Source organism: Cheilinus undulatus, linkage group 15 (genome assembly GCF_018320785.1).
Source record: "Cheilinus undulatus linkage group 15, ASM1832078v1, whole genome shotgun sequence".
Classification (NCBI taxonomy): Eukaryota; Metazoa; Chordata; class Actinopteri; order Labriformes; family Labridae; genus Cheilinus; species Cheilinus undulatus.
The window spans coordinates 42,634,835-42,761,453 of record NC_054879.1 but is presented as its reverse complement, the minus strand read 5'-3'; the positions used below and the strand labels follow the sequence as shown (position 1 = coordinate 42,761,453).

At 38.9% G+C, this 126,619-nt stretch overlaps 5 protein-coding genes across 5 annotated transcripts; 2 read left to right on the top strand and 3 right to left on the bottom strand.

Moving 5' to 3' along the window:
• Positions 1 to 10,604: 10,604 nt before the first annotated feature.
• On the bottom strand, positions 10,605 to 91,200 carry LOC121522506 (obg-like ATPase 1). The gene is made up of 11 exons (XM_041806991.1): positions 91,068 to 91,200; positions 90,884 to 90,972; positions 80,498 to 80,641; positions 77,426 to 77,553; positions 55,065 to 55,240; positions 48,945 to 49,025; positions 48,486 to 48,583; positions 27,050 to 27,190; positions 26,406 to 26,502; positions 16,619 to 16,741; positions 10,605 to 11,026 (listed from the first exon to the last, which is right to left on the bottom strand). Exons 1-11 carry the CDS (start codon positions 91,080 to 91,082, stop codon positions 10,925 to 10,927), a joined length of 1,194 nt encoding a protein of 397 aa, XP_041662925.1. The 5' UTR covers positions 91,083 to 91,200; the 3' UTR covers positions 10,605 to 10,924.
• A 2,845-nt stretch (positions 91,201 to 94,045) lies between these two features.
• Positions 94,046 to 96,431, top strand: sp9 (sp9 transcription factor). The gene is made up of 2 exons (XM_041806990.1): positions 94,046 to 94,177; positions 94,608 to 96,431. The coding sequence occupies exons 1-2, from the start codon at positions 94,157 to 94,159 to the stop codon at positions 95,904 to 95,906; spliced, it is 1,320 nt and encodes a 439-aa protein (XP_041662924.1). The 5' UTR covers positions 94,046 to 94,156; the 3' UTR covers positions 95,907 to 96,431.
• Positions 96,432 to 97,950: 1,519 nt separating this feature from the next.
• cir1 (corepressor interacting with RBPJ, CIR1) lies at positions 97,951 to 105,905 on the bottom strand. The gene is made up of 10 exons (XM_041806989.1): positions 105,736 to 105,905; positions 104,547 to 104,641; positions 104,345 to 104,418; positions 104,208 to 104,221; positions 104,041 to 104,093; positions 103,895 to 103,943; positions 100,825 to 100,945; positions 99,767 to 99,873; positions 99,429 to 99,514; positions 97,951 to 99,146 (listed from the first exon to the last, which is right to left on the bottom strand). The coding sequence occupies exons 1-10, from the start codon at positions 105,805 to 105,807 to the stop codon at positions 98,435 to 98,437; spliced, it is 1,383 nt and encodes a 460-aa protein (XP_041662923.1). The 5' UTR covers positions 105,808 to 105,905; the 3' UTR covers positions 97,951 to 98,434.
• A 1,615-nt stretch (positions 105,906 to 107,520) lies between these two features.
• On the top strand, positions 107,521 to 110,797 carry scrn3 (secernin 3). Its single transcript, XM_041806881.1, has 8 exons — positions 107,521 to 107,612; positions 107,818 to 107,987; positions 108,065 to 108,246; positions 108,346 to 108,545; positions 108,740 to 108,952; positions 109,038 to 109,200; positions 109,298 to 109,478; positions 110,636 to 110,797. The coding sequence occupies exons 2-8, from the start codon at positions 107,832 to 107,834 to the stop codon at positions 110,795 to 110,797; spliced, it is 1,257 nt and encodes a 418-aa protein (XP_041662815.1). The 5' UTR covers positions 107,521 to 107,612; positions 107,818 to 107,831.
• A 1,540-nt stretch (positions 110,798 to 112,337) lies between these two features.
• LOC121522458 (integral membrane protein GPR155-like) lies at positions 112,338 to 125,902 on the bottom strand. Its single transcript, XM_041806880.1, has 16 exons — positions 125,666 to 125,902; positions 124,962 to 125,481; positions 121,612 to 122,011; positions 121,139 to 121,307; positions 120,887 to 121,042; positions 120,311 to 120,394; positions 120,108 to 120,228; positions 119,895 to 119,979; positions 117,782 to 117,872; positions 117,478 to 117,673; positions 116,425 to 116,511; positions 116,029 to 116,159; positions 115,606 to 115,701; positions 115,461 to 115,525; positions 115,199 to 115,336; positions 112,338 to 112,534 (listed from the first exon to the last, which is right to left on the bottom strand). The coding sequence occupies exons 2-16, from the start codon at positions 125,386 to 125,388 to the stop codon at positions 112,339 to 112,341; spliced, it is 2,442 nt and encodes an 813-aa protein (XP_041662814.1). The 5' UTR covers positions 125,389 to 125,481; positions 125,666 to 125,902; the 3' UTR covers position 112,338.
• Positions 125,903 to 126,619: the final 717 nt, after the last annotated feature.

Sequence of the window (126,619 nt, the reverse complement as noted above, 5' to 3'; positions counted from 1 at the left end):
TGCTCATAAGTGAGTAGTGTAGAAATAAAATGGGTCTCTGGGCTGTGGCTTATAACCACTGCTCAAGTGTTTACAGATTGTTCAGCTCCCTTGGAGCGACAACAGGCGAGCTACACTACAACTATTGTCTGTCTGTTGAGTTGCTGCTGGTTTGTGAGATTGCTACAGTTCAATAAGGGAATTCTGTGTTTCCTCAAGTTAAAAAACTGCTATTTAACTGTGTAAGATTTATTGCAGATGATGTAAAAGCATGGGATTTCTGTTTCAATAGAAAAGCAGAAAGAGTTGGTGATCTGCTCTTGCTGCATGACTTTGATTTAAGGAGGAATTTAAAAATGAAACAAAACAATGACAGATCATGTAATTTTGGTTAAAGATCACATTTATCACGTTTCACGCACCAGATTTACTCCATCACGCTATTGAGGCAGCGTGTTTTTCTAATTCTAATGCAACCTAATAGAGGCACTTTCTTACTTGTGATCAACTGTTGAGTTTTAAGATGTCCTTTGTGCTGATTACTTTGACACAATCAAGACACCATCTGAGCTCGTATTTGACTGCATTTCTTCCCCTCCATCTGCTTGTGCACCGTGCAGCACTGTGAAAGTGCATTGAAATGAGTGCCTGCATGCTATTGTACCCGCTCGGTGGCTGTGATGCTATCAGGACCCCACTTCTGAGTATTATTTGTGGTGTGTCAGTTCCTCACAGTGCGCGACCGCAGTGAGGCTATTTCTCTCAACCTTCAATTCAAACTTGGCCCATTACAGCCAGACTACAAAAGCACTTTCCTTGCACTCAGGAGCTCACGGCAGTGAATGGTGGATATTTCCAATCACTCTGCTGTCAATCCAAGTGTCAGGTAAACACAGGCCAATGGAAACAGCTTTAGAAAAACCTCGCTGCTGTGTCTGTCTTACTCCAGGAGTCCTTGGAAGCATATCAACAATTTCTACAAAGACCTCCAAGTTAAAGGGAAAAGTCAAATATCCCATAAGCAGTGCAAATGCAACAACCAGGTGGATGCAGCGGCCCACACAGGACACATAACTGTCATGGTGAGTGTTGTCTCCAGCTCCAGGTGCAAACAAAGGAAATGAAATTGTACTGACAGACGTTCTATTCATCTCACGTGTTGCTACTGGGAGCTTTAACACATCTTAAGTTGTAGTTTTAAATTTGACCCTCTGATACAGATGTGTCAAACTCAATCACAGCAGGGGCCAGATTCTGGATTCAGGTCTAACCTGAGAGCCTAACAGGGTCAACATTTAACCAGAAACTGTCAACCTCATTTTCACCAATGACAAAACATTTAAAAAGCAGACGGTCGAGTGGTTTAAGGTGGACTCATGTACACGGGCGGCCCAGGTTCGAATCTGGCCTGTGAACCTTTCCCCAACTCACTCATCCCTGTTTCTGAGTGCATCCACTGTCCTCCTCCATCTAATAAAGGCCCAAAATAAATCTGGAAAATAAAGCACTGATAATAATTCATTTTGAAATTCAAAAAAGTCAAAACGAAAAGTTTAAAACTCAAGAAAACAATTTTAATAAGTGAGTTGAAAGGTCAAAACACAAAATATAGCTGGACAATTGTCTTTTTAAGTAAAATTAATGAGTTTGGAAAGTCAAAATCTGAGATAAAATTCTAAATCTTGAGATTAAAAATCAAAACATGTGTTAAGATTTTAAATTGTGAGTCAAAGGAGTAAAAATATGCGATCACACAGCCAAAGTTTGGGGTTGTAATGGCCCAAATATGAATAAAAATAAAATAATGAGTTAAAAAGATCAGAATATGACTTAAAATTAAAAAAGTGAATCTGAAAGGCCAAATTATGGTATAAGAAGTAAAAATTATAAGTTTGAGTCATAATTTTGAGAAATATAAAATGAAAACACATTTTTTCTTTTCAAGCATTCATGGTTTTTTATCTCTTGATAAAAAATATTTTGAATCATTTTAAAATTCAAAAAAGTAAAAAAAAAGTTTAAAGTTTAAGAAAATAATTTTAAAAGTGAGATAAAAGGTCAAAACACAAAATTAAAAAAAGTGTGTTTTTAAGTAAAATTAATGAGTTTGGAAAGTCAAAATCTGAGATAAAATTCTAAATCTTGAGATTAAAAATCAAAACATGTGTTAAGATTTTAAATTGTGAGTCAAAGGAGTAAAAATATGCGATCACACAGCTAAAGTTAGGGGTTGTAATGTTCAAAATATGATGAAATAAATGAAATAATGACTTAAAAAGGTAAAAATATGATATAAAAATTAAAAATCATCAACTGAAAAGGTCAAAGTGTTGAATAAAAAGTCAAAATCCTAAGTTTGAGTCAAAATTTTGTGATTTTTCTTTCCCACCATTCCTGGATTTTTTTTTAATCTCTTGATAAAAAAAATCATTTTGAATCATTTTGAAATCATTTTGAGTAGAAACGATAAGTTTAAAGCTCAAGAAAAAAAAATTAAAAGTGAGATAAAAGGTCAAAACACAAAATATAAATGGAAAATGTGTTTTTAAGTAAAATGAGTGAGTGAGTTTGGAAAATCAAACTGTGAGATGAAAATGAAATCGTGTTTAAAAGTCAAAATATAAGTTAAGATTTTAAATTCTGAGTCTAAAGGGTAAAAATTTGGGATTACACAGTCAAAGTCAGGGGTGGAAACGGTCAAAATATGAGGAAAAAAATTAAATAATAAGTTTAAAAGGTCAGAATATGACTTCAAATTTAAAACAGTGAATCTGAAAGTCAAAATATAACATAAAAAGTAAAAATCATGAACTGAAAAGGTCAAAGTATGGAATAAAAAGTCAGAATCATAAGTCTGATTCATTATTTTGAGAAACATGAAAGGAAAACATTTTTTTTTTCTTTTCCAACATTCCTGTTTTTTATCTCTTGATTTTCACTCTTTACTTTTTCAGATTTTGACGGATATTTTAAATCATCAAGGTTAAGTTTACGTTTATTTACTGGAGAATATCTGCAGATGGAAATATGCTATGATTTTGCAGGCCAGATATTACTGTACCACGGGCCAGATTTGGCCCACAGGCCTTGAGTTTGACACCCCTGCTCTAATATCTGCACCCAAACTCTCTTGCTTTAGTATATTGTTGGAAAAGTGCAAAAATTCCTTTGCATTTACTTTTAACCAAATTTCCACTGAACTAAAATGGTCAAATGTTTACTTGCAATGAAAAAAATCTAATCTCAAGAGAAGACATGAGTGTTCTGGCCACATGTAGACAATTGAAGGATAAGAGGAGTTACTGGCTGAGCCTACAATGGCTCTGAGCGATTCAGATTAACATATTGACAGTTGTTTTCATGACGGCCAGTCCAAGAGAGAGTGACCCCACAGAGAGAAAGTGCCCTGCTGGAGGCACCTTGTGGGACACTGTAAATGGGACCTGAGAGTGAGAATTGAATCTGGTGCAGCACGGTGTGCGTGGAATATCAAATGTGCGTTATGGACAACGTTGAGACACTGACACAACCATACATCTCTTTGTCTGAAGAACTGGGTAAGCTGATGTACAAACTGTGCTGTTTAAGTCCAGTCCTAAGAGCCAAAGTCACCAAAGAAGAATTCAGGAGGAGTCAACACTGCCTCAATCCAGATTCACTCCACATGCTTGCTTTCGCTGTAAAATCTTGAAAGCTCTAGCTTGTTTAACCTGACACACCAGATGGCCTGTTTCACATATCCATGGAACTGGAACTATTTCACATTTATCTGGCCAACAACCCACACATGGTGTTTGGAAAGCTCATCTTGTTGTTTAGGTATTTGTAGCTCTCATATGTATATTGAACTCACTAGAGATCTGCATTTTGAGTAATCTGAGTTTATAAACTCACCAGGAGGCCGCTGTGTTTTGGTCCACAATAGTAGCATGACGTCACAGTGCGGCTACCCTCCTCACTGTTCCTATGCAGTAACCTGTTTCAGACTGGCAGTCAGTGTTTGGGCTGCATCTCAGAGACGCTGCACGTCTCACACACACAGAATTTTAAGAATTGAGGTCTCTTCTATTTTTCTTGCATCACGAGCGGTTATCAGTCAAACTAGACAGGAAATGATAAATACAGAACCATATTTACCTCGCTGCAGCAAATATTTATGTCCACATCAGTAGAATATGTGTAAAATCAGTTTCTTGATGAACCAGATGAAGACCACGAGCTAAAATGCGTCTGTTTAATAAAGTTGATCCCCAAACTTCTGCTATTTATGCTTTCTGTTTCCACACGGTTCAGGAAGAGAAAAACCCAGTACAAAAACACTTCCACTTTGTGCTTTTCAAAGTAAAAGCCCACGTTAGCATACCTTTGGAGAAACTCCCTTCGTATGTCCATAATGCTTCTATTTTGAAAAGCTACCAGCACACTTCCACTTTACACTGAATCAAGTTACTTGTAGGGAGGTTTAGTGAGGCAAAACTTAAGAGGAACGACGAAGCTTTGACAGCAGGGAGACAAATCCAACACGCAGCAAACTCCTGCCTGTTTGGCTGCAACAGCTGCAAGCAGCAAAACATACTGCCAGTCTGAAAATGGTTACTGCATAGGTATGGCGAGGAGCGATAGTGACATCACAGTACGAGCGCGGACAAAAACATGGCGTTTATAAGCTCAAACTTACTTAACTTGCTCAAACTTACTCAAAATGCAGATACAAACGATATCTGGTGAAGTTTTTTTAGTTCAATATACATATGAGAGGTAGAAATATCTATCCAACAAAGTCCTGTTTGTTAACAATATTAACCCAGTGTAGAAATCAGTGGTGGAATCGTAAAAATTGAAGTTATTTAGCAAATTTTCTGAGCTGAAGATGGAAAATATGACGTGTTCAGGTAATCTCAGTAAATTAGACAACTGTATTCTACGTGCTGTGATGTTTTCAAATGTCACATAAAAACGAGAAAATGTAGTTTTTGATGAGAAACTTAAATAAATACAGTGTGAATATGTGTTTATATTGGAGGGATGTGACAGACTGAATCATAGCTTTTAAACTCAAGCACTTCTCAGCTAAGACCACTTGAAGTTTAAATATTTGCCCTTATTTTGTCTTTCCACCAAACTATAGAAAGTATTGATAGTGGTAGCGATAAGGACAGCACTTTCAATGTGCTGTACATAGAATTAAAAGAATAGAAATATAACACTTGACAAGAACAACCTTTAAAAATCTGAAAACGTATAAATACACTTAAACATGCATTATAATATGCATTATAATCTGCCTGACCCTGAGTGTGTCATTACTAAAAGGGTCACATGAGGGTCGATGTGTCAATGAGCATTTCTGTCATGTACTGACTTTTATTTATTATTGCCTTTTGTTTGCTGTTTGTGATCGTATGTATGGTCTGGGTAGACTGCAAAAACTAAATAAAGTTGTCTGAATCTGAATCTGAATAAACATTAAAAACTGTGATTAATCATGATTAATCATATATATATTTTATGTATATTCTATTTTATTATAAATAAATGTAAATCATGGAGTACATCTTCTCATTAAACTGAGATAACACAAGAAAGCCTGTTCTACTGTATTGCATTACGTAGAGGAATTGCCTCTGGCAACATGGTGGCGACACCGACGTCCAGCCAGCCAATCAGCCATCACATATCATGTCTGTGCTCAGTGATACGTGATTTTGGATCATAAATCGATTCATTAAAATGGATTTAATGTAATCATTGTGCTTTTTAGTCTGGAAACTCACATATAATTCGTCTACTTGTATTTTCTTATGTGGTGGACCTTCCTCTATTGCACTGATCATCAACTGTCGGCCCGGGGGCCACATCAGGCCCCCCAAAGCTTCCTGTCTGGCCCTCAAAAGATCATTCAATTCAGAAAAGGACCAAAGAAGATTTTAAAAGTAATCCTTTTGCTTTAAATGTCTGCAGCTGTTAAATCCATCCCATAAACAATTAACACTGAAATGGTTTTAGAATGGCTAACCATTTGATCTGTTTTTACAGAAATTTATTGTCAAAATTAGTTGATATTTAAAAAATGGTTAAGGTTGGCAGAAGTGTTGCAAAAATTGGCAGAAAAAAAGTTGTGAAAAGAGGTTAAAATGTGTCACAAAATGGTAAAGGAGGAAAAAAGGGGCAAAGGTATCAAAAACTGCTTACAAATGACAAAAAGTGGTGCAAGAAAGTAAAGAAAAGGGGTTAAAAAGTGGCAAATATTGATAATAGAGTGACATAAAGGGGATAAAACATGCAGAAAAGGTGGGTTTAAAGGTGTGAACATTTTCAAAAATTGGGTTAATGAGGCAAAAAGCATCAACAATGAGTTAAACATGGGAAAAATGCTTTAATGTTACAAAAATTGTTGAAAAATGTAATAAAAGGGGTTAAAAAGTGGCAAAAATGGATAAAAGAGTGGCACAAAGGGGATAAAACATGCAGGAAACATGGTTTGAAAGGGGTTAAAATCATGCAAAAATTGTGTTAAAGAGGTAAAAAGTATCAAAAAGGGGTTAAAAGTGTCAAAATGAGTAAATATTGGTGCTTAATGACAATTATCGTGGGCCCATTCTTTTGGATTTTCAGGGGTCCGGCCAATCCTGTTGACAGGCCCGTCTCCTTGTGGCCTGCTGCATTATAGATAATAGGGGTAGATCTCTCTGGTAATGACTAATGTCCTGTAGTTTCAAGAAAAATACAAATACTACTGCAATAATGTTTCAGTCAGACCAAAATGTTCATTTAATTTTTGTGTATTTGAAAATCCGACCCCCAGAGTTTCTGTTGAGACTAAATCTGGCCCTTGTGCAAATGTACTTGATGAACCCTGCTCTATTGATATGGCGCTGACACACGACAAAAAAAAAAAAATGAAGAAGACTTTCAGTTCAAGTGACTTGTGGTATCAGAAGGTGAGATATGGTGGTGCTCGTCCAACTTACAGTATGAAGTTGAGGTCCTCGGCTGCATCCAGGTCCCTCTCACAAAAGGGTCATCACACAGCAGTAAAGCTGACTAGCTCAGACATCAGTATTCCTGAGAGGAAATGACCAGCCTTCTCACTGATGGTTTTGTTTTCATGTGTAGATCATAAAGTGGCCATCAGTTTCACTCTGTTCCACTACTTTTATGAAACTCCTTACAGGAGCTTTAATGTTACTTTTGGAGGCAGGCTTTGGATTAGGTTCAGTATTTTCTTTCTGCTCAACATCTTCACCCCTCATGATGAATCAACGCATGAAAATATATCATGAAAGTACAGAAGAAGACATGCACAAGCATAAAAGTGAGGACTGAGCGTCAGCTTCTATATTGATCTCATGTGTATTGAGTGTTCATCATATAGTGCATGCGTCTGACAGAGAAGTCACACAATAGCAATAATTACAACATGGCAGCACTTTTTATAGAGACAATTTCTTCCCCATAATGATACATTTATAATAACAATCAAATCCGCCAACACAATCCCCTGTGCACAGTAACTGCTCTGTAAAACGTCAGTTATTTATATGTTTATTTGTTATAACTCCAGCATTCCTTCATTCATTTCTTCTAAAGTCTTTGGTGTGTGTGTGATTTACACAGCAGCCAGCGGTCTTCTTTGTTGGGTGTGTTTTAAAGCAAGCTTTCCACTCAGTGCCCTTCTTGGTTTGATGCCACTGTGGTTTGCCTCGGGGCAGAGCGGCACCGCGTGATTGATGGTGCTGACAGAACATTTGTACCAACAGAGAAAATGCCACATTTCTGGACTTGTTTTTATTTCCTAGAGGTTATAAATATTATAGCGCTTTAACAATCCACCTACGTCACCTATAATAATGTTTATGAATGTGTTTGCACCATTAGCTTTCATGAATCAGGCATGACATCCGATGGGTTTATAATTCTTTCATTCTTTCCTCTTCTGTGACAGCAAAATTGTCAGAATGAAACCAGAAAACAGCCTTTGAGGGCATACTCATAGAGGAATAAAGACTGTTATAATCTTTTGTTCCTTCTCAACATCTGCATGAATCTAAATAGCTTCATTACTCGCCCTGAAGAAGATTTATAGTCGCTTTATGAAAAACAAAATCCTCCAAGACCTACACCACTGGGAACAACTCATCAATCCCCGAGCCTCAAAACTGCAGCAGATGAATGATCCTCTATGTGGGGTTTAGGTTGGCCAACACCACCACCACCATCACCACCACCCCAAGAGGAATGCAAAAACAGTTCTGTCTCAAACCCCCGTCATGCTCTCCAGAGGATTAGTATGGTTTCACTTAGACAACAGTGAGGCCAAAACAGCCTGTTGTTGGATGGAGAAGCATTTCTCAGCCTTTTTTCTGTCAAGGTACCCTTTAAAATTTTGGATCTACATCCCTAAGACTGCTGGGGGATTCATGTAATAACAGAATAAAGAAAGTAAGCAGTGGCTCTCACCTGGGGGTCGGGACTTCTGCAAGACTCTCCCATGGTACAAAAAGAAGAACCGTGCCTTCTGTAGCAAAATTATCTTCATACGTGACAATAAACCATCTCACGCTGCAAAGAATCTCTCTGTTTCATTGGCTGCTATGGGCATAAAAGGAGAGAAACTCATGGTGTGGCCCCCATCCTCCCCTGACCTCACCCCTGTTGAGAACCTTTGGAGCATCCTCAAGCCAAAGATCTATGAGGGTGGGAGGCAGTTCACATCAAAACAGCAGCCCTGGGAGGATATTCTGACATCCTGCAAAGAAATTCATGCAGAAACTCTCCAAAAACTCACAAGTTCAATGGATGCAAGAATAGTGAAGGTGATATCAAAGAAGGGCTCCTATGTTAACATGGAACTTGGCCTGTTAAGATGTTTTAGATTGAAATAGCTTTGATTTCAGTAAATATGACCTCCTAATGCTGCAAATTCAACAAATGACCATTTTCAGTTCTTTACAAACTCTAAAATGTTTTAAAACTGTTGTGCATAATAATATAGAGCAGTGCATTTTGAGTTTTTTTATTTTGGAAAAAAAAATTTATCATAGGGAGGTTTGTTCAATAAAATTTGAATCATGCTAAAACAGCTGATGAAGATTATATTGACTCATTTGCATCAACTATTTAGGAAAATCAGAGAAAAATGTCATTTGCATAATAATTTGGAACGCGGTGTAGATTGCCAAGTCTTAGACTTCATAATTGTAGCGGTTTATAGAATTTCTGTATTCTTATTTATATTGACATGTATTTTGTATTTATTCTCTTTATTCTGTAAACCACTGTGCCATTGTTAAATGTACGTTGTATGAACTAGTTAGTCAAAGGCCCAACCAGAAACAAGAGCTGGAAATGAGCTATCGCTATAAAGTCTGCAGCACTTTAGCGACATGCTCTGTAATGAAGCTACTGAATCGTCCCTATCAAATAAAATCAAGCATTTTGAAGGCACCCCTGGTGATGCAAGAAGACACCCAATGGTGCAACAGCACCCCTGTTTTAGAGGCTGGTATGGAGGACAGTTGTAAATGCTCATATCATCTGCATATAATGTGTTTCAGTGATTAAAATCAGTGGTTAACACTAGTGTGACCAAGAAAAGTAAGCGTAATGTTTTTTTATACATGCTGTCATCTGCTTTTCATCCCATCTAAGCACAATAAACACTATCCTATATTTTGCCACTGATCTTAAGCCCTAAAGACTATAATCCACCTTATTTCCATGACAAACACTGTGCTTTGTAGTGCTAGCACAGGCTCGGCTCCATAAAACATCCCATCCAAAAACTTGGATATGCAATACTATCGCTGCAAAATGACCATTTTTATTCAATCTTTTTTTTCCCCTCTCTCGTTCCCATCAAAAGGCCATTTCGTTCTCCGCAGACTTAATGGTTACGAGATATTCAGGCAAAAGCACCGCTGATCTGCGGCTCTTTGTTCGGACTCCAGCCGAGAACACAATCTTACTTTGGAGCACCGGCGGGTCTGCGGCAGCCATACAATTCCATCAGCATAAACGCTTCACAAACACTTACACACAAAGTATAGGGAGCAAGAAAAACACTACTTCAGACAAAAGGAATCGTTTTCGGCTCAGGCTTGTGGATTGTGTCAACCTCTATTTTCATACTATACAGAATATCAAAAAAATGTGGACTTTTTTTGTGGAAATTTGGTTTGAATGAATGTTTCTCTTATCCTTTTTGGAGGTGTGTATTTTCTCTCATTGTTTAGGAATTGAGAAAGACACTTTAAACGTAACAAAGATGCTTTTTTTGTCAGGAGAGTTAGAGGCGGCTGGGATATTCTTTCAGTTTAAATGAAATTAAAAATCATAAATAAAAGGTTAACTCAATCACTTTACAAATTATCACTTAAGCTGACCGCTTCTTTTGGCCAAAACACCTGCATCCTGCATGCACCCTCTGAAAATCAGCATCACTTAACTGATTCAATTATAATTGTCCCCTCTCTGCTACAGTCAATGTCAGCTGTGTCTTTTAATTCTCTAATCAGTGGTGGGCAGAAGCGCTATCACCATCCCCATGCAGCTTCCCACTCAATACAGACATCCCAAAACACACACAGACTGGTTTTTGTCAAATGTTTTATTGAGTGTAGACATCTGGGCTACTGTAAAACATGCATTATCTGCTGAAGGGGGAGAGGAGCAGGTGGCATTGTCCCCGCTGTCAGCTGTGTCAGCGCTGGCACCCGTGATGGAGATTAATGAAGTATCTGGAGAGTAATATGCTCCTTCAAATGCTGCTACAATTTGGAGTGGGGGGCCGATCCTGATCTTAAATAGCAAAGCTGTCAGAGTTTACTGAACCTGTGCTTTGGCACAGAGGGGGGGGGGTGTGATCCTAGAAAGTGAGAGTGGGGTAGTGGGTATGGGGGCAAAGAGTGGAAAAAGGGGGGTAAACAGTCACAGTGTTGTTGCATCACTTCTTCTTTGGTGCGTTTGGAGTGTTGAATTTGAAAAAGATGATGTCCCCATCTTCAACGATGTAGTTTCTTCCTTGCTGTCTGTATTTTCCAGCTGCCTGTGGATAAAAAGAACAAATATATAAGAGAAAAATGTGTGATGCACAGGTAAAGACAGTCACGTGTGCATAAAATAAATAATAGCAGCTCCTAATTATCTCTGCACAAATATAAGTCCTATTAAAAAAGTCATATTCTCAGCCCTCATTTTCCTCATCCCTCTCCCACACACACATTTACACACACACTTGCATGCATGTTTTGTTCAAGGGGCGCCTGAATTCCCACTGAGTGAGTAATCCTCTCTTGTGCCCATTTCAGTTTCATGTGCAGCAGCGCAAAATGTTAATAAGTCTTTGATTACGGCGCTGTCAAACTTCTCAAGGAAACAAAATAAGTTCTAACATTTCTTTTGTGTACAGTAAGTGTTTGTTCTCCTTCCCGGCAAACTCAAAATAATTGACTTGAAGTGCTAATACGGACAGGTTTATGCATTCTGGTTCTGCACGGCGCACAATTAATTAGAAGAATCAATGTCCCTTTAAAGGCTCAGGAGACCATTTAATCCGAGCTCAATACCACCAGAAACACTGCATGAAGAGGGAGACAGGAAAAAAAATCAATGGCTATTTGTGATTCCTGAGTATGTATTAAACCAGACACGTCTAACTGGTTCATTTGCACTTGAAAGCAGCCATCTGGAGCAGCAAGCTTGGCTTAAGCAGATATGATTACTAATAATGTGATATCCCCGTACACTGGCCCTTTTTTCACACAGCCTATTCCCACAACTGGCATTAAATAGCACGGACCTTAATGCCACAGTCAGAGACGCTTCATGTTCTTATGAGGCCCCGAAAAGGGATTAGCAGGAGAGCATGCAGTAAGGACCTGGACACTCAGATCTCAGCGCGGGACAACAATGGCGGAAGTCCCCTGAGAGCGCCACATTTCACCCTCTGTTGCAGCTTAAGGAGGGTGTGGACAATGCACTGCTGCTGCATTAAATACTAAATACTTATTTAAAAAAGGGCTTGAATAGTAAAGAGGTTCCAGTGTTTTCATAGGCATTCCTTTCCTATAATTACATTAGTGGAGTGTGTAAGTGGGCGACAGTGGGAGAGTGACAGCATGTACAGCTGCGGCTCACATATGTCACACATGGTGAGGATAGAGTCATGTTAGCTGCTGTTTGGCTCTCTGTTGACACCAGATGATGGGAAATTTGATTCTTTTTAAGACCATAACACTCCAACAACATCCTTTCTTAAATGTTCTCTGATATCTTACATCTTCAGTGACTGCAATCTTTGGTTACATGGACATATCATGCATCTTATTCCTCAGATCAGTCTTTGTAAAAGGCTTCATGCTGTTTGCTTTCTCATCTAGAAACTGTAAAGAGTAGCTTGCACATGCATGCACACATCTTAATTATTTGATAATGTAAATTTCATGTCTTATATCATTTATAGCCTTCTATCTGTTCATTAAAATAACACGGCATGTCAGCATTAATTCAATTATTGTGATTAAGGTCCATATTAGTGCATTTATTTAAACAAATATGATTAAGCATTTATTTATTCTTCCGTTCAGCACACTTTAGTTAAGCCACTGCAGCCACAGTGATATAAAATAAATAACTCACAGCTCCTTAATGTCTCATTTCAGTAAAAAAAAATCACAGATAGCTCAATGTACGAGTCAAAATTCAGCTGCACCTTGTGTTAAAATAATTTCCCTTCTCATTACAAGTTTCCTTTCCTGTGGTTAAGTTCAGGCCGTAATCTTCAATCTACTCAAAGTTCTTAGTTTTATTACAAAATAAAAGCAGATGTGTCCTAACTGGAAGCTGACCCCCTTTTGTGTAACATGATTCAAAATCCTAAATAAAACAAAAAACAGCGTTAAATTCAAAATAGTGGAATTTCTTAATGGGGGATTAACAGTGATTGCAATTCTGCTGTTCGACAGCCCTACTTTAAACCATTATTATCTCTGAGTCTTCCTGGTGAAATAAAGATTTATCAAACTATAGAAATACAGTTTTAGAATGAAATAAAATGTGTTTAAAAAGGGCATTTTTAGTAAATTATCTTCCCTATCTTATACCTTTTTATAACTATTTGGATGAAAGGGTGGAAAACAGTATTTCTTTCTTTATATATAGTAAATGTACTATTTAAACTATGTTCATTTCTGGTGTCCACTCCTGATTTCTGAAGCTCTCAACAACTGTAGATTTAGTAGAGATGCACAATATATATGCAGAATATTTACGGATAAAGTTTAGCTGATATCTAAATACACTGTAATTGTGTCAACTTAAAAATTAAAAGCTCCTTTTCCGCGTTGATCAAACACATTTTTAATTTTTTAGTATTCAGTCGCTCCAAATATTTTTGTCATTCTTAAATTATTTCACAGTGATCTATTACAGCTGTAGTAAGCGATTTATTTTGAGTGTCATATGCCCACAAAAACAACACAACCCATCAGGGTCTTGTTATTAAAACCATCTAATAGAATAACACACTTCTGCACTCTCACTGGAGGAAAACCAGCAAGGGACAATGCTCCAGCCAATGAGGAGGCTAGCACTCGCAGCCAATCAAGGCTCAGGTCAGAGGGAGTGTTACTATTGGCTGCTGTAGTAGGTACGCTTCCACCCCTCTGGTCAGTGAGAAGTTGATAAAATGGCGAAGTTACCAGCAGTGTTTGGTTTTATGTAGAATTTCTTCATGCTAAGATGAAGTGTTTTCTTGCCTGTGATTCGGCCGTTGATTTCAGTGGAAAAGCAGAGCAAAATCACTCCACGAGAGCTTTGCCACCATCAGTATTCGATTCAGCAGACATGCACATTCGCGAGGAAGTATGTGAGAAGAGGGGCGGGGCTACGGAGCTCAAACACGGAGAATATAGAACAGGAGAACAGGAAGGGAGGGGGAGTAGAGTTGATTCTACACGGTTCTCATTGAATGTTACATAACATGCATTGTTTTCCAGAATGCTTTTGGGCATTAAACACTTTTACACCATGAGTGAAGTTATCCTCCGAGTTAGAGGACTCCCGTCAGTGGGGACAAACTTCATCATAGCATAGATGATTATGGATTATTAGGTGTTACCTTTCAATCCTTTTGACTTGTAGTCAATCAAAGTAGCTGACTTGCACTGTAAAAATGTCATTTTATAATATTAACAGGAAACTTTGGAACAGCTTAAAAAATGCTTAAAGCTGCAGTAAGCGATTTTATTTAAGAGAACAAGAAATTGAATTGAGCTCATTCGACTCAATTTAACAAGATGCAAGATGTTTACTTGAGTAATTTAAACTTAATTCAATTGCTTGTTACTTGAAGCAAGTTTTTCCTCAAGTCTCTTTTTACAGTGTAGGGTGGAATGACTGTTCAAAATCAGTGTTCATTTTGGCAGCTATTTTAAATTTTAGTCATGTTTTAGTCTTTGATTAAATGTCTTTTAGTTTTAGTCATGTTTTAGTCATTTCTACCTTTTTAGTTTTAGTCGACAAAAACTCAAAACATCTTAGTCTAGTTTTAGTCCATAAAAAGTGCTCATGTTTTAGTCTTTACTTTTAGTCCATGCATTTATTTCTTGCCTAAATCTGGTACCAAATCATGGTAGTGTGTTCTCTGTACTCTGCTAAACCTGGGGTCCCTGCTTTCTACAGCTGAGAGGCAGAATAGATACAGATGCTTTCTTTTTTTTGACAGATTTACCCACTGTGGAGAAATATCATGGATTTTGAATGTCTGAGGAAAACTACATAATATTTTAGTCTAGTTTTAGTCATCTTGACAAAAACTAAACTTAGTTTTGTCAGTTTTAGTCATCACAGATAATAATGTTTTTAGTCTAAGTCTAGTTTTTGTCATGGAAAAAAAGGCTGTTGACGAAAATTTTAGTCATAGTTTTAGTCGATGAAATTAACACTGTTCAAAATAAAAATGTGAAAGACAAAAGGGAAAATTGATCAGGGGATGAGAAACATAAATTACAACTTGAGTCATACTAAAAAAAACTGTATTTCAACGACTCAAAAAATGTAATGTAATCAGTTGACAATTCTTTTGAGTATTTTTAACTTGTTTTTTACAGTGTATGTATGTCACACTTAAAACTTGCGTCCTTAAACACACTTTAAAAGTTTAAGGATGAACAAAGACACAAACTTTAGTCCTTAGAACTCACTTTAAAGTTTAAGGAATGGAAATAAAACTGAAACCTCACAATCTCCTTGTTCATACAGGCTGATTGTATTGATTGTAAATATCAGCATCACTGTTCATATCTGCCCCTCACGAATACATTTTTTAGGCTAATGACTGACGATTCCATGCCAAGTATACTGTGCATCCCTAAAATTTAGCTTATTATGATAGGATATTTGTACTAGTGTGTTTAATTTTTTTGCTCCAGAGTCACCTTAAACTAAATCATTTTATAACTTTGTCCAGTATAAAGCTCTAAGCAGACAGACATCACTACATTTGTTTGATTCTGCTTTCTTGTGATCATGACCATAATCCAAATATTTTCTCAACATAATCTCAAGATAACAACCTTGGTTTTCCTGGGATTATGGTTTCATTTCTAAAGATCTTAAGGTAAATGCATCTCCTCCCCATGTGAGCTAAATCAGGAGGACGGTTTCTTCAGATCTCAAGAGAATGACAGAGATGATCACAGGAAGATTAAAGTGTCGTATGATAAACGCGCCATAAATGCATGATTTTTAGATGCAATTTCTTAGTGTTTCAGTTTGGTTTTTCCTCTGTTATATGAAAAGTTTCATGCTAATTTCCCCAAGAAGTCTTTGGGAATATTCCTGGCAAATAAAGGTGGGATAAAATACAAAACCAACGTATCTATAAAGCATCTAATGAACAAAAAGGTCAGTTTAAAAATGTCTCTTATCAGAAATCCCCTTTAAAGTGCATGTTTTGGTACTATAGGCATCCTACAGTTTTGAATAACAAATCAATAACACTACTTACACGGACTAGTGTGTAGTTTTTTGATCTAGTGCCAAACCCTATAGCAACAATCAGCTGGGAAAGAAAGCATTACACAGCATTTATTCTAGTGCCAGCCCACTGATTGTTTTCATAAATTCACCATGAAATCCCTCATCACATGTGACATGAGCATGCTCAGGGACCCCAGTAAAGGTCAAAACAAACAGGACCACGTAGAAATAAAGAACACAAGTCCCATTTCTCTGCTTCCTACCCATGAAACAGTCCTTATTTGAGGAATTTCACACTTTATTTAACTTGCCGCTTTGTATCACTGTCACACGCCTACAGTGCAGCAGAGCGCCCTGGGCTAACAGCGCTCTCTATAGATCTGATAAACGCCTGGTGAGGTGAAGAAGTGCTGCCTCTGAGAGCCACCATCAGCCAGTTAAGACACATTGTGATAAAGATATGCACAGCTGGAGCAGACTGCCAGTGTTTAGAGCCTGAATCAGTCGGCTTGTCAGGAGTGCTGCTGGAGTGTGTGCAGTAATTTCTTCCCCTGAGTAAAGGTGAAGAGCAGTTTGCAGTGGGAGCTTGCGTGCCGGCTGTCAGCTCCACTGATCACAGGAGACTTCCTCCTCATCCTCCGGCACCCTGACTGCTCACCTTGACAGCGCTCTCGCTGCCTTCCTCTTTAAAATCCTGGAATTTCATTACTTCCGCCATAATGAAGCCCTTCTCAAAGTCGGTGTGGATCTTCCCTGCAGCCTGTGGAGCCTTAGTTCCTTTCTGTCAGGAGGAGAAGGGAGAAAGAGAGGACAAATGAATTGTTTTGGAGAAGATGGATTACAGCATGCGAGCGACATGGTGTTTGATAGGGTGATAGCGTTGTGAGCATCACTCAGGGGTGTTTTCACTCGGCCGTGCTCGTGCTATAGGGCAGCCTGGACACCGATAAGGAGCCAGCGCTGCTATCAATGCCTTCTGATTCCCATTCCCTGCTGGTATTGATTTCTGTCCAGGCAATCTTGCTTCATTGTGGGTTGCTGCTTGGCTCTCTGGTCATGACAGCAAGAAGACCCAATGTTGCAGTGAGAGGCCAGAGCGGTGTAGACATCACTTTAGGCTTTAGGCTTTACTGTTGGAGGAGCTCATTTATATTCAAACTTCAATTATAGGCCACATGTTAGGGCAGAAATGCATGGACCCCTGGTGTTGATATGGTTTATTTAACTTTTAACTGATTTTCTTAAACTGATTTGTAACTTTTTAAAGAATGTTTTGATTCTTTTTTAAGGCTTACAGTATTTTATCAATTTTGGTCACTTTTTCTTTTATTTCTTGGCTGTTTCTTTCTCTGACAGGTGCTTTATTCTTCATATTTGTATGAAATATTTATGTTGGGTCTATTTAAATGATATTATAAAGAGTTTTGCTCTCAATATGAGGCATATACCAGACAATATGAGGATAATTTTTGCTGAAATTTCTTTTACAGACATAAAATTTGCTTATTATATCAAAAACCAGATTAAATAAAAAGTTAAGATGACCGTTTTTTTTAACCCTTAAAAGTCCACAGGATGTTTTTGTCATTTTGACAATATAAACCAATCAAAAAAGTTTTATCATGCTCTTGTTTGGTATCATTTTTTACAGCACGGCCTCAACTTTATGAAATGAAGACTATTTTTTACTTTGACTTACTGTATTAGATATAAGATCTCAAAAAAAAAAAAACCAAAAATTAAAAAAAAAAAAACAACCCCCCCCCCCCCCCATGTTTTCAAAAATTGTTATTTAAAAGAAAACATATCAGAACATGACCAAGTTGTCATTTAAAAATTTGGAAAATGTTGTAAACTTATTATATACTATATATATATATATATATATATATATATATATATACTTAGTACAAAAAATACCTATCAAGCTAAAAATGATGACATAAGCATTTTTTGTCCACCAATCAATGCTCCAGTTTACAATAATTTTGTGTTTAAGTATACAGAGAACAATACGGCATATTTGCATTCCAAGACTGTGAATGATTCCAAAACAGTGCAAATTAAACATAAAAAGATGGAAAAGTGAGCCAAACCATGTTTAACACATAAGATTACTATTATATAAATAGGTGGTGTTTTTTCAGTTTAAGTTGTCCCGCTGTAAAATGTTTTATCTTAACAATTACAAGGAGAATAAAATAACATGGACTACATTTTTACTGAGTGAATGATAAGCAGATAATACAAATATAAGGTGTTTTATTCCTTTAAAAAAAGACATAAAATGCTGTAATTATGAAAAAATGCCAGCGCCAATCCTGTACAGTATGGAACACTAACCCCTATATGTAAAAACATCTTTTATATCAAAATTGAATGATCATATCTCCTGTTTTGATTGACCCATTGACATCAAAACAGAAACTGAAAAAGAGCTTAAAAATCACATAAAGTGACTGCAATGCAACATGCAGCTTAGTTTGCATGCTAGCACATGATGACATATGTAGGTGTGATCATGGACTCCTAAAGTTTATAACCTTGCAAAGCAGATGGATACGCCCGTGTCAGTGTCTCCCACCATCTGAACTGTTTGGATCAGGTTAGAAAGTGACAGGACCAATCAGCGACGAGGGACAGTACTTTCAGGCGCGGCAGAGTCATGACGTAAACAAGCAGCAATGAGAGGCCAGTGGAGTAATGGCGGAAGAGATTAGCGTGGATGCAGCTAAAACGTAAGTTTTATCAAAACTTGACAACATTTCTTCATTACAAGAAGAACAGAGAACAGCAGTGAGTTGTTTTCTCTTTAGAAACGACAAAAGACGTGCATGAGCCCTTAAAAATGTACCGTGGGTCACATTTGGCCCCCAGGCCAGAGGTTGGAAACCTCAACTTTTCATTAATGATATTGTACTGTAGCGGATGCATTTATATTTGCAATGTTTGCAGGTGACACTAATTCATTTTAGTCTGGAGGGAACAGAGAGACATTGTTAAAAAACAGAAATAGAATAATTTCAATTAAACAAATGGTTTGATTTAAAGAAGCTATCACTGAATTAAAGTAAAACAAATTCATGTTGTTTGGTGGTAAAAGAGCCAACTAATGTTAAACTGAATTTAAACAATGTGGAAATTAAAAGCCTTCATGAAACTGAACTTTGGGAGTCATCTTAGATGAAAGCTTTGTTGAAAGCTTCACATAGAACATGTAAAATGGGAATTATCCAAGCCTATTTCTAGAATAACAACTGCCTTCATACACTGTATTCAGGGCCGTAGCTGAGAATTTTGGCCCCCAGAAAGAATATTTCACAGGGCCCCCCTTAACTGGCTAGCTAAGTATATTGCATCATTTTTCCAAATATCTGTGCATTTTAAAGTATCTTTGAACCAGAATTTCCCAATTTCTGAGAAATATTTTTACTATGGTTAAATTAAATTTACTTGCATTATTTCACAGCACTGGACTACACCATTTAGAACAAGGGCCGCCCAGTATTTTTATTTTATCTATCTGATACAAATTTAAGTCTGTTGATCAATTCATTTAGTTGCTTTTGATTCAATTATGACACCAATTACTAAGAAAAAAATACTTTAAAACACACTTTTCAATGCAGGCCTCTCAAAGGCCCCTCCCTACTGTGGGCCTGGGTAATCAGTATCCCCTCTTCCCCCCCGTGCTGCACCCATGTCTGCACTGTTCACTTGTGATTTCATATATAACATACTGTGCTGAAATTTGGGGAAAAGCATAAAAAAACTACTTTAGATCTAATAATTAAAATGCGGAAAAGAGCTATTAGGGTCATAAATAAAGTTGAATACCATAAATCTACCAGTCGGATTATCCACATGACATTTCTGGGCACTAGAAAACACAAGAAATGATGTTTGGTGTGGTGAATAAGAACATTATGGTTTGTATTAAATAAAATATTTAAACTAAGAGAGGGACTTTATAATTCAGATGGTTGGTACTGGATAGGCTAAAATTAGCAAAAGGGTTCAGCCAATTCAGTTACTGACTGACAAATTTGGAGTAAAATGATTTTATTTGATGCATGTTTTTGCTAAAATGTATGAAACTGAAATAAAAACATTCATTTATTAAAAAGATCTAAAATCCCACTATAAAGTTTGGTCAATTCTTCCTGCTTTGAATCCTCTAAATCTCCAAAACACACCTTGTGACTGATAAAATGCCTCATTTATATGCACTGAAATAATGCAGGGCGTAAATGACAAACGAGCGACAGAAGTGACGTGTCTGCTGTGCATCATTGTGACTCGCGCCTGTCGACCTGCTCGCTCTGCAGCTCTGTGCTCAGGAACTGTTGAGCACTTTTAATTATGTATATAATCAGGTTGGGGTCAACATATTTCATGCCAAAAGAATGATGCGTATTTAATGACTCTAATACATTACCATCTCTTTGCAATCTCATTGACGGAGTGCTTGTGAGTTTAACTACCATTAATCAGCATCAAGGTTTGTCTATCTGCAGAAAAATAGATTAAGGGAGGGATTTTTTTCAGACAAGAGAGCCACATTGTCCTAGTTAAGAGCTATGCAGAGCAGGCTGATAGATAATGGTCACCTCGAGGCTGCCTAATAAAGCATGTTAAAGGATTTAGGAACACGACATTACTGAGTGTAGTTTTTACAATGCAAGATGTATTGGCTTAATATAGTTACCCAGTGATGCTTACCTGACTAAATGCCCCTCACACACAATCAAGGCTGCCTGTAATCAGTTATGTCGGGGAGGACAGGCTTGTTTGTGAGGATGCCTTTGAAGTGTTTCAGGACTTTTTTTGTAAATAGCCAGGACATCAGTCATGCTGAGACAAGTGATGTCATCCAGCTAAAATGTAATGTGTCTTGTGTAAAAAAGGAGTGAGCTCACCTTGCCCTCAGGTCTGCACACAGTCTGAAAATATTTACCTCAACTTCCTGTTTACCAACTTGTGTGGGCATGTTTAGCCTTAAATGACACGTGTACAAATGTAAAAATTATATAAGCGTTATGTAATATTTAACATCCACGTCAGTGCTAATTAATCCAGTCATAAATATGATTCTGATCAGAATGTAAATATTTGTATGCAACAGCAGCATGTCTGACAGTCTAATGCTCATACTGTATAATTGTGTTGTCCGGTGTTTATAATTTCACACCAGCAGGGTTTGTTGTTTCCTCTTTCTATAGCTTCATTAACTCTCAGGTTCTCTTTTTTTCTTATTAACCCAAAATAAGCAATATTCTTGAGTTATTCTGAAAAGTTAACACAGTTTTAGTCACTATGTTTGGCATGTTGTTTCATTTTTAAACATAAAGCAGAATCTACAGGGTATTTGTTCATGATTCATCAGTATGGCTGTAAACCTTTAACAGTAAGAGCAAATTAAAGGCACATTACACAACATTTCTTCAATTACATATTAACATTCAAATGGCAGGGGCGTAGTTAGGGATTTTTGTCACTTTTGATTTAATTATGACACTAATTACTAAGAAAATTTTTTTTAAACATTTTTATTTTCATTGCAGGCTTCTCAAAGGTCCCTCCCTACTGTGGGCCCAGGTATTCGGTGCCCTTTCCCCCCTGTGCTCTCAGTTTCAGACATGATTTTAACTCTACTCTGAGTTAAACGGCCTTCAGTGTTGGAGTTACTTTACAGTGTTATTACATTTCGTGTTACTGTCAAGGCCTTTACACACTGAGTCCTTTTTCGTCTGAATTTTTCACACATTAAAAAAGAAAATTGAGCTCATGTTGTTCTTATCATGCTTGCACACTGACGCCGAAGTTTTCATCCATCATATTTTTCTTTCAGAACAGGTTTGATTTTAAGCTCTCTGTCAGGAAGGATGGAATCCATGGATGGATGGATGGATGGATTCAGAGTAGTGTTAATTTTGACGGCCAGTTAAGATTTTAGTGTTAAGGCCCATTTATGCTCAACGTTAAATATGAATCCGGATATGGACGGAGCCTTCTGTCCATGCCCCGTGTTTGTTTCGTCCATATTTCTGTACGTTTCCATAAAGCTTACGGATCTGGGCCAAACGAAGCAGTACCACCAGAAACCATGGGGGCAGTTTTGCTGTCACTACCCGATACGTAGCTCTAGTGAGACATGAAGAAGAAATATCAATGGCGGAACTTTTTGCGGAAAAGTTGTGCGAGTTGGCCTCCCGCAACGCTGCCTCCATTTTTGTCTTTTATGCAAGAGGTACATTATCAGTACCTCCTCCACAGCCGCCATGTTTGTTTTTGAGTTTGTCGTCATTAACTTTTGACTCTGGGCTACCCCTCCTGGTGGATGTATTGGTTAACATCCATGCTAACGTAAAGGACACATGGAAGTATGTGAGCAGTGACAGTAACATCATTTGAAAAGGACATATACATTTTTGTACATACAGGGAGTATAAATGGGTCTTTAGTGTTCTGATTATGTCTTTCAATTCTAGTTATAATTTAGTCATTTCTACCCTTTTTAGTTTTAGTTGACAAAACCTCAAAAAAACATTTTAGTTTAGTTTTAGTCTATAAAAAGTCCTCACATTTTAGTCTTTACTTTTAGCCCCAGCATTTATTCTCTTGTGAAAACCTGGTCTAGACTCAAAACCTTTGAGCACAGATTTGATCTTAGGAGAAAGTCACACAGTGCTAGATCAGGGAGGGGTGATCAAGGACTGAGGTTAGTTTTTGGTCCAGAAGCTGCTTTACTATGAGCTGGTGCGTTGTCTTGATGAAGAATAAAAACATTTTTCTACAACTGTGGCCTCTTTCTTCAGACTTCAGACTGCACTGACCGCTGTTGTGTCTCAGAATCATATTGGTAGAACCAGATGAATGACTCCTAAATTTTTTTGGTTTCTTTCAATTTATTCTCCAACTTATTTTTTTTTTTCCTTTTGATCAGGAATAAGAAGTTTTGGGACAACTTTGCCCCACACTTTTGTCACGTCCAAAGTTTCATGCAAAACTTGCCAAACTGTCCCTTTATCTATGGAGACCATTTCTGCCTACTCTGGGTCATCCATTGTTTTTCCACTGATTTGTTCACTTTGTGGAATGATGGGTGCCCAGAACATTGACAGTTTCAAGGATCCAAAATCTTTTGTACCATTTAAACACACGTGCAGGGTTCCCCATACACCTCAGTTTACGTACAGAAAGATTCAACTGCTCTTTTGTTCAGTTTCACCAGAAATTTGAAGCTGATACGTTGCTCAACTTTGAAGCTAATAATATTCTGACGCCTTAGCAAAAACATGTGCACTTCAATCAGTAGCTAGAAGTGAAATAAAGACGTCACTTATTGGAAACTTAGAGCAGTTGTAATTAAAGGTCACATATCTTTTAAGACAAGTTTTTATTGGTCTCAGAGGTCCTCAGAACATGCCTGTGAAGTTTGTTGCTGATAAAACACTCCAGTATTGGATTTTTGCATGTCTAAAACCCCTCTGTTTCAGCCCGGCTCAGAACGAGCTGTTTCTGTGTCTGTGGCTTTAAATGATATTGAGCTGTATGACTCCGCCCCTGACCACGCCCCTTTCAGGAAATGGATGTGGCTCTTCTCCTGATCAGGATCAGGAGAGGAGGGTGAAACTTTCATCCAAGCAGAAGGGCCAACCAAACCTAGGGGCGTGGCTAACTCCCCACATGACATCATGAGGGGAAAATCTGAGAACGGCTTTTTCCAGCACACATTTTCTGAAAGGTGGAGAAGGGGGGGATGGATTTTCCTGATTCTTGGGGGGTTTGTGGAAAAGCCTGAAAAATTGTATTTGGCATTATATGGGACCTTTAATGAATAAAATCTTTTGTCAAGAGCCAAAATTAGGCCCTTTGTCACAGCTGACCTTGTTCCATAGCGTTGTATTTGTGTTTCTACTCCTAAAAAATAAGCTAAGCAAGTCAAAGAGGAGCAAAAATGGGCAAAAAAATTTGAAAAGGGACTAAAAAGTGGCAAAAAAAAAAAAAAAAAGTAAAAAAGTAGCAAAAAATAGGCATAAAAGTGGCAAAAATGGGCAAAAGCGGCAAAAAATACGGGTCAGCAGTTCATAAAACTCAAGACCCCATCAGTAAACTTACTGGCGAGACGCAACAATGGACGTCTCTCTTTCTTGCTCCCTCTAGCTCTTTCATACTGCTGGCATTGAGCCAATCTCAGATATCCAAAGTCACAACTTTTCAGGGAATAGAAAAAAAGTTGTATTCTTTAATTAATTTAACACATAGAGTTATCGTCAGCATATTTGTGTCACTTTTTATTGTTATTGTTAAAATTTGTTAAAAACCCACTGACTGATGTAAAGGGTGACCAATAGCACTGATTTATAACCTTGCAAAGCAGATGGATACGCCCGTTTCCGTGTTTCTCACTGGCGAATCCATCTCGCAAGCTCCCACCAGAACAGTTTGGGCCTGTTAGAAAGTGACAGGACCAATCAGGAGTAAGAGGCAGTACTTCTGGCACAGCAGAATTGTAATGCGAGCAAGCAGCAACAAGAGGATGGAGTTTACTCCTCGATGGCGGCTACGTCACATGTTTTGTTGCTCTGATTGGCCCATAGACATGTTAAAGACAGAACGTTCATCCAATCACCCTCCAAGTTTTTTTTCAAAGGCCTTTTCCAAACACCGTCTATGGGAGGTTTACCAGATGGATGAGCAGATACGAGGTTTTGGCCCAAAAAAAAATTAATTTGATTTGCCATAACTTGTCACAAAAGAGCCACATATGGCCCTAGAGCCACAGGTTAAGCACCATTGATCTAGATTATAAATTGAACTGTTAATTTTTCATACATCAAAACATCTTGATCTAGTTGGCATTATTAGAAGCCTTTTTTTTAACATCTCTTCATTGATTTTTTATAAAGAGAAAAAAATACACAAGATGTTGAATGACACAATTCTTCGAACAAAAAGAAAGGGAAGTAATACAAAGCACAATGAAACAAAACAAACAACAGCCCTATAGACACTCAATCTGTTCATCAGTCCAAGCCTCACTTGATAACCCATTACTGTCAAGAAATCTATAAAACACATTTCATACATCCCAAAACTTGTCGAATTTCTTCTTTTTAAAATAACTGATGTTTTCAAGAGCAAGAAAAAGGGTCATTCCTTTCAACCACTGAGACACACCACAGATTGTTTGTTGTTTCATAACCGAGAAATACATCTTTTAGCCTCCAAGAAAACTGGAAGTTATTTTAATCCATCAAGCATATTCATGCTCATGCATTTTCAGATATAGATATTTCATAGCATATTATAGATCCTGAACATTTCAGTGAGACAACAAGGAAAAGGTTAAGACATAAAAAAAGATTTAGACATGTCTTAAAAGATAAACGGTTCATATTTCTGACAGTATGGAAGTCTACATGAGTTTGACCCTTTTTGTCTAATTTTTTTGTTATTTCTGTTTTATACAAAAAAGGTGGAAACCCAGTCACAATGGGGGAAAAAGAGGACCTGAAAGCCTTTTCTTGCCCTTGGAGAAAAAGTACTGTGTCAAGCCAAGTATTAAAAATGCAGGACACAAACATAACTTTGCATCTGTTGTTATGAATTCAAGATGTGTTGAATTTTATGGCAGCATTTGGAAAATATGGTCAATACTGCAACACAACTTATATTTCTGTCATCACTGCTTCCAAATGGAAAATTCTGTAGTAGCTGTTTAAATTAAGATTACCTTAAAAATCTTAAAATTTGGACTCAGTGCTCATGTATCTAAAGAATGAAACAGCGTATACCTTTGGTTCTCAAACTTCTATGTGTCTTAACCTCTTCCGTAAACTTATAATGTTTAATTCCTGCCCAGTCAGATATTTCATTATATCTGCCCTCAGTCCTCTTCTATGCCGTGGAGGGAAAATAAAGCATTTCTCCACAATAGCAGCATGCAAAGCCAACATCTGTATTGATGTAAATCCTGCGATCTTGTTGCACAAAGCTCTTGGCGGCTGGCGCTCAGTAAACTGAGACACACAGGAGGGAGGAGCCCCCGGCGAGGCCCACAAACAGCCGAATGAAAAGCGACATCAATTTTGGCACAGACACCCTCCGTCACACAGATTAGGCAGGCACAATGCAGTGGCTCCTTATCTCCAGCGGCAGGAGGAGGGCAGGCAGATCTGCACAGGATGGAAACATTCTCATGGACGTAATGGGCAAAATCAATTGTTGCCCTCCTCAATCAATGTAGCCCCCACTTTCACTGTTCAGCAGCTCACATGTAATTGAAGTTATCCTTGGCCTGTAATGACTGGCTAAAGCACGACCATGACAAAGTTGAAAGTGTGTGATATCAGCGAGGGTGCCAGCAGGGTGGAACGCTGTGTGGGTGTGAGTCTGGTACACACTAGCATGCGTGTGCGCAGCAGGCGGCTGGCTCTTACCCGAATGGTCCACGCACGGACCTCATCCGGTCCAGCAGTGAAGAAATACTCCAGCTGCAGGGCTGCGTATCCGGCCTTGATGATCTTGCTCAGGGCACTGGTGGAGACAAAGTCCACAGTGAATGTGTGATCTGGACTGCTGAAGTGTTATTTATTGCAATGGATGCCAAGACAAAGTTCACTCCAGTGGCAAAGGCTCCCCATTCATCCCAATATGAACTCATTAAGGGGATAAGATGGGTCACTCGCTTTCACATAAGACATTCAACTCTCCAATGGTTTCTTTGATTAATTGCAAAGCGTGCAGACTCATTTAGCATTTTTAAGAATTCAATCCTCGTTCTGCACCAAGAAGAAAAAAAAAATAATCTGCTGTCACAATTTTTCTCTCCATAGACGTCTTCACGCCAGAACAATAAACCCAAAATGCCCAAGTTATAATTATACCTGCAGATGACAGATGACAGTTAAAAACTTAATTTAGAGGAAAACCCTTTGACGGAGTTGTTCGGTAAGAAGAGGGATCCTTTGCTTTATAATGGTAATTACTCTGCCATTTATTATTCTATCAGCACATGCAATTAAAGGAGAGCATGGAGGACACAGCTGATAATAAAGTGCAGGGAGACTGAATGCTAATTAACCTCTGCGTCTTGTGCTCCGTGCAGTACTGCCGCCGCTCCTCGTCGCTCTTGTCCTGGAGCGTACCCTCCAGACCGCCACTGAAGGGGATGACCAAGGCGCCGGGGTCATGACTGTCCACCCACTCCTTGATTTTCACCAGCCTGGACAAATCAGTGGAGAAAGATCAGCGTGAGGAAGTATTTGGATGCATATTCATAAAAGCAGCTGAACATTAGACTGTTTGCAGGACACTGATCTCCAAAGGTGGCCCCTCTGTCATGCACTTTGTTTCCAGAAAAGTTTTGAGTTCAACTAGACATACGCTCTTGCTAAAGATCTCACAAATATTTAGTGGCACTCTGTGGCAGGTAAAAGCACCGAATTTAAAATCCCTATTTTATTTCAGTTTCTCAGTGGAAATATTCCTAATGCAGAGTGGATCCTTTCATACTCAATTATCATCATCAGTGGTGCATTAATAGGAGGGGCATTAATGTGTAAGTACTATTTGAATGTGGACAAGGACAATGGAAGGTGAGTTTTAATACCTTTTTTGACCATTTTGCAGGGAAATGTGCAAAATCCTTGTGCTTTTATATGCATTTCTGCATGTAATGAGGCCTTTAATGTATTATATTCCCTGAAATTTGAAAGAAAATCCAGAATTCTATGCACATTTTTAAGGAGAATAAGATTAGAATAAAAACAGTGTGTGAAAATGAATTTTAGGTGTGATTACTGACAGGAAACTAAATTGGAAATCACACAAAAACAATGTTGCAGCCTAAATGTCAAAATCCAGAGTGTATTTATTACTCACTCATACATGGCAAACTGTGTCATGGGGTAACACTCATAAAACAAACATAAACTATTTTTCTGTTGTAGATGAAAGCCATACAAATCAAAAGTAAAATAAAAAACCCTATTGTGAGCAAACTAATCCTATATTCCTTCAATTACATTAAAATTTACAGACTTAGTAGAGTACAACTCAATACAAATAATGTGTAGTTAAAACTGGTTGATTAATATCAAGTATCTAGACGTTGTTTAACATGAGGGACAGTCAATACAATCTGAGAGGAACATTCAAGAAAACAACACATACAAACAAATGTTAAATCTTATTGTTCATCGGTTAGAGAGGTGAACCTGCCGAATATTTCTAACAATGTTAAAGTGCACTGGTCAGCCTCAAAAGAGGGTATAAGAATAGTTTAATCACTAACAAGGCTGCCCATAAGGGGGGCATAAAGGAGCGAGCTTCCTGGAGCCCGGCCAAATAGAGCACCCATGGAGGTCAGGAAAATCATGGTCCATTTTGACGTTAATCTGCGATAACCATATTTCAGATTTTAACCTGAATATGTACCACTCTTATCAAAGCAACAAAAAAGATTTTTATTTACAATGTACTACATCACAGCCTGTTTCAAAATGAAACCCCTTTCATGGATCAGAATGAGCTCTTTTTGCTAAAGTTAACAATGTGGACAGGCACAGTGAACAAAACCACTTCAACAAAGCATGAAGTGCACAAATGTCAGGATGCCAGAGAATAGAATAGAAGGAACTGAAATAGCTTAAATGAAAAATACAGTTTTATTGCAAAAAGAGGCCAAAAAAGCTGAAAATTGGCTAAAAAAAATGGTAACAAGTTGCAAAATGGGGTTGGAAAGACAGAAAGGGGTGAAAATGGGCAGGAAAAAGGTGAAAAGCTGTTAAAACTGGCAGAAAATGGGTTTAAAGTTGCAAAAATTTAAAAAAGTGGCAAAGAAGGTAAAAAAAGGACAAAAATGCTAACAGCAAAAATGAGCTAAGCAGGACAAAGAGGGGCAAAATGGGCAAAATAAATGGTGAAAAACAGTTAAAAAATGGCAAAAATGGGATAACAGCAGCACAAAAGAACCAAGCAGGATACAGAGAGAAGCAAAAATGGGCAAAACAGTGTTGAAAAGTGGTTAAAAAGTGGTTAAAAAGTGGCAAAAAAAGTGGCAAAAATGGGATCAAACTGGTTAAGAGACAAAAATGAGATAGTAGCAAAAATGAGCATAACAAGACAGAAGAGGATTAAAAGGGGGCAAAAATGATGAAAAGCAGTTAAAAAGTTGCAAGAATAGGCAAAAAACTGGCAAAAATTAGCTAAAGTGGCAGAAAATGGTTAAAAGAGTCAAAATTGAATAGCAGCAAAAATGAACTAAGCAAGACAAAAACAGTGGAAAACAGTTAAAAAGTGCCAAAATGGGCAAAAATGGGTTAATAGAGACAAAAATAGGATAACAGCAGCACAAATGAGCTAAGCAGGACAAAGAGGAGCAAAATGGGCAACAAAATGGTGAAATGTGGTTAAAAGTGTCAAAAATTGGCAACAGTGGCAAAAAAGGGTCAAAAGAGACAAAAATGGGATAACAGCAGCACAAATGGGCTACGCAAGGCAATAATTGGAGTGAAAAAAGGGTGAAAAGCTTGTTAAACAAATGCCAAAATTGGTGGGAGGTGGCAAAATTATGCAAAAAGCTGCAGAAATGGGTTAAAATGGCTAAAAAAAAAGTGGAAAAATGGGGTGAACAGTGATGAAAAGGGGGCTAAAAGTGGCATGATTAAGTTTAACACCAGAACCCAATCATAGCTTGACACAATTTTCAGCTCCAAAATGAAGAAACTGTAAGCAACGGTAAAATGTGATCTTTCCGTATCCAACAAAACTTCTATTTAGATGCATTTCCAGTGGAAATATTCAGTAAAAGTGCTAACATTAGATCAGTGCATTCTTAGTATCCACGCAGTTCATTTCACTCACAAAGAACTTCAGTCTAATGCTCATTGATTTTTAGGTCTAATGTATCAATACAGCTCCATAATCCAGATGAATCATGCACCAAACAGGAAGGAACTTGAGCACTTCCTTACTCGTAAACGTCTTTGTCATTCCCCCTTCCACCTGAGTTTCTCCCTCCTTTTGTCTTCCAGGGCAGCGGGGCTCCTGACATTGCAGGACAAAGATATCCTCGCTCTTAATGGTAACTCTCAGTCAGAACAATATGAGGGGGTTAGGGCCAATTATGAGATTAGCCCCACATGCTCTCAGGCCGGGATTGGACGGGTCTCAAAGAACAGCATCACACAAATCCATTTTCACACGCCGCCCCTGACACAGCTCCTAGGCTGGATTGATTCAAAAGGGGTCCCTGTCATTATCTGTAATCCTAGTTTCCTGTTTAAAGCCCATAAGAATCAAAGACTGGGAGGAACCCAACCACCTCAATACCACATCTATTCCAATAACAATGTCACCGCTCTATCACTGCTCCTACCTAATGGTTATCAATATACAACATATGACAGGGAACAAGTGCGGGAAGAGCACAGCTTTAGTCTGATTGGATGTTTTTCCCAACACGCTGGAATAACAATAAAGGGTAAATTTGAAGTGACTTGTGTGCCAGTTTGTCCATCTGTTCGTAACCCAGTATTTCCATTTCTGTTTGTATTTTGGTTTCAAGGCTGACGTTTGACTGCCACCTCAATAAGATAGTCGCTGATGTCTCCCCAATAAAAGACAGAAAAATAAAACACATTTAGTCAAAGCTTGAAACGTGGAAACAGGACATGGCGGGTGCTCCAAGAGGGGAAAAAATCCAATCTGAGATAATAACAGATGTAGTTTGTCACTTTTCCCAGCACAGCTGTCTATTTGGTGGCACGTTATTTGCATTCCTCAGGTATTGCGTACTCTACAGGCGGCTGAATAATGATTCACAAATCACTCTCTCCACACCAGTCAAGGGCTGTGATCCTTTGAATAGACCATTGTACCTGAGACTGTAATTGGTGAAGACTTGACAGAGCCGAGCCAAGCCGGCCCAGTAACAAAGAGGCTCTCGGTAGAAAGGCTGAGGGATGATTTTAATAATGCCGAGCCGAGACGGCGAACGTGAGCTGCAAATGAGCACGGGGGTCTCTGGGTCCTCGCACTGAGTGACACGGGACCAGACAAACACCTTGCCACAGGAACATGAAACTCCCCCTTCCCTCAACTCCAGAAACAAAGCAGTGTCAATTAAGAGCTTTGATGCTCCGTCAACACGGCTCCCAAAACCGATTCTGTCAACTTCAGCACCGTCTGCCTTCGCCACTTTGCAATTTGTATTTATGTCCTTCCCAATTATTCGTGGGAGAATTTATGTGGATGTGAAAACTGGGGGAAAACAATCACATAAAATATGCTAAAAATCCTAATAGACACATCCACTGAATGTTAAATCCATAACTTTCTTAGACTGATACTCCTCTTATCTGTAACCTGAAAGATCTTCAAAAACAGAAATAATCAACCTATTTTCTGGAATTCTCAAACATAAGAAAAACTACTGAAAATTTCAGGAAATGTTTGCTGCATGTGTGAACATAAACCTTACATGGTATGTTTCGGCCAGTCTCTCAGTAAATCAGAGGGAAGTCAGGCTGAGCTGATGAGGAGGAAGCAGAAAATATGAGGAAAATTCACTGCAAAGAAGCGAGGGTGATAATGCTGACATCACATGACCAGCGAATCAGCATTATACTCTTTTCTGCTCGCCTCCTTATTCTGATTCTGTCCTATTAAACGTTCAGCAGTGATACACAGCAAAACTGGAGTGTTGAATTCTCAGTGTTAAATATTTCAGTGTTGATTTTAATACTCAGAGTTAAACGGCCTTAAGTGTTGGAGTTATCTGACAGTGGTGATCCATTCAGGGTTAATCCAAGCCAATTAATCCAAGCTCCGCCCACTGCCATTTCAAAACTGGGGGTCAGTTTTCCCATCATGCCTTTGTGCAGAGTGTTTAGATGTATTTTAGACGTTTTAGATTTAGATGTTGCCTGTAGCTATCACTGTTGGAATTCATTTGCTTGTAGTTCTGGTTAATTACCTCCACCAAGGAAGTTATGTGATCGGCAGGGGTTGTTAGTTAGTTTGTTAGCAACGTAACTCAAAAAGTTGTGGACGGATTTTGATGAAATTTTCAGGAAATGTCAGAAATGGCATAAGGAAGAACTGATTAGATTTTGTGACTGATCCGGATCACCGTCTGGATCCAGGAATTTTTTAAAGGATTCTTCATTATTGGGAGATAGGGCTAATGGCAGAGGTCTGCGCTCTCCAAGTGCTTTTCTAGTTTTTGTTGTTAAACACTTCTGCACCATGAGTGAAGTCGTCTAATCAGTTGGTCACTTCCTGACTGTGGCAATGGATGATAAATTATTAAGGGGGAGTATAGACCGAAAAGTATGAGATAGCTCACACATGCCAGAGTAATTTAATGTGAGGTGCCAACTTATAATTATTATAAATGACTAGTGTTGTTACTCCATTAAAAAAAAAATCAAGTAAATCACATCACTATGCTGTGATTAATCATGATTAATCACAGCATTTTTAAAAATAGTTCAAGTATATTTTTATGTGTTTAAATATTTAAAGGTTGTTATTGTCAAGTGTTTTAATTTATTATTTTAATTCTATGTACAGCACGTTGAACGTGCTGATACGAGCCCTTATCGATACCACTATCAATACTTTCTATGGTTTGGTGGAAAGACAAACAAGGGCAAATATTTAAACTCCAAGTGGTCTTAGCTGAGAAGTGCTTGAGTTAAAAAGCTGTGATTCAGTCTGTCACATCTATTGTATATCCCTCAAATATAAACACATATTCACACTGTATTTATAGAAGTTTCTCATCAAAAACTACATTTTTCCATCTTTATGTGACATTTGAACACATCATAACATTTAGAATATAGTGTAATTTACTGAGGTTACCTGAACGCATCATATTTTCTGTCTTCAGCTCATAAAGTTTGCTAATTAACTTCAATTTTGCACCGCAGATTTCTACACTGGATTAATATTGTTAACAAACAGGACTGTCTCAAAGTTTTGGAGCACTTTTCAGCATTTATCTGAGCAGCTGAAGAAGAAAACTGTCCTGAAGCAGCTGAACAGGGTGGTATGACCATGGCTTGATCCCGTGTTGTTGTTAGCATCTTTGCTAACATTAGCAAAGATGTGATTTGCCTGAAGGTGGAATTTAACACTTATTGTGTTTCGGTGTAAAGACAGTTCATCACTGCAGCATGTACCCACAGTTTTGGTTTTATCTTAACTTACATTCTCCAGCTTACTCCAAAAAAACAATCTTTTTTTAGTTGTTTTCTTACAATTTTGAAATTGACTTGGGGGCCACACTGAGAGAGGAGGATGACGGGGTTCATGTGGGTGTGAGTGGAGCTGCTGAGATCAGTTACTTGTGTATGATTGGTTCCCAAAGTCACATGGTACACTAGGATAGACATATCTGATTGGTCTACAAAGTCACGTGAAATGGACAAGCAGTAAAGACAACACAATTTGAAAGAGACAGAGGCAGGGAAGTACACGGGGGAGAAGTGGAGGCAAGAGCTATTTTATAAAAAGTATTTGGTATCAATACTTTGTTAGAAAGGTCGATACCAAAAGAGCATTTTGTAAATATTGATATATTGATACTGTAGGTCAGTGGTTCTCAAGTGGTTGGGTCCCGGGACCCACCATCAACTCCTCAAGGAGAATTGCGACCCAAATTGTGGGGTTTTTTTGTCAATCAGATTTATTTTATAAAAAAAATAATAGAGCTTGGGCCTAAGGCAGAACAGAAGGTGTAACAAAACCATGAAACAGGACAAAACATGCAGATTTTATAGAGTCTCATAGACAATTTGGCGCAATTTTTCTTTACACATCCTCGACCCACCTATAAGGGCTTCGCGACCCGCTTTTGGGTCCCGACCCACTAGTTTAGCACCACTGCTGTAGGACAAGGTTTACACATTTAAAACATTTACAAGTGCTAAAATGATTCACTTTTTAATATACGTGTATATTTATATTTTCTCTGTCGTTTTCTTTTAGCTTTTACCCCCAATATGAAAACGATCAAAATAGCTTCATCAGCCACTTTCACATTGTCCTTTTAGGGGAGCAGACGGGTCAGGAAGGTTTCAGGAGAAGCCTGTTGTAAAACGTTCTATAAATTTCCAGGAGTGCATGTGAGAAAAAGGCTTAAGCTACATGTGCACAAAAAAATCCAGCCAGAAATATTGTGCATATGTGTGCTTAGGTGTGTGTGTCTTGTCACTCTCCCATTATACCCCAGCATTGAGTGCCATTTCTCACTGCTCCCTTAATAGAAAGATTCAGCACTTTCTAGTCTCCATATCCCTCTCTGAACAAATGATGCCTGAAATTTTTATTCTTTTTATAATGGAATTCCAATGGCCTTTGCTGCAAATCAAGTGGAAATTTTTGCATATCAAGTGGGAAAAATTAAATGTTAACCACGTTTTAATGTGATTAAGGGTGACAGGGACATTATTTCTGCTAATCATTCACCAGCTTGAAGGCTCAAACAAAGCTAAAGAACAGGCCGTGTTTGTGCTTTTTCCTGCTGCTTTCATATCGAGGAGAGAAACCGATTACTAGCCCTTAAAAGATATCACAAATCAAAAACATATGATTTTATGTTTGTTTGTGTTAACTGGTGAAAACAAGGCAGGACGAGCGTAATATCTGTTTATCTAACATTGAAGAAAGAACACATAGTGTAATTTGTTCTATGCTAGATTTGAAGCTGGTTCTATTAACAATACATCTAATTTAAAGCACAATATATTGTGAAACAACAAAAAACAATTGGAGCTTCCACACCAGGCTGGTGCTGAATGGAGATGTCCCACAGGGGGCCACCCTCTGGGGCTAGTCTATTTGTCTTTTTGTGTGGGAATCCTGAGGGGGGGATAATTCCTGTGTTTCTGCCTGCCTGGGGCTTCCCTGGGCTTTGTCAGAGCTTTGATCTGCTTAAATGGCTCAGGAGGGAAAAACAATGGGAGTTAGGAAAGTTCAGGGGCAGCTACCTGAGACAATGACCTGAGCCTTGTGTCTGACATGCATTCGTACAGGTAGGCTTTATTAGGAGTGCTTAGCCTGTTAAGTCTGTAGAAAGGCGGTCCAACACCTCCAGTCTGAGAGCTCCTTTCAGATGCTGTTGAATGCTGACGGAGCTGAAGAGTAATCCTCTACCTGCATGATCCTCGGTCTCATCATGACACGCCCACAGGTGGAGGGCACAGCAAGAGTACCTGGGGATACTGTCCATGTGGCTAGTGAGCAGGGCTGAACGATTTCGTAAAATATCAAATTGCGATTGCGATTTGATATGCAATTATTACTTAAATTTCTTTTTTTCCTAAACAAGGGCTGAACAATTCTTTAAAACATTAAATTCTGATGATTTTGACTTGTATTGCAAATTGGATATGAATTGTGGCATTGAGGGTTTTTCTCATTCTCATATTTAATAAGAAAAAAGTACAAAAATTAAGAAGGTAGGATTTTTTGGTAGACTATTCTAAAAGATGGCACTTAAATGATTGCATGATATGTCATGCATAACATCTTTGCTGCAAAAAAAAGTTTAAAATTGGTATTTTGACACAAGTTTAAGGTCAAAGAAATATTGCACCTTCTGCGATTTGAAAATTGCAGCAGGCCATATTGTGATTTAATCTAATTTTTGATTAATTGCCCAGCCCTACTAGTGAGCTTTCACCTAATACTGGCAGCTGCTAGCTTCTTTTTTGGGCATTGAAGGCTCTCCAAGAATTATATCAAATATGGCTGCCCCTGATAGAGGACCAAACACTAGCACACTTCTGAGACACTTTTGACTACACTTCATTAATTTTGCCTCTGTTTTTAACAAATTTTTGCCACTTTTTAACCACTTTTCATCACTTTTTACTGGCCATTTTTGCTACTTTGAACACATTTTTTCCCACTTTTTAATCATATATCACCACCCTTTCTACCTATTAATGCCACTTTAAGCCAGTTTGCAACTTTCTAAACCCTTTCCACCATGTTTATCCAGATTTTTGCCACTTTCCACCTGTTTGTTTCTTGTGTTTACCAATTTTGTCCACTATTAATACCTTTTCACTACATTTTCTGCCTGTTTTTGCCAGTTTTAACAGCATTTCACTCTCCCATTATTGTCACTTTAAACACATTTTTGGCACTTTTTAATTCTATATTACCACCTTTTTGCCCCTTATTGCCACTTTTCAATCATTAGTTTTCCCAGAATGCCTTTAGAAATCAGACACTTTTGCACCACGGGTGAAGTTGCCCACTCAGTTATTGGTGGTATTGGTGGTATAGGTGTTGTTCAGATATCTGTGAAAGAGCATTTTCTAGGTCAGAATGCACCTTCCAGTCTTCGTCACTTGTAGTCAATGAAATTAACTTATTGTACTTTAGGTGGTGTGATTATTCAAAATGAAAATATGTGAACGACATGAGGGAAAACTCATGGATGAGAAACATGTAAATTATATATTTTAACTTGAGTCATTCCCCAAAAATAGTTTCCACTACTTAAACTTCATGTAAAGGTGTAATTCAACTTTTAACCCTTTTGGTACCACTTTTTAACCCTATTTCACCACCTTTTTGTCCAATATTGCTCCTTTGAGCCAGTTTGCAACTTCCTAAACCCTTTCCACCATTTTTATATAGATTTCTGCCACTTTCCACCTGTTTTTACCAGTTTTAACTGCATTTCACTCTTTATATGCCCATATTTGTCACTTTAAACATATTTTGGCCCTTTTTAGTCTTACATTGCCACCTTTTTTGCCCATGATTGCCACTTTTAAGTCATTCTGCACTACACATACTCTTTCTATCACTTTGTCTGCATGTTTTGGCCACTGTTAAGTAGTTTTTCCACTTTGTAATCCCCTTCCATCCTTTTTCGGCAGGTTTTTGCCACTTTTAACACATTTTTTCCTCTTTCTGCCTATCTTTAACACTATTAACACATTTTCACCACTTTTTATGCCTGTTTTTGCCAGTTTTAATTTCATTTCATTATTTGTTAAGCCAGTTTTTTAGCCACTTATACCTAATTTGCCACTTTAAACCCATTTTGATTCTGTTTTAAAAAAGGGGGTTTACATTTTAAAAAAGGCCAAATACTAGAGCATGAATAAATACAAAATTAATTATGACTTTGATAAGAGTGGTTATTATTCCGGTAAAAAAAAGGTAATTTCTGCTTAACTTTTAAATGAACCATGATTTTGCCGACCTCCATGGCCCCCCATTAGTCTGGGCCCCGGAGAGCTCTCCTCTTTGTCCCCCCTTATGTGCGGCCTTGGTTGTGAGCAGTTAGTGTAAAAAAAGCTTCAGTTCAAGTGTTTGCTACACTAAAGCACCTGCATTACTAAATCTGTTGGTTTTTTAATCTATATTAGCTCACTAGTTAGCTTGAGACATATTTTGTGGTTTTTCACCTAAAAATCGAGTGTTAGTTCAGGTAGGCCAAAGGGCACTGTCATGTAATTGAGATCAGCTGATCACTCGAAGCATACTATTGGTTAATCCCACTCATGCTGCCATATATAAGCTGCCCTAGCCTAGCTACGCTTAGCTGCTCCCACTGCAAGCCTCTTCCTCCACCCCAGCTCCTCCTTTATCCTGCTTCTGATTTGAAGACAAAAGAAAACAAAAATATAGAAGAAAATATAAACACATATTCACACTGCATTTATTGAAGTTTCTTATTAAAAACTAAATTTTTCCCATTTTTATGTGACGTTTGAACACATCATAACATATAGAATACAGTCTAATTTACTGAGTTTACCTGAACGCATCATATTTCTTCAGCTTGTAAAGTTCGCTAATTAAATTCAGTTTTGGCCCCTCCAACGCAGATTTTTACACTGGATTAATATTGTTAACAAACAGGACTGGCTCAAAGTTTTGGAGCACTTTTCAGCATTTATCTGAGCAGCTGAAGAAGAAAACTGTCCTGAACAGCTGAAGAGAGTGGTATGACCATGGCTTGATCCTGTGTTGTTGTTAGCATCTTTGCTAACATTAGCAAAGATGCACTTTGTACTTAAGACTCGTTATGCTTCGGTGTAAAGACAGTTCATCACTGCAGCATGTACCCACAATTTTTGTTTTATCTTAACCTATATTCACCAGCTTTTTAAAAAGAAAACTGCCATTAAGCAGACCTGGGTCTGTCTCCTCACTCATCACTGCTGGCTGTGTCTGACCCTCTGACCTCTTCAGCCCCAGGCACATAAACATCTGATTAATCACAAGCATTAACGTTTTAATGTTAACAGTCCCAGTCTTTAGTTTTTGTACCTTGCTTTACTTATTGCACATTCTTAATAACTCAAATCTATCTATCTATCTATCTATCTATGGAGGCGGACCCTCTTCTGTCAATAAATTGATTCTCCTGGTTTTGTGGGACATTAGTCCAATTAACCAGCCTTATCAAGCTATAACTGTAGCTAAACTGTGCATAACATCCCTCTGAGTGACAAGCATCCTAGGGTGTTAGGATGCTGCTGCACACAGCGTACACACTAACCCCCTCCTCTCTCTCCCTGTCCAACCTCTGTGAAGGGAGCCAGAAATGAGAGGTATGAGCTCATGGTGGCTTTTGAGGCTGAAAAGTCGGGGGCTCTGTGGGAACCTTTTCATCCTCCCAGTGGTGAGCTCCTGAGCAACAAGAGTGCAGACGCTCTGTGCTCCCTGTGGCCATGGCCGGATGGAAAGGCATTACACATCCAGCCTGCCTCTGAGAAGGAAGGAGATCTGACACATACGTACGCGGACACACACTATCTCCAATATTGTTAACTTCTTTCAGCCTTCAAAGCAATCAGTGGCTGGTGGAAACAGAACCCAGTGCAGGCACAATGGGAGCAGCTTTAATTAAGAGCATCATCTCACATCATATACCTCAAACAAACCTCGAGGGTGTGCTGGTAGCAAGCTTTTTTTTTTTTTTAAAGAAAGTTTTTTTTATAATGACACCTATTAAAATTTTACAGACAGATCTTTCGAGTTTCACATGATAAAACCTAACAAAGCATCATCAGAGCTAGGCCTATTTTATGAGGGGAGGGGGAGGGGGAAAAAGGATATTCAAGTAACCTATGAGTACATTCTGCATCACCCAAAATAATTCTCTATATGGGGTATCCATGCTGTCATTCACAGAGGTTGACTGGGCGAGAGAAAATAAGGGGGGCCGTGGCGGAGCGGGGGGAGTCATCAAGATGTGACAATTGTGACAAGAGCAGGCAAAGTGTAGCGCCGAAGAACACCACACGGATTTCTCCATCTCTCCCTTTTTTTTTCCTCCCGGGATGACAGCTTAATGTCTACCACATGCAATATTTATTCTCATCGTGTGTCAGACTGTCTAGCTGTCCCAGGGAGTACAAAGAATGCCACTTATTAGAATAAAAGCAGAGAAAGGTAATCAAGGACATATGTAACATCAGCCAATCATGCCCCCTTCCCATCCAGTGTCTTTATTTTTCTCCCCCTTGTTCGTAAGAGTTCCACAATAATCCAGTTAATAAGCGTTTGGGAGCTGTATGTGGCGACGCTAAAGTCATTTATTTGTCTCATTAGAGCCTCCAAGGCTGCGGCTGCTCACTGCAGTGCATGTTTGGTTTTAACCTTATCACAAAGATTAGAAAAAAACCTTCTCAAAAAAGCAAAATCCATTGAAATGTATCATTAGACTGACTTGAAACCTGCAGACATTTCTTGTTTTAGTTGTACAATACAGGCTTCAGAAGAGAACAATTCCCAGCGTGCATGTTGTTCAGCTGGAGATGTCTACATAAATGTTGAACTGCAGGAGACTCACTTAGCATTAGCATCCTTCAGTTTGAGCCTTATAAATGTGGGAAAAGTGACAATCTGTGTTGGATTTTGGAGAGCAAACTGGTTTCTCGCAGAGGCCATTAAAGAACAAACAAGGGCAGAAAAAAGTCTGAAGTTTAGGGTCTGTCTGTCTCATTAGGACAACAACAGCGCCGGGGCTTCAGCACCAGGACACAACAAAGACAACGGGGTGACATGTGACATGTCAACAGCGTCCTTTCATTACCTGGACTTGGGACAGTCAATAACGTGGCTAACTGGAACGACAGGACTTTATTAGCACCATCTGTTTCAGCTTTAACTATACAGCCTCGCCTGTTGTTTTCTCTCATTGAAAGCTCGCTGAAGGCATCCATTAGGACAAGCTGTGGGCAGAAGGGTACACATCTTACCATGGGAAAGTGTTTCTCGGGATGCCGCCGCATGAGGAGAGAGTGGACGTCTGTGCACAAAAGGAAAAAAAGGAGCGGGCGCTCGTATATCTCCCTCACGGCTTTGAAAAGTGAACTCTCACTCCCCAGATAGTAGTTCCTAAAAAACTTGGATGGAGCCGGTGGTTTTGCACTCAATAAAGTTTCAGTTGTGTTTATGGGAATTATGGTCTGGAGTATAGCTGAAGTGGGCTGCAGTGACTGCTTTCATGGAGTGGCTTTCAGTGAATCATAAAAGTCTCCCCATCACACCCCATCTGAGTGTTTCTTCTGTCTCGAAATCTTGATTGATACTCAGAAATGTCTGGCTGGGACCACACGAAAAGTAAACGCATGCTTTACTTTATACTGGGCTCTTCAATACCAAAAATGAGTGTAACAAAATACATCTCAGTGTCAAAACAGAGACAAAGGACTTTTTTATGTTGCTATCATACAGCCTAATGCAGAAGCTTTGGGGAAAAAAAGGTGCAAAATCCTTTAGCAGACAACCAGCATGCTGCTCCCTTTACTTTAATTGTCAAAGCTCCTCCTACAGGCCAACCAGAGAATCAAACACAGAAACGACCTGCCACTCTGCCTCCGTTGGTGTTTTATTTCATATCTGCACCAAACATGTCATCTCATGATTACTGCACAAATCATAGCAGATATTTACCATCATACTGATTTTGTTGGGTCAGACAATATTATGAAAAGCCCATTTCTGTTCTGTCTCTGTCTAGCTGCATCACCAAGCTCTAAATCAGTGGTTCTCAGCAAGTGGGTCAGGGCCCAAAAGTGGGTCGTGGAGATGTTTTATGAGGTCGCATATATGTGTTTGGAAAAAATGTGGCAAAGGTCTGCGTTGTAAGGCAGCTCTACTAGTATGCAAAGATATACAAAAAAATCCTCAAATAAAGACCGGGGCCTTTATTAGCAAAATTGCAGGAAGTATCAGAACACAATAAAAACTGAAGAGTTAAATATTTCAGAGCTGATTTAACTCTCAAAGTGTAATTTTAACTCCAGCTTGAGTAAATAGTCTTCAGTGTTGCAGATATTTGACAGGTTTAGTCCAGCTCTGTCGAGTCAATTGATCTAAGCTCTGCAGAAAGCCTTTACAAATCTGAGGGGCTGAGTTTTCCCATCATGCCCTTGAGCAGAGTGTTTAGATTTGTTTTAGATGTTACCTGTTGTTCAGTGACCACTGTTGGGATTCATTTACTCATGTTTCTGGTGAATTATTGTTGTTTTGATGTTTAACCCTTCTGCACCATGAGTGAAGTTATCCACTAAGTTAGTTACTTCCTGCCTGTTGCAGGGGATAGTAAAGGGTGGTGTGCTGACCTTTAACTCAGAAGTTTTAGGCATGTAGAGCGCTAGCGGTTCTTCACAGGTCCTGATGTTCCACAACCTCGGGCTGAAGAGAGAAGGGAGGGCAGCCAGTGTCAGTGTAGACACATTTGACATGTACGTGTGTCGCTCAGCAGCCAAGGTCGAGCTAAACAGCATTGCTTTTGTCCGGGCCTTTGCACCCCTGGTAATACGCTCAGCAACCACCAACAGTTTTCAGGTGCTTAGAACAAACACACGACAACCAGGAACCCTTGTGGCAACCCTCCTACCCGCCGTAACAGTACCCAAGGCTATGTTTAAGCACCACATCTACCCATAACTCCTCCCAAAAGCTGTGGTTTTTGTTTTGTTTTCATCAGATTATTTTCCCATGCCCTTGGTAATGTACAAAGACATCCACAGCATGACCTGAGGTGAGCGTACTCGCTGTTACACACCTTACTTAAGTCTCAAATTTCAGCCCAAACATGCCTAAAACTTCTGCACAGTACTGTATTTAAGCTCTGCATCTGCCTCTTTGCTCCATCCTTGACATAAGACACCTGACTTTGCCACAGACACAGCATTGTAAACAGGTGTGAGCTAGTGCTGCTAATGCTAACAGCAGCATCTGTGTCTGAGAGAGCATGGAAGAAAACACTTGCAAAATATCAATTCAGTATCATAGAAATTTATATATTTTTCAATCCTTACATGAATCGATTTTTTTCCGGCATCTCTACTAATTATCTTCAACTCATCTTGTAAACATTTCATATCTAAGCTCAAAGTGTCACAGTTAAAAGATTTTTATGCTGGTCAGTGAATGACTGTGGGAGGATTCTGATCGATCGATAATATCAGGCTTTTAAATAGTTTATTGTCCAGGTCCTTAGATCAGATGTGAGTCAGGGTTATTGTCCAAAGACAGGTGTTTTGTAATGTTCTTATGTTTGACATAACTGCGACAGTTATGAAACACAAGAGACATACTGGTCTAAACTGCACATAGCTTGGGGGGAATAAACATAAAACAATTTTTGAAGAAAATATCCTTCTTTCTGTCTCCTTCTATGAGAAAACTGTCTCTACTGTCACTGACTCTGTCTGCCCTGCTCCTCTATGTTTCCATGTTCACTCACAGACCTGATCTGAGCAAAGGATTTTGTATTGGTTGAGTTGTGTCACGTGTGATGATCTCTCCTGTAAAGCCAAGAAAGCAGCATAATTTTACAAAGACTTCATTTTGAAAGTATTAAAGCTGCACTGACTCAAATAGCTATAGTGTAGGGTGGCTACCACTGCTTGGATGGAGCATTTGTCTGGGATATTGGGGCTGACCTGACAACAAAATGTTTATAATTATCTTAACCCACTGGTAGTTTAGTCAGGACCACTTAAAAAAAAAACAAGACATGATTTGCAACTCTACATATTTCTTTATTAGCAGATATTAATTCACACTTATGCTGTTATTTTCCACAAGCCTACAGGAAGAGCATATGTTCCTGCTCTCCCTACGCTGATATGGGAAGCAGGGAGAGAGGCAGCAAAAGAAAAACCCAAAGCAGAGCGGGCATCAGTAGTTTTCATTATCATTAGAAACGCGCAAAATCTCAAACTGGTAATGGAAACACCTGCATTTCAAAAAACCTCCCAAATATTGTTAAAGATTTTTTATGCTCTCATGAGGTTCTTCAGACATTTTGATATAGAAGTATTTCCAAAGGTGCAATGGAAACACTTCTTCCGCATTTACACGTCACAGGACATAATGTACAGTGTCACATGACCAGTTTAATCAATGTGGACTGAAGAGGAGACGAGGCTTTTCTTAACATCATACTTATACCCTTATACGTGACTTTGGCCAAACATACAGACTTTTCCTCTGAACTATCATCCGTTGCCTTCGTCTTTTGTTCAAAATTGTCAATGCAACCACTTTAGATGTGATCATAACCGTACCAACACACAGCAGGCTTTTAGTGTCCTTGCAGCAGAGTCTCGTGAGATGAGATTTTATGGGAATTGTGAGGCTCATTCCCAAAACTCCCTTCAATGGAAACACTTTCAGAGTGCAATTGTACTTAGTTGAAATTTAAGAAATATCTCTTTTATTTAATAAATAAAAGCTGTAATGGAAACGCAGCTAGTGATAACAGAATGGCATTGATTAAGGAGGAGCTGGGGTGGAGGAGGGTCACAAGAGCAGCTTGCAGAGAGAACAGCAGAGTGTATCCAGATAAGAGAAATTAGCCAATAGTGTGCGTAGAGTAAATCAGCAGGCCGTCAGGTGATGATCAGTGATGGTGGCACTTGACTCCATGGCCTGTCTGAACTAATGCTATACAGGGCCGTTTCTTGCTATACATGGACTACGCAAATGCACAAGGCCCCACAAGCCAATAGGGGGCCCCAAAGCTGAATGTTCAGCCTCATCTGAGGTGGATTAAGATAACCTGGCTTTATCCCTTACTGTATATGCTTTAAAATAAAAGTAGGATATCAGAATAAAACAGGCCACAATGACAAGCTGTTATAAGTGCTTTTGAGGCTAAATTAAGTCAAAATTGTTGAACTCCACTGTCACACAATAAGTGAGGTTCACCGACAGGTAGGATGGGAATGACTGGGGTCGGTGTATTTTCTGGCAGATCTGTTTCCTGTTTGAAACCAGACTCAAAAGAAACTCTTATTATTCCGTTCTTTTGTTATTAAAAAAATGAAATGGTCCGTTTTCTCGTTCTTTCAATTTTGGTCACAAAAATAGTTTATTTGTCCTCAGCCACAGTCAGATGAATGCTAGTTAGTGAGTGACATCAGTTGTGTTCTTGCTTTTAAAATAAACATTTTTTAAAAACACTTGATATGTGTTTTATATACTCAGAGAGAATTTTTGTTTTCCTTGTTATTTTCCTTGAGTGGCTCAACTTAAGATGTTTAATTTTAATATGAGAAGTTATCATGGATATCATGTATGCATGCATCATTAGCATATTCATGTATAATCTACTGGGTTAGAATCTCTCCATCGTAGTTGGCAAAATAGGGGCCCCAAAACAGCATTTTGCATAGGGCCCCCACAAAGCTAGAAATGGCCCTGATGCTATACGCTCGATTTTTGGTGCAGTCTACCAAGGGATCACACTTCAACTGTTTAGCCGGCTAATTCTGTGCAACCTGAATGTAACCCCCCTCTAAAATGTATGAGCTTTTATTTTTGTAATATTTAGGTTGTTGATGGGCCCACTGAACATAACTCCATGTCCAGGAGGCTAGTACTAGCTGCTTATCCAGTGTACATGTATGATATTAGTGGATGACATCTGGGAATTGCCTTTTTACTGGATCTTTCAGGGGCTCTGTCATCGCCGTGGTTGGGCCTGATGGTGGTCCTGATGAGAGACCAGCTGAGAACCACTGTTATGAAGTATTAAGAGGGTAAGGGTTCAATTCAAACCAGGCTTAAAAAGGACTCTACAGAGATAAGTATAACAGTAATGGCATCATTGACAATAACATTGACACGGAACCATTAACTGCACTCTGCTGAAACCTTTGCCAAGATGTGGAAACATTGTCCACAGAAAGTTATCTGTCTGACTTACACATGTACAGAAAGAGACAGATTTGTTCACCTGGGTGTGCAAAAATGGACACCAACTCACAGGAGCCTTAACAAGGCTGGAACAAGGCCTTCTGCTGAGATCAAACCAGCAACAGACATTCTGAACTCTAAAGTACGGAGGCTCTAATACAAGCTGTCTTTTCAACATCATCACAAATGGTTGAGGAGAGCACAAGCATGGCACACGATGTTCTGAATTACACCATGCCAGACAAATATGGGCGGGGGGGGGGGGTGCTTTTATAAAAGATCAATTTATGGCTTTGTGACAGGAGACAAAGATGATTAAAAAGGTTGAGTGGAAGAGCAGCTGTGGTATGGGACTTTTTCAGTTGTGGTTTCACAACATAAAGTAGACAGAGATACCTAATGTAAGACACATTGAAAATTAAGCCCAAAGAAGAAGTATTAAAATAATAAGAACATCTAAGAGAGATGCACACATGCCTGGACTTCTGCACAGACATACACACACTTGCATAGAGGCAGACAGACACACACAGTTAATAAAAGCTCTATGCGACGGTACCCTGCAGTTCTTACACTCACCAGGAAAACCCACACTGCAGAGGCACTCACAGACAGGTCACGCTTGCTGGTTTCCTTAAAGGTCACCTCATCTACTTAAGAGGCACCAATTTACTTTAATGCACATTGTCCAAAAGAGGAAAAAAAGCAGGAAAAAGACATGACGAGAAAGAAAAACACAAGAGTGCATGTGGAGTATTCTCAAGTCTGTCAGGAAATGGGACTTTTCTTACTCGTCTGTGGAGGCTTGAATAAATATGTGATTTATTAAAAGCAGTAAAGATTGATAAAGATGGCAAGGGTGAGCTTGTAAAATAAACAATGAGTTAACTGACAAGTGAAAACACACTACCACTGGGCAGGCTGCAGCCAGCACATCATCAACAGTGCTCTAATGACCCTCTCTAACACACAAACTACGGTATGCGGTGCAGAGAAACAGTCGTCCAGGCAGCTCACTGACGCCAGGGAAGAAAGAGGAGAAAGCCTCTTGATAGACTCTTGTAGATGCCATTCCCTATCACGCAATGCCTCTCAGTCATAAACACATGACAAATGCGGCCTTAATCATTTTTTACGAGCGGGGATGTGCAGGGGGCAGTGCATGGTTAGAGGGGAGAGGGGAGCGGCAAGCAGCAGGCGGCCCCCTCTGCACAGAGGAGAGGGGCTGTGTGGTAAAGTCTCCTCTGGAACATCACTCGGCCGGCGAGCCTTTGATCTCCACACCGCAATTACGCCAGCATCCAAATGAGCGTGGAGTCGCCTCTGAAACAGACTTCAAACATGCACATGGACGCATTCTCATACACATACACGGTATAGGATTGAAGCCATGTGCTCCTCTCAACAGTAAATGATGTACTGTCTCCAGCAGAGAACCTGGGGATGAAAGGAGGCCTTGCTCCTCGTATGATCCTTGCATTAATGATGGCTCGCTGAAGCTAATACTGTGTATTCTTGTCTAAACAAGGGCAGCTTGGTATGTGGTTCCCATACTCCAAACAGGATGAGATCAGTTAACAATGGACTGTTTTGGATGCTCAAAAAGTCTACTTAAATCCTCATTGTGGGGCAGCATCTTTTGTAAAAATGCATACATTTAACTCATTTTCAGGAGCATGCTTGCAGAAAAAAAGTTTGCATAAGGTTTGAGTGGCACTAAAAATAATTTTGAAAGAAGCACAGGTATCTGAAGCTGAGAAATAGCCTGAATGGGTGTCCAGAGGGACACAGATAAGATTGGCTTATTTGCCTCATTCAGGGATTCGCCTTCTTTTTCCTCCTCACATTAGAGCTGAGATTGCAATTTGTCTAGCTGTTTGCTTTGAATAGTCCTTAACCGTATCATCATCTCAACTGTGCTGGTGGAAAAACACGGGGGCATGGCGACAGCCAAATGGCAGTCTGGCGTCTCTGCTGCAGACTAGCTGCCATTAGGGCTGAGAGCAGCATTTATTGTACAATTAGGGCCAGCTAGATCTACCTGTAATCATCTCCATACAGGTGTGAGCTCCTCTCTGGACAAGGGAAGTGACTCATCACTTGTCAAACATCAACACTTTGATATCGGCATTGTTCACCTCGGAGCCCTCGGGACACCTGAGCACTACTGTTTAAAACTCTGGGAGATTTATTGCATTTCACACAGTAAGAAAAACCCTCACACACACACGCAACATGAAAAAAAAAAGCCTTTCTTCCTACTGATGACGGACGTTCCACATGCCATGAATCATTTGATTTACGAGCTCGCTTCCCTCCCTCTCCCGTCTTGACAGTCATACTTTCGTGTCAGGAACATTTTTAACAAACAGTCGTAGGTAAACAACTTCCCGTTGTAATACAATGCTGCCAAGTAAAGCACGAAAACAAATTTTGCAAGGAGTGACACCGCAAGCCTAGAGGGCAATTGGAAAAGTGCGATAACAATCCACAAGTTGGTGTTATTGACAAAACGGGGCTGTAGTGTGGAAAAGTAGCCCTTTCAGATATAATGGATGTCTAACACCAGCCTTTGAGATGTGCTCTCACTGTGGCCACATGACAACATTACTATAAAAAGTATCTGCGGCAGAAACAGAGGATTGTGGAGCTGAAAGACGAAGTTGATTTAGTGCATTAAAGGTCATCCTTTAGTGAGCTTACATTATGAAAAGTGCTGCACCTGCAAAATAAAAAATAAAAGCCCCTGTGTGGAGCACAAATAAACTTGCAAATGCCATTTTCCCCTAGCTAACTGTATATCAAGGAAACCTCAGCTGTCATTATGATCTGTGGGAATTTCATGGTTGTGAAGCGATGCTTGTAAAAGCTACTTGAGCAACAACATGTGAAGACAAAACCAAATATTTGGAACAAAGCACTTTGAGACATAAGAGTGTTACGCTGTGATTTATAGACCCCCTCCAGATGATATTAATTACATGTTTTTCTTTGTATGTACATGTTTGGGTCTTTTGTCATAAAAAAGCTTTCATTTTCTTTGATATTAAGGTAACAACAAATTCTGATGAAAAAATTGGGACCATGTGTTCATAGAGCTTAATGAAGAGCAGAATAGGGGGGCTTTCTCTGCAGAGCTGGATGTGTCGGAGTAAAGTTAGTGCCACCTCCAGGCAGATCCTCTTGCAGAGATATGTCTGCGTCTGTCAGCAGGAGGCCACAGCGAGGCTGACACACATTTCTTCCACGCAGACGCACGCACACACTTAATGAATAAGTAGAAGGGAGCTCTCGCCTTTCCTCAAAGCACTCACCATTTGTTCTTTCTCCTGATGTAGTCTTTCTCCGAGAGGTTAACGAGGTAAATCATCGGTTTGGATGTCAAAAACAAGTATTTGTTCAACACTTCGATCTGCAGCGGAGACAGAAAAGGCAAGTTCTGAGGGTGCAAACTTTTTTTCTAAAGTAGCCTTTGAGGACAGCACAAGCAGAGATAAGTGAAGCCAAATCAAATTAGGGGCCTGGTGTATAGGCTCTGTGGGGGGCGACTATAAAGCCTCGAAATCAAGATCAGCGCGGCCAGATGTCATTAGCTTGTACAAAAGTGATGTCAAAATACGACCAACAAAAGACTGCGCATAATATTAACAAGTGATTTGCACAAAAGACGTGGGAGAAAAAACAAAAAAGAGGAAGAAACAGCAGTTGTACTTTCAGGTCAGATGAAAAGATTAGCGACATTAATAAATGTGACTGTGACATCAAACGCTTACCTCCTTGTCGTTCCAATCGTGATAGTAGCGGACGTGCTTCTTTTCATCCACTACCCAGCTCTTGATTTTGCACATAACGTCCTGTTTAGGGGTTAAAAGAGAATGAACAAGAAGCCATTAAAGGAGATGAAAAAGAATATAAACCCAGCAGGGTATGGGGTAATTATTTCCTAAATGCATGGCATCCTGATGCCAAAATGAACAATGGCTGTGCTCGCATTTAAGCAGGAGAGGCCTGCCTTTGACAGAGATGGCACGCACAAGACCCCCTTTTCCCTCCTTTAAATCATGACAAAATGCCTTCTGGGGCGTCTCGCTTGGAGTTTTAACATCAATATTCCATCAGGACTGTTTAATGAAAAGCATAGAGAGAGGGGAGATAAGATTGCAAAGAGCTGGGGACTAATTGGAAGTTTAGGTGTAAATGATTGCTCCTTCCTCAGGCTCTTGGCGAAATACAGAATATGCACCAGTGAGGTACAGAACTAATTATTCGCTGTTTCTTCTGGAGAAAATATTGAGCATTTACAGCCCACTATGCCACATTCATCTCCGAGGTACTTGTGGGTTGAGACCACAGGCTCGCCAGGGTCTTGACAGGATCTGGAAGCGGAAAAGGGTGGGAAAATGGGAGGGAGGTAGTTATAAAATTTGTAATAAAGAAATTGAGCCTATTATTGTTGATCCAGCCCCGCAGAAATTAGCGGAACACATTCTTTTTGTTCCTGTCAACTTGACCTCCCCCTTCATATAAAAACTCCCCCACCCCCTTGCAACACTCCCCCTACCTCCCTTTTTCCCTCCCCAAACCCTTGCAGCACTTCACAATCATACTCCCTTTTGAAAGAACTGAGGAAAAAAATCCTGCCCGAGCCTCAATTACACAATGGCAGAAAAAGCTCCACACACTGACCCCCAGCCAGCTGCATTCACTCTCTGCACATCTCTCTCCACAGGAATTCTAAAGGCCTTTTAGTCAGGCAGCCAGAGTGCAGCCAGCGGGAGAGAGCGCAGGAAGAGCTGCATACACTCCGCCCGCGCCGTCCCAAGTCTTCACAGAGAGATTAATCATCTGTGAAATGGAAACAGCAAACGGCCAGTGACACAGGCTGAACCCGCTCCAGGTTTCCCTCATCAGCTCGCCGCCGCCGTGCAGCGCTCCTCTAACAGGCAGGTGTTAATAAAAGACATATAGGTCCCACAGGGGTCAAACACATATGCCTGCCACCATGAAGCGCTGCTGGTGGGCTGGCTTCTTATTATTGTTTTGTGAGGATAGGGATTTTGAGGATTCATACGGACAAAGGCAATGAAACATTGTTCTTGTAAACACAGCACCGGCAAAATGGATTTAAATCTCTCTAACAATGCATATATATGAGCCCTGCACTGCTGCGTGCATATAAATGAAGATTCAAATCAACAATCACATGCTAAGTGATTCTTTTTAATCTGACAGTTACATTTCCACCATTATATGTCATTTAATTACATTTCCCTTTGATCTATTTGAACAAAATCCAATATTCTTAAGCAGAATCTCTTTATCTGTCAGTGCTGACTGCACATAAAGTTTTTAGTCCTCCAGTTTAGTAAACCTTCACATACATCGGTTCTTTTTCAGAATAGCATGATAGAGAAATGTTGTAGTTTAAGTGCAGTGTTTTGAAAAGGTACTTACATCCCCAAATTTTATTATGTGTTTCCACATGCAAAAATGCAAATTTGCTTCAACTCCAGATCCTAACATGAATTAAGCAGACATATGGAGAATTTTGCATAACAACGATTCAATTTATTCTTTTATTTATTTATTTATTTATTTATTTGATGTTCCAGTTAACTACCTTTGGGATTTTACTTTATTTGCTTTTTATTTCAGTTTGGTTTTAATCAATTCCAACACTGCTTAGTTATTTTAGTTTCACTTTTATAAAGGCTGTCAAAAAATGACATTTTTTTATTGCTTTTAACCTCTCAGTTTCTGTAGTTAAAGGTACAGTGTGCAGTATTTAGCCTCGTAGCATTTAGCAGAACAAACTTGGCAAAAATGGACTATAATATTTATCAGTTGGCCTATAAAAACTAGCGTTAATTTCCTGAATTTATAAAGTAGTTTATTATCATTTGTCCCCTTCTTACATTTAAGATGCAGAAGTCCAAGATCATGGAGTCAGTGAAGTGCACCCTGCCCATGTATAAATAAAAAGCCTGTTTTAAATGGATAAATATATAAAGATATATAAGAAAAGATAACGGAACATAAGAAAATAAGGACCTTAAGGTAGATCCAGGATAATGGCACTTAACCACAGGAAAAGAAACTTAGAAAAGTAACAGATTCAGTAAAAAGGTAAATGCTTGATATCACAAGGTGCAGGTGAATCTGGACTTTTTCCACTGAGCTGTCTGTGCAGTGGCTTAACTAAGGAGCACTGGAAGGGTCAATAAAGCATGTAGTTAAATGCAATTACAAATGTAAATGCACTAATTATGGACCTTCATTAATTGGGATTATACAAGAATGCCAACACTAGTGTTTGTATTGTGAAAATGTTTAGTTTTGTTTTGTTTAATTTTCAACTATTTTTTGTCTTGTGTGTAAAATGGATAGCTGTCTGAATATAGACCCAAGAGCCAGAGAAAGTAAACATAATATAATTTTAAGAAAATATTTATATACTATTTAGTTGAAAAAAAAAAAGAATGGAGGAAAATTCAGGCCAAAAACACTGGTTTAAATGATCCAGATATGAAGGATGGTTTGAAAAATATAAAGGCCTTTGACCCCATTAAAAGTCATAAGACAACAAAAAAAAATTAAGAATTATGTTTAAATTACATAAAATTGCATATTTTACCTATTTTACCCAAAAATATATGCATAGAATTAGTAAAATGTAAAATAAAACATGGTCATTCGGTGAAACTGATGCTGAACTTAAAGTAATGTTTAAAAAAAATCTCAAAAATGTAAGTCTGCATAAGACCTTTCTTGAATGTGCACGGTTGTGTTGCTTCAACCACCTTCATGGGCAGTCAGGGTCCCCGGTCTCTGGCATCTTTATTTTGGGGGTCACTGGCTGAAAATTTTGATAATGCCATTTCCAACCCTATTAATTAAAGATTAAATTTTCTAAAACCATCTTGAGTGCTGGACCAGAATCATCCATACATGTCTAAAATTTTCACCTCTTTTTGTAGTATTACCTTCCCTTAACTTCTTGTTGTCTCTCTTACAGAGGTAAGGTCACAGTTTCATTTTATTTTTTTATTATTTGAAAACGACTTGAAACCAAAAATAATATTGTTTGAAGCCTTGACCAATAAAATCTGGCTATTTTACACTTCCAAAGCTTGGGTGGCCAGGGACAGGGGCTTAGCCCCCCCATTAGAAAATTATGCATTCGCTCCTGCTTGTCTGCTTGCAGAACTTGTGTACCATGATTTGTATTTACAATCCCAGATGCCTTCAAAAAACAAAGGGTTGTTTTTAAATGATACAGAACTGTATATTTTACCCATTTTACCCAAAAATATATGCATAGAATTAGTAAAATGTAAAATAAAACATGGTCATTCGGTGAAACTGATGCTGAAATTAAAGTAATGTTTAAAAAAGTGTGTTAAATGTAAGTCTGCATAAAATCATTCTTGAATGTGCACGGTTGTGTTGCTTCAACCATCTTCATGGGCAGTGGGGGTCCCCGGTCTCTGGCATCTTTATTTTGGGGGTCACAGGCTGAACATTTTGAGAACCCCATCAAGCCCATCAGTGTATTTCCAGTTTCCAGCCCTATTAATTAAAGACTAAATTTTCTAAAGCCATCTTGAGTGCCAGGACCAGAATCATTCATACAGGTCTAAGATTTTTCACCTCGTTTTGAAGTATTCCCTTCGCTTAACTTCCTGTTGTCTCTCTTACATAGGCAAGGTCACTGTTTCATTTGACCTTTTTAATTAATATTTGAAAACAACTTGAGACCAAAAATAATATTGTTTGAAGCCTTGACTAATAAAACCAGGCTGTTTTACCCTCCCAAAGCTTGGGTGGCCAGGGACAGGGGCTTAGCCCCTCCATTAGAAAATTGTGCATTTGCCCCTGCTTGTCTGCTTGCAGAACTTGTGCACCATGATTGGTATTTACATTTCAGAGAATGCTTTTTAAAAGAACTCAAGGAATTAAGGCTTAACTGAGAAAGGAGAATGGTTTTTAGCACATTACCAGCTAATGCAAACATAAATCACAGTGCTAAGACAAGAAGTTGTGACTCAGCATGTTTGTGTAAAAGACTAACTATTTAGATTTTAGCTATGTTTTAATTTTACTTGAGTTAGTTTTAGCATAATTAAGTTTTTAGTTCATTTGACAGGGGCTGCACACATCTTAACTTCATGGGCCTGGTTGGCTTAATAAGATAATATAAGTGACTTTATTTTCTTCTGGACTCGACCCAAGTGAAGTTACAGACAATGTTCAAGCAGAAAAGCTAAAATGATTCCACATGAATCATAAATGCATGGTATGTGCACACTCACAAGAAGCAGATTTTACACTGGAGTCATGTAATGTCTTTAAACTTCACTGATTTATTTTTGTCTTATTGCACCCTCAGTAACAGATCGATTATGATTTAGATTTGATGTATATAAAAAGTTTTTAAAAAACTTTTAGAAACATGTCACAATTAGTGTGTGGTTTTAACTCTTGTCAGGTAGATATGTGGTTATCAATTATTTTTAAAAGATAAAATAAGAGGCCGACTCATTTTAACACCAACGGGGAACATTCTCCTACATCTAAGAAATTTAAAGCAGGAAATCTCTGGAGCCTCAACAGAAAATTAGATCTTATGTCTAAAGTCTTTACAGTTCCTCAGTGCAAAGAAAAACCTTTAAAATAATTTATTTTCATTTGCTCCATCAAAAGAAACCACAAGCTGTGCTTTCCTTTAAATTGCATATATTTCTAAATGTTGGCTTGGGACATATGTTGTGCATATAAATGCTGTCATAAACATAGATGTGTCAGTGCACAGCTGAGCATGTCAAACGGCCTGGCTCAGCCTCTGAGACAATCACACAATCCCTCCCATCTAAAAGCTCGCTGCAGCCTTTGATAAGCACCATTCTTTGCCGTCTAAAGAGGTCTTCTATAGATTTCACTTTGCCGACGTGTGCACAACCTTTGACAAGTAATGTATCATTTTTATTCATTGCCTAAAATTGTTAGCAATTATGTGCGTAAGCGGCCACCTGCCTAGCCTGAATGGCTCCTGTCTGTGGGGCTTACAGGGGTGTGGGGAAGTGCTGTTGGCTGTAAGGGGAGGAGAGAGTGGAGGGGGGGATTAAGTCTGAGGGGAACCAACCAAACACAGGGCCTGTGCAGCAGGTGAAAAAGCCCCTCTCGTTAGTGTAATGAGTGGTCAGAGCCGCCGCACGTCTGGGCCTGAAATTGGGCATGCGGCTCTGAGTGAAAGGCCAGATCCCCTCGTGTGCATCCTGCTCCGGTGATGGAAGGGCATCATGAGACATTTACAACCAAATCATTGCTAATGTTTGCTGCTCGGCCTCATTACCTTAACAATATGGCCACCTCAGCGCATGTGCATCCATATACGTTGTGATCTGACATTTTTTTTCTCATCTTACCCCGTGTTTGGCCCGAGGAATCCTTGGTGAGAGAATTCTCTAAACATTTATGGTATTCATAGCGCACTATAGGCATATGTGTCACCCGCTGCATGGCCTTATACAATTTCCTTGAGCGGCTGTAGGTGTATGAGCATGAGCAAGAGCTGTGCCATGATTTGAGTATTACTTTAGATGAAAAGAGCTGTGTGGAAACACTTTCATTAGCCCAGTGCTGCGACCCAGGGTCAGCAGCTGAATAAGTAACTCTCTATTAATGATTTCTACAGCAGAAAACCCCTGACCCCTGATCACTTTCAATCTCAGAAAAGAAAAAAAAAAATCAGGCAGGGGGGGAGGGGTGAGGCCTAACAGAGGGAGATTAAAAAAAACATACATTTTTTTTTCTCCTTGGCCATGTGTGTGGGAGGGTTATTATTTGTGCCATGCTGTGAGGGGAGCAAAGGGCCTGCTGGGACATTGACTCACGTATTCTGGTTTGAGTTTCTTGTCACCGCCTCTAATGGCCGTCTTCTCTAGCTTGTCAATAAGAGGGCCGATCATCTCCTCGTCCTTCAGCCTCAGCTCCTCGTGGATGATCTCCATGTCCCTAACCGGGTCCACCGTCCCCTCTACATGGATGATATCCTCATCCTCAAAAGCACCTGCAGCGACACAAACACAGAGAGAAAATCAGTATTAGGTTTTATTTCAAACAACCTAAACACATGAACATGAAGTATTATCAAAAGAATGAGAGATGCTGAATCAATGGCATTGACTTCCTGGATCGAAAATGAAACAGTGATTACATTTGGCCCCAAAAATCATTTACTTTTTTTGCAGAGAATATGAAGAAAATAAACATCCACATTAGAAAGCACAGTGGGAGTCACAGGAAAGTCATAACAAATACAATAAAATACTCAGGAATACATTTAATCTTTCTTTTATAGTTTCCAAGTGTCAGAACTGTAAAAAACCAGCTCACTGTGTCAAAGTAAGTTGTACTTAAATTGGCTTTAAGTGCAACTAAACAGGCCTGTCTTGTCAATCTGCACAAAGCGGGGAGTGTCTGGTCATGCATTTTTGTACCTCTCTGTCTTAAAACTATTAGTTAAAAAAATGAGGAATAAACAAAACTGAGTAGATTTAAGAGAAAAATGTCAACATTAGAACACGATAGATGACAGCCCTCCCCCTAATCATGCGCGTCTTAGCCGTGGTTGTGCTGGTGATTAGGTAATGAGGCTCTGAAGCAGAGCATTTAGCCAGAAGCCTTAAGGACTCCTGATTCTCCAGCAGAGCTCAGGGGCGAGAGAGAGGAGGGAGGGAGGGAGTTAGGGGGAGGGAAGGGGTGGACACGAGTGTTCATCTGTCACATACGAGTGGCAGCCTTTAATATTGGCAACTTGCCGCAGTAGATTTTAATTTAAAGCCCATACAATAAGTTTTTTTATGAGTACTTTTGTAAATAAAAAGGAAGATGAGAGCCCCTCAGCGTCAGAGCAGGTATTCAAATGCTGAAAGGTGAAGTGTGTGACTCAGGAGGAAGTAAATAACCCCTCCTGCCTTCAGTGCTCCATCAGAACCCCCGCCCTCTTTATCCGTGCACATGCAATGTAAGGAAAACATCTCTACCATTTACAAGGAGTGTGGGGGAAGTTTAGAGAGGGGTCTGGCTGCAAACCGTAGAGGTGAGGCACCGCACCTGTCAGAGCGGATGTACGCTAAAACTGTCAAAATAAAATCAGATTAAACTGTCAATAAAGTCTGACGGCAGTCCGTTCATGGCAGCCACTCTCACAACCATTCATCTGAGACGTTACATATCTCAGAACGGAAATACACACAAGTTATTTATTTTTTTCTAAATCAGATTAAACATTCAGTTAGGGTTGGGATACCGAAAGTTACAAGTAAAAACCTGACCTGCAAAACCTTTTACAATGTTTAATAAAGCCGAGGAAACAGTCTACTTACAGGAAAAAAGCTTGTCCTCAGTGAAAACATTCCAACACAGCCACCGTAGCTCACACAGCTCCACTAGCTGCATAAACTACTTACATCGCGTGGCTATGTAGCTAAAGCTAAGCTAACAAAGCAGCTATGTAAGCTAAGTTAGCTATGTAAGCTATGTATTTGTTATCTGCATAGCTAAATCACCTTAAGCTATGTTTGCTAAAGCTAACTTAGCTATAGCTAATGGCGCTATGTAGCCAAGGTAGCTACATAGCTAATGTAGCCTACCTAGCTAAAGATAAACTCACAAAGCAGATATGTAAGCTACAAAAGCTACATATCTATGTTATCCGTGTAGCAAACTTACCCTAAGCTATGTTTGCAAAAGCTAACTTAGCTATAACTAATAGAGCTATGTAGCCAATGTAGCTACATAGCTAATGTAGCTTACCTAGCTAAAGTTAAACTCACAAAGCAGCTATGTAAGCTAAGTAAGCTACACATCTATGTTATCTGCATAGCTAACTTTACTCTAAAGGCCATATTACTAAATCTTACTCAGCTATAGCCAACAGAGCTATGTAGCCAATGTGGCTACATGGCTAATGTAGCTAACCTAGTGAAAGCTAAACTCACAAAGCAGCGATGTAAGCTATGTAGCTATGTTATCAGCTTAGCTACGTTAACCGTAGGTAAGCTTTCTAAAGCTCACTTTACAAAACCTTACTTGTGATTGAAGCTAAAGCCAGTAACTGTCTGAGTAACTACTTCAAAAATAGATCTAAACCTAATTTAATCCAGAATTAGACTTTTGACCTTTTTCTCTGTCTTATTCATGAAATGTTTCTTAACTTGTAACTGTCAGACTTTGTTTAAGTTAAGAGTAAAGTAAAATAAAAAAATGGTAATACCTTTGCCATCAAATTACGGCACTTCCTTTCTGAGATATATGGTGTCTCGGATTAACTGTCTGGCAGAGTGACTGTCAACTTTGGTTTAGGTTAGGATAAGGTCAGGTTACCTTAACATCAAGTTAAAAACCTGACCTGCAAAGCCTGATTATAAAACGTTTAAAACAGCTGAGTAGACAGTCTGCCTATAGGAAAACAGCTCATCCTCTATGAAAACATTCTAATGCAGCAAATGTAGCTTAAATAGCTCCATTAGCTGCACAAGCTACATAGCTAACAGAGCTACATAGCTAATGTAGCTAAAGCTAAAGGTCATGGCTATCTGTACACTGACAAAGCTACGAAGCTAACATAAGCTAACTAGCAATGTTATGTACATCGCTTACAGAGCTACATTAGCTTTTGCTATGTTTGCTCAAGCTCACCTTGCTAAAGTGTACTTAGCTACATTGGCTTAAGTAGCAACGTTAGGTATCTTATCTGCCGGCTGGATAGCTCAATGGTTTACATGGCCGACTTTAGCTTGGGAAATTCGGGGTTCAAATCCAAGACCAGTATGGGCCCTTGGGCAAGGCCAGGAACACTTATCACAGATGTAAGTCGCTTTGGATAATAGTGTCTGCTAGTGTCTGGACCAGACCACCAGGTCCCGGGGACCCGGGGCCCGGGACAGTGTGACAGGTGCCTGTAAAAACTCAGCTGCCATTCCCGTATCAGTCAGCTGACCCTTCTAATCCCCGCCTTCGTCAACAGTCTTGCCAATGATACCCAATGATGCGGCAAAGAGAAGTAGTCACTAAGGAGTCACCCCAGTGCCTCTGGCCACCTTGCAACTCACCTTGGACCAAGGACTGAAAGACTCTGACATTCGTCTTCATGCTCAGATACCGGGAGCGCCACACTGTCTCAGCGAACATCTCATGTGAGAGTCCAAGTCTGCGTTTAATCTCAGCCTTTCTGTCAGTGGGTTTATGGATTACGCTGCCAAGGTAGCTGAACTGCTCTACATCGCCCATGCTCTCTCCATTCACAGACACAGATTCAATGCCAGCATCTAAGGCATCCCCAAATGCCCGGATCTTTGCTTTTGCCCAGGAGATGTGCATTCCCAACGTTTCAGCCTCCTAACTCAGGAAGTTAAGAGCCTCCACGAGGACATCTACGGTCTCAGCAAGGATCACAGAATCATCAGCAAAGTCTAGATCAGTGATCTGGATTTTGTCAAATTGCACTCCACAATCCTTGAGTCAGCAGTTTGTTTATTAACTTTATTTTATTGAACTATCTTATGATATGCCTATCATATATCTCTTTCTTACATTTCTCTTTCAGTTCCTGACTAGGAGGAGCTTGATGTATTACTACTGATACAGGTGTGTAGAAGTATTTCAGCCTTGGAGATTGGACTATTCTAATATTATGTTGCAATTGATAAGAGTATTTATATTAAATTTCATAATCTTAGCATGTTTTATATTTTAAAAAGATTATAAAAATCAATCTGATCAGTTCAAGACAAATACAAAGCATGACAGAAAATACTCAAGTGAAGTATGAATAACTCATATATTACCTTATTACTGAACGCTAGTATATACTGCATGAGTGGATTGGGAATATGGCGACACACGTCTGTAAATCAATCAATAGCGGTGACTGAAGTTTCACACTGAGGCTTAATGGGAATGCCATGTCATTCAACAGGGAAGTAGATGTCAAGTGAATGATAACTGTAAGTATCGCTGCGTTGAGGGACATGTTTGGAATGTGCACGGTGAGTCACTTAACGCTATCAACGGTCCACATTCATGTGCTGACGCCTGAGCCAAGAAGGTATGCTGACAGGTGAGGCCCTGTGAGATAATTACGTCACCAGGTGATCCTCAAACTCGTCATGAAGGTGACACATTATCTCTCAACAAGTTCAAACAATGATACATACAGAAAATATTGATGATTCCTGGATGTATGGATAGTCATGATGGGAAATAGCATGCACAAGGATGATTCAGATAGTCCTATATAGGTCACTGCAAAGATCTCATCTGTTTAGAGAGGCAAAGATGACTGTTGGCTTGATTTCCATGAATTCTTGCAAAGACATCTATGGATCCCAGAGGATTACTGTCATGAATCGCCACCCTTCAGCATCATTGTCATGTTTACATTTTTGATTTATAGGAAAATGATTGAACAACATTCCCCACATTCACATGCAAAACAATGTGCTGTTCAGAGAGGAAGCTAATGTTAGGCTATCTGACAGTCATTTTCATCATAAAGTTCTCAGATGATGAGAAAACAAACAGAAAATTTAAAATGAAAACCGGGCAGATACATGCATTCATTCATGTTATTTTACTCTACATAGTTGTGAGTCATTTCCGGACGTTTTCATGGTATTCTAACTTATTCATTGTTAATTATTTACTTAAGATGTCAAAAAGAGAGGTGAAATTAGCTTATCATGTCAGGAAAACTAGCATTGTTATCTCATAGTAAATAATAATAGTGATAGATACTGTAAGTTTATAAATAAGTTGAGATCTTGAGAAACTAACCTGAATTTACTTGTTATGGGGGTAAAGGGAAATGAAAAGATGCTGTTTAGTCAAGCTTCGGCAGCATATTTAACAGCTAATTACCCATGCATAGCTATAGAAAACAGCTAATAGTAGCGTTTTTCACTCCCTGACTATAATACTTCAGCTAGGTAGAAAATTCCAAGATAACTTCATATCAGCAAGGAATTCATGCTATTCCCACTTAACTGTTAAACACTCCCACACATGTAATACAGTATATAGTGCTGAACGGATGACATGCTTTAGCAGGCCAACCCGAATTCATAATTCATAAAGTAAAAAGCTAATGTTTGGTCATAAAGAAATTAAGTCAGTCAACATCCCCACTACTAAGCTTACACATTTAAGCTAACACTTTCACCTCCTCAATGGCTTTCCTCTTACTACTGCAAAGTTTGGAACTGGAGGTGCTAAAATGCTAACACATTTAGGGTTATCAGGACTCTTTACACCAGATAAGAGGGAAGTGGCTGGACACTAATGCTAGCCGCTAGCTGTTGTCAGACTTAAGCTAATGGATCATCAAATATGTTTTTAAAATTAAAACCATTTGTCTGAGTCCACACTTTTATGATAAGAACCTGGAGCACAGCAGTTTAATGTTAGCATTTAAACAGCATAACATAGTCCAAGTTAGCCACTTGCTAGCAGCGCTACTTTCTAAGATGTGGAAAAGCTTCAAACTTCACAGGAGGGGCGCTTTCAAACATATTTCGAATTGAAAGAAAAAAAACGTAAAACCACTTTAGTTTGTTTACCAAAGACCTTATTTCATCCATCGAACTGAACCTGTAGCATAACAAAAGGAAAATTGCTGCTATGTTAATATAGTTGATCTCATGGCTTGGAAGCCATGTTTGTTGTAGTAATGGTCACCGAATAATACATTTGAACATGTTAGCATGCTTAGGAAAGATTACAAAGAAAGCTAACATGGCCTGTCAAATATTAGCATTTTAATATCACTATATTATTAGCTCTTTATCGTAAAGATATTGGCATTTAGCACGTACAGTTGCCAGCTAGTTCTTTGAACTCCCCAATCCAAGTTAGCAACTTGCTAGCAGGGCTCTTTTCTCAGATGCGGAAAAGTTTTAAACTTCACAAGAGGGGCACTTCCGAGAAAAATTATGTCAAAGGAAAAAATGTTAAAACCTCTTAAGCTTGTGTGACTTTGAGACTTTGAGATGTGGAACACAAAATGCTAAATGCTAACCCGCTTTCAGGTATAAGGACTCATTACTGCAGTACTGTATTAGCAGCAAGTAGTTGAATGCTAATGCTAGCTTTTTGTGATAACCAACTGGAACACAACTGTTGTATTGGCCTTTAAGCCTCAAACTTGTAGCACAGCTCTAATGGACAATTGCAGCTGTGTTACTATTGTTAATCTCATGGCTTGGTAGCCTACTATTTTTGTAGTCGTGGACACTCAAGAATACCTTTCATAGCTAACATGTTAGCATGCTTAGAAAGTTTATGATGAAAGCTAACATGGCCTGTTTGCTAGCATGCAATCTTGGTGTTAGCATTTGGTTGTTCAGTTGGCAGTTGGTGCTAAACTAAGAATCAAAGTGAAGCTTTAACAGAGAAATCTTTTCATTTATAAGACCCAGTTTGTCCTTAAACTGTTGGAGAGATTAGATTATACCTGAACCAACATGAAATCCCTCTAATCATTCATACAGAATATCCTACCTTCTTCTTCCACAAGTGCCTGATTTTCCATGACTCAACTACAGAGCTGTTACAATCCAGCATCTCTCATCCATCACATCTAAACATTAATGCTCTACAACAACGTGACAAACAAACCAGAAATCCTGCACCAGTGTCCTTATTACTCATGCAAGTCAACAGAAGCTGCAGACTTTTGTGCAAGCTGTCATCCTGTGCGTTGTCCTCATGCTGAAATGAACTTATCCAATTACTCTTTGCCTAATCAGGCTGTTTTGGTTCCTCTCCTCTTGCAGAGGTACTCCACAGTATAAACAGTTCACTTACGCCACACAGAAAGGGGCTAATCAGTGGAATTATTGTTTTGCTGCTCCAATTTACCAGCTCCATGTTCAGCACTGATTGGAATGAAAATTTGCTATTGTGTCTGCATGAACTCAGGAAATATAATGCAATGTAATCATTTTGTTAGCTGCAAGAATATACATACATTATGACCAATTATGATGTCCAGTTTTGATGTTGCAAATAGAAAATGCAACTCTGTTGTTCAATTTGGTACATATTTATTAGAATTGGAGTGGTTTGAACAGCTTCAGATGGCAAATAAACCTCTAATGACTGGAATAAATCACAATTTGAGGAACTGCATTGCTTAAAACACCTAAAATAAGGATAGATTTTTCACATTATATTCCCTACTTTGAAAAATAAATAATCACTGCTCACAAATGTTATAAATCCTGAGTAAAAGGGTGATAAATTGAAAATTTCTGGGCTGCTTTTAGAGTGCAGGAGCAGCTGATCACTCACTATTTAGTCATCAGCTGACACTCTTTTCTGACTGCCACATATTCCAGAGTAATTTGCTTTAATTAATTTCGCCTAATTTAACATTCACATCTATTTTACCGCCGTCCCATTCAAGGCTTAGAGAGAACAAATGCATGAGGTGAGAGAGAGAGAGATCTGAGGGGGCAATCTTCACAATTAGTCCTTTAACAACTGGCTCTGTGAAGACAGCTCTTGTGAAGCTGCGGCGCCACACAAAGCCACATGCAAGACAGTAAAATTAGAAAAAAAGAAAAGAAGACAGAGGTTGGAAAGGCCCTGATGCACGAGTCAGGTCTGTCTTACAACTTTAATTTAACTGCTTCATTTCAAAAAGTGCATGTTTTGAAGACACTATTAGCAGGTGCTCCTTTATTAGCAGAACAAAAGGATTAGTCTGCAGAGGGTGAGTGCTGGTCAATAGTCTGATGAGGGATCAGGCTAATCCCTGGAAAATTACGGACTTACATCAGCTGAGAATATAAAGCAATGACATTTAAAAGTGAACAAGACAGAAATAAACAAAAGCAAATAAAAACAAAGACATTTTCGTGGACTTAAAAAGCAAAATTCAGGCTTCAACATTAAAGACAAAAAAATTAGCAGTCCATTTCCAGTCTGTACAAGTATAACACCTGAAAACATCCAACGAGCAGCCGCTATCTTCTATCATTACTTCTCTGTCAGGCGCACAGACAAGGCAGTCATCTGAGTCAAGTCGAGATCAATACTGATTGAGCTGCTTCCTATGATGTAGCTACCTGGGAGGATATGTGGTCAACATAATTCAGCTAAATTACAGTATTCATTGACTTTTAACTTCCTGTGCAGGTTTTCACATGCAAGAACGGGGGGTATGAACACATCTAAAGAACTTGCATTCCTCGCGCCTCCTTTTAAAATGTTCATGCAAACTCAGTGCCGCAATTCTCCTGGTATTCAGAGCAGTAAAAGCTATTTTATGAGTCTGTCAGGAAAAGCACATTATGGATGTCTTTCCAGCATAAAAAAACACTGGCAATGCACACAAGGGTATTTATGTTCATTCAAGAAATATCTTCTTGACATTCATTTTAGGGGATACATGAAATTGACTGCAATTTGTAGTTCTCTGCTTCTGTAACAGAGTTTGTGGCATATTCAGCCTTGTTTCTTTGCATATGTCAATTATGGCAAATGCATTTGCTGCTAAAAAAGCAGTTTGACACCAGAAAATGGAAGGTTTGAGCCCTTCAGGGATACACTCATGTTTTCTACATGATCCCATCTTTCCAAATAGATCACAGTGAAATCACAGTGTTCCATAGTATGAATATCAGAACGTCATGTGTATGCAGTTCCTATGTAATCTACTGTGTCAGCCTAAAGTGAGTATTAAAGGTGAATCTTTGCACCATGTTTGAGATTATGGACTCTTCACACTAGCTTGCATGTAGAAAGGAATCTCCTGGTAGAAAACAACAGCGTTAATTCCCTCATTATTAGTCTAACCTCTGACATTCCATTTATTTTGTTAAACTGCTCAGCAGCAGAGAGACATGATTGAAAGAAACCGACATATGCACACCACTGTTGTCCCACATCATTCAGAGAACAAACCTTTTTAGATCCTTAACTACTATAGTGCTGCTGATTGCACAGGCACCTGCAATTTCCTAACCAACCGCCACCTGAACAATGATGTGTTCAGCTTCCAGGCCCTCCAGCCTTTCAAAGGTGAATCATTTCACAGTTTGGAGCGAGATCTCCATAGCAACTCCTCTTTGAAGGGTTTAGAATCACCATCCAATAATTCTATGATCATCGGGCCTCGCCGTTCCCAGTGGTTCCTTTCACAGCGGACAGGCAAGGGGGGCATGAGGAGGAAGCAGGAAGATCCTACAGTCTATTTCAGGCAATTCATCTCGCAGCCCCCATTAGAATTCAAAATATTGCGACCTTCAATCACCGAGCATGTGATCTGGAGCTGTGGCGATCTCCAGTCAAGATGGGGAGACATTTTGCTCTAATCATCCAGGATGAGTGGAGGCTGACAAAAACTCTTCATTCTCGCTTGAGGCAAAATGCTCATTTAAATGCTGTGACAGCAGCTCGACACAAGCTGAAAACATACAAAGGGCCATGATCCCCACAGCTGAATGATCTGGATTTAAAATAACAGTATGGTTAAAACAACAACTGACGGGAAAAATAGCTTCATGCAGCACAGGGTAGCTGATTTACTGGACTCATTTATAATGCAAGGCATGAAAAGGAAAGCAGAGTGCTCGGACCCTGCAGAGACAGATGTACAAACAGTGTCAAAGTATGGCGTCAGAAGTGGGATTCTTGCTCCTTAAAAAACAGTTAACTTTGCCACAACAGCACGAACCGTGGCTTAACATAAAATAAAAACAGATAAGACAGTGTCTCATAAATCTGGCAATTATATGAGACGGCTGTCCAGGGAATCATACAAGTTTAAAAATATCCTCAGTCATCATAGCATAAGAAACAAAAGATACCACTTTGGATCGACTCATACTGTGGCATTTGTTTTCTTCATTTTTTTCCCAAATCAAAGTATTAATTCAAACAAAACAACTGTTGTTATATGGATGGCTGCCCTGTTCAGATTTTGCATTAACGATGCATTCTGGGCATTCAAACAGAAGCCTATGCATCATTTGTGTAAACTGGTTTGACTACATGCTGTGTGCTGTGAGGCCGTTGCCAATAGGACTTTTTTTTTGTGACTTTTAAATGACACAATAATAAACAATTAAGCAAACAGGTCTCGTGAGGTACTGGATACACTGATTCAAGACGAATTATGAGGGAGTGATGATGTATCATTCACAGAAGAGACAGTTCTAAAAGCCAGCTCCTTTTGTAAACAAAAGGAGATAGCTTCCATTTGAGAGACAGTGCTGTGTCCGAAAACCCTTCCTAGTGAATACGCCATTTTGTAGTGGTGTCCGAATTCTGAGTGAGCATTGTTATTCACTATATAGTGCACTCATTCTTTCCCAAAATGCATTTTGAAAAGTAGCGAACAACCGATGCTCACTAGCCCAGCAATATTTACCATCATGCATCGCGGCTGCTGCTCTCAACCTTGATGGACAAACGAGAGGAGCACAGGAACACATATTAAAACTTTCTTTAATACTTTTTCGTTTGCTGGCTTTAACCAAATCTGTAGGAAAACATTTAGGATTTAAAACGGAGTAACTCTGAAGATTACAAGACATGAGACCATTATCTTTATAAAATATAAATTACATTACAAACAAAAATGTACACTATTTTGCCATAGAGTGCACAATGTAGTGAATACGCCATTTTGTAGTGATGTCCGAATTCTGAATGAGCATTGTTATTCACTAAATAGTGCACTCATTTTTTCCCATAATAATGCATTGTGAAAAGTAGTGGACAACCAATGATCTCTAGACTAGCAATATTTACCATAATGCATCGTGGTTGCTGCTGTCAAACATGACGGATGAACGAGAGGAGAACAGGAACATATAAAAACTTTTTAAATGCTTTTTTGTTTGTTCGTTTTACCAAATCTGTAGGAAAATGTTCTCCTATGGTGATTATAAGACATGAGATCATCATCTTTATGCAAAAATAAGTGATAATACACACAAAAATGTATATTATTTTGTCATCAAAGACACAAAATTTTTTATCTATCACTATATTTATTTTTTGTGAAAATACGTTACGTTCAGTATCAGTTTTCTACGAGACATTGTTGCTGAACGTTTTTATTGTGAGACAGCGATGATGTCATCGTCCATGGCCAGAGTAGTGTCCGAAATCATTTTTGTGTTTTGAAGCTGAGTCCATCATATAGTCCACTATATGCTGCTATAGGGAGTAGGGAATGGGTGAGTGGTTTTGGACACAGCCATTCTGTTTTTGTAGTTGTTTTAGAAATATAGTAAAGGACAAATGGCGGCATGCTTTAGTTAGCATAGAGATCGCTTCTGTTGACGGGATATTCCTTAACTTGTTCCAGCGCGTGTTGTGTCTACTATTCCAATCTGGGTAAAGGCATCCTAGACCAGTGGTTCCCAAAGTGGGGGTCGGGACAACCAGGGGGGTCACGGGATGCATTCCAAAAAACAAAGAGAAATCTGATATGAGTTTGAATCATACATTTTATATATTATTGTAAAATACTGTTAAAAAGAGTTAAATTTAAAATGACACATAGTTATTGAGTGTTATCCCCCTCAAGGGAAGGTGGGGGTCACTGCTCTCTGATGCTGTTATTTTGGGGGTCACTGGCTGAAAAGTTTGGGAACCCTTGTCCTGGACCACCTCCATTTGCAATCTGAGATTTTGTATATCAAACTGTTTTCAGTACGCATTGAGGTGCATCTACACCGAGAAATAACGCTCAGCTGATGGCATGCTGATCCCAATTATCGCCTCCCGGCTCCCACAGCCAATCACAGCGGTGTATTTGAATATGACATACTTCTCACTGCTTACATCAATGCTGATGCACCATACTGCTGCTGGCAAAGCTTAACCTCCACCCAGCCTCCTCCTTTATAGCATCAAGCTGTTGCAACCTCATTCAGATTAATGCTGCTATGGATTAATTGCTTCTGAACTAATATTATTGTTCATTATTGTTCATATTATATAAGGGAAACTTTGGCCTCAGATAGTAAACATTGCAACATTGCTATCCGTATGGGGGTTTCTAGTTATGCCTTACCTGGAAGGTAAAATCATGCTGCTTGACCAACCCAGGGAGAATCTTATGAGCATAGCCTTCTCCGCCAAGTAAAGCTGTACATTCATTTTGCAATGAAATGGTTACCTGTACAATGAGAGCTCTTCAGCAGTGCAAGGCATACTCACTTGTAGTATGCCTGTGTTTTTGAGTTGTGACACCTTTTTGTTACTTGGGATCTGGTGGCTCACTGTCATAACCAGATATCTCAAAGCATTATGTTAGTGATCATGTAAAGTTATATTGTTCATAAATCTAACCACTGTATGAAGATATGACAACAGCCATTATATGTTAGATCACCTGGAATGTTTGTCTGGAGGAGAACTGTAGCTTACAAGCTCTTAATAAAACTGTTTTTAATGCTTTTTTAAAATATGTAGTTAAATAAATGTAGATGCTTTTAAACTTTGCTTACAAAGTGAGTCTGTAAACACTCAAATGTTGTTCTCTATGTCAACGAAACACATTAAAATACCACAAATGGAGCTCAGTGGAAGTTCCAGCAGGATGACTGTTTCTTACTCATTCATTAGTCACCACTTGTTCACATCTCTCCCTTCTTCCATTCTTTCTCTCTTCCTGCTTGGGGGATCAGCTGATTAGGGACGTTCTCTCTCTTAAGTCCAATCATTGACCAATCATCATGGACTTTTCATATTTTAAAGCTGTCGTTTCAGTGTGGACGCAGCAACCCTCCTCCACCCCAGCCACCTCCATTCAGTTCATCAGCATCTAGGCCTGAGCCTCATAGGACTTCTGTTTATCTTATCCTGCTTCAACACCACGCCCAGTGTCTAGACTCCATAGAGGGGCATCCTATTCCTGCCATTGGCCTCACCACCTCTTCAAGTACATGAAGTCCTCTACATGAAGTCCTCTACATGAAGTCCTCTACATGGAGTCTAATGGCCAAAGACATTGCACATTTCTCTTTCATCCAAATTTGTAAACTGAATAATTGTTCACATGTATTCAAGTCTCTCCTGATTGAACTATGGTTATTTTAAGTAAATGATACTCAACGCGTGGCTCTTGAGCCACATGCCGCTCTTTTGTGAGGATTTGTGGCTCTTTTATGTCTTAATTTGAAATATTATTCCCCCAGAAAACATTAAAAAAGGGAAACTTTGGCCTCAGATAGTAAACATTGCAAGTCATAATTATCAGTTTGTTGTCCACACTTACACAGTTGGCTTTAATTGTCAACCTTTATTTCGTTGTCTGTATATTTCCATTGCCCTTACTTGCAAGTTTAGCCCCTTTTATTCAATTTTTTTGCCACTTCCAGTTTAATGAATTTTTACTGCTTTAAGCCCACTTTTGCCACTCCTTTGTTTTTTGCCCTTTTGCTTCTTTTATCCTGCTTTTTGCTATTTGCAATTTCCCCCCTTTTTTTTTGCCATTTTTAAATGCCACTTTCCCCCCATTATGCCACTCTTTGCTGCTTTTTGCCCATTTTTCCCACCTTTTGTTGTCTGTTTCAGTCACTTTTAACTCTTTTTTGCCTGGTTTTTGCCACTTTTTGACCATTTTTGCAACCTGCAACTCATATTTCTGGCACTTCTCACCCATTTTTGCTAATTTCTTCTCTTTTTGTCACTTTTCCTGCCCATTTAGCCCACTTTTTGTGATGTTATGCCCTAATTTGCCCCATTTCACCCCTTTTCTTGACTTTCTAGCTGCTTTTTACCCATTTCACTCACTTTTCACTCTTTTTTTGCCATGTTTTTTCCACCTGTAACTCTTAGTTTGGCACTTCTTACCCATTTTTGCCACTTTCTGCTCTATTGTCACTTTTTCCTCCCCATTTTTGTTACATTTAGCCAACTTTTTGCAATTTTATGCCTAATTTGCCCATTTTCGGTAATTTCCAGCTGCCTTTTGAACATTTTTGCCACCTTCAACTCGTTTTTATTGCCACTTTAACCCATTTTTTACACTTTTCACCACTTAGATTGTGACTATTGCAAAGGTATTTTTCAACAATTTGGCTCTTTGGTTGAGCAGGGTTGAGTAACACTGTTCTATGTGGTTCTCAGCTAATGGGTCTGGACCCAAAGGCAGTCATGGAGTAATTTTCAGTGGATTGCCAGGAAACGTTTTCTCTCTGTTCCCAAAGATAAGTAAATATATATTGTTTAAACCAGATTTTAGTCTGTTTTTCTCTGTCTCTGGATAACAGAGCTGATTTTCCCATGGCAATGGGGTAATTCCTCCAGAAATGACTCAAATCTACAGGTTGTCATGGAAATAAGCGATGCACTTTTTAAACATATTTGGTTTGTTGTTGCTCTTCTAAGGGTCACATTTTTGTTCCACTTGGATCCCAACTGCAACATTTTTCATTAAATTAATTTTAGTGGCTGAAATTTTTCAGAAATTTGGATCCCATTTTCTCATTAGGAGGTGGTGGAGGGTCCCGAGGCTAGACCAGCTGAGAATCTCTGCCTTAATTACTGATTTTTAAAGTGTTTGTTTGTTGCTTGGTTTCATTTTGTTGATTTGTGGAATTTTTTTTTTTTTTTTTTTTACGAAGAAATGGAAATAACACATTACTTAAAAAAAAAAATCTACAGGTAGATCAACGGTGCCTAGAACAGCAGCATATTCCATAGTTCTTTAACAGATCCTCATACTATTTTAAAACCATTAAAAGCCTTGTTGATCTTTTATATGTCAATCCACTGCTAGAAACGTCTGATAGTAACCACTGCATGGTTGGATTAAAATGTCAACACTACACCTGATGAAGCAACACAACGTCTGAGGAATTCATTCATTACTGCTTAGATAGTCACACGCGTATGTAGAAGTCACAGGGCTGGGTGAGGTGTCCTGGATGTTTGTCAAGTCTGAGAGTTTGTGAGTTGATGAGTGAAGAGACAGAAATTCTGGAGAGCAACTATCACTGGCGTCAGTGAGGAGGCAGGTCGGCCATAAATCATCTCTGTCTGAATACTCAATCCAGTTTGTTCTGAATGCCTGGAGCTGAATAATCAGTTTGATTTGTTCACTGTGAGCCATTAGAGGAGACGGGGCCGGTGTCTGTGTGATGCAACAACTAAACAGGATACAGGGACCTACAATATATTAAATACGTCTTCATCTTATCATAAGATTTGATTTATCATCTGGTTAATAACCAGAACAAACAGCCTGTATAACCTGAGTTGCAATCAACAACACTTCTTAAAGATTTCTCTGCATAAAAATACCTCTACACAGATGCAGGCTAAAAAAAAAGGCCTACATCTTTAACAAAGCACTCCAACTTATCATTATTATAGTGATTCTGCTATTTTGATAGCCAGTTTCACCATTACTAAATCATTAAATTGGATGAAGAATTAAAAGGGTGTTTTATCCTGTCATTGACATGCATCCTTGTAAAGCATAGTCATTCTACCTGTCTGCATTAGTTGCATAAGCTTGTGTACTCGCCAATACCAATACCTGCATTTTAAGCAGTATCGGACGTATTTCCGATACTGGTATCTTATTGTATCTCTATATAAAAAATTGTTACGTATTGAATTGTAGTGTATCACATTTCTTTGTCTAATCTAATCTTACTTAATTTAATCCTGTCTAATCTAATCTAATCATAGTTTCCCATTGGATTGTTTTGTATTACATAGTTCTGTTTTGCATTGTTTCATATTGCATCATTTGTTATTGCATTGTTCCGTATGGCATCATTCTGTTTTGTGTAGTTCTGTATTTCATAGTTTCGTATTGCATCATTCCATTTTGCATAGTTTTGTGTTAGATAGTTCCGTATCACATCAGCTTGCTCTGCAAAGCTCCGTAATGAATCGTTCCGAATTGCATTGTTCTGTTTTACATAGTTCTGTATTGCATTGTTCCATACTGCACCGTTTCGTTTTACATAGTTACGTATTGCATTGTTCTGTTTTGCATAGTTCCGAATTGCATTGTTCTGTTTTACATAGTTCTGTATTGCATTGTTCCATACTGCACCGTTTCGTTTTACATAGTTACGTATTGCATTGTTCTGTTTTGCATAGTTCTGTGTTGCATTGTTCCATATTGCATCGTTTCGTTTTGCATAGTTCCGAAATGCATTGTTCTGTATTGCAGTGTTCGGTATTGCAAAGTCACGTATTGCAAAATTGCATATTGCATGGTTCTGTATTTTCATAGTTCTGTATTGCCTAGTTCAGTTTAGCATTTCATATTGCATTGTTGTGTTTTGCATCGTTCTGTATTGCATCAATCTGTATTGTATAATATTGTATTGTATCGTATAGTACTGTATTGGTCTCTACTGTATCATTCCTTATCGTATTGTACCATATAATATCATTTTGTAATGTATGGTTCCCTATCCTTATCATACTGTTCCACATTGCATAGTTCTGTATCACATCGTTACATATGTATCATCGTGACGTGTTGTATTGATTTGTATTGTGTTTATTGTATCACATCGTTTTATCAGATAATATTTTATTATCTATCTTATCTTGTCATGCTTTGTCATGACAGATGTTTTGTATTTTTCATATTGCATCATACTGTACAAAATCTTATAATACTGTACTGCATTGCATCGTATCAGAAAAGGTCACATCGTATCTTCAAACAGTCATATAGTTTTCTTTAATCGTATTATAGAGGAGCACCTTTTTTATTCACTGAGTCTAATTTACTGCAGATTTATACTCTGTTTCAACAAAGATACAGACTTAAATTACTCCACTGCTCCATTGCCCAGATCATATATAATAGGCTTGCTGCCTTAACAGTAACAAACATTACCTCACTAAATGGTCACTTCATTTCTTCCACTTCAAACAGTAGACAAAGATTTTCATTTAACCAAGAGTTCAGGAGCTGAAAGCGTGAATATCACAGCAAGAGACGAGACGTTTCACCAAAAATAACAGCTTCTTTCCAGCCGATTGCCCACAACCACAGCTGTCCCTGTAGAGTAAATGTGCTCCAGCTCTGTATCTTAAGGCTACGTTCTTACTGAGTGCTGTGCAGCCGTAAATAAGTCTTCATTAGAAGTGAACCAGAGCCTTCCTGCAGCGATGCAGGGACACTGTGTGAGCATTCAAACATCTAATTGCTGGAAAGCAAACATCTGGGAATAAGGCCAGGTGAGCTGGCAGAGCAGCGAGAGGGGAACAGAGGAGTAGATGAAGGAGAACATGTCTGTGTCTTGTCTCATAGACGTGTTCCAGTCACTGCAGAAGCACTGGGAACACTTAGGCTGAAAACGGTTTTATTATGAGAGCAGGGAACGCCAGTCTTTCAACAGAATCAGCTTTCAGGATGTCTTAATGTGCTTTTGTAGTTTTTGGAGGGTATTGTTGAAAGCAAATCCCTTATTTACACAGGCCTTTAAAGCCATTAGGGGTCGGAAATTGTAATATAACATGCATAGTGCTGGGAGAATTTGGAGTTATCACAGGGAAAATCCAGTTAGATTGGAGAAGGTCAAGCTTTACAAAGAATTTTGTGAAACATCTGGCAAAAATTGAATGTGCTCTCTCAGTTTGACTTGACTTGCAGACTCAGGGCACATGTTTGCATGCTCAGTTTGCACCAACAATTCAAACTTCTTACATTATTTTGTCAGGGGTGGCTTTGACCTAGAAATCTGATTGGCTACTCCAGTGGCCACCCAAAATCCTGCTTGATCATTGGCTATTGGCCTAATCAGAGAGATAAAAATCAAGACTCTCTGTTGTGTTGCAACAGGTTGTTGGAAACTTTCTTTGCTTTTCAAATTAACAGAATTCCTGTTTTTTTTTTAATCATTTGAAAATATGATCCATATATACATTTCTTTTAGACTTTTTGATTAATTACTACACACATTTAGCATTATTAAATACTTAACTCATTCCCTCCAAAAAAAAATTAACAATTCAGATAGTTTCTAAACACAATTCTAAATACTATATTGATGCTTAAGTAAATTTTTAGTTGAACATTTGTAAAGCACGAGTTAAGCTTAAAGGTCATATTATGCAAAATACACTTTTCAGGCTTTTCTATCAAAAATCCTCCCAAGAATCAGAAAATTCCATCCCCTCTCCTTCTCTTTCTCCACCTTTCAGAAAATGTGTGCTGAAACAAGTCATTCTCAGATATCCCCCTCATGATGTCATGTGGGGAGTTAGCCCCGCCCCCCAGGTTTGGTTGGCCCTCCCTGCTTGGAAAAAAGTTCTGCCCCCCATCCTCCACTCAGCTGACAGCTGAGAGGAAGATCAGGAGAGCCACATTTCATTAAGCCACATCCATTTTCCTGAGAGGGGCGGAGTCAGCCCGCTCATTAAAGTTTAAAGTCACAGACACAGAAACAGCTCGATCTGAGCAGGGCTGAAAGAGAGGGTTTTTAGACATGCAAAAGTCCAATACTGGAGTGTTTTTCCAGCAAACACTTCACAGCCATTTTTTTGGGGACCTCTGAGACCAACATAAACTTGTCTTAAAAGGGCATGCAGAACACTACATGGGCATAAATATCACGCCTCGAAATGGGATTGTGAATCAGCCAAGTGCCTGTGTGCCCACCCCAAGTGATTCTGTGTTTTATGATAACTGATAATACATGTTTATTTATATCATTTATAGGATTAGGGGGATTTTTTTGGCTCAGATTATTATGATTACAGGTCAGTCTTGTTTTTTTCCAGTTGTTGTGGAGCAAGTTGAATGTACAGTTTATGAAAGGATGTGCAGACATTGATTTTTATAACCAGGACAAGAAAATGGTAGCCACAAGACAAGCTCCTACATCCACCAATAACTATAGGCTATGGTTGTTAGTAATTATTTTGATCCTAGTGTAAGATTCATGCCATTTGATTTTTAGTGTTTTTTTATTGCTTGATCTAACGGCCAATTGCCAATTCAGTGTAACTGACACTGAGCATCTCTCTGCAGCATCTTTATAAACTCCTCTGCTAATTTAATCACATAGAAATACTCACCACTCCAGACACCAGAGAGTGTTTTCCCCCACAACCATATAATCAGCCCTTATAAAAGTAGTGGCTTCAGCATTGCAGTCTGCCTGACACCAGATAGATATAATTACAAAACAAAACCAGCTATGTTTAATGGTTAACTTGTGAAACATACCACATTGTTTCCAAGGTCTTCTTCAGACTGGAAACAATGGCATGCCACAGCACAGAGATGTAAACACGCACACAGAAGCTGTCCACGTTTCTATTTCTGATTGTCAAAGGTTGTTTGTCTTCTTTGTGTGCACAGAAACAAAAGGGGTGGTTTGGGGTGAGGATCTTGCGTATACATCCGACCCACATTAAAGGAATTGTGGGTGTGTTGTAGAATGTATATAATAATGTAATGTGCAAATATTTGTAACCTAAATAAGCAAAGGTAAAGTTTTGTCACACGGGGTAACTTTATTGCCAAAAGAGTTGGCAAATAACAGACAAGTAAACACATAAATTCAAGAAATGCTGATTAAAATGTAAAAATAACATTCAGTTAAATTTCTCAGCACATCTCGTGAATGTGTTTTAGATTGATCTTACTAAGTATTTACTATGAGAGTATAGTTAAAGACTTTCATTGAATTATGACGTATTTTTTCCTGCATATGTAAACTTCTGAGCCAATCACAATACCACTTTTTGCTGTAAATACATGCAAGTGCACTGAATTCATATTAATCCACTGCTGAAAAATTTTACCTAGCAAATGCAATTTTATTTGATCTTTTTTTGAGTTAAGTTTGCGCACAGAAAATATAAGACATGTTCCACTTTTAGTCTATTATACAGTCTGCATAGTAACTACGAACCAGAGACAGGGAGAAAAAGTCTGAGGGTGACTTATGGCCAGCAATCTGCATGATTTTTGTGTTTTTTTAGATAGAATCATGTTAGACAATAAAACAAAAATCTTGTCTAGTCTGTTATGATGTTACCTGCTGTCTTTATAAGTATGCTCAAGTTCATAGGCCATCTGGTAGCATCGACTAAAACTATGACTAAGAATGTCAGTCGACTACTTTTTTCATTAGGAAGACTAAACTGAGACTAGCTAAAAAAACAAATGACTTAAAGTAAGTTTAGTTTTCATCAAGGAGACTAAAAAAGACTAAACTGTAACTAAGTTCTTTGTCAGACATCCAAAATATATGAAAGCACAAGCTGTCAGGTAGAGTAGTTCTGTTAGCTACATAGCTGCATCATCTACATAGCTAAGAAAGCTTCAGCAATGTGGGCTTTAGAAAATATAGCCAAAGTTAACTTTGCTACATGGATAACATAGGGTAGCTTGCATAGTTGCAATTTTAACTTAGTTTAAGCTATGTTAGCTACACAGCTCCATGTATACATGGCTTATCTAGTAAAGGGAGCTACATTAACTAGGTAGCTCCATTAGCTATGTAGCTGTATTATACATGTAGTTAAGTTAGCTTTAGCAACAAGAGCTTTAGCAAACATAGCTTCATAGATAAGTTAGATATGCAGCTAACAAAGCTGGGATCTACGTTAGCTGGGTAGCTCCATTAGCTATGAAGCTATGTTATCTACATAGCTAGCTTTAGCAACCTGAACTTTAGCAAACATAGCTTCATAGTTGTTCTTGCTCTTGTTTTTGTCCTTTAAATGTATTATTCTTTAAATTATTTGCGCCAAAAGTCATAAAACTTGAACTGACTAGCAAGTCACCATAGAGCCTTGGTTCCCAACCTGGGGTCCAGGACTCCCAGGGGCGCCAAGATCTCGGGGTGAGGCTTTGTCTGCTTTGAGGCTGCCAAAAGGCATGACTTGCTTTACTGTGATTGGCCAGGAATCATTATTGCCTTCATATGTTGGCTGGGTTAGAATATGAGGACAGGCCCATTAGATGGAGAGAAGGACGGGTCATACTCTGAAGTTCTCTGGGATATCATTGCAGAGTGGCTGGAGCTTCCTCAAACATAATTTCATACTGATCCCTTCTACATCGGTCCTACAGCAGAAGTTGTTGACGGATGTGCAAATAGAAAAGGCAGATTTCAGGTGAAATATGCAAAGCAGTCTATAGCACAGGCTGTTTATCCTTTGTTTGATGGGTCACTTAAATATGTGGGCCGTAAATTAAGAGTACACCCACTCCGACAGGCCCCACTACACCATTGCTAGAGACCCATTAATGTCAGCCTACATTTCCACTCCGTTAATGATTACTTAGTCTTAATGTGGGTGGTCTTTCACTTCCACTTCTTAAAAACTACACAGACAAAGGCTTTTTGAAAACTGTACTGGAAAAGGGGGAGTAAACATCTCAATGGTAAAAGACAACAAGACCTAAAATGGGCTTAATATTAAAGCTTTCTAAGAATGCCGTTACTGGACTGCTGTCCTTGTCCCAGTATACAGTATATGCACAGTGAGTAAATCAGTATATTAAGAAGAACATGCCTCCACTATGGTAGATAGTGACCAGCCTCTTTCTGCTTATTATGGATCTTCATCTGGTTGACTTTGCAATCCCACATTTTTATTTAGTACAATTTCAGTCATGTGGGTCATGTTTTACATGCATTTTAAAGGTCCTGTTTTATGGACTAATGCTATTATCTGACTTCTTCTGACTGCATGCAAAAGTACTGACTAACAATATCTAGAAAATCATAGACAGTGCATGCTGGAAGAAAGAAAAAGGAAAGTTACACAAAATATACATCAGAATGCAAACACTGAGAACTTTCTTACCTCCATTGCATCCAAATTTAATCAAAAGTGGCATCAGGAATCATGCTATAATATGTATTTTTTCATCTGGATTCCCTTTTAATGTTTCCAAACCTTTAAATATGTCACTGCTTGTGTTAAGCCTAAACCAGGCACAGACTGTTTCACTTTCCCACTTCTGTGATTCTCATTTTAGAAGTGTCCCAGTAGGAATGTGAGGTTTGGTCTGATTTCATTTATCCTGACTGTTAAGTTGATCTTCTTGGCTCCTACCACACAAGATGCCCCACTTTCAAAGCCATAACAAAACTAAGGGCATTCTTTCGTCTCACAAAAGTTATAAATCTGACTAGTTTCTTGTAAATAAAGCTTTTATGGCACAGACAAGTCCACTGTAGTTGCTCTGAATCCTATAAGGAAAAGCAACCAATGACCTTAGACTCACGTGTCAGGTGGAAGATCCCATCACAGGCGCTGATGTGGGAAAGGAAGGCATTTCCCAGGCCTTGGCCAGCATGAGCACCTTTCACCAGCCCGGCAATGTCGACCACATTAAGGAAAGCTGGGACTTTACTGCAACCAAGGATGTCAAAGGGAAACATGTCAGACTGTTGGATTATAAATGCATTGTACTGTGATTTAATACCCAGAGTTTAAAGCTGTAGGGTGATCAGATGAGCTGATAGAAGAGGAATAGTTTCACTGCATTACATCAGCTGGACTGGACATCAATAAAGACATCCTAGAAATTATTTGGTAAAATGTGTACCTAAAAAGGTGCATTTAAGCGACTAGTCTAAAGAGAAGAATATGCTTAGAAAACAGTCCAATTCATCCCAGGGTCAATGTGTCAGTAGATACATGATGTGAGCCTGGTATGCTGAGTCGAAAGTAGCTAAAGTTAGCTGCTAGCTCCCTCTGAAATGTGGGCTGGGCTTTTTCATGAAGGAGTTGGTGATGGGTTCTGTGGCTGGACCAGTGGAGACCACTGGTCCAACCCATCTCACTGCCTCCACTTAGAGTATGAGTTTTAAATAGAGGACCAATAATGCAAACTGAACCATCATGAAACTTATTTGGGTCTAATTCAATCAGATTTCAGATCATTTTTCTTAATGTCATGTGGATTGTGCAGTGCTGTTGTGGTATTTCTTCATTTTCATTATTTGTGCTGTGTTTTATGTGGAATATATGCAGTATGGATAATAAGTTATAAATGTTGTTTGTGGTTTTATTGGAATGTACTTCTTTGGTTAAATAGTGGCTGTTATTTATGTGTATTTTTGTATTTATTGATGCTACTGTAAGGCAGTTTATTGTGTACAGGATTTAAAACCAAGAGATACTGCCCAATGGAGTCAATCAAGGTTATCGTATTGTATCATAAAATAATATAACTGAAGACAATGTAATGCAACTTTGCATAACGTAGAGTAACATAAGGCAAAGTAACATATCATAACATAAAGTAACGTATCAGCTAGCGTGACAATGAAATGTGACGTAACTTAATAATACCCCAGAGCGGCTGTTGTGATGTAAACTGCCTCCCACCCTCATTGATGTTTTGCTTGAGGATGCTCCAATGACACAGAGGTATTATTTGCAGCATGAGATGGTGCATTGTCATGCATGAAGATAATTCTGTTACAGATGCACAGTTCTCCTTTTTGTACCATGGAAGAAAGTGGTCAGTCAGAAAATCTATGGCCCAATCCCAATGTCCACACTCACACACTCACTGACTTTGAGGCACGCTCCCGCTAAGCCCGTGAGGGCTTAGGGCTGTCCCACTGTCAAATCATAAAGTGCGTGAGGGATCTCTCGCTGAGTTTTTGAGCCCTTCATGCACCCTTTCCATGAGTGGGCATCTCTGCATACTTAGTGTGAGGGAATTACCCATAGCTCATTGCATTGTGACGTATAACAGGGATTCTTGAGGGATGCCCGCTGGTACTACAAAAGTGAAGTGAAAAGAGCGAAATTGTAAACAAAAAATATGGAAGGTGCAAAAAAGGGGGGATGTTGCAAAAAAGAAGTATTTTCCTGTAAATATATTATATAAAACAGCCTTCATCCACTGAGAAAACAGGTATATAGGTGATGCACTCTTGTTTTAATCTTTGTTTAAAGCTCTGCAAGATGCTGACTGTCAACAAAAAACAAAGGGCTGTCCCATTCCTGTTTCTATCACTTCAAGCCCTTGCAGCCTCAATCACTTTCCAGGTGCAGTCAGTTAAGTCAATGAGGGCTCAGGGTTTAGGGAGGAGTTTGAGATTCAGCCCATATACTTTGCCGAGGTCATTTTCACACCTTCAGGGACCCCAAAGGAGCCTACCAGCTCTCTCCCCATGATTCTGGACCAAAACATGACTCCGCCCCCTCCTTGCTGACGTCACAGCCTTGTTGGGACATGGTGGCCATCCACCAACCATCCACTACTCCTCCATCTGGACCACCCAGAGTTGCACGGCACTCATCAGTAAACAAGACTGTTTGAAAACGAGTCTTCATGTATTTCTGGGCCCACTGCAACCATTTCTGCCTGTGAGCATTGGTTAGGGGTGCCTGAATAGTCAGTTTATGCACGACTGCAAGCCTCTGGAGGATCCTACACCTTGAGGTTGGAGGGACTACAGAGGCACCAGCAGCTTCAAATACCTGTTTGCTGCTTTGTAATGGCATTTTAGCAGCTGCTCTCTTAATCTGATGAATTTGTCTGGCAGAAACCTTCCTCATTATGCCTCTATCTGCACCCATCTATATCTAATGTTTTCATACCTTGTCCAAGGCATTACACTATTTGAGGCTTTTCAGCAGCAGAGAGATCCTTTTTCTTTCCCATATTGCTGAAACCTGTGGCCAGCTTAATAATGTGGAACGTCCTTCTGAAGTAGTTTTCTTTTAATTGGGCTCACCGGAACAACTGATGATCACAGGTGTCTGAGATTGATCTCAGTGATCCAAAGAGCCCTGAGACACAATACCATCCATGAGTTAAATTGAAAAACAAAAAATTGAATGTTTATGGCACTAAAATCCAATTTTACATATCCATTTCTCTCTTTTCAATGATCTCATACACTTTACAGCACAGGAGAGCCGGACAAGGCAGAGGGTGCTACAGAGTCATATCTCTCTTTGAAAAGCAGACGCTTAGTTCTTGTAACTCAAATTCATGACTGAAATGTTCTCTGCAATCCAGCATATATCCTTGTCACTCAACATGGTGAATCTGTGTAGTAATTTGTCACTATAGCACAGCAAATCTGAATCCAACCTGCTTTAACAGCCTCTGCAAATGCGTATGATAACCAGGTGTTGGAGGTTCAGACACTGCAGCTTTTCTCTCCACAGGAAAAAAAAATCAGAGTGGTGCAGCAATCACACATCAGAGAGAACTGGCAGCTACATGTCAACAACATTGTTATATGTTTCCTCATACCTATAGCAGGAGGAGCAGTGGAGACTACAGATCTGAAGTGTGAATAATGGGACAACGACGAGGACCCCATACCTGGCAGGTTTGTGGAATTGGCAGAGGAAATCATAGCGTTCATCTGGAATGGGCACTCTGCTTTCATTTGGGTCAATGGTGCAGAAGGGGAAATTTTCTGCTGCAGCCTGACTCTTTGTCAGCACATTGAAAAAGGTTGACTTCCTGAAAATAAAACAGAAAAAACAGAAAAACAGCAGTGAGGACAATCTGTGTGAAAGTGCTAGTGTGTGGAGTGTGATGGTTCAACTGTATGATCCTCAAACACTCCAGTAAATCATGCAAGATTGGCTTTTTTACAGTCTGCACATGAAGTTTATTCTAATGGACTGAATAGCTTAGCATTTAAAAAAAATACTAAACCCAGTTACAAGGTCAGATAATCCCAAAATAGATCAGCTGCATGTAGCATGAAGATAGATCTGAGCTGATCACCCAAACAGCCCCTCTGTTGTGATCAAGGAGAGATTTATTTCTGCAGCAGAAGCAGCTCGAGTGTACTTCAAAATCTACAGACAATGGACGAGCGTCTAAGAGTAATAATGGCACAGCAGTTAACTGTAATCCAGGACTTTCCATCCTTATGCCCTCCTCCAGTGCTTCACATTGAAATGATTGTTTAAGTCCTATAGGCATGAAATTGCTGGAGATTGTTGGAGAACATGCATTAATTCCTTATAGAAAGTCGAAGCGTTTCTCTGACATACTTGACAGCTATTCTCAGGTCACCTTGGAGAAGGAAAGAAAGACAGGCCACATTAACACTTCTAACACCACCAGGTAGTTTAAATAATCACACAGAAAATAAAAAAATTACTTTCACGGATGCAAATTAGTGAGTAATATGCTGGTCAACTGGGAAAGTCATGTGAGAATTTGCATGGTGCTTTTCCATTGTGGGGTTTGAAAAGGCCTCACTTAAAATCAGGGAGTGGGTACTCTGTGAAAAACAGAATATTAGAGGCATAAATATGCATTATGCAGCATATGTAGAGCTATTATACAACCAAATCTGCATTCATAGGTAAGGTTGCAACAAGCCAACTCTGACTACAGAAGAAGACTGACTAGAGCAGTGGTTCTCAACTGGTTTGGCCCCAGGACCCACCAGTCTGTCTTACAACAGATCGCAACCCAAGTTTCCAAAAAAACAGAATATTTTGTAGTAGGGCTAAACGATTTGAGAAGAAGATCTAATTGCGATTTTTTTCCCCTAATATTGCTATTTAATATGTGATTATTTTAAAGTCCCTTATCTTATGTATTAATTAACAAACATAAGGGGTAAATCATTCAATATTATAACCAACACAGTATGAGATTAGAAAATCACTCGGAGAGTGCAGACCTCTGCCATTAGCCCAATATCCTAATAGTGAAGAGTCCTTTAAGAAATTCCTGGATCCATCCCCATGTGCCCCCCACCATGGCATTTATCGATTACTCCCTCCCCGGTGGGGGCGACGCATGGTGAGGCAAAGCATTGGCTTCGCTACGGGTGGTCTGTCATGATGGAAGCGTTGCCTGCCGGTGCCAACAGATGCACTGACAGTCTCACCCATGGTCTCACCAGATGACTGGAAGTCATGGCAGAGGGTGAATATTCCTCTATTCCTCCCAGCATTGTGAGTATTCTTGCGACAATTTGCTGCCTTTCTGTCTGTTACGCTCCGACTCATCTCCTCAACCAGGCGTGCGTCTTTCAACCTCTATGAACTCCAAAACTTTGAAAAGAAACACACCCAAAATGCTGTTGGGATTGAAGTTACTCATGTCTGCCATCTCCTGGTGTAAAGTGGTAACAGCCCAGACCCTCGCCATTAGCCCTATCTCCCAATAGTAAAGAATCCTTTAAAAACTTCCTGGATCCAGACGGTGATACGTATCACTCCCAAAATCTAATCAGTTCTTCCTTATGCCATTTCTGACATTTCCTGAAAATTTCATGAAAATCCGTCCATTACCTTTTGAGTAATGTTGCTAACAAACTAACTAACTAACAAACCCAGCCAATCACATAACCTCCTTGGCGGAGGTAAGAAATTAAAGTAGGGATGAAAGATTTGAAAAACAATATCTTACTGGGATTTTGGCTCATATTGCAAATTTGATATTGATTGCTATACTGAAGGGATGATCATTTTTTATATTATTCTCATTTTGATTAGGAAATATACATGAACTGGAAAAGTAGGATTTTGGTAAACTGTTCTGAAAAGGACAATTGTATGTATGCACAATGTGTGGATCAAAAAAACTGCTGCAAAAAGAAATTTGTTTTGTGACACATTTCAGATTTCAAAAGTATTGCACTGGAGGCCATATTGCAATTTTACCTAATTTGGGATTTAATTTAATTTTGTAATTTGGACCAAAATACCCTGATATAAAAAAGAAAAGAAACAAAACAGCAAATTTTATACCCTTTTTCCCCATCATTATGCGTCAACTGTTGCCAATTTTCAAGAGATCTTGTGAAATTTCTTTATTATCATAGGAAAATTAGCCATTTTTGCAAGAAGAGGAGATGAATTAGTTGAAATATTGATCAAACACTTAAATGTACCCAATTTCACAGTAAACGGAATAAAATAAAAGGTATCGATGCATGTCCAAAAAGGACTTCAAGACTTTTGCCATCATTTTTTTCAGACATCTAGTCCCGGCCCACTTTTGGGTCCCGACCCACCAGCTGAGAACCACTGGACTAGAGGCTCAAATCTCCAGAAGGAGCAAGAAAGTTGATTTTAAAGTCCGATCCAAGAAAAAGTTACAAATTCAAGGGGAGCAGATGGCGTATAGGTCATGCCTCATGTAACTAGACTGTTCTTCCAGTCCTGCATGTGATGTCTGCTGTCCTGTTTTCTCCAAATAAAGGCAAAAAAAGTCCCAAAACAAATTCACATACACTTGTTTTTTTTTTTTTGTTTGTTTGTTTTTATCAACAGTTCATTCACAATTATCTCACATTGATACGATTCTGTGACTGTAAGCATTTAGGTATACTTGAAGGATCAAGTAAGAGTATAAGTGGTGGTTTTTATCCTTAACATATACTCTAATTATATGTATAATTAACTGGCACTTGTAATCAAAGACTTTATCAGTGAATAAAAATACAGTTTCAATTTCTCTATGCTTCTCCAGTGTTTCCTGTTTGAGCTTATTAAATGACTCTGAACTGACCAACACAAAGATTCAAAGGTCCAGGAAAGAGTATCAGGAGTTCAGACAAAAACAAATGAAGCCGTCACAGCCACCATCAGTGTAACTGTTTCACATTTATTTAACCCTGTGATTCTCAAATGGTGTGAGCCAAGGTTTGGTGTGGTGTAGGAATCTGTACAACCAATTATAATTACCACAACTACAAAAGAGCTTCAGTTCAGTCAGGCCGCTTTGTCAAGAAATACAAATGATTGACAGCTAGAAATATTTTTCTTTATTTATTTTCTTTAGTGTTGTTTTCAAGACCTATCTGAGACCAAGACTTGCCCGAGATTAGAGTGCACCGAGACCAAGAGAAGACCAAGACTTTTGGGGGTCGAGACCGAGTAAAGACCGAGACGGGACCAAGACTTTTGGGGGTCAAGACTGAGTCAAGAACGAGACCTAAGCCAAGACTTTTGGGGGTCAAGACTGAGTCAAGAATGAGACCTAAGCCAAGACTTTTGGGGGTGGAGACTGAGTCAAGACCGAGACGAGAGCAAGACTTTGGGGGTTGAGACTGAGTCAAGAACCGAGACCGAGACGGGACCAAGACTTTTGGGGATCGATACAGAGTCAAGACTGAGACTTTCTGAGGCTGAGATTTAAAGACATTAGATGAATTGATGTCTGAGTTCTTGCAGGTGTAGCTATTTGTTGTTTTAGCGAGTGCTTCTCCTTATCACCACATAGCAGATCAGTGCTGGTCTCGACTGGTCTTGATTGAAAATCCTGAGTCCGGCCAGTCTGAGACCGAGACAAGACCAAGACATTTAAAATGTAGTCTTGTGACTGGTCTCAAGACCAAGACCGTTCTCGAGTACAAATACTATTTAATTTGCACTTATTGCTGTTCATATTCATATTTGACTGTTCTGGGATCCCCCTGCATCAAGCAGGAACAGCACATGCTCCCGTGTCTCCTGTGGGCCACAAGGAAAGCCTGAGGCAGGGAGAGAAGTAGCAAAACTGCAGAGCAAGCATTGATGACAATGGAGTAACACTGATGAAGTCAGAGGCAGGGAAAAGGAGGAGCTGGGGTGGAGGAGTGTTATAAAAAGTAGCTTGCAGAGTGAGCACTAAAGCATAGCCAGGCTTGAGCAGTTTAAAGAGATAGTAACCACTTTAACTTTTTTTCAGTGTACACTGAGGTATCTGACTGAACTCTGATAAAACACATCAATGCTGTTAAATCTGCATTTTATGGCTTTGAAAAATCTTTTCTGAAAAGGTGCAGCTTACTTTATGTTAAAGGTAGAATGTTACCGCCTCAGAGATTGGAGTGATAAAAGGTTTGTGCTGGAAGAGTAAGGGCTAAATAAGAAGTTCATCTGGATGAAGAGACATAAGAAAACATGAAAAGGAAAAAAACTCAATTCAGATATGTGATTGTGTAAATGACTACAAACACAGACAAACAGCAGAGCATGCTAGCTGCACATTTGCCATAGCTGAAATAGAAATATGTTACTTTTATCTAGCATGACCCTTATTAAGCTTGATATTTTTATTACCAGATCATATCAGGAGATTGTAGATTCTTTGATTTGCTGGTTGAACGACTCATTAATTTCAATCATCTTTACTACACTTACACAAGCTGCTTCATTCAGTTTCATAATAACACTGTGAGATTGTTTCTCAGTATCTATTAGGCAGGAATAAATGACAATAAACTGTAGGTCAGTGAATGATTCAATGCAAGACTGGGGATTTTTATATAGCATGTTCAACACCAATATGTAGTATACATGCACATGTTGGGGACATTAATACAGTTCCTATAATAAGTATTCACATCCTGGGATGTTTTACCCTTTTATTGATTGTATAAAACAATCATGGTCAATATAATTTAGCTTTTTTTGACTAAAAATACACACAAAAAAACTCTTTAATGTCAATGTGAAACAGATTTCTACAAAGTACGGTAAATGAAATAAAAATATGTTAAGTAAAATAAGTGACTGCACAAATATTCAGCTTCTTCAAGTCAGTATGTAGTAAAGCCACCTTACGCTGCAATCACAGCACTGAGTCTTTGTGGATAGGTCTCTGGTAGGTTTGCATATATGTAAAATGAAATTTAACAACATATTTCTATGCAAAACTGCTCAAGCTTGGTCAGGTTGTCTGTCCTGCCACATATTCTCTATTGGATTGGGGTCTTGGCTTTGACTCGGCCACTCCAGAACATTCACCTTGTTGTCTTTAAACCTTTTCTGTGTAGCTTTCTCTGCTTTGGGTCGTTGTCTTGCTGGAAAATTCATCTTCTCCCAAACTGTATTTCTCCTGCAGACTGAGTAAGATTGTCCTCCAGGATTTTCCCATATTTCATTCATCGTACCCTGTATCTTTACAAGCCTTCCAGGCCCGTCTGCCGAGAAGCATCCCCACAGCATGATGCTGCCACCACCATGCTTCTTAATGGGGATGGCGCGTTTGTGGTGACGTGCAGTATTTGGCATCTTGTCTGATGGCCAGAAAGCACCATGTTGGTCTCATCAGACCAAAGAACTTTCTTCCACTTGACCATGGAGTCTCCCACATGCCTTTGGGGAACTCTAGTCCACATAAAGCTTTCTCTTTGCCACTCTCCCATAAAGCTTTGACTGGTGAAGAACCCAGTCAAGTAGGCTGCATAGTCTCTCCCATCTCAGCTGCTGAAGCTTGGAACTCCTTCAGAGTAGTCATAGGTGTCATGGTGGCCTCTCTCACTAGTCTCCTTCTTGCACGCTCACTCAGTTTGCGAGGACGGCCTGATCTAGGCAGGTTTACTAGTGTGCCATATTCCTTCCATTTCTTGGTGATGGATTTAACTGAACTCTGGGGGATGTTCAGAGCCTTGGAATTTTTGGTGTCCATCCCCTGACTTAGACCTTTCAATAACCTTTTCTCTTGGAGTGTTCTTTTGTCTTCATGGTGTAATGGTGACCATGAATACTAATTTATCAGTGACTCCAGCTTCCAGACACAGGTGTCTTTATACTACAGTCACTTGTGACACATTCACTGCACACTCAGGTGATCCCCATTCACAAATTTTGAGACTACTAGCACCAATTAGCTGGACCTCTGTTGAATTAGGTCAGTCACTTTAAAAGGGGTGAATATTTATATGTAAATATGGGAAAAATAAACAGATTTAGTGTAGAAATTGTCACTTATCAAAACTTAAAGCTAAGAATATTTAGCAAGATATAACAACTAATCATTTTTTTCCCCCTTCCTGACTAATATCTGGTCAGATGCATGGAGACGTGATGTTATTCCACTCAACATGTGGTCCGTCATGAGGCCATCTTCTCTGAGCAGCACATTCAAAGAAAGGGTTAAAATGACAGGACTAAATTTTATCATGCCTCTGAGCGGAGAGTACAGCAGTAAACAGGACATGTGCTGGTCTAAGCGTTGAAATAGCTGCAAGGTTGGTTGAATCATAATCTCAGGTTTCCCATATGTGTGAGGATCGGTCAGCTACACCCAACTAACAGCAGGCCGGCGTCTGAGCACGGTTTATTCATGAGGAAACCAAAGAAGGCTATACGCGTTGACACAAATGATATGTGGCAGACCACAACCTCAGTGAGTTCTGCTTCTTACACCAGGAAGACATTGTGGTTTCTGTGGTTGGAGGAACGAAAACATGGGACACGAGAGAGTTCTTTGTGGAAGAAGCTCTGAAATCTGTCAAAACGGCTGAGACACAATGGAAAGAAGTACAGAGTGTTTACACTCTATCATTGTGCAGAATCAAAATATATGATTATACAGATTCTCTCAGCTTATGTAGAATTAAAGTGAAACCATATCTGACGCTTCAACTCCCCTCATAAAATAATGTTGCTTTGCTTTGAGAATGAGCCTTTATGCTCCTTAAAAACCTTAAATTTAAAGGTAACTTACAACTTTTCGACCAAAGAGAACACCAGAATCTGAGTCACGATGACCCTTCTGTGACTCAAACAGGGTTTCAGACGTCATGTCGGGTCTGCCCTGTGATTACAGTCCACTACTGATGTAACTGAAGGTTTTATAAGATGCTGAAGATGTGGATTTTTCCTGACCAAGGTTGACTTATAGACAAGGGGCACCCAGACTTTGCCATGCCAAGGACCCCACAGATAGTATTAGCGTTTAGCTGGGAGCCTCCTCTTAAAATTTCTTAAATTCCTTATGCATAAAGCCAAATAATCTCTATTGTTACTTATTCATTTAACTCAGTATGCCTTTTGGAGTGTGATGTTAAATGAACTGAATGATGTCTCCTCACTCATCACTGCTGGCTGTGTCTGACCCTCTCACCTCATCACCCCCAGGCACGTAAACATCCACGCTGGAGGACTACGGGAGCAAGTTGTGGTCAAACTTGGTCATATGATTAAATTATGTTATTTTTTTTACAAGTTAAGGTTTCAAGATTGATCACTAACACGTTAATGTTAAAAGCCCTACAAATGATGTTATTAGTTGATATAAATATTTGTTTTGTTTCCTTGTCTTACTTCCTGGTGTCTGCAAACCCTCGTGAGTTCTGGCTGAGGCGTCCAGCCTATGAGTGAAAAGCTCTTGCAGACTATGTCATTATTTTATCTTTTTTTTCCAAATCAGCTAAACAAAGCTTAGCGTCAGCTCATGCTGGACATGGTAGTCATACACCCAGGTGATCGCACCCAGCTCCCACAGCCAATCACAGCTGTTTCTCTCAGCACAGCAGCGTATTTAGATATGATGTACTTCTCACTAACCCCTGCTTGCATTGATGCTGATGCACCACACTGCTGCTGCTGGCAACGCTTAACCTCCAACACCCCAGCCTCCTCCTTTTTAGCACCATCATATTCAGATTCGCACTACTATGGATTCATTCCCTTTGAAGTAATTTTATTGTGTTCAGTACACATTATCTTGAATGTATCTATCCATTTTAGGGTTTCTACCCATGTGATCCTGGAAAATCAAGGCATGCTGCTCGACTAACCCAGGCAGCATCTTTGGAGCAGAAACTTCTCCGCCAAGTAGAGCTGTAGATCCATTTTGTCAAAATGGTTAAATGTATGGTGAGAGGGATCCTGAATGAATGAATGCAAAATCGACAGATTCAAACCTTCTTCATTAAGAAAAAATATTCTTTGCATTTTTCTTAAATTGTTGCATCATTTTGCAGTGATGACCTCCTCCATCCTTACGTCAGATACACTCAGCCTCATTGAGAAGCTGTTTAACACCCAATCATGCTACTGATTTGATGTTTCATTTTCTTAGCATTTCACAACATCTTTTGTTAATACCGTCCCAACTTTTTTAAAAACATATTCCTCGTATTCAGCATCTGATCTGTTTTAGTCAAATTTCTCTGTTTCATTCTTTCATATTTTGTTTTTATTTACATTTACCACACTGTCCCAGCTTTTGTGGAACCAAACAATCAATCAGAGTCTTTTAGCAAATGAATAATCAACTCCTCCTCAATGATGGCCATTCTTTTTACTCCTCGTGTCTGTGATGTGAGTTTGTTTCAATCAGCTGAGTGAGAATCCTCAGAGCTAAACTGTGTGCTCACTTTTGTGCAGCTCTGATTTCCTTCCACACTGCAGAGACGTTAGGTAAACTGTAAAGTGCCTGAGATACAAGTGCTGTTTGATCAAGTGTCTATGTGTGTACTCTCTCTGATTTGCTAGAAAACAGCAGTTTGTTAATGATTTTCATTCATTTATATGCAGTCATATCAGCCTTATAATGAGTTTATTCGTACTTGCTAGCATGCTGTTTTATCCGAACGTTGATGGATCAATAAGACTTTATATAGTTTAACTCCACATTCATAAATTAAAGGACGCATTACACAACTTAAAGAGCGCTCAGATGAAGCTGAATTCCTTTAAAACAGGGGTGTCAAACTCAAGGCCCGGGGGCCAAATCCGGCCCGAGGTACAGATCCTATCATGTTTTTATTATAACTGGCCCACTGGTTTTAAGTCTGCAGATTTCCTCCAGTTTAAAAATGTGAACTTCACCATGATGATTTAAAATATCCTTGTTAAGTCATTGGAAAAAGTAAAAAGTTCAAATAATTGGATAAAAAGTCAGGAATGTGGTAAAATATATTTATGTTTTCATTTCACAGCTAAGGTTTTGACTTTTTATTTCATATGTTGACATTTTCAATTCACAATTTCGACTTTTTATTTTGTTTTTTGACCTTTTAGATCCTCAATTTTAGATTTTAAGTAATATTTTGACCTTTTAAACTCATGATTTAGAAGTTTTTGGAACGTTTTAACCTTTTAATCTCCTTACTTTGACTTTTATCTCATAATTTGACCTTTTAGATCCCCAATTTTAAATTTCAAGTCATATTTTGACCTTTAAACTCAAATTTTAAATGTTCTTCTCACGCTTTGACATTTCAAACCAATGATTTTGAATTTATCTCATATTTTGACTGTTAAGAATCATGATTTAAACTTTCTATCTCATATATTTGCCTTTTCAAAAACATTATTTTGACTTTAAATGCCATGTTTTGAACCTTTTGAGCTAATAAGTTTGAATTTTTATTTTCAGATTTTGAGCCTTTAAACTTATCATTTTGACCTTTTTCAATCTCAAAACCCTTTATCATCAGTGCTAAGATTTTTTCCCCCCATAATTCATTGCTGGTGAAAATGAGGTTAAAAGTTGATGGTTAAATGTGGATCCTGCTCGGGCCTCAGGTTAGACCTAAATTCAGAATGTGATTGAGTTTGACACCCCTGCTTTAAAAGAACAGTGCTTTCTGAAAACTCCAATTCTGTCTTAAAGATTTTCTGCATAAAAAAAGACGCTGAATAAGAGAGAGTTGGGATGCATGTGGCTCCAGACCCCAAGGAAAACTCCTCAGGTAAAATGAGCACTGGACAATGTCATCATAAAGAGCAGGATTTTAGAGACTGCAAAGCATTTTGTATATTCCTTTCCTTCTAGCTCAGTCTCCTTTAAGTGACTCCTGCAAACATTTAAATAAAGTCTGCAGCTGTCTTTAAATCTAACATCTGAATTGCAGTCATGCCCTCTCCTGTACTCTGCCTAAATATGCATTTATATTTATGGCGTCGTGGAGGGCAGGCATGGCTAAGATGTGGACAGAGCACATGCTGCTTCATGCAGAGTGAACAGTGCTGTGGTGACACTTAAGATGTAAATAAAACTTTTACTCACCCCACATTGGGCAGACCAACAATTCCTATTTTCAATGAGGTGCCGAACCTTCCAATCAGCGGTGGCGGCTTTGGTGCATCATCTTTTCCCTAATAAAGACAGTGTGTAGAATGTCAGAGGAAGCACTCGTCGTTACATAATCTATCAATATGAGAAATGAAGACATCTGTAAAAAAAAGTGAACCTTCTTTGGAGCCATTTCCCAAGGTTAACTTTAGCTGACTTCAACAACAAGAGAAAAAAATAAAACACAAGTTCATTGAGAGAAAATAAGCTAAGCTAAGTCCACAAATGCAACCAGGCGACTGCACTTCAACTGCACCCCGCGCTCAAAATAGCACACACAGGCTCTGAAAATGAAAGTTGACACTGGAAGCTGGCAGGCTGAGCTGGACTTCCAAATTTAGCTGTCGATACCATCGATGCAGGTTGATGAGCTGATGTAAGATTGATCTCACTGTGAAATGTAAGGTAAAAAGTGAAAGTAGAAAGGCTTGAGTGTTTAGCAGCTGCCTACTTTCCATTAACATTTGAATCATCTGTTTGACAGAAGACGTCCCCTTCCTGGCTATTTCACCATGTCTCTGTTTATACAGTTTACCTTGTTTCAAGGTGCGCTACATCGCTTTTATTCCCTTTGCTTCTCTGTCTATTAACCTGACAACAAAATCACCACTGACCTGCAACCTTTAAGTGCAAGTAATAAAACAAACACAATGAAAATGGCAGATGAGACACTGACATCCTCTTTAAAAGCTGTGCATGATCAAATAAAGCAGAAAAATACAACTTTTATTCTATTTTTGAATCAGTGTTAAAACCCCAAGGTGAGAAAAATACTCCAAGTAGGAACATCTTTAGAAAATCTTCACACTTCAGCCTACATTTAAAGTGTAATCTCAGACAATAATGTACAGTTTTAGCACTCATAGTTTCCTCCATGCCCCCTCGGAGAGAAACAGGTGTAGCCACATGAGCGCACAAAATTACAACAATTAGTTAAATGTCCTCAAATAAACTTCCCTGAGCAGAAATACAAATTAAAGCACACAGGGGCACAACCAACGAGAGAAAAAAAGCATGCCCAATCCTGCAGCCTGTCTGATTTAACATGCAGAAAATGAGGCTTTAATAATCTGGATTGGAGGCAAGTGAGGCCGGCTTTTTTTTTTTTTTTTTTTTGCAGAAAGAGTCTAAATGAATAGGTCTGAATTAATCATTTATCTTTTGTTGATGGATGCACCCCCACTTAGACTCATCACAATAGATGCAGACCGTTTTGTTCGACCAAATAAATCATTCCCATTGTTTAAGGTACATTGATCAATCTAATGGCTTGTAATGGGCTCCTAATTGCCACCGAGAAGTGCTCACGAATGGAGTCCAGAATTACAGATTCGAGTCAAAATATTCTCACTTGAATGACAAGAGGCGAGATCATGCTCTTTTGTGCAGAAAGAAATCACTGTTATTTTATTATCTTATGAGAAATAAAGCAAAAGCGCTCAATAGAATTAAAGGAAATGCACAGAAAAATAAGGATTGAAATCTGAGTGGTTGCACTCCTTTATTTAAAGGTAAAAATAATCGAAATAGAAGATTAAATTCATTCAAATAATCCAGGAAATATAAGTAAATCATTTTAATTTTATCCTGCATTCTTTTTTATTGAATGCTTGAATTAAGCTGACTCCTCCAGCACCAATCAGCTTTGTTTATGTAGAACAGACATTTAAACAGCACTCTGCCAAATTGTCATGATTGCAAAAAAAAAAAAAAAAAAAAAAAAAAAAAGGATTCAATTTTCTTGGCAGCTCTCACTATTTGATGAGACTGATTTTTATTCACCCCTCCAAAGGTTTCAGGGTTTTAAGGCAGAGAGAGTATTAGAACAAATTGCGTCTGTGTTGACTGGCAGCGTTCTCATTCTATAATGGAGCATTATTTGCCCATTTTGAATACTGTAATGCACATCTTTCGGTCAAGCCTTTTCTCTGGTAAATTGCTTTAACTTTTAAAACGGCGATGATTCACGATGGAGCGGGTCAATTTTACATTGTGCCATTATCTCTGCGCGTTTTAACAAGCTATGGACTGCGGGTTTGTTCAATTGTCACAGTGGAAGAATACAATAAGAAAGATGCGCTTTTTTTTGGAGAAAATGGTGCACATTTTAATGAAATGATTGATAACGTCGGGATTATTTTTTTTAATCTCTCAGGGATGAGATGAACCTGTTAAACCGGTTTAATAGAGATGACTGGCGGCCTTGCAGCAGGAGTCCCATGGGTGCTGAAACTTTTTCCGCCTATAAAATACTTGAGAACAGATCCGCTGCACGCGCTGAGAAAGCGAGCTGTCATTTTTAATTAACCCCTCACCTGCACTGTCCCAACAAGTTAGTTTGAGAGGGGAGGGGGGGGCGGCTGCGCGCGAACACGAACGCGCGCATGAGCGCACACGCCATGCGTAAAAGGCTGGATTAAACGTCTTGTAATCTGATTTTCTTTGCATGTAGTTGTTCTGTAGCTGCTCTCTAAATGTTCTAAAGAGCTCTGAGCTGTCAGGCCTGCTTCTGGACTATTTTATTTGACTCAAGTCTTCTTCGTTTTTTTGAATCTTTAGGATTTTAAATGATGAAACATTGAGAATTTTTTTGTCTCTTGGCTGATGCGGATAAAGTCATCAGCGACAGCAGCGTTCCTCACATTGTTCACCAGTCCCTGCGCGTAAATAGCGACTATTTCTCTATGACGTGTTGCGCATGATCTGAATATTAGGACAACCTGGAGCTGAACGCAGTGCCCACCACAAACATAAACCTTTAAAAATGAGAGAAAAGCTTACCTCGTGGAGAACTGACGTGTGAACTCAAATCTGCAATGAAAAAGAGACATTGAGCCTTCGTGTGAGAATACATAAAAATAACTGTATGCATTAAAAAAAACACCAAATCGTGTCTTGTATGACAGTCTGAGCAGAGGCTGCACAAACACATGATTGACGGCGGGGTTTTTGGTGTTTCTGTCTGCGGTCGGCTCTCTCATTGGCTGACAACATCCCCCAGCCAGGAATGCAGCGAGGAGATTGGCTGCGCGCACTCTCCAGCTGTACTTCAAAGAACACGCTCTCTACAACTAGGTAGTGTTTGGAGCCGCGAGCCAAGAGAGAAACCGTGTGACCCGAGTCAAACACGGTGAGGCTGGAGCAAGGTTGGAGCCGGGTACAGCAGTGGAATCGCGAACACCTTCACCACAGCACAGAACCCTGGATATGGCTACGTCTATACTTGGGGTGAGTCTGATTTTGTGCGTAAAAGTTGTGCGTAAAGTTCCTGCTCCTCCATGCTCTGGGTGTTCCTGCTCTCAAACATTCTTTAAAGTTTGTCGAGGTGATTCAGGATACTTCTGCGTTATTTTGGCATTTATTTGTTTGTTTACTGATTATGAATAGCAGCTAAAAAAAACGGCATCAAACTTTGTAAATTCCTTCTGCTTTTCTACCCACTTTTTCTCCACAGAAATGTGCCAGGTTATATTTTAATAAAGTTTGTGATCAAATGTTTTTATTTGGCACATTTATTTAAGGTTCTTTCTACATTAGGCACATTTATTATGGCTAGTTTTAACCGTAAACGTAAGCTTAATGTGTTTGGTTGTAAATAAATCATCTGCTTCCTCTATTTCGTGTCTTAAATCCAACTTTTCTCTCCTTTTATCTCCAGGAAGAGCCACGGTTTGGAACTACACCTCTAGCGATGCTGGCTGCAACTTGCAACAAAATTGGCAACACCAGTCCTCTCACAACTTTACCTGACTCGAGCGCATTCTCCAAAGGTGGATTTCACCCGTGGAAAAGATCCTCCTCCAGCTGTAACCTTGGATCCAGTCTACCTGGCTTCACGGTAGCAACGAGCCGCGCGTCCACGGGACTTACGCCGACCAGCGGCACCAGCAACAGCGCCTTCTGCTTAGCCTCCACCTCCCCGACCTCTTCTGCGTTTTCCACAGAGTACAGCGGGCTCTTTTCCAACTCCGCGAGCGTGACATCCCAGGAGTCCGGACAGTCTGCTTTTATCTCCAAAGTCCACACTTCAGCAGAGACTCTGTACCCTCGCGTGGGGATGGCGCACCCGTACGAGTCGTGGTACAAGTCCGGTTTCCACTCCACCATCTCTGGTGATGTTGCCAACGGCGCGTCCTCGTGGTGGGACGTCCACACCAACCCCGGGTCGTGGCTGGACGTGCAGAATCCCGCGAGCACTCTTCAGACCTCTCTGCACTCCGGGACTCCTCAAGCCATTCACTCCCAGCTGAGCGGCTACAACCCGGACTTCTCCTCGCTGACGCACTCGGCGTTCAGCTCCACGGGGATCAGCCCCTCCGCGTCCCACCTCCTGTCCACCAGCCAGCACCTGTTAACGCAGGACGGCTTCAAAACCGTCATCCCCACCTACACGGACGCTTCCGCCGCCAACGCCATGATTTCCGGGGGGAGCTCAGGAATAAGCAGCTCCTCCAGGTCGTCCAGGCGGTACTCCGGAAGAGCAACATGTGACTGTCCGAACTGCCAGGAGGCCGAGCGGCTGGGTCCCGCCGGGGCCAGCTTGAGGAGGAAAGGACTCCACAGCTGCCACATTCCCGGCTGCGGTAAAGTTTACGGGAAGACGTCTCACCTGAAGGCGCATTTGAGGTGGCACACCGGCGAGCGGCCTTTTGTCTGCAACTGGCTTTTCTGTGGCAAAAGGTTCACGCGCTCGGATGAGCTGCAGAGACACCTGCGCACCCACACCGGGGAGAAAAGGTTCGCGTGCCCGGTGTGCAACAAGCGCTTTATGCGGAGTGACCATTTGAGCAAGCACATCAAAACGCACACGGCCGGAGGGGGAGGCAAAAAGGGCAGCGACAGTGACACCGACACCAGTAACCTGGAGACCCCGAGGTCCGAGTCTCCTGAACTTATTTTGGACGGGGTGAACCCCAGAATCACTGTAAAAGATCCGTCTCCTCACGACGAGCCCTAATGAGACTCCTCCAAAATAAAACAAACAAAAAAACTGCACAGTTAAAAACGGGTCTTATTTGACGAACAATAAAAGGAGAAAATATTTCACGAAGCGGTGGCAAAGTCTTAAAAAATATATTCTCCACAGGCGTGTTTCATGCGTAAATCCATCAAAAGAAAGCAGATGTAGCCTATTCTAGGCCTTTGGGATTTTTTTAACTTGAAAATGAAAAGGATGTTTGCTTTACGCGAAACCTGTTGAACTCTGGCTGGACAGTGTGACATTCATCTTGTATATTGGCCACTAAAACTCTGTGTTTCTTTCCATGTAAATGTTAGGCTCTGATTGTTTTATTCGTGTTGGTATAATCCCGGAAGTCAGGGAGTTTACTTTCGACGCACTTTGTGGATATGTATGTACACAGCTTTTTAACTTTGGGTTAACCATTTTTATTTCTTTGCTAAAAAATATCTATATATAAATGTTTACCTGTATAAAGTCACACGTATAAGACTTTCATTTTATCGTAATTAAAACATCTGAAAAAAGGCTGTAATTGTGTGGTTTAGATTTTATTTTATTTTAAATTATTCTAAGGCGTGGGTACGTTATTTTTTTTCTTACTTTGACTATTCTCCCCGTGGAATAAATCAATGTTTAATGCCCCGGAAAGCAACATTTCATGGCCAAATGAAAATCTTGTTAAATGGTATTAATTATGACTTGGAGCACATCGCAGCCCCATGTGTCTTGTATTTGCGATTAGGGATTCGTGTCTTATCAAATATCTAATTAATCTCCGGGACATCTTTTGTTCACTTTCACTTTATCGGGGGGTTTTCCGAGGGGGTTTGATGACAAAAGGTCCCTGAATATTTATTCTAATTGTCCAAATTAACTGCCTTTCCATTTGCATACCAATCGATGGAGCGAGAAAGAGGATACGGCTTCTGAGATGTGATGGGAACACTTTTTTTTTTTTAAACTTTAGAGAAAAAAAAAGGAGAAGGGGTTAAAGAGTCACATGCAAATGCTGAATGTGAAATGCTCTTTTTTTTTTTTTTTTTTTGCTCGGTGCAGTCAAACGGTGCCTGCGTGTTATTTGAATATCAGTGGCCCCCGCATTGAAAGGGTTCAAGGATGCTCTCTGACTTCTTTGTGCTTACCCAGTGCAGCGTCCGACACGGAGAGAAAAAAGCCGGGAATAATTACAGCGCGAGACCTGCAACCGGGAATACGTCAGAGGAAAGCGTCTCATCCAGACACCCTCTTTTTTTTTCAAGAGGATGTTAAATTGACCAGAAGGCAATAGAGGGAAATTATTTTCATTTCCTTTTGTGCAACAGCGGCTTGAAGGAAACGGCCGGATAGTGAAAACCGCCAAATTAGAACGACAATTTGAACTGCTTTAAAATATTTAAGTGGAGGCGACACTTAGGGGAAATGTAAGCGTTTAAACGTCACGCGCAAAAACGGAAGTTAAATTTAAAAACCTTGCTGTGGAAATATTTTTTAAGTTAGGTCTAAATGCTGTATTTTTCCTTTATTTTTTGACTTAAACTGTTAATTTTTACAATAAAATTAAAGGCTTATAAATGCTAAATTTAAATAACAGAAAACAGGTGACGTAAATTACACGCTTGCCGATGTGCGAAATCAAATTCCTTAAACACGTATTTGCTTTCCACAAAATTGTATCTTCGACATTAAAAAAAACCCCTTGGTTTCGTTTTCTAAATCTATTTAATTCTCATGCTAAATATTTGGACAAAACCCGTATTTTATTCCTTTTTTTCCGTTGGCTTGACACAGGACTTTAAAACAAGCTAACGGAAACAAGCTAAAAGATGACGCAATGCGACATATTTCTTAAAAAAAATGCACGCGCATTGTTTTATATTCACTGAAATCATCCTGTTTTTCAATATGGTTTAAAATTCATTTTTTCATGTTGAAAGTACCCTTAAAAATATCGCAGTTTTACGGAAAAATTCAAAAGAAAAAACAATAATTATTTTTCATTAGATTTCTGACAACCGCACAAACTACAGCGTAAAACTGAGGTGGTTGAAAATTTAATTACAAAATAAAAGTCCCGTTTGATCTCCAGGAACATACAGCCGCCCAGACAGTACAGTGTGCAATGTTTATATTCCACAACTCCGAAATACAATGTATATATTCCCAAAATAAAAAGAGACAATTTTGAATTTAAACAAAAAAAAGTACAGCATCAAAAAGGGTCCACTTAGTTACAAGCTGACTATTAAAATTATTAAACATTTTCCATCAACAGATCATAGCTGCTAATTGCTTCCAATACACATCAATTAATTTGGATCCTTTCACAGACTGTAAGACAGCACAAGAGAGCAACGCTGCATCTCCATATTTCCTGTCAACTGCTTCCCTCTGCTGGAGGAAAAGGAGACGAGCACACATATTTTGCATTTTTAGATAAAGGGACACTACAACAGAACAGTCCTCTATAAACATTCAGATAATTTTAAGTTTTGTGTACTGTTGTAAAGAGTGAATAAAAACCATCAGTGCTTTCTTTTTGCTCTGTCTTGACTTCTCTCTTTTCTCTCCCTGCTCCTACTCCTGCTCCTTCCCCTCTCCTCCCTGTCTCTCCTCCTCTCCCTGCTTCTGCTCCTCCCCTCTGCTGTTCTGCCTCTCCTTCCATCTGTGCTGCTTCTGTTCCTCTCCCCATCTCCGCTGTGACGCCCATCTTTACCTCTGTCCTCCCTGCCTCTCTCACGGCTCCTACTTCTGTCCAAAGCGGACTTGGAGCTGCTCGGTCTCTGCCTGTCCCTGCTGCTGTGTCTCTTTCTCTCTTGACCTCCCTCCGGTTTCATCCTGTTTTGCGGGCTCCTGCTCCTTCCCCTCTCTGTCCTTGTTTGTCTGTAATCTGCTGACTCCTCTTCAGGCCGCTTCTGTCTGGTGTGAGGGCTCGCTGACCTGCTCCTGTGAGAGGAGGCCCTTTTCTGACTCTTGACTTGTCGCTCGCTCTTTGAGCTGTTATCCCGACAGGAATCTTTTTTCTTGTTCTTCTTTCTCTTCTGGCTCTTGAACTTGCCCCGGCTCTCTAAATCGGAGCCACTGTCACTATCACTACTGCTGCTGCCACTGCTACTGGAGGAGTCACTTGAGCTGTCGCTACTTTCATGCTTTTTCTTGTGCTTTCTTTTGCTTTTCTTTTTCTGTTTTTTACTTTTCTTCTTCTTGGCCTTCTGCTTTTCCAGGCGGTCCAGTTTTCTGTCAAACAAAAATACAAACATTTAATTAATACTGTACAAAGTAGCTTTACTCTACTTAAAAGTATGAAAAAGGCATATGATCCTTAAAGAAAATTAATTCAGCCTGATTGTAAAGCAATGCAACTATTTCAAGAAAAATATATAATGTATACAGAAGGCTACAAAAAAGAATTTCCACCATGTTTTAATTAATGGGGAAATTTAGGTTCAATTATAACAATGCTAGTGCCTTTTGTTAAGCTTTCATCCAACAAAAGGTGCATTTTTGCTTAATTCTTACCTGAGAAGCTTCTGTTTTTGTTTGGTGGTTAATGACTTCAGAAACTCCACCTCAGGATCCTCCTCTTCCTCACTAGCAACAAAATCCTGCCCAAGTACATTAGACCACATTAACATTCATGTTAAAGCACATCGGACTATCAGGTATGCATATGATTTGATCAGCTAAAACCTTTAAAAAAGCTAACATTTTTAAATCAACTTACTTGACCCCCTAACAGACCCCTTTGTGATGCATACATATATAAACGTCCTATCTTAAATATAGTATTGAAGGTGTGTGCGTGCGTTTACATCGTCCCATGTGTGTAAAGATGGGAGTAGGAGACAGACAATTACCTGCGCTGGATCACAAACTGTAGCGTTCCTACCAAGGACACATTTTTTCAAGGCAAACCCACTGTTTCGCATCTCCGCCATTAACTCGGAGGGGTGCATCGACGGACCTGTTAGCACAAATCACAGCCTCAGAGTCCCATTGATGTCAAAGCCATGCCAACCACTATCTCCACAGTGGGAATTTCAGGGGCGGCTTTGTTAACAGAATGGGACATCAAATCAACTCACTCCACTTCCGGCTGAGCAAATCATACAATATCATTCTCTGCCAAAGCAGCAGTTAGGGGAATCAGAATACACAATAATTACATTTTTTTCTCCCAGCACAGGAGGGGGACCATTACAGCACTCCACCATCAACACCATGCACTGACTGGACTCTCCCAGGGTAAACATTATTACTCTACAACTCCACTCGCTGATTGCAGAACTCAGAATCTGTTTGAGCTCCAGCTGAAAGCCGGAGGGGAGAGATACAGTATGTGTAGCTGCTGCAAACTCTGTGACAGCCTGGAGCTAAAATACTGACCACAAGTACCAAGCAGATGTAAGATAGTTTGTTGCATACTGGTCAGCTTTTCCAGAAATACATCTGACAGAAATATGTTGTGTTTGCAGCAGGTAACATGTCTATTTTTATCTCAACATGCATAATTCTTCCACATAAATCATAAATCATAATCCAAACAAATCTGGAAAAAGAGAATCTAATGTAAAAAATGTTGACCAGGGTGGCAGCTAACAATTACTTTAATTATATATCAATTATTGAATTTCTTTTATTGAGAAAAAAAGATAAGAAAGCAGGGCAAACTGCTCTTATTTTGTCTACATCTATTTCAAAATCTAAAATTACACTTCTAATTTTTTTCTTAGTTAATTTAAACAATTATCACAGATCCAAACATATATGAAACATTTATAGCATTCTGCTCTGATGTTACTGTGCTTTCCTGCTAGGTAATATAACAGAAAATCCCCTATTCATTATTAATAAAAAAAAATATTGCATATATGTTTTAACTTGTTTGTTTTTGTAAATATTATACGGACTCTACCTGCTGCCTCCTCTGAAGCCATAGAGCTGGCATTGATTCCCGAAAGCCCGAAGAGAGGGCACTCCCTGTCTGTGTTCACATGGCCCCATTTGTGACATTTGATGCATCTCACATTACGCACCTGAGAAGTTCAAATCAGACATCACTTTAAATTATACATGCACAATAATTCACACAAAACTGCTCATCAATGGCAATACAACCGTTTTTAATCAAACAAAAAAAAAAACCTCTCTTTATGAGGTTTTGCTGACCTTTTACTCAGATACTTCACCTTTGAAAAGTTTTTTATTCCAATTATTTTTAGCTCTAAAACACACTAATACTGGTCATGAGGTAAGTTTTAAAGCCGGACATGTGTGAAATCATGCAGTTGAAGCTTTTACTTTTCTGTTGGTGTGATTAGACTGGATGCAGTGCTTGCGTGTATACACCTTTAAGACCTGACAGGATACTGATGCGCCTCTAATTTTAAGAACTGATGCTACGCCTGTGCATTTTGGATGATCTTACTGATTTTAAAACGTGTGACCAACAAACTGCAATGTGATTTTCCCAAAATGCATGCTAGAAGACAGACACGGTTTTAGCCTCATTGAAAGGTTGACTTTTGAGCAGAAACAAAGACATCAGCTGGGTGAAGAAAGCAAAACTTAGGCCAACTACAGCAGCATTGATAACAGCAAGGGGGGCAACCTAGACAATGATATAACAGGAGACCCACCAGCCAAGGCTCAGTGGATGAGAGAGCATGTTTGAGGAGGAGGAGGATGTTGATGATTTGGATGTGATTGATTGATGACTTTTTTTTTTTAACAAACCTCAGTGCAAAAACAGTTAAAGCTGAGTATTTAAGCATTTGAATGTGTTTTTTTTCTTATTTCATGTTTCTATCTACGATTGAGGCTGAGAAACAAACATTTAAGTAAAGGTTTACATTCAGTGCAGTTTATAAGAAGACCCTCAGGTTCTTGTAGGTTGTTTTCAAAAGACATCTCATTTCTAGACATATGTGGGGTTACAAAATTATAATAAATAAATAAATAAATAATAATAATAATAAACCAAAATTACAAAGTGCTTAAAAAACATTAAAGTTCATCAGTAAAAAACACAATAAAAAGAAAAATAATCATTGATTTAAAACTAAAAGAATGCAACAAATCCTAGTAGTAACAAGTTTGACAGACTAAATAGAGGAAGACAAAGAAGGAAAAAATGGGATAAAATATTACAAAACCTTGACCACCTTGAAAAAGCAAAAATTAAGTGATAAAAGTGGAGGTGATTAAAAAAATGTAAAAAGAAAAATATAAATTAGGAATTGATTTCATCAATTTGAGACTGATTAGATGAAAATTGTTGCAATTTGATAAAAACAGTTGAAATTTAATCAGCTTTGATTGTTTTTTATTCATCATGAAAAGGGCAAACATTTTAATTTATCATTTAAGAGAAAAAGACTTAAGTGTGAAAGAAACAAAAAGTGATGATAAAATTACAGCAATGAAAATGTATGTGATTTAAATTATTAAATGTCAGAATTGCATGTGAATTAAAATATTAGGTGGTGAAAAAGATTGTGAGGGAAAACTAAAAGAGCTAATCCTGAGATATAAAAATCACTTTTTATCATTTACAACATGTCATAATAAAGTATGACTTAACTTCACTTTATTTTATTTTTGATACTTCTGCCATTGAAAAAAAAAACATACTTCCAACATCGAACTGCTCGACTTGATTTTAATGTCTGAACTGCAGGCAGTGCAGGAGGAGAGTAACTGAGTGTTTTTAAAGACTTTTGGTGACTATTTCATCCCTTTTTTAAATTACCTTCTGGGATTTTTTTCAGTGTGATGTTGGGGATCATTAATATCTACAGGTTCATGAAATCTGATGAGGAATACGAAATACACTTCATTGTTTTCAGAGTTAAGGAGCAGGACAAGCTCAGCCAGGCCCATCACACCTCCTGCCCTGCAGTGACACAAACAACAGCAGCTGAAAGAAGGAAGGTCCAAGGCCCAAGGTGTATTTTTCTATTTCTCTAACCATAGAAACGTTACTCCTTTTGTCACTAGAGCTTTCTATCAAAGTGTAGGTATTTAAGCTTGGTTACCATTTCATCGCTCAACTTCTTTTTTTTTTTGTAGATATTTAGGTAGGAAATTGACATTTGTGACTGTTCATATTTACAGTTATAGAGACATTTAAGGATTAGAGATGCCCTGCTGTCTGCTGGGACATGGGATGAAGTTAAAATACTTACATGTTAATAGAATTTCAAAGTTCTAGTGATGAAAAAAGTAATGTTTTTACAGTAAGAAAACTAACAAAAGAATACACCTTCTACCCAGGAGCTCCCTCATGTCAGCAGTGGTTTTAGATGATGTGTCTGCTGGGCAGGAGACGTGACTGACTGACCTTCATGCCACCTGATCCTGGCTGAGCTTGTGGAGCTCCCCAACTCCAAAAACAAAGGAGCACATTTCCACTTAGATGTCAATTTTCACAGAACAGCAAACACTTAAATTCACTAACATAATTTTCTCACATCACACATTTCCAAAAGGTAATTTAAAGATAAAAAAAGTAACAAAAAGCCTTTTATTTTACTTCACAAAAATTTTCATCACTTAATATTTTGATCCCTGTGTATTTTAATGCTTAATAATTCAAATCACATGCATTTAACATCTTAATTTTTACCAGCACTTTTTATGACATTCACTCTTGAAGCCTCTTTCCTCAAATTATACATGAACATGTTTGCACTGTCAATAATAAATCAATAAAAATATCAAATAAGTCACTATTTTCATTAAACTTGCAACAATTTTTATAAAAATCTACTGCAAATTTATCAAATCAATTCATAATTTACACTCCATTTATTTTATCCAAAGCATTTTATCACTTTATCTTAATTCACATGAGTTTGCATCAACTCCAGTTTTATTATTTCATTATAATCCCTTTCACCTCTCATATGGATGTGATTTTAAAGAGGTCTTGGGTCTAAATAGGTTCATACCTGTAATATTAAATCATCAAGTCGTGCACATACCTGGATTCCAAATGGCTGATCTCTAATATTCATGTCGTCCTTTGCATACCTAAAAGCAAATAATACAGGGAAAATAAAACATTAATTCTAAAAAATCCATCAGCAAACATAGACATTTAGCATGTGTGTAAAAATCAGCCTCTTACTTCTCTCTGGGAGCTCCCTTCTGCCATTCAAATTTGTATTCTTCTTCTCCCTCCTGAAAATTAAACACATTTTCAGTACGGAGTGAAGTGTTGAAACCCTTCCTACTTCCTTCAAACTGAATTTCTTCAAATTTATTGTAAATTTTAGGTTTGGGCTTTTTATCTACCTCTTTCTTTTCCTCTTCAGGGAAGAAGGCAGTCATGAAGAAGAAACAAGCACAAAACATTTTTACCCAGAAATGTGAGACTGGCATAAAAACTAGTAGATCACAAAGGATTCACTCAAGTTACTACGATGATGTACCTTTAGATGCTCCAGGTGGAGCCTCGTACATAAAATTAAGGCCATTTTTGACACGATCATCCCCCATCAACAACCTAGAGGAGAGAGCGCAACATGTTTAACTCCAAACATTGTGGAAAAACTACCCAGTACAAGACAGTTATATAACACCTATAAACCTCTGATGATAAGCGATGATTTTTCAATGTTCTGCAGCAGATACCTGTTGTTGTATGTCTCCTGCTCTTTCAGGTAGGCTTGCATAAGTTCCTCCTGCTTGTTCTTCTCGAACGTCAGCTTCTGCTCTGCAATCCATACCTATAAATTCAAGACAAAAATGATTTTTTAACACAGTAGACATCCTTAATACTTGGTGTCTCATTTCTAACTACAGTTCTAGTAAATCTCACTTCCCTGACAGATGGACACAAACTTTACTAATTGGTTTAAGTCAGATCATATGCTTGCAGCCATAGAGGCTTTAACTGACCTGTACCCACTATAAAAAAAATTTAAGCAGTGATATATTTTGCATATACAAATTTACAGTTGTAACTGAATATAAAATGTAATTACATAACTTGTTTACATAGAGAAATATTCCTAAATTGTGAGATTTATGGTTCAGCTTGCATAACGCCCTGTTCCCATGGGTTTCTGCAGAAGTAGGTAAACTGACATATCAACACTTTAAGTATGCATGCCTCATATAACACCCAATGACCACCTCTAAATAAGGACAGTCCAGTTAAGCAGTGGGAAGAAAGGTATAACAAAGGGACCTACACATATTGTAGCATAGTTAATAAGAAAAAACTGTATATGATCTTAAAGCAATGGGGGATAGGGGGAGATGAATGATGTTGTACATACAACTGCTGCATGCAACCTTTACACCATTATTTCTAAGTACTACTGTAATTATGTAATGATGCAAGGCATTGCAAAAATATTAGTGCATGTATGCTCAGGAAACGCAAAAGTATAGCGAGGGAAGGCAAAGTATACTGCGACGTAATGCCAAGTATTAGTCAAAGATGCTGTATTTCGAGGGAACGCTATATGGATTGAAAGGAAAAGCAAGAGAAATTAGAAGAAACTTGGATAACTGTGCTAAAAATGTGCTTGATTATGATTGTAGTTTATTGTTTCAATGGACTGGTGCCCACTTTGTATAATATAATTTATCACTATAAATAATCAAAAAAGTTTAGTTTTAAGTAACATGATAAAATAAAATAAACTCCTTATGGTAACACGTCCACCCTTTTATATGCTTATGATCAAAGATAGTCCTGGTGGCTCTTCTAAATAAAAGCCGAGTTAGCAAAAGTATATTCACTGTTAGCAAACACGGCTAGCTAGCTAACTCGCTAACCTGTCCCCTTCCTCTAACATCAGAAAACACTCACCTTTTTGATATTTGACTTCGAAGCGGGATGGAAATCCTTTTTACACATGAAATTCGCAAATGATTTCCCCATGACTGGTGTTTTTATACGCCAGCTGAGGGTATAAAGTAGGTGTAGTTTCGGCTAGCACTGTCGCTATCACTCACAGTCCGTGCGTAGAGACGTTGGCTTCCTCTGCGTGTAAACAAAACCACAGACCCAAAGAAGATGGTTTCATGTTGGAGTTAAAGGGGACGCCACACCATTCCGCATAGACCAGTCCAGTTTATGAAACCGTTTGGTATTCACCCATTCTCTTGCCACGTAATTTTTTTTATAGCCTGGTAGCACGTCTTCAACACAACATTTGAGGTTTTAATGATGCAAACTTAAAAAATTACTATGTTTATCTCAGGTCTCACCTCTGAGACAGTGAATTAAGTTTACTCACTAATATTAACATGGGATTTTTTTCTGTGGTAAGAACGCAATAAAGAGAAAGTCAGCGAAAATGATTCGCGATTGTGAAATTTAAAATGATATCAAATAATTATAATGAGCAACATAATTCTGGGGTTAATTACGATTAATAATTTGAATAGTTTGACAATTCTGCTCAATATAAAAACTTTTAAGAGGCAAAACTCTTGTTTTCAGCATGATGGTAACACATTGGTAAGGAACAATTAAATAGCAAAATAGTGTTGGCTTTAACAGAAGTGGTTTTTTGTTTTTTGGTGAAACTGGATTATTTATTTATTTATGTATTTATTTTTTGGTCTAAATTATTGGTTGATTTTTTTTGTCATTTATAATCTATATTTGTATTCAAGCTGTAGTGAAAATAGTACCCATAACTGCCTGCCAAGTAAATAATTTCCAGGGCATCATGTCTCTGGATGTACTTACATGTGGGCGTGGCTTTGGAAGTTCAATACAGTTTGGCTCCGCCCCTGCAGGTGTTCAGTCCGTTTAATTTTAAAACGGCCTCTAAAACAGCGTTTTGTTTTGAAACGCCATTTCAAACACCTTTTATTTTGAAACACATTTTCAAACAGTTTTTTGCTACTCCTTCTGAAGCTGCGCTTTAGCTTTTGGGCTAAAACTTCTTAGGACTTCTCACTAGAATAAATGAGGCTCATAAGAATTTTTATGGTCTTGAATTTAAAAAGTCTAATTTAAGACCCTGTAAGACTTTTTCAAGGATCTGCAGGAACTCTGGAATTAAACACTACCCACATGCATTAAAGTATCAGAAATATTTTGTTACAAGTGTTTTATAAATTACAAGTATTTTGTTATGCAAATTACTATTTTCCCCCTGCAGATCATTTTACCCTACAGTAGCTGGTAGAGCCTTGTTTTATGTTTTATTATGGAGGAGAGGGTGAGTGTTAAATCAATGATCTTGAAAAGTCATTTGGTGCCCCCCCCCCCCCAAAAAAAAAAAAATCTCTCGCGACCCACCCATGGGTCCCGAGCCAGACTTTGGGAACGGTTGGCAACCGCCTATATCCCCTATGCTCAGAACCAGCCCTGCTTTACCTTCATGATGAAAATCGACAAGGATTTGTGTTCTTGAAGCACTTACTTAAACTGTTATCATTATCTTGATTGTTAAAAAAATCTGTCCATGTATTTCACAAAAACTGTTTTAATAGAGGACAATTTGATTTTAAAAATCTATTTTAGAGAATCAATTTTTCTTTCATCCATGCCTTGTGCCCTGGTAAGGAGATGGCCCAGAAGAACAAAAACGAAACTAACTTCAGATTGATTCCTATCCAGTTGAACAGGATGTGAACTGTGAACCATGACGTCACATCGGAGTAGACCGAAGCAGACATGAAAATGCAAACTGATATATTTGCAATGCTGTAACAGTTTGACAAGAAAAGGTAATGTCTCCTTGTTGCAAATATGGTGCAATTTAACATCAAACGCTTACACCAATCTAACACTGAACTTGGACTGAAATCTTGAGTCAGATCAGCGGCGTTTTCCATGTATTTAACTGTTAATACTTTGGTTACCACTAGTTCAGATCTGTTCATATGTGAATAATGTAGCATTTACTCTCTACTCTTTGCATTTGATCTGCAGCTAGGTGATTGAAAATGCAGCCCTCCTCCTGTGACACCTTCGTGGCTCTGCCACCCTCCGCTGAGGGACAACGCATCATCTTTGGGAAAAACTCGGACAGACCTTGTGATGAAGTCCAGGAGGTTGTGTATTTTCCTGCAGCAGACTATGAGGGAGGGGCAAAGGTGGAGGTAGGTGACAGTTATTCATTAAATTGCGCGTGCTTCCTTGTGGATGCATCATTAGTGCCTCTTTGTCCTGTGAACAGTGCACATACATAGAGATTGAGCAGGTCGCCCACACATATGCAGTTGTGTTGAGCAGACCAGCATGGCTATGGGGTGCAGAAATGGGAGCAAATGAACACCAAGTCTGTATTGGAAATGAAGCAGTGTGGGGTAGAGAGAGTGCTGATGATGACGAAGCTCTTCTTGGCATGGATTTGGTCAGGTTAGCACACTGATAAAGCTTTTTGTTTGTTTGTTTGGTTAAACCAAGGTCAGCTGAAACACAACACTAAAACAAGTGTGAATCTTGACTCTTTTCCAGGCTTGGGCTCGAGAGAGCTGACACTGCTGAGAAAGCTGTAGATGTGATTACTGAGCTGCTGGAGAAATATGGTCAGGGAGGATCATGCATGGAGTGCCAGTCTGGCTTCACCTACCACAACAGCTTCCTTATCTCTGACAGGAAGGAGGCATGGCTGTTGGAAACGTCTGGGAAGTACTGGGCAGCAGAGAGGGTGGAAGGTAACTCGCAAAAAATGCCATGGAAATGTTGCTCAATATAATACATGGCAAAGGAATGAGTCAGAAAGTCCTTACTGGGTAGCATTTAGTCCCATCAGTGAAAGCTGACCTCAACAAGTTATGTACATTATTTGATTACTAATATTTATTAATATTGCTATTACATGTTCTCCTCTTCCTCTTCCTTTCTCTAGCTGGACACCGTAACATCTCAAATGAGTACAGCATAACAACTAAGATCGACAAGGAACATCCAGAGATGAGAGAGTATGCACAGAGCAAGGGCTGGTGGAATGGGAAGACTCAGTTCAACTTCTCTGCAGTTTACTCCTATGCAACTACAGGCAGAATTGAAGCGTCTGGAAGCAGATACTGTGAAGGAAAGAAGATGCTGGAAAACAGCAATGGTTAGTGGTGCAAACCTCAGTTTGACACCCAGAGGAGTGAAAGGGGCATGACTTATTGGATGTGTGTTGATTTTATACTCTGAAGGTCATATCACTGCTGAGAAGATGATGAATATCCTGAGGGACAAAGACAGTGGAATCAACATGGAGGGGATGTTCATGACAACAGGAAGCATGGTGTCAGTGATACCCAAGGATCCTGCTCTACCTGGTGTTCACTACTTCACAGCAACTCCAGACCCAGAAAGGTAAACTCACAAGCTCATAAGAATGTGTTCAGATTCATGATGGCGGCAGTTACTTGTGATAAAATGATGTTGTTGTTTTTTTTTTTTTTTAAAACAGGTCTGTCTTCAAACCTTTCATTTTTGTGAATAACATAAATGAGCTGAAAGAGACGACTTCTCCCAGTTACGGATTAGATGACCCTGTAAAGAAGCAACCCCGCTTTCAGAGCAAACCAAACCGCAAACACGAGCTGTTTGTCAAGCATGAAGTTGTGGCTGCAATTATCGACTCCTATGAGGTATAGCTCTTCAGTTCAAACCTTAATTTAACTTCATGTACGGTGCCTATAAAAAGCATTCACACCCTTGGATGTTCTGCCTGTTTATTGATTTTATAAATTAAGTTTGGTCAATATAATTTCACTTTTTTAACAAAAAACCTCTTTAATGTCAAACAGTTATATAAAGTTATTTCAATTGAATAAAAATAAATAAGGTAAAAAGTGATGGCATAAATATTCACCCCTTTTATAGTGACTGACCTAATTAGACAGAGGTCCAGCCAACTGGTGCTAGCAGTCTCACATTTAGTGAAATAAAGATCACCTAAGGGCAGTGAATGTGTCTGGAAGGTCCAGTCACTAGTTAATCAGTATTCCTGGCTACCATTACACCATGAAGACAAAAGAACACTCAAAGCAACTCAGAAAAGGTTATTGAGAAGTATAAGTCAAGGAGGGAGTTCACCAAAAGCAGTGTGGAAGAAAAATTCTTTGGTCTGATGAGACTGAAATTGTGCTTTTTGGCCATCAGACAAGACACCAAATACTGCGCATCACCATAAACAACATCCCCACCAGCATGCTTCACATTGGTGGCAGCATCATGCTGTGGGGATGCTTCTCAGAAGCTGGCCCAGGAAAGCTTTTAAGGTAGCGGGTAAAATTAATGTGGCAAAATATAGGAAATTCCTGGAGGAAAATCTTTGATCTGCAAGGGAACTATGGCTGGGGAGAAGATGTATTCTCCAGGAAGACAATGATCTGAAGCTTTCAATGGAAGCTACACAGAAATGAATGTTCTGGAGTGGCCGAGTCAAAGCCCAGACCTCAATCCAATAGAGAATTTGTGGCTGGACTTGAAAAAGGCGGTTCATGCCTGATCCCTGTGTAACCTGACAGAGCTTGAGCAGTTTTGCAAAGACGAATGGACTAAAATTGCACAGTCTAGATGTGCAAGCCTGATTAAGACCTATGCACCTACATACTTTTATTCAACTGACAATACTTTGTGGAAATTGGTTTGACTTTGACATTAAAGAGTTTTCTTTTGTCAGTAAAAAAAAAAAAAAAAAAAAAAAAAAAAATTGAGGGGTTGAATATAGGCACTGCATTACTTGCCCTGGTGCTGTCACTGTGCTAAAGATGTAACTAACAGTGTATTTTTTCATCTACAGGACAGGGGGAAGAAGATAACGGAAAGCATGAGGAAGCTAGAGAATGAAAAGATGACACAAATGGAGGAAATTCTTTCACATGGTTTCCAGGAACCTGAGTCGTTGGTGAATCTGTATTCAAGCTGTGTTAAGGAGGAGTTGGAGATGTATAGCAAAAAATGATTTACCTGTTAGCAATACATTTCCTTAGCAATAAAATAAATGCATCGGTAATTATCTTGAGGTCAGTAAATAAGTTAAACCACAGAAAAACTGAGAGATGTATAACTGAAATGTATAATTTTAGTAATTTTAGACCATTTGTGTTAAGAAGGTTCAAGTAAGATCCAACAAGTCCCATTTTCATGCATAATAAAATGTTAGTTCTCATTCATCAGCAGAAACAGGTGTTAATAAATTAATCATGGGAAACATAATTTAAGGGTTTGACAATAAAAATTTATTTCATCTTAAATCAAACATTTTTGCAGTCCTTGGCAGAATAAAAACACAATTCCAGTTGAAATAGTTTTAACAACATAACAGAGTTTAAAATAACTCAAAGTTTTAAATGAAAAAGCTATAAAATTAATTTTGCACAGTCTGTTTCCAATTGATTTTTAAATACTTGAGTTAAAAAATATTATTGCAGTCTTTTCAGACTTGAAACTTTTTCTTTCCTGTTGAGGAGAATGTGATGTTTTCATAAAGTCTAGAAAAAATAAGTCGATACTCCCTTATTATACATTTTGGTCAAGTTTGCTTTGGTAGTTGCATGTTAACATGGCCGGGGATACATGAAATGTTTTCCTTAAACTGGCAGAACGGACTAAATCAGAATAAAGTCATGTTAAACTGCAGGTTATGAAGCTACAGTGTTTAACGCTACATAACCAGTACACCTACAAACTAGAAAAACACAAGTTGAACTTTACACTGATGAGGGTAAAATGCCTTTTTCCCTTTTCCTTTGGTAGAAGAGCAATGATACTGTCCGAAGTATCGCCTTCAGGAGCATAATACATTTAGCAAACATCTAGGGTGTGTTTACTCACACTATGACTCTACTTGAATTAAATGTTCAAAGTCAAAGTGCATCAACTTTCTGCATAACAATAAAAAAATATTTTTAAAAGCAGCATTATGTCAGCCTTTGAAATTACATGTTGGCCTTTTCTTAATCAGTTATGGCTATCAGCGCTTTCCTTTATGTTAATGTTTGACAGAAGTTTCTAAATGAAGCAGCAGCAGTCTCTCATAGCACCGGGAACAATGGAACACTCGCAGATTAGCTATCTAGAATTTATATAAAAATGTAACAAGAGGCTCACATAAGAACAAAGGAAATATAACCTTATTCCCTTTCTTCTTGTTAAATAAAAATGTGATGGCTAACCACTCAGAAAAACTGTCGCAAACTGATCCAATACGGGATTATTCATGCCACTCATTAATAATGAGCATAGCAAAGAAAAAGTACAAATTCGAACTGGCCACAACACAATCACTGATGATTCCCTTTAAGACCAGCTCCACACAACTGCAGTCTTTAGCTGCTAAACACAGCAGTGCAAAATGGTGCAAAACTATTTTCAGAGTAAGGGCACACTTTAAAGGTCAGTTCTGTTTATCCCTGTTGCATGAATTCTGAAGTATTTGCAGTCATTTTGTCTGAACTCAAAATGCCATGTATCTTTGGTAAAAACAAACAAGGACTTTAAACCTCATTTCAAGAATCGGTAGTGAAGGCGACTGTCTTGGAAGCCGTGTTCCTGATTGATGTGCTGGAGCACACCTCCCTGCTGTAGCCTTGTTCCATACAGCACGGCCTCACCGATGTCCTGAGCCAAGCCCACCTGCTGGAGCCACTCCACCAGCTCACAGCCAAGAAAACAGTCCACCATGGTCCTCTTCCCACACCTGAAAGTCAAAGATGCATTTACCCAGAAGTCTACTGTGCTCTCTTTAAGGGGATCGTTAGGAGTAAAACACCACCTACATGTAATTTAAGTATCAGAAATATTTTTTACAAGCATTTTATAAATTACAGGCATTTTGTGATGCAAATGACTATTAGTATTTTTCCTGCAGACCAGGAAATCCATGAGTATTCTAGAAAAACAGGGCTTCCCAAAGTATTAAAATAATAGAAAATATATAATTCAGGTTTTAAATGATCGTAAAATACTTGATAACATGTTGTTATTTTCAGTCTCGAAAGTAATAAAATGCAGCTGGAGCTTGGACTTATGTCATCTTCTTATTTATTTTGTCTGATGGTGTCATGGTCTAACTGGTGTTGGATTACATGGTGACACTCTGTTAAAGGTACAGTGTGTAGAATTTGGCAATTTAGCGACATCTAGCGTTCAGATTTTAGAATGAGCTGATCTCCTACCAAAACGTCACATCACTAAGTGCAGAGAGCCTGTGAAGACCAAAAAGGATCGTGAGACGGACATCATTTACAGCAGTGACGAGGTGAGGGTTTATTCAATCATTTTTGTAACTATTATTTTTATAAATTATAGGTCAGTCTTCTTCTCCACCTGCCTTCAAGGTAGCTTTCAGGACCAGCGGGCAGGTTTGTATTTAAAAATTGCGTTTCGCTCTTTCTGTCCCCTAAATGTTGCCGTAGACAACATGGCAGTTCGTTATGTCAGCCTCCATGAGGGTGACCCGCGGTAATGTAAATTTAAAAAGCTTTTATCTAATTTTGTGAAAAGAAAACTAAAGTTTAAAGGAAATGATTGTGCACTTATTTTAACATTCTTCACATAGATATATAAACATTACATCCCACGTACACTGTTTCTGTTCGGCGAAATGCTGCCAAATTCTACACACTGTACCTTTAACTATTCTGCTATGCCACTTGCTTCCTGATTTTAAGAACTTATCAGTGTCTTTGGAGACATAAATGCTACTTGGGAAGAGTGTGCTGGGCCACAAAGTGCTTTTACAGTTTACAGAGATGATTATAAGAAATGTAAGTTTACCCTTAGAAGTCCACAGGCTATTTCTGACATTTTGTCAATGCTTTTCTTTTGACAACATGAACCACTCAGAAGATGTTTATCACGCTCATGTTTGGAATCTTCTTTTTCATCACAACCTCAACTTAATGAAATGAAAACTATTTTTTGCTGTAGCTTACTGTATTAGGTATGTTACCTCCTAAAATAACAACAAATATATCAGAATATGAGAAAGTTGTCATTTCAAGAAGTAGAAATTTAGAAAATGTTATAAACTTACACATTAAAGTAATAAAATTACATTTATCAAGCTAAAAATTAGGGTTTTTTTTCTTACAGAGAAATATGTATCTATAGGAATATTTGTCCACTGATCAATTCTTAAGTTTAAAGAGAGAATAATGTGGCATATTTTTGCATTCCAAGGATGTGAGGGATTCTCAAACAGTGCAAATCTAAACACAAAAACATGTACAAGTGAGCCAAAATCAGGCTAAATACATAGAAATACAATGATGTGCTTTTTCCAGTTTTAGCTGTGAGGCAACAGCGCTAACCCATATGCCGCCACAGCCCCTGGACCACTGTCCCCTATGTATGACTGAATGATTGGGGAAAATAATCTAATTGTGATTTTTTTCCCCTAACACTGCGATTTGAAATGCACTTATTTCTAAAGTTTCTCATCTCATGTATTTTTTTTAACAGAAACAATAAATAAATTATTATAACCAACACAATATAAGACTAACAAGGACTAAACAATCTTAATTTAATTTTATATCTCATTGTGATCATTTTGACTCGTATTGCAAATTGAACATGAATTTTTGTATTGAAGGGAGTAATAATTTTGATGTCATTCTCATATTCAGTAAGAAAATCCTACAAAGTAGGATTTTTTGTAGACTATTCTTTAAAAAATGGAACTTCAATGATTGCATGACATGTAATGCATAACATCTCTGCTGCAAAAAATGTTTTAACCTGGTATTTTGGCCCAAATTTCAGGTAAAAGAAATATTGCACCTTCTGTGATTTGAAAATTGCAGCGGTCCATATTGCAATTTAATCTAATTTGCAATTTATTGCCCAGCCCTACCCCTATGTGTAAAATACATGTTTGTATCCAATTCAAATGATTATATTTTTGTTCTGACTGACCTATTGGCATAAAACAAAAACTGAAAAAGAGGTTAAAAATCACACACAAAGTGATTGCAAAGCAACATGTGGTATTTTTTTCATGCTATCAAGTGAAAAAATAGCACATGATGACAACGCACTTGTGTGATTGTGGACTTCTGAGGTTTAAGTGAATCAGTCACTTAACTAAATGAAGGGCAGTGGCTCATTAATTGTTTGTTGTGACCCCAGAAAACACCTTCAAAGCAATGTTACTGTATATTCAAAGCAAAACATGTGCATTGAAATTCCCTGTTTATGAAACTAAATTGTGAAAAATAAAAGGTAAATATTAAAGTCTCATGTTATGATTGTCTCAGGGTTTTTTGGTGGGTCCCACAGCATACAGAAGTTTGAGAAAGGCTACTTTTAACATTTCATCCCAACCTGTGACTAAAGGGGAAAGCCTTGGTACACTCACCTCCTTTTTCTGATGATGTCATGAACACACTGGTCTTTGTGGTATTTTGTGAACTGAGTGCAAGTCATCCTGACTTCCTCAGGTACGTCAGTCTGTGGTTGCTCTTCTGGCTTACTTCTATTCCACAAACGGCTGAATCTGAACACCATTCACAGACATATGAAAATAAGGAGACTGTATACTGTCATGTTGGAGAACTACATATAAATAATTTTAGTAATGCTAAAGAGAGAGGCAGAGTTTCTTATCAAACATTCCTTACCTCTTCTTAAATGGCAGTATGATCAAGTGCTTATCCAGACCAAACAGTGCAAAAGAGAGAAAACCCTGGTGACAGAGAGTTTGTCATGACACTGGTACTCTGACAGAAATGTTCATAATCTTTACGTTACATTTAGATCACTAACCTGTCCATAGTTAGCCACTGCACAGAAAAACTGCAGCTCCAAGTAAAGTCTACCAGGAACACGATTAAAGAGCAACCACAAGCAGCTGGATAAATTCTGTCAAAACAGCAATTACAAGAGAATTTATTTTTCAAACTGAAAACCAAAACACTTTTTAGAGGTAGATGTTTAAACTACCTGAAATTATTTATTAAAAACACAGCTATTAACTGTTGATTTTGAATCCTCTAAAACCAAAAATAAAACAAGTAAAACAATTTATAAATATTTTTTTCTGTGGTAGTCTCTTTGGTAAAGATTCCGTCTGACAGTGACAGGAGCTGAAAATAACACGGCTCAGCCCTTTATATCTGATTAGGCTTGTGATGCACTAAATATAATAATTCATGTCACTGTAGAAGTGAAAGGTGGTGGTTTACTCACAGCGAGCAGGCTGACAGTCAGGAGCAGACACAAGAGCACATGACGGGCCACTTGTCTATCTGCGACCTGCTGGAGCTCCTCCACTTGAACAAGCAGGCAGTCTGTGGATGTGCAGCTGTTCTCACACTGACCTGAAGGTGGCAGCAGAGCAGAGCTAAGTTAGAGCTCTTTCTGACATTTAAATGTTTGGTGCTTACTTTGAGCATTGGTGATTGCTTCTTTATATCAATTTGTAACATTAGAATTTTTCAGTGTCCTGACAGCGAAGCAGAGATTTATTTAAAAACTGGACACAGAGCTTACAGGAAAGTGGTTCCTTTTTTATGTTACTTAATGGGGTTTAATTCTGAGTCAACACAGAATGGAAACAAGCGTCTGTTGATTATCAAACAATACCTGGGAGTGTTGCTGTGTCATTCATGTTTGTGCTGATGATCATGTCAGGCATGGGCTGGGCTGGTGCACAGTCACATATGAGGCATGCTGATAACAGAGTGATAACAGAAAGAGTGATTCTTGACCCTATTACTGCATTATCCTTTCTATCAGTGAGCTCAGGAAATGCAAAAGGCAATAAACACAATCTAAAGTTGACTACTATTATAAATCAGAGCTTAATAACACATGCACATTCATCTTTTTTTGGTTTGAATGACATTTAAACAGGACTGTTTTAATCAAAATGTATTTTTTTAGACTTTTTCTTCATGATCTGTTCTTTCCATAATTCCCATCTTGTACTATATTCTATAATCAGCAACTTTTGCACCAGCATACGGCATAAATAGTGAAAACAATGATAAATCAAGAGTTACAGTAGACCGTAAAGAACTAGTAGACCACTAATCACAGTCTAAGTGTTTCCCTTTAACACATGCTGTAATGGTTTGCATCTATTAATATCATCTGGCTGATATGATTACATTCCTTTCAAGCCATTTCAAAGTGAAACAAATTTCAATCTAAGAGATTCAATCAAAAGTCCCTCGTCTCTGAAGCACCATACTTCAAATAAAGAACTGAACTCACAAGGAACTTCTCATATCATGTTCCCAGATTATGAAATCCAATGTTTCCCTATTGTTTTTGCCTCTTCTGTGGTTACTTGGTGATTTTGTAACTGCACTGCTGTTGTTTTTTTTTTGTCTGCTTGTGTAACTGAAGTTAATCCACAGACGGATAAAGAACAGGCACAAGAATTGCTTAAGAAACAGTTTGCTGAAGATGACCTGCAGATAAGAGTCAGTTTTTCTTTGGATTTCTGATAGTGTTGTTTTCTTACTCTCAAACGTAGGTTATGACCCCTGACAGACTGTTTCAGATAAGCAGCCTCTGCATGCAATAAAATGGCCATTTATTACCCCTGCATTAAATAAATAACCTGGTCATGATTTAATGTGATCAAAAGTAAACATTAATGCAAAAGTTAGCTAAAAAAGTCCACTATACCTCCGTTAGGCACTCCTGAAGGAGCCGCAGGTACAAATGGATTGTCATTTTCTGGTTCAACTTCAGTCACAAGAGCCTCTGTGGAGTTTCCTTCTTGTATAAGTTCATTTTTGGCCCAACTTCCTCTACTTAGACACACAAGAGAGCCCCCACCCAGCAGTATACTGAGGGCAGCTACAACTGAAGTGCAGATTATCTGTAAAACACATACAGACATGCAGCCTTTACAAAATTTACACCATTTTAGAAAGAAATGATTTTACAAGGCAGAACACAGGAGAATGACCTCTACTTATATTTTTACCTGTGATTTGCCATAAAAGAAGGACGAGTCAATCATATCAGGCATTTTCTCCCCAGAAATCAGTAACACAGCCGTTGCTAAAGCTGGAACCCTGTTAATATAACGTCAAACACATTAAACATTAACCAAGTCAGGGAAAATGTGGTCAAGATTAAATACACAGGAAATTTAAAAGTTTGTTTTCGTGATTTATAATAAACTAGGTTGGCAGTCTCTCTGCTAAATTTCTTTTGTACTCTCATGGGCCTTTAAAACTCTTTGTGTGCTAAATGTCCCAACATGTGTATTTCACTTTACCGCATGTGCAGGTTTTACAATATTTGTTTGACAGGTCACCTATTTATGATTTATTTATAAATTCTATGGTTCCAAAAATGGGCAGGACAGGGGGACACAGCAAGGCAACTAAGGAACACCAGATGATGACTTCAGCACTCTAGAAGAGAATCAGACCATTTATTTTTCCTCACAATCAACAATGTGATTGGAGTCCAAGTCCAAGACTTATGCCTTAAGGCCTTTTAGCATTGAGGGCAACACGAATAAAGGTCTTTGCACACCAGACATGATTTTAAATTCAATGTTCATTTTTCTAAAGTGTAGCAAATCAAAGCAAGCTTCCACACCAGCAACGCAACTTCCCAGAGCAAAATTGCGGGGTTTTTTTTTCAAATCATGGTTGATTTTTTTCAAAGTTTTGTTCAGACGAGCACAACCCTGGCCATTCAAAACACTAGCTGGTGCCAAATGTGTGCTTGTCTGAGCAAAATAAAAAAAGGTACAGGTTTGAAAATTAAAAATTTTGTGTGAATTATTCCCGGGAAAAAATCACATCTGGTGGGCAAGGACCTTTATTCGCATGGGATTAGTATTACCAAGGGACCTTCAGTCACGTCTAACATTGGCACAGGACGTCTGTGTTTTAATCCTGTGCGAATTGACCATCTCTGTAATTTGTGGAGGGAAAATTCCAGGGCCATTTACCTAGAATGGTTCAGCGCACACAGAGGCCCACAGGTAAGTCAAATCTTGTGCAAATCGATATCTCTGTAACTTAGGTTTTTTACAATCCATGCAGCTTTTTCTGATAAAATTTGAATAGAGGCAGATCAATGAAGTTTTGACACATAAAGGTTATAAACAGAGCGTGTCTTTCAGTTAATTTCAGCGCATGTGTAAAAGTGGCTTTAACTTACTTAACGTATTACTTAAACTCTACAGTCCAAATGTGTGCTGTACTCTCTTTATACGCACAGTGCTTCTGCTCTGCTTCCTACAGTTTGTCCTTGCAAGTGCCTGATCTTATATCATTATTATTTATCTGTACATTTCTAATTAATAAATTTCTGATTTGAAATGTGTCGCTCAACATTTAGTGGTTGTGCTCTGCACAAGGAAGGTTGTTGTGAGGAAGGTGGCTGCGTAATGATCCCAAATTTATAAAGTGCAGAATAACATTCACAACATCAACTGCACAAAACTGTTAAAAGTAACAAGAGGTTTCTATTTACCATTAGATTAATACTAATCCCATGCAAATAGTGCTTAAGTCTTCATTTAGAATTGCAGCAGAAAGGAGTAAACGTTGCAAGGCAGGAGAGCCCGGGCCCCACTTTTTTAATAATACAACATCCTACTGTGTGAGATAGGTTTTTCTTCTGTTGCCTCAATCTAGACAAAACAAGTCAAGGTTGGACATTGAAAATTAACTGACAGTCTCACAGCTGCATCCAAGTCTCGAGAAGATCTGTAGCGCCAAATGAGGCCACGGCAGTCACTGAAATTATTGCAGGACTGGGAATACAAATCTTAAAGATGTTCATTGAGTTTTTTATTTTCCAGGAATTTTTCATCTTCAGAGAGTCAGAGTTTTAAAACTCTGTTTAAGGCGACTGCTATTATTTCAAAAATAACAATATAAAAAAGTAATTGCAAACATCATGACTGACCATGTGTTTGTCATGTTTACATTTTTTACATGTTGATATGTACATTGTAGAGTGGGGGTGCTGAAAATATTTCAAACAATAAAATTATTAAATATTTAAAAGGGAGTCTGACAAAAAAAAAAGCTTGGGAATCTCTACATTAATCACTTTTCAAAATAACTCACCCCCATCCTAAAAGCACCAAAACACCTGGTGAAACTTTCTGGTCTTCATAGTTCTTCATGAGCACAAGAGAGAGAGCTATCAACCCTGGAACAAGATAATCATTCAAACACAAGTCATGAAACTTCAGATTTCAATGCTTCCTGGAAAATTTCAGTGTTTAAGGTAAAGGTGAAGTATTTGCTTGGAGGTTGTTGAGCACATTCAGAGCATACCTGGCCACACATAGGTGCTGTAGAGTGAGGTACAGAGTAATGTGAAAGTCAGGACCTGCCCAACAAAGTTGCCCTCTTTGACTACAAAGTTCCAAAGGATCATCCCAATGCAACTTATAAACTAGAGACAATATAAGAACAGGTGTCAACTTTAATCAAAAGACAAAGGAGTAGAGTTTAGACAAATAAAGGCATATGCTTACCTGTGCCAAGAACAGGTTGACTGTAAACACATGAGGTAGTCGATTGAATTTCTTACTCAGAAATATAACAGTAATGGTCCACACCTGTCAGAGAAACAATGGTTTGATGTTAAACCAAAACACTGAATTCCTATTTCATAATATAATGAAGCAAACTACAGAGGCTTGCATGCATTTTGCATCTGTTTCAAGTTTCTTACTTTTTATAGCCACTAGTTTCAGGTTCCCTAAATGAAATGCTGAAAGTGACCATAAAAGGGAAGTAAGTCTGGCAGCCAGTGGGGTATCTGTTTGCTCTCACACTGCAATCTTAAAGTTAACAATCATTCAAACATTTTTAAAGTAAATGTAAGAATATCTTTATAATTTTACTCCGTTGCTCCTAAATGTCACCATGCAAGAAGGAAAAAGTCTTGTGTAATATCTGTATTGACATACAGCAGGATAAACCTGTTTTGTAACTTCCCTGTGATCTCAGTTTTCACACAAAGAGGAATTAGTTAGTTATAAATGATAAGCTAAAATAAACTAATCTGAAGTATGTAGTCACAGTGGCATGTATGTTTTTTGACTCACCAGTGCTATTAAGCTCACAATGCTTATGTCAAAGGTGACACTCTGCAGTGAGTTCATCAAAAGCTGTGGATCCATCCATGGGATTGACAGTAGCCAGGCAGAAACATACATGATTGGAGCCGACAGAAAAGTGCTGATCACCATCCCAGAGGTTACCTGTGACAAAAATAATTTAAACATTTAGAGCTAAAGGGAAAAGTTGTTCAAATAGTTGAATGTTTGTCGGTGTGCAATGAGATAAACACTACTCACAACTTCTAGCTCTGCGTTGTAGTAGACGGCGTAAATTGCCACACTTGGTGCAGTGGGAAACACTCCATAAAGAAAGGCATAATTAGAGAGACTAGAGTGGTTCAAAGCGCTGGTGTTGGTATGGTCCAACAAATCCACCATGTCCTTGCAGATCAGGGGCATTAGCAACCTGAAAGTCAAATGAAAAGACAATTACTTTTGGATGGGATGACTGAGAAATGAAGAGCTACTGCATATTTTGAAAGCACTTGCTATCATTCTGCATACTCATGCACATGTCAGCCATTGTGTAAAAGGCTTGTGGTCTGAGAAAGGCCATTATCCAAACCATCCGCTCAAAACAACATACTTGGACTACAGTAATCTCTAACTTGCTGACTCTGTGCAGTCCTAGAGTATGCATCATCATAGAAACCAAACTTGTTTGACAACAAAACAATTTCCAAAGAATACTGAAGTGTTTTTCCACTCACAGTTTAGCAGTAAGAAGTAATATCAGTGTCACCAATGTAGACCTGGTTAGTTTCCTTAACTGGCCCACCATGGACAAACCCAAGTAGAAGAGAGCTGCTCCTCCGAAGGAATTTGCCAGACCATCCACAAAATCAGCCATGAATGCAGGGATCCTCTGGTGTAGGACAAAGTGGGCGATGAGACCGATGATAACCATGAATACAATGGGGTTCTTCAAGACCTGTAACACTACAAGTCCCATTATCAGGAGTTTGCTCTGCTGATGATCTCCCTGGTTCTTCCACTTCTGGATCTCACAGAAGGCAAAGCCAATGGGATTGAGAAGCATCAGGGACACAGGTGCAACCAGGTAGATGTACTGAAGGTACTCTGGGTATGTGCTCTGGTACAGAGCTTCAACTGCGGATAAAGATGAAGAAAAGCGGATCAAATACAGCAAAACCTACTGGGAATCTGACATGTTAAAATGCAGCACAAATGTACTGAAGTAATTAAAAAATACAAAATATCTACTGTCAAGATGAACTTGCAAATTGTTTAGCATGTGGCACTTTCGTTCATATCTGACTGATTAATCCTGTCATTAAAGTCTATACATAATTGCCAGCCTTAGCAAAAAGATCAGCCTAAACACAAATTTAACCACAGCTTCCCTTTGATTAACCAAAACAAAAGCTAAACTTATAAAGTTTTCAAACTTGGAACAAATACTAAAACCAAAGATTCATTTGCTGAAGTGAAAGAAAGATTCTTTCTAGAAATTTAATCAGAAGTTTAAAGGTGTAGTGTGTGAAATATTTAGCTTAGCATTTAATGGAACAAACTCAGTAAAATAATATTTAGAAATAGGACTATCTAAATTAATTTTGATTGCCTGATTATATAAAAAAAAAATTTTTTTATTAACTTAAAATAAGCCTTTTATTCTTGCATTCCTCCATGGAGTCTGCCATCTTTGATTTTTGAATCTTGCATGTTTCTACAGTACCACAGATGTCATCAAATAACAGAAACCCATTCTTAATTCCACTGGTTGCCACTGATAGCACCAGAAGTGAGCATCACAATGTAGAATCTGGATGATGTTGCTAATAATTCCTTATTTTACACATTGCACCTTTAATGAATGTGAGGCTTAATTTCAATCTCCTCCCTAAACCCTGAACTCTTACGGACTTTTCACTTTACTTTTATAGGGTTTACCGTCCCCAGGGAATCCCTGTCATACGTCACAGTGAGTGTGTGAGTGTGCACATTGAGACTGGGCCTTACTCTGACTACTCTGCACCGGAATAACCTCTGTAACAGATTGTTCTGTACTTGATTCATCAGACTGTTTTATGGCTGCTAATGTCCTCTATAAAGGCAACAAGTCAGTGGAAAGGCCTTACAGACAACATGCAGAACTGTGGCTGTTCCAAATGCTCTTTAGTCAAGCAATAAATCTGTTAAAGCACAATCTCAACAGATGGCTGTTATGCATGAGTTTGGTTCTGCTTGAGGTTTCCTCCTATTAAAAGGAAGTTGCTTTGCTAAAAGAAGGCAAGTGATGAGCTCATGGTGAATTACCGATCTAGATCTATTCTTCCTGTTAAGTGTCTTAAGATAATATTTGATTTGAGTTAGCAAATAAAGGCAACTGCCTAGGGGCCTGTTCTCCAAGGGACTTCAGGATATGCATCAAATATGAGGTGCATATCTTAAAGGTGCAGTGTGTAATATTTAGCCTAGCAGCATTAAACAAAGCAAACTTGGTGAAAACAGGAACATAATATTTAGTGAAACAATATAATATATATTCTGGTGATTAAAGAGGTCTGCTTATAAATATTATTTTGCCAAGTTTGGTCTGCTAAATGCTACTATGCTCAGTATTACAAAGTGTACCTTTAAACTGCTTTCAGTGATTTTAGTGAGGCATGTGTTCTTAATGTAAAAAAGGGACCAAGAGTGAATAAATAGCAAAATTTGACATAATTTTACACAAAATTCAAAAAATGGGCCGGACAAAATTGTTGGCACCCTTAACTTAATATTTGGTTGCACACCCTTGGGAAAAAATAACTGAAACCAATCGCCTCCTTTAACCAACAACAAGCTTCTTACACCTCTCAACTGGAATTTTGGACCACTCTTCTTTTGCAAACTGCTCCAGGTCTCTCAGATTTGAAGGGTGCCTTCTTGCAACAGCAATTTTGAGATCTCTCCATAAGTGTCCAATGGGATTTAGATCCGGACTCATTGCTGGCCACTTCAGAACTTACCAGTGCTTTGTCTCCAACCATTTCTTGGTGCCTTTTGAGGTATGATTGGGGTCATTGTCCTGCTGGAACATCCATGACCTCTAATACAGACCCAGCTCTCTGACACTAGGTCCTACATTCTGGCCCAAAAACTTTAGTCTCCAGATTTCATGATTCCTTGCACACAGTCAAGGCACCCAGTGCCAGAGGCAGCAAAACAACCCCAAAACATCTTTCAAACTCCACCATGTTTGACTGTAGGTACTGTGTTCTTTTCTTTGTAGGTCTCATTCTTTTTTCTGTAAACACTAGAACGACAAGCTGTATTTTCTGTAGGTGTATTTTCTGGAAAAATTCCAGGGGTGCCAATACTTTCGTCCATGACTGTAGATCCCTATCGACACATTGAAATAATGAATTGCACTCACGGTGTGTGTATAATTTTATCATAGCAATGAATATTACTCTAATATAAAGCAAATGCTTATTCTCCTAAGTTACAAGTAAAACACATGTTAAATATTAAAATATAAGATATGGTGAGTTTAAGTTATGATGCTTTTCCAAAGCTGATGAGCAAGTTTTGTTGTGTTTTTTTTTTGGGTATTCATATTTCAGAAATAGGCATTTCCTGTAGTTCTCTGGCTTTTTTTACCTGAAGGGAGATCCTTCAAAATATTAAACAGGGAGGGGCCTTATATTAGTCTTTGCTTCAGGCCTCCAGTTTACTAAAACCTTTTGTTGCAAAACTTTCAAGCCTGTGCAGTCTGACCAGTTTTGTCGATAACTTATATAAACCACAATTTTAAACCATAGGTAAGGCTCAATATGGTGAGAGTTGTGTTTATATTTCTGTAAAATCCTCCAGTTTGAGGATAAAATAATGACTATTTAGCTCAAAAATAACCCCACCTCCTCACCGTGGGAACGTTTTCCTGCATTAGCAATTTGTTGATACAGGAGGGTCCTGAAAGTAGCAATTTTCAGCTCTGTTTGTCATGGGTAATTATATTATGGTTCCATGATGGGGCAACATTAGGAGAGCATGATTATTGTCTCAGAGGATAAAAAGAAAAATGTGGGTGGTATTTTTTCTTTACACTTACCTATGGGATATCCCAGAGCAAAATCATTGCTTTGGGTGGCAAATATTGAGAAAATCCCAGCTTTGCTGTAGCGGTTCTCAGGACTGGCGACTATCAACGTTAGGACACACACAAGGGAAAACACACACACTTTGGCTATGAGGATGCTCCACAGGAATGGCCAGATGACATTACCGAAGTCCAACACGACCATGTTCTTGAACAGCAGTGCTGGGAGGGCAAACTTAGAGACAAAATTTCCCAATCCTTTAGCCTGGGTGGAGGTGATGATGTTTGCCCTCCCTGCGATGTATCCGCACAATATTATCCCAAAACACTCCAGGAGAGCCGGGAAGAGCTTGTCAATAGACATGGTGCCTGAAACAGCAGAGGAGTCCGAGTCTTCCTCCTCATATAGAAAGTTTGTAGTTCCGCCCTGCGCCTCCATCACTCTGATCTTCGCTCCTGTATCAGCAGGCTGCTCTCATGCCTGGTCTGTCATAGGCCTGGTTAGCTGTCATGTTTATGTTACAGCTCGGCACTGTCAGATACAATCACAGGAAGAGTTAGCCGTTACAAACGTTAAACGCTCTGCTGCCAGAGGGACAAAACAGAAGACTGCTCAGTTAACAAAAACCCTTCATAAACGTCATTACGAAACTAAAAAGTACAAACACAGCAACTTTAACACCATTAAAGTGCGGCTGTCAAAGTCACTCCCTCACCTCTGAGTGCAGCCGTGCCTTCTCCTGTACCATGTGTCAAGCTTCAGAAGCTATTAGCCGGTGAGCTAAGGCTTAGCATTAAACCGGTGTCCTACGCAGTATTTAAAAATACAAGGTTACGCTTTTCATTTACGACTTAGAACTTTCACATGGTCTCCTTTAGTCAACCCCGCCAGTTAAGTCCGTGCTGACTCTTGAAATACCGTTTTACATACGCAACACTACAGTTCCCACCCAGCAACTTTCGTAATCACCGACTTGTCAACAACAATTCCACCAATCACGTTTCAGTAGAGGGAGAGGGGGCGGGCCTTACTCCATGCTCCAAACTCAAACGTGCTCATCAGGCAAAACGTGTAAGTGCCTGTTTCCAATGGTGACAGAGCAAATTACACACGAATGCTTTTCACTGGTTGTAAGACTAGGCTATTGAGTTAATGGACAGGAAAGTTGCCTCACTCCATTGCATTCTCCAGCTTTCAGGTGTAAATTATCAGCCAACCAAATATTTTATATGCAGAGGTCAATTTTTCACGGCGTTTGAAGGCAGGGGTTCTCAACCTTTTCAGCCCAGGACCCCATAAATAAAGGTGCAAGAGACCGGGGACCCCACTGTACCTGAAGGTGGTTGAACACAGCCACGCACAATCAGGGGCGGTTTTAGTGACTTGGAGGCCCCAGGCAAAGACCAGTGTGAGCCCCCCCTAATATCACTCACCTCAACTTCTTTGATGACCGCCATATAAACGTGATTCAACAGAAGCAGTACAGTGTGCAGTGCTCCACTAATAACACATTTAACTCCATTCAGTGTACGAAAATCTGCATTATAACCAACACGTGTTAGGTTAAGTATTAGTGAATAGTTGGTTACATCAAGCTGGACGAACTGCATCCACCTTAGATGGAGAATAAAAAATGCACAAACTTGTGGCTTTTGCTCATCATTTTCTG

Excerpts from the sequence above, each read along its gene's own strand:
- LOC121522506 (XM_041806991.1), bottom strand. Across the intron at positions 27,191-48,485 it reads ATCAGGAGAAAGAACAAATG|GCTGGTGAAAATCAAGGAGT; the intron begins GTGAGTGCTTTG and ends TGATTTGTCCAG. Across the intron at positions 11,027-16,618 it reads GCAGCGAGAGCGCTGTCAAG|GCAGCTGGAAAATACAGACA; the intron begins GTGAGCAGTCAG and ends TTTTATCCACAG.
- sp9 (XM_041806990.1), top strand. The coding sequence starts at position 94,157 with ATGGCTACGTCTATACTTGGG. Across the intron at positions 94,178-94,607 it reads TGGCTACGTCTATACTTGGG|GAAGAGCCACGGTTTGGAAC; the intron begins GTGAGTCTGATT and ends TTTTATCTCCAG.
- cir1 (XM_041806989.1), bottom strand. The coding sequence starts at position 105,807 with ATGGGGAAATCATTTGCGAATTTCATGTGTAAAAAGGATTTCCATCCC. Across the intron at positions 104,419-104,546 it reads CAGGAGACATACAACAACAG|GTTGTTGATGGGGGATGATC; the intron begins GTATCTGCTGCA and ends TCTCTCCTCTAG. Across the intron at positions 99,147-99,428 it reads CAAAAACAGAAGCTTCTCAG|AAAACTGGACCGCCTGGAAA; the intron begins GTAAGAATTAAG and ends TTTGTTTGACAG.
- scrn3 (XM_041806881.1), top strand. The coding sequence starts at position 107,832 with ATGCAGCCCTCCTCCTGTGACACCTTCGTGGCTCTGCCACCCTCCGCT. Across the intron at positions 108,546-108,739 it reads GGCAGCAGAGAGGGTGGAAG|CTGGACACCGTAACATCTCA; the intron begins GTAACTCGCAAA and ends TCCTTTCTCTAG. Across the intron at positions 108,953-109,037 it reads GATGCTGGAAAACAGCAATG|GTCATATCACTGCTGAGAAG; the intron begins GTTAGTGGTGCA and ends TATACTCTGAAG.
- LOC121522458 (XM_041806880.1), bottom strand. The coding sequence starts at position 125,388 with ATGGAGGCGCAGGGCGGAACTACAAACTTTCTATATGAGGAGGAAGAC. Across the intron at positions 120,229-120,310 it reads TCAACCTGTTCTTGGCACAG|TTTATAAGTTGCATTGGGAT; the intron begins GTAAGCATATGC and ends TATTGTCTCTAG. Across the intron at positions 117,674-117,781 it reads TCTTTTATGGCAAATCACAG|ATAATCTGCACTTCAGTTGT; the intron begins GTAAAAATATAA and ends TGTGTTTTACAG.